We start from the raw sequence: 135,263 nt of genomic DNA on the forward strand, positions 1-135,263 counted from the left end.
GGCTGCACAGGGGCTCCCCGCAGCCCCACTCTGTCCTGTCCTGTCCTGTCGGCGTCCCCCGGGCGCTGTGGGGCGGCCATGTCACCGCCAGCGCTCATATCAGGGTGGGTGACAATGGGCCCTGTGACACGCTGCCATGTGCCATCCAATGGGCAGTTCCCATGTCACGGTGGGTCACAAAGGGCCCTGGGACCGTAATCCCCTTGTATCTTCCCAAACTGGCAACTACGCTTTACAGGATAAGGTCAAAATATATACACATTTTAAAGTACCCTGACAACCCAAGAAACTCAAATCCAACACACCAGAATCGACAGCCAATGTACAAACTCCCATTTCAAACAGAAGACTGAACAGAAACTAACAGAAAGCAAGTGGGAAAGGGGACAGAGAACAGGAGGGAAAGGCTGCTCTCACTGCTGCAGTGCTACATTTAGATTGCAGTACTTTCCTAAATCCTGATAGCTTGGCTAAACTAAGCACTCAGCCAGGAAGGATCCCCGTTGGGCTTGATGGTGCTGAGACAATGGGCACGACTCTCGGCATTCCTGCAGCCTCTGAGGACAAATACCAACTAGAGGTCCTTGCAGTTCCTGAGAGAGTAATACTAAAGCAGAAAGGAGCCACTTTCTCGCTTTGGCTGTATCACAGCAGCACACTTTGCAACCGTACAAGGACAGCTGACAAAAGAGCAAGGCAGTGAAGAGATAGTCAAAGGCTAAGCTTTTGTGCATCCTTTTTAACAAAACCCTCACACCTTTTAATTTTGCTGCTTTACTGTTCAACAATACTTGGCAAGCTTTCCCGTGATTTATTCCTACCACGCTAAGATCCAGGTTCTGCTTTGAAATACATACAGAAATATGTGTCTTAGAAGACAAAACAAACCCCAGACTAAAACCCCACCCTTTAGACCAAGACCTGAGTTAGCTTTCAGAAGAAAGCTAATTGTGTCTCCAGCACGAGAAGCGTCTGAGGCTGCAGCGCTTTTACGGGGGGGTGTGTGGGGGGGGGCTTGTCAAGAGAGAGGCAAGGCTTCCACCCTCCCTGTGCCTACCCACAGCCCAAAGCAGGTACAGTCAGACCGAGCAAGAAGGGGATGGGTTTGCTTTGCCTTTCATTTACTTTAACTAGTTCCAACGAACACTAAGTCTTCCCTCCCACTCCAGGGTTTTTCCTTTTTTAAAAAAAAAAATTTGAGACATCCATGTTAGCTCATGGTAAGATGCTACTTAAAAATGTAACACAGACATGCCAGGGAACACAGGAGCCTAAAAGAATGTTAACTTGATTGATGAACATGTGATTGCTGTTTATAGGCATGCCAGTAAACAAAGAGAAAAATAGCCATGCGATCTTTATTCCCTAGCTTCAAAGTAACCAGGGGTTCAGCTAGGGTTGATTCCCCCGGTATCCTTCCTGCCAAGCTACTTCAAGCATTTTACCCAAATCGCTAGATCCAGGTCCTTCCAGTTTCTGAAGTTTCTTTCTAATATCTGGGGCCGATTGTCCCAGGAATATAGAGGCCAATTGTACTGCCTCTTCTGGTTTTTCTGGGTCCAAATTAGTATATTTTCTGGCAGTCACCTTCAGCCTCTCCATAATGGCTGAAGGGGATGCATTTAATTCTTGTCTCAGTTCATAAATTTGTGACCAATTTATTGCTTTTGTCACTGCATGTCTTACACCCAATAAAATCCGCCTCTGATATCTAGTCAGCATTCCCCTGGGTCCCAGGACCCAGCTGAAAGTATGGGGACAGAGAGGGAGGAGAACTGTAGGAGAGGAGAGATGCACTTGGCTGGGGAGAAGCTTCCCTGCCAAAGGACTGTAGGCAGCCCTGTCCTTGAGCGCGTGCCACGCCGGCCTTTCTTCTGCTTTAACTTCCGAACTGCAGATGTCTGGACAGCTGTTGGACTTGTCTTTCCTTTTGGGTTTAAGCTTCAGCGCCTACAACCACCGCAGCTGAAGCTAAAACCACCTTGAGTGTCTGGACTGCAAGTGCATACGATGGCCACATCCTGTAGTAGGCACTACCACTGGCCTGCTGGTGAAAGACTCGAAATCCTGGGCTTTCTGAGGACTCTTGTTGCGAGTAGTGACAGGGAAGCTGTTCTGTTTCAGTGGCTTTCTAGAGAAGGCAGTGAGACATTCTGCTAACAGCACTGGGTCTTGTGACTGTGGAAGCAGGCTAGAAGTCCTTGCCAAACTCTTTGCTGAAGCTTCTGGTAGCTGATTCTTCCTTTCCTTTACTTGCATCCAAATGAGGTAGAGCAGGGTAAGAATGTCTTGACCGCAATAGGTCTAAAGACATCGCAGGGCAACCAGAAGGAAGCTGTTGAATGAGGCCTTCGCTGTGGCACTACTCTGTCAGTAGTCAAATGCTAGAGAGGAAAAGGCAGCTCAAAAGAGCAGGGGACGGTGCTGGGCCGGTGGGTCATGGGTAGCCATAGTCCTTGGCTATGTCCATGTTGGCCTCCCTCTGCACAAAAACCTGCAGCTGGCCCAGTGACCCCTGCAGGGCCTCCCACTCCCACTCCTCCTGGGCCAGCTTCTTCACGCGCTCCCGCTGGGGCCGCTGCTCATGTGTGATGGGCACCGACTGCTCCTGCTCCTTTAGCGTGGCGGGCGCAGCCATGAGACCCCCTCAGGTCCCAAGTGATAACAGCGAGTCAGAGGAAGGGTGTGGCGGCATTTGCAGCTGCTGCTGGATCACCTCCTGTTGAGTTTGGCCCCCCATGGACGACAGGCACAGCCAGCTTGTCTGCTGGGTTTTGGTGGCAGCCCTGGTGCACACCTTGCTGCTTGATGTCGACGCCGGTGCCACATCCTTCTGCCATCAGCCGAGGCTTGAGGCAGCCAGTGCTGTGTTGGGTCTCGTGGAAACTGTCAGGGAACTGGGGACCCTGGCAGGCATGCTGGGGCTGGCTTGGGGCTCCCAGTCAGGTGGTTGGTGCATCAGCCCAACCGCCTTCACTCTGTGTCCCAGCGGGTGGAAACTCTGGATGGAGTTGAGCAAGCACGGCCTCAGGTCGGTGCGGGGCATCCTCAGCCCTGGGTGGGGATGCTGCTCCTGAGGACGCCTGTTCCAGCCTATGGTGGGGATGCTAGTGGCGGCGCAGGGTCAAGGTGGTGGGAGTGGACGTGGTGGTTGGCGGGATCGGGCCCGCGCCGTCATGGCAGGGAGAGGGGGCTCCCATGTCTCACTGGAGCGGTGAGCGCGTCTGCACCGCCTTGCCCTGCGCCCACTGCTCTGCGGCTTCCTGCCAGGCTGGGGCCTCCCGGGGGCTGCCCCAGGGCACTGCAGTGGCGTGCGGCCCGGTGCTGCCGGCAGCTACAGGGCCCAGGCGGGCCCTGCCACTGGTTGTGCTGGCATCAAGCAGTGCTGTGTGTTTCATGGAACATATCGCAGCCCCCCGGCAGCGGGGAGATGGATTTTTCAGCACAGGGTCTGTGGGACCGAAGCAAGTGAGGGTTGCCAGGTGGGGGCATGTGCCCTGTACTCCAAGAGGTAGGGGAGCTTGTTGAGGGAGGTTGTCAAGTCAGTGACACTGGGGATGGTGTCCCTGCCATCCCCCAGACCCACCCAGAGGTCAGGGTGCTCATCTATGGCCTCAGCAGTCACACCGGGGACACTGGTGGTCAGGGTGGTATCCTCACTGTCCCCTAGCCGTGCCACCACCACTTGGTCCTGGGGCGGCCACCAATTGCCACGTACATGGAGAAGTTGTGGAGATCATCGAGGAACGTGGTGTTGGCGAGGCTGTTGGGAAAAGCAAGGACATTAGTGACCATGTCCTCGCTGTCCCCCAGCCCTGCTGCCACCACTCAATTATTGGAGCAGCTGCCCTCTGCCACGTACTTGGAGCAGTCAGGGAAATGGTTGAGGAAGTCGGTAGAGTTGGTGACATTGTCAACAGAGGCCTTGCTGTCCCCCAGCCACGCCACCGCTGCTCTCTCCTTGGGGTAGCTGCCCTCTGCCACGTACTTGGAAAGGTTGGGGAGCTCATGGAGGAAGGTGGTGAGGCTGGGGCTGTCAGGCCCATCGGGGGCGGTGTCCTCGCTCTCCAAGGTGTCAAGCCAGGAGAGCACCTGGCTGGCGGTGGTGTCCCCTGCCAGCTCAGGACAGGCCTCAGCAAAGGCATCTGGGCCCTGCTCGGGCAGGTCCACAGGCTTCTGCGGCGCTGCTGGGGTGGTCTCCACTGCTGAAAAAGCAAACAGATCCAACCCAACCATGGGGCGATGCAAGCTTTCCTTGGCACAGGGCACCCACCTGCAGGCTCTGCCACCCACTAAAGCTCACCTTTGGCCTTCATCCTATTTCTGCCAGTCAGCGGAGCCAGGGCGGTCTGGTGGGGGCTGGCAGCAGGGACACTGGCCTCGATGGCCACCACATCCTTCTTAATGCCCTCTGACAGCTTCTGGGTGCTGCTGGGCAGGGTGTGGAGCACAGGGGGCTCCTGGACCCACGGCTGAGCCGCGGGCTGGCACCATGGCGGGGTGCCAGGGTGGGCAGGGACGTGCAGCAGGTTTATCTTTGGGCTTCTTTTTCTTCTGGACCATCTTGTAGTTTTTCATTCTCTGGTCACCTCTCTTTCAGCATTTCTCTTCTATTTCACTTTTGCTTCCTTCTGTGAGGGTTTATTTTCTTTTGCCATTTCTGAGTTTTTCATTTTCCTGGGAAGACTCCTCAGAATGTGAATGAGCTGACACAGGTGGAAGTGCGTGCCTTTCACGAGAATGTTTTCCAGACTGCTGCGGAGGCACTGAACAGTGATGTAAGTTTGCTCTGTGGCTGCTAAAGTGATGTACATCTTCCTCTCTAGAGAGGCTGTGTGGGGCCATCTGCTTTTGCAGTGATAGTCCTTGTGTGACCTGTTGTCATAAGCTTGACTCCATTTGTCAAAGTCTTTGTCACAATGAGAGGACTTTCTCCCTCTGCCATCTCTTGTTCCATGACAGCAATAATAATCACGGCAGTATCTGCATTTCCTCCCATCTCTGTGGTTCACCTTGTATCTTTCTCTGCTCCAAGTTCCCTCTCCTTTGGAATGATAATACTTATTCCTGTCTTGTTCTGCTCTTTCTCTGCTTCAGGATCTATGATGAGAATATTTTCTTGAGCTGCTGACATTGTTTGGACTGTTTCCTTCATTATGGGAAGATCTGCACTTGCTTTCGTTGCAGTACTCCTGCTTGTGATGATTTTGCTGATTTGTTTCCACACTGCTAGAGCACCTCCTCTTGTGGGAATGATCATCTGGTTTGCTTCTGGCTTCTTTCTCCTTCTCCCTCTCTTCAGTGTCCGAGTCTTCTCTCTTCTTTCCGTAGTGCTCTCTGTCAGTTTCATTAAGAGTCATATATTTTTTCTTCTCTTTTTCCCTATGTTTCTCTCCTTCACATTCTTTATTACTCAGTCCCTCGTTTTCTCCAGCAAATTGACTCTCCAAACTTTATCCAGCTTCGTAATACAAGAGTCATTAACAGGTGGTACCTCTACATAGATATTAGAAATGTGCTTTGGATCTTGGCATTTATCTCTAATATCTAGAGATGCGAGTTTTTGGAAATACATTCAATGTCAGACTTCAGAGATGAAGTTTGCCCTGATTTCTTTCTGTTCTCAGGAGCCCCTTCGATGTACAAAGGGTTTTCTTTTGAAATGAGTTCAGATTCTTTTGATGTTCTCGGTTTGTCTTTGTCTCTACTGTCTTCAGACTCACACTGCCCAAGGAATCAATCTGCAGTGTCTGAGGAGTTTTTCCTGACCTTGTGCTGACCATTGATTTTGGGATGCGCATTCTCAGCTTTTCTGATAGTACTTTCAGCAACTTCTTCTTTGGTAGAGATCATTTCAGAATCTGATTGAGTCAAAAGTTTCTCCACCTCAGAGCTGAAGTTGGAAGAAACCTTCCTGGATTCTCCGTAGGCAAACAGCGCTTCCATCGCCACAGTTTCCATACGAGCATCATCCTCAGAAGATTTCTGAGACCTGGGAGCACTGCCCAAAATAAAAACGTGGTTTTCACTTGAAAAAGTCCATCTAAAAGATGGATGGTTGGAGTAAAATCCCCTTCAGTAAAAAAATTGGTGGCTACTGGAAAACTCTGAAAGGCATTCCCTTTAGCAACCTATTATTACACCTTCCTCTGCTCACAGAGGCCGTGTTTTCTCCCTTGATTCGGCAGTATTGCATTAAAACCCCACACCCCACACATCTGTCTGCCTCCACTCGCTGCTCTGAATCACATCAATAGCCAAAACCCCCAGCTAGAAACAAGTAAACGCATGGATTTCCCTCTCTCTCCCAAACAGGAGAGCAGATGGTGGGAATTCACATTCACACATCCTAGGATGGATAAAAAGGGAAAGAGGGTGTGGGGGTGTGCTCCCCCTCACCTGATCTTTTGCCCCTGGCTCTGCTCGGTAAGTGGCTCAGAGCATGATGAGCTTTGAAATCGTAGCTAAGTGCCATAAAGAATTGGCTGTGTGCACAAAATCCTTTAGATACAAACTGTTGAACAAGTCTGGGACTAGGACTGGATCCAGCTGCCCCCAGACTCCTCTCTGAGAAGGAGTTCAGAAAGCAAGGGGGTCCTTTCTGACCCTCGTGACTCAACAGGAGGGTCTCCCTGACAGTTTGTCTGACCGTGTCCCTGTGCAGGAAATAATCAAGTGAACCTGGCCATCAAATCTTGTTGAACCACTGTTGCATTTGCTAACAAATCTTGTTAACTCATTGTAATATATTAATAAAATAGATACTTTTGCTTCTCTCTTGTGCCAGTCGATGTCACATGTAGCTGAGTCGCTTTGAAGGCAGAAGCTGGCCCCTGGCTTCTGCAGCTTTTTGTGATGTCCCAGGAGTCTGAGTAGGTGCTGGGGCTCAAGAAGGCCCTTGATTGTGCTGGTGTTTGTTATGTTGTTACTTCACATGGGTATACATATATGTATATTATTCTTGGATGAAATAGAATAACGCAGCAGTTATTAGTAGTTAAGAAAGGCTCATAGGACTAGAGACTAACAGCTGAGAATTTGAACAAGATAATAAACAATGCTTGGGCCAGAGAGGAGGCTCTTAGCAATGACTGCCCCATTGACAAGGACCTCCTAAAAGAATACAAATCAGTAGAACTTCAAGGACTGACAGTGGGAACATCCTGCTACAAAGAAGGGTGTGAAGATAAGGGAAGGCCATAAACTGTCAGCAGTCATAGCAGGGAACATGTTGGCCCAGAAGGCAACGAAGTGTGGAAACCAGGTGAAGGTAATTCCGGTAGAGAAGAACAACAGCTGTCCAGACACACGCCATGAGGAAGTTAAAGCAGAAGAAAGGCCAGCGTGGCACACGCTCAAGGAGAGGGCTGCCTATAGCCCTTTGGCAGGGAAGCTTCTCCCCAGCCAAGTGCATTTCTCCTCCTCTCCTACAGTTCGCCTTTCTGTCCCCATACCTTCAGCTGGAAGATCTGACTGCAATTCAGAATAATTCAGTGATTATAGCACTTTCAACGCCTGGAAAGTGAACTGTCCCAGGAGCCTGCCCTGCTCCTCAGGTTCTCCCTTCAGGCCCTGGTTTGGGGAAAACAAGAGTGCCTCGTACACCGTGGGAAGACTTAACTTCAGTCGGTGAAGCACGGGTTTATTTCAGCTACGTAGTCCAAGGAAGATGAGCACAAGGAGCAGACAAGAAGCTGCACCTTGGTGGCATGCCGTACTTGCCTACTCAATGAGTCTAAGCTGCCACTTGGAAAAGGAGCAGGTGTTCCCAGGGGGAGGGGAGTAACCTGAGGATAGCAAATGTCCACAGCGATTGGAAGCCAAGAAGGTCTAGGAGGGTGCACTGCACCAGCTCCTCTTCCCTGTGGCTCCTGGAGTTCCATCTTGCCCCATACACTTCCTTTCAAACGGTACATTGGAGGAATACAACTCCAAGGAGCTTGCTGATTCTGTGAGCCAGGAGGAGGCCACAGGCTGCCGGACTCTGACCCATACTCACCCCCAGCTTAGGAATGCTGTGCAATGCCCTGCCCCTCACTCCAGAGAAACCACTCACGTAGGCACCAAAGTCCTTTGGAGCTCTGGAGACACTGTCTCCAGGGAACGTTGTCCATGAAACATGGTCCATGCTGACTGCTCTGTGAAGGATTGGCACAGGCAGCTTGATGAAGACTTGTCCCTGGCTTCCCGGCAAGGGCCAGCAGTTTCCCAGGTGGTTTTCAGGCTGGAAGGAGAAGAAACTACATTCATATGGAGAAGGGTGGCCTGGCTCTCATTGCTGCTATCAGCATCAGAGGATTAAGAACTGATCTGGCCAACCAGCTCTGCTCTGAACCGCAGCCAGTACCTTTAGTCGGACCCTGCAATTACGGAACAGAGAAGCAGCCATGGGAATTCATGCGTCACAAGCGCCCTTGAGCGAGAAGCACTTGGATGGCAGGAACCTGGGTGCGCTACTTGTAGAAGCTCTCTGGCCTCTCCCAGTGCGGAGCAACTCGTCAAGAACAAGAAAGGGATGGTGTGGCTGAAAGGCACCTGCCCAGAGCAGGTGGCAACTAAGGGCCCACCTGGACGAGCCTTTCCTGTAAGGAGAAGCCATTGCTCCCCCTCATCCAGTCCCACCTCCTCCCACTGGCACCAGCCAACTCTTCAACTTGTGCAGGCAGCTCAGGGGCAGTGCAGGACAGCTTGCAAACACAGTGTGGGGCCCTCCAGCAGGGCAGGCTCTCAGCGCCCACTTGTGCTCCCTAAGGGCCCCCGCGACCTCACGCCCTAGACCTCTGCAGGCACCTCTTCCATTCTCCTTCCGTGCCACGCTGACAGTTTTCACACTGACTGGGAAGACACAGACTGCAGGACCAAGTGACCCTGTTAGAAGCTTGTGCAGAGGACCTGGGGCACTCCGGGGGAGGAAATACTCAGCAGGGAGACACAGGAGGCGAGCAGGTCCATGCAAGAGGCAGGAAATGAAAGCTTCAAGGAGCAAAGGGAAGGGTAAAGGCAACGCTCAGCAGTGTGCTTGGTTCCTCCTCCCAAAACCCTTTGTTTCTCAGTTTCTTAGTGCTCCTACCTCAAGAATAAGCTCAGAAGACCTCACGTAACCCAGCAAGGGCAGGGAATAGAAAAAGACTTTTCCTTTCGTATTCTGTGCCGAGAGGAGGTGCGGAGGCAGAGACTGCACCCAGCTGCTCCAACCCCAGCCCTCTCCCACATCTATGTTTCTTGCTGAATTCAGTAAAGGAGTTGGGTGTTGGCTTTGCAGCACCTCTCTCTGCCTACGGGCATTTGCTCAGCGGGAGGGAGTGCGGGGGAATTAATGACCCCTACCCACACCACGGGTGGCTGAGCTGGGCTGGGGGTGGCTTATATACAGAAAAGTGTATTTTTTTTTAATAAAATAATACTATTTCAGTATTAGATTTATATACAAATATTTGTATTATGTAGATGTCTATGTATAATATAAATTACATATATATTCATACATAAATACATATGTACCTACATATCCCACCACAGAATCCACAGAGGGAAATGGAAGGGGGGTGTCAGGGAGGGACTGGGATGCGGGAGAGGGGTGACATGACCCCAGGGGCCCAGGACTCACCGCAGTTCCTGCTCTCTGCACTGCCAGGCACATGGCACAGCTCAGGCACTTCTGTCTCTGTCTGTCTGTCTGTCTGTCTGTCCCTCCCTCCCTCTGCTGCAGCCCCACTCACTCGACTGCCTTCCACCTCAGGGAACCCACGGGTGCCTCACAGCTCGCACCCCAGGAGGCCGCCCCGAGGCACAGCTCAGGGAGGCCTGAGCGGGGCCCAGGCCCAGCTGGCTGCTGCCAGGACAGGCCCGGGGGCGGCCTGGGGCTGCGGGACAGGCCTCGGGGCAGGGGCTGGGGCCGGGGCAACATGGCCGCCCGGCAGCCCCTGCCCCAGGGCTCCAGCTCCCAGCATGCCCCGGGGCGCGCCTTCCCGCCGCCCGACCCTGCGCGGGCACCGCCCCCCCAGCCCGAGCCAGCCGCCCCCCCGCAGGCCCCACGGCCGCCCCCCCGGGGCTGCAGGACAGGTGTATCACACCCCCTGTCACGCACCAGCCTCTGGGAAAATGGAGCGGTACAATGGACTGTTAAAAACTACGCTGAGAGCAATGGGGGGTGGGACATTCAGGCCCTGGGGTGCACATTTGGCCAAAGCCACGTGGTTAGTCAACAGGAGGGGATCTGCCAGGCGAGCTGGCCCTGCCCGGTCAGAAATCCTACATGCTGTGGGAGGGGATGGAGTCCCTGTAGCGCACGCAAAAAGTACGCTGGGCAACACAGTCTGGGTCCTCCCTGCCTCAGGCAAAGGCAAAGCCGTTCGTGGGATTGCTTTTGCTCGAGGACCTGGGTGCACTTGGTGTGTGATGCGGGAGGACGGAGAAGTCCGACGTGTGCCTCAAGGGGGTTTGATTTTGGGCGAAAACAGGCAATGAACTGAATGGGGCAATGCAAACTGCTATATAATACTGTGTGTCACCTCTGTGTTGTATCCACGATACCAGAGTACGAGCCTCCCAAGCCGTGGAAGATAAACTGCGACACAAGCAGAGTGCAGCAGTGACGGAAGGATGCCTGACTCGGCGTGCAGCAGCCCAGGTATGGGACCTGGGCATGGCGTGAGCGGTGTGGAATAAGGGGAGGCGGCTGTGCTGGTTTTGGCTGAGAAGGGGTTAATTCTCCTCACCGTGGGGGGCGGCTGCCTTTCCGGCTTCCCGCGCTCTGCCGCGGGGGGGTGGGGGTGGGGCTGGGAGGGGCGGGGCCGCGGTGGGGGCTGACCCCGACTGGCCAGTGGCATGTTCACTCCATACCACGTGACACCACGACCAGGATATTAAGGGGGTGGGGGGGGCGGGGTGGGGGGTGCAGTTGCGGCTCGGGAGCGGCGCGGCGGCGGGTCGGCGGTGGGTGAGCGGCGGCGGCGCGTGGGGTTTGTTCCGGCGGTTCGTTCCCCCTCTCCCCCTCCCCCCCCTCCCCCCCTTTCCCCCCACCCCGCGGGGCTTTGCGCCTCTCGTTGTTCTCCTTTCCATTGCATTTCTGTTGTTGTTTCTTTTAATTTCATTTATGAAACTGCTCTTATCCCAACCCACGAGCGTTACCCTTCTGATTCCCTCCCCCATCTACCGGTGGGGGGGGGGGCGAGCGACTGTGTGGGGCTGAGCTGCCGGCCAAACCACCACAGGCCCTAGAAGTGAAGGTTTGGAGTTTAAAACGGAGGCTTTTAGCTTTCAAAGTGGGGTATGGACCCTGAAAGTGAGGGTTGGAGCCTATAGACGAGGCTTTTAGCCTTAAACGAGGGGTTTGGATTCTAAAAGTCCCGGTTTTGAAAGAAAAACTGATGGTTAGAGCATGAAAGGACCGGAGTCGCTGCTAAAAGTGAGGGTTTGGGAGCTAAAGAGGAGGGACTGAGCGTTACAAGTGGGGTTTGGATGCTGGAAGTGCGGCTTTGGGTGTTAAAGCTGAGGCTTTGACTTTTAAAAGAGGAATTTGAACCCTGCAAGGGAGGGTTTGGCTGTTACAAATGAGGCTTTGAGCGTTAAAAGAGGGGTTTGGACCCTAAAAGTGAGGTTTGCAGTCCTAACTATAAGGCTTTGATGTTAAAAGAGGAGTTTGGGTGCTTTAAAGTGAGTCTTTGGGACCTGGAAATGAGGCTTTGAGCATTAAAAGTAAGGTTTGGACAAGGAAAGGGAGGGTTTGGAATTTTAAAATGAGGGTTAGTCCATGAAAAGGACGGGTTTGGGACCTCTGAATGAGGCTTTGTGCCTGGAAAGTGGGGTTTGGACGCTTGAAGTGAAGGTTTGGACCTAAAAACTGAGGCTTTGAGAGTTAAAAGAGGGATTTTGTAAAATGTGTTCATGTGATTCGTGTCAATATGGAACTGTTTGTGCCTGTGTAACGGAGGGCCGTTCGATTGACTTGCTAACTGTCTGGGTGGTTGGAATGTTGATTGGCGGTTTGCTGCTAACAGTGGAAGCATCCTGCTACAAAGGGGAGTGCCAAGATGGGGGGTGGGGGGCACAGGTCGGCCAGTGGTGATGGCAGGGGACTTCTTGGCTCAGAAGGCGCTGAAGCATGGAAACTGGGGGAAGGGTAATTCCGGCAGGGGGAGAGTGCGACCACCGACCCAATTCAGGACCACAAAGACTTGCCCCCCCCCCCCCCCCCCCCGTAAAGAGCATGCGGGCTAACTTACATGGCAAGCGTGGCTAATTGAACTACGGCTGACCGACGGCAAGTGGGATGCTTATCACTGACCAGTGAGTGTAAACTTAGGCGTGTTTTTTACTAATTGTTATTAATTAAGTAACTGAATATAAACCCTGTAGCATTGTATGACGGGATGCACGTCGGGAGGAAGGATCCCCCGTGCATCCAGTGCTGCTTGCTTGCCTCTATTCAATAAATTGTAAACTTTAATTGGAATTCCGTTTAAGGCTAAATTAATTATAACAATTTGAACCCTGAAAGGGAGGGTTTGGCTGCTACAAATGAGCCTTCGAGCTTTAAAAGAGGGGTTTGGACAATAAAATGGAGGCTTTTGAACTTAAAAAAGAGGGTTTGTCCCTAAAAAGGAGGGGTTTGGGTCCTAAAAGTGAGGGTCGGTTTGGGACCAAAAAAGGATGCTTTGAGCCCTAAACGATGGTTTAGACCCTAAATGTGAGGCTTTTCAAGATATAAATGAGGTTTTGACAGTAAAAAAGACAGGTCTGGACCCTAACAGTGAGGGTTTGGGACATCTAAATGAGTCTTTTAGATTTAAAAGAGGGGTTTGGACCCTCAAACTCATGGTTTACGACAAAAAATTTATGGTTTGAGCAATAATATAGTCGATTTGCTGCTAAAAGTGAGGGTTGGTTTGGCACCTAAAAATGAAGCACTGAGTGCTAAAAGAGGGGGTTTGATGCTGAAATGGAGGCTTTAGCTGTGTTAAGAGGGCTTTGGGTCCTAGAAGTGAGGGTTTGACCTTTAAAACAGGGGTTTGGACCCTAAAAGTGAGGTTTATGGTCCTAACTAAGGCTTTGCTGTTAAAAGGGAGGGTTTGGGACCTAAAAATGAGGCTTTGAGCCTTAAAAGATGGGTTTGAACCGCAAAACTCAGAGTTTGGAGCAAAAAATGATGGTTTGAGCAGTAAATGATTGGATTTGAATGCTAAAAGTGAGCGCTTAGGACCTAAAAAGGTAGCACTGAGCTTTAAAAGAGGGGTTTGGACCCTTGCAGTGAGGGTTTGGGTGATAAAAATGAGGCTTTGAGCATTAAACAAGGGGTTAGACCCTAAACCCCACAGTTTGGAACGAACAAATGAAGGCTTGAGCTTTACAAGACAGGATTCAATTCTAAAAGTGAGGATTTGGGACATAAAAGGAGGCACTGAGCATTAAGAGAGGGGTTTGGACGCTGGGAGTGTGGCTTTGGGTGTTAAAAATGAGGCTTTGAGCTTTAAAACCGAGGTTTGCAGTCCTGACTATAAGGCTTTGAGCATTAAAAGAGGGGTTTGGACAATAAAAGGGAGGGTTAGGCTGTTAAAAATGAGGGTTTGTCCCTAAAAAGGAGGGGTTTGGACCCTAAAAGTGAAGGTTTGGGATATAAAAACGAGGCTTTGCATGGAAAAGATAGGTTTGGAGCTTAAAAGTGAGGGTTTGGGACCCCTAAATGAGGCTTTGTGCCTTAAATGAGGGGTTTCGACCTTGAAAGTGAGGGTTTGGGACTGAAAAATGAGGCTTTGAGTGTTGAAAGACGGGCTTGGGACATAAAACCCTCCCTTCTAGCATCGAATCCTGTCTATTAATGCTCAAATCATGATTTTTTCCTTCCAAACGGTACGTTTGAGAGTCAAACCCCCTGGTTTAAGGCTCAAAGCCTCATTTTTATGTGCCAGACCCTCACATTCAGGTTTCAAACCCCCTTTTAACACTCAAAGCCTCATTTCTAGGTGCCAAAGTTTCACTTTTAGCACCCAAACCTGAGTTCGCTTTTAGGAGCCAAGACCTCATTTTTTATGTCCAAAGCCCTATTTCCACCAGCAAAGCCTCATTTTTAGATCCCAAACCCTCACGTTCAGGGTCCAAACCCCTCTTTTTATGCTCAAAGCCTCATTTTTACCACCCAAAGCCTCACTTTCAGTGTCTAAACCCATTTTAAACCTTGCAGCCTCTGCTTATGGGGCCCGCAGCCTCTGCTTATAGGGTCCTGCCAACCCTCATTTTTTGAGTTCCAAACCCCTCTTTTAAGGCTCAAAGCCTCTTCTTAAGGTCCCAGACCCTCACTCTCAGGGTGCAAACCTGTCCTTTTTACTCTCAAAGCCTCTTTTATATCTTGCAAAGCCTCACGTTTAGCTGCCAAACACGTCTTTTAAGGCTCAAAGCCTCAGTTGTCTTTTCTAAACCGCCACTTTCAGGGTCCAAACTGCTCTATTAAGCATTAAAACCTCACTTTTAGGTATGAAAACCTCATTTGTAATGTCCAAAGCCCTATTTTCAACTGCCAACCCTCATTTGTAGATCCCAAACCCTCACTTTGAGGGTCGAAACGCCTCTTTTAAGGCCCAAAGCCTTATTTTAGGTCCCAAAGCCTCATTTTTGGTGTTCCAAATCCCTGTTTTAAGGCTAAAAGCCTCATTTTTAGGTGCCAAACCCTCACTTTCAGGGTCCAAACCCCTCTAGTAAGGAATAAAGCCTCATTTTTAGGTGCCAAACCCTCACTTTTCAGGTCCAAACCTGTCTTTTTTAGGGTCAAACCCTCATTCTTAGGTCCCAAGCCCTTACTTTTAGGGTCCAAACCCCAGTTTTAAAGCTCACAGCCTCATTTTTACCACCCAAAGCCACACTCCAAGCATCCAAACCCCTCTTTTAATGCTCAGTGCCTCCTTTAAAGTCCCAAAGCCTCACTTGTAGCATCCAAAAGCTCACTTTGAAGTGCCAAAGCCTCATTTTTAGTGTCCAAAGCGCTGTTTTCACCTGCAAAGCCTCATTTTTAGGTCCCAAAGCCTCACTTTCGGGGTCCAAACCCCTCTTAATACTCAGTGGCCTCCTTTTTAGGTCCCAAAGCCTCCCATTTAGCATCAAATCCGCTCTATCAATGCTCAAACCGTCATTTTTTCGTTCTAAACCGTGCGTTTCAGTCCAAACCCCTTGATTAATCCTCAAAGCCTTATTTTTAACAGCCAAGAGGGGCCCAAAGCCCTTTTTTAATGCTCAGTGCCTCCTTTAAAGCCCCAAGCCCTCACATTTAGGTACTAAAACCTCATTTTTATTATCCAAGCCTCATTTTTATATCCCAAACCTTTACTGTTGGCATCGAATGCGGTCTCTTAATGCTCAGACCGTCATTTTCTCTTTCCACACCGAGTTTTAGAGCCCAAAGCCATCTTTTAACGCACAAAGCCTCATTTAGTGGTCCCAAACCCTCACTGTTAGGGTCCAAACCTGACGTGAGGCTCTTCGCTCTTGCTGCAAAAGCTATTTCAAATCACAGCTTTGAATAAGAAACACTCTACTAGGTTTGTTCCAAGTACATTCATCATCCACTTGTTTCTTTCAATATCTGATCATTTCTATTCAAGCCAAGTAAGAACAGGGTCTCTCCCAATGTCAGGCAACACTGGACCTGTCCAGCAAGCGTCAGTCATACTAGAGAGAGAGTAAAAAGCTGAGTATTGTAAAACTCCTGCTTCGGCCCTACTGGTGAGAGAACTTTTGAAGGGAAATATTTCTGACCTTCAGGTCAGTCCAAAGCCACAGTCAGTGAGCTATTGCATTTCCTCTGGCTGTGGTTCCACGAATGGCTCACACTCAGGTGGAATAAATCTGCTTGAGATGCTTGCAAGCACAGATGCTTACAAACCAAATCATTTCTCTTAGTCTGGCACTGCTTAGCTCATGCAAGGACTTAAATTTACTTGGTTTAGGTGTAAGGACGTCAGCGGCAAGTCCTCTGGAACCGGGGCTGGAAGTTGTATTTTAGCTTTACGTATCTGGAAATCACAACTCCTCCTCCTTTTTCTTGTTCACTAAGTAGCATCTACGTGAAGGGCATGAACAAACGTAGGCGAGTGCACAGAAATGTTCACTGTCCTTTAACTCTGCCGCATTTCTGATTTTTAACATTATTGTATTTGTGTGTATATACCATATATTAGGTATATTGGTTAATTTCCTATTTGATAAAAATAGTCCATTTGCTTTCCCCTGCCGTTTAATTTTAATGGTGTTTACTGACTGTGACAGAAATGCGCTTTGTTCACTCAACACACTTTCCCCTGTGCTTTAATATCCTACTTTTTACTAAAGCATCATATTTTCACATTTTCTTGCCGTGTCAATATTCCAAACATCCATTTTGCACAAAGTATTTCACCAAGTAATTACATTCGGCTGCTCCTTGGCTACTGGCTCTAAAAAAAAATTAAATTTTTGAGGTTAATGAGTTTTCTTCATTACAGCTCAAAATACTTGTCGTGGTTCAGCCTCAGCTGGCAACTGAACACCACGCAGCCACTCGCTCACTCCCCCACCCCTGTGGGATGGGGAAGAGAATCGGACGAGCAAAAGAACTTGTGGGTTGAGCTAAGCACAGTTTAATGATTACAATAAAATGATAATGATAAATGATTATGATAATAATGACAATAATGTTAATATAATAAAAGGGAAAAGGAAGGGAACGGGAAAACAGGAAAAAAAAACACGGAAACACGAACGATACAGCCGCTCACCACCCGCCGACCGACGCTGCCCGTCCCCGAGCCGCGATTGCTCCCTCCCTCCCCCGGCCAGCCCCTCCCAGTTAACCTACTGGGCATGACGTTACATGATATGGAATATCCCTTTGGTCAGTTTGAATCGCTCTCTTAGCTGTGCCCCCTCCCCTCCCAGCTTCTTGTGCACCCAGCAGAGCATGGGAGGCTGGACATGTCCTTGACTAGTATAAGCGCTACCCAGCAACAGCCCAAACATCTGTGTGTTATCTCAACAGGGTTTTTTTTTTCATGCTAATTTCAAAGCACAGCACTATACCAGCTAGAGTGAAGAAAATTAACTCTATCCCAGCTAAAACCATGACAATACTTCATTGTCACACTGTACTAAATTGCTAGCCTTCCATGTCTCTGTTGGGGGGAAATACACACACCCCCCCCCTCAGCAGTGGGTTGTTGATTGATTTTTGTTCACATCTGCACAAACACATTTCTTATCCCGTGAAGTAGTTCTCTTTATTCCAGAGGACAACGCCCGTGCCATTATTCCTCAAAAGGAAACAAAACCATCTGCTTCTCATAACTTGCACTTGTATTTCCAGATTTCCTGATTATTTAAAAACCTAAATACTTTGGTATGTGCCACAAGACTTGGATCAACATGCTGTCTTCAGGATATGCCATGCATGTGCGGTGAGTCTTTTATACAAGCACCAGACCAAATTCACCCCCTGCTGATCAAGTATTTGACAAAATGTGTTTTCGTTAGCGATAAAGAACAGCTGACCTGGTACATCCATCAGTTAACTCACAAAGTGTAAGATCAGTTCAATGAGCGTGACATTTGGAGGTAGCTTAAAAAGAAGGCTGGCAGTCACCTAACGGCTCAGAAATCTTTCAATAATTTTATTGACTTGTTCTTTTGCTGCTAAATACTGTAGCTTCATTCTGAAAAGCTACTCTCAACGTTGCCTAGAGGCTGATGCTTTCCTACAGCACTCTCAGGCCAGCTTAACCCCTGAGCTTAAGGAGCAAAGGGATAGGAAACCAAGTCACGCCATCAAGTATCGCTAATAGTCGTGCTGTAACCAAAGTGATGAACTTAATCAACCAGGGATGTTGTTATATTCTGGGGACATGGAGCGTACGAGTCAGCGTATCTGTCGATCTGTGTTTTAGTCCCTCGGCAATCATTAATGTGACCGAAACAACAGACAATGTGCTGCTGTCAGAAAAGGATGACAAAATGTGGTTTTGTGTAGCGGGCTGAGAAAACCGGCCAGGACCGCCAAGGTTAAGGGCCAAGTAGGTAAGAGGTGATTCCAGCAGGGGGAGATCTGGCCCCGGGGAGTTTTAAGGTTGCTGGGATGTGTGAAGGTCTGCATGTGGGATCAAGTCAGCTCAGCCCTTTACGGTTTTGAACTGCTTTTCATTTGGAGGAAAACTAAAAGCTTCTAACACTGGGAAGCCCTTTACAGCAGGAAATCAAAGGGCTATTGAGACACTCCTGCCTGAAGGACTTCAAGGTTTGCAGCTTTCCCTTGGGCGGGAGGTTTTGAGGTTTCCCCATTATTAACCTCTGGTGCGGCACACTGCCGTGGGGCTGGGGAGCACAGATCCGATTAAGCGCAGACTTGCTGATGCCACGTTGTCACCGCGGTGGCCACCGTAAGAGAGCCCCGGATGTAGTGCTGTGCAGCAGAAGCTACATCCCTGGACTGTGTCTCAGCCGCTTTCTTACTATACAAATATCTGTGTACGTAGAGTAGTGAAGCCTGCGCCGCACAGCTGCATTTCTTTGAGGACTGCTGTGCCATAAGCCACATCTTAGCCCCAAAGTTTTCCTTCCCCCTCAAGCGCGGAGCGTGCACTGCCCTTCATGCAGGGATGCTCTCACTGCCAATGTGTGTGTTCTCCTTTTCCCCTTTATAACCATTCCCTTCCCGGAGCTTTCTATTTGCTGACGCCCTTAATATCCAGAGCTGTCAGGGATGAAAACCAAAGCCCTGCCGGCAGCTCAGGGAGGGTGAGCGGCTGCCCTTTTCCAAGCAAGCGGCTGAAATACAGCACGGTCAGCGGCGCTCTCAGTGTCCAGGCCTGTCACTGTCACGCTCCCACAGCACCTCCACCTGCCCAGACCCCGCCGGGGGCTCAGCCACCGAGAGCAGCTGTCCTGGGAAGAGACTGGGGGGGCCTCGCAGGCCCTGGGGGTGTTGGCATGGCCCAGGCCCCTCTCTGCCTTCATCCCCTCTCCACATAGAAGTGACATTTGATATCCAACTCTGTGCTCAGGAAGCTGAACTGTAAATCCGACAGCACCCCCTGCACAAACGCTGGGCTAAAACCAGGTCTGAAGGCACCTATGATGCCGAAATGCCATCAGATTCTTTGTTATGTGCTGACTTCTTTTCCTTACCCTCCTGCAGAGCTTATCAGTTTACTGCTTGCCCCTCTTTTGGCTGTTTAGGTGGTGATCTCGTTAAAAAAAGAAGAAAAGGTGCTCTTTCTCTGCAGCCGAGCTGAGTGTCCAGGTGCCCCTTTCCAACCTGCTCACAGCTCAGGCTGCCAAGTGCCGTGGGTATGATTTAGATCCCTGGATGTGTGAAGAAGGGCGCTTAGTCCTGTGGTGAACGTGGTACTTGTGGTGCGCTTACCCCTAAAGCATCTGCCCCTTGGCTTGAAGGACCAGGAGGTTTCTGTAATATCAAAAGCAGAAAACCCTGTGAGATTGAGCTGAGTAAAGCCTTTAGTAAACTTAGTAGTTAAAATGTGACTCCTTCCGCAAGGCGATACCTCCCATGAAATACGTTTTCAGGCCCCCAGGATTCTTTATGGCTACCCTGCAAGGCTGTTGATGGAAACATTTTTGTATTTTTAATGCTTACATTTGCACCAGAATAAAAATTTGCATGAGCATGAGAAGAAATCTCCATTTCTTCTTCTTCGGCGTCTTCCCACTCTTTGTCCTGTTTCATTAGACAATGTGACCCGAGCAGTGTCAGGCAATGCCATCCGTTCTCTGGTCACCAAGTAATGCTTCCCTGAGATCACTTTAGCTTCCACATCTGGCTGAGTGAAAGAATGACGCCCGTCAGCCTCAGCCTCCCTCCGTGCGAGAGTGAGCCTCTACGTGCACGAGGGAGTCCAGAGTTGACTGAGAGTGCCTTGGGTGCTGCCCTTTCTAAAAGCCAAGGGGTTTCTTGCAGCTCTCCTTGCAAAGTGAGTGTGTGGTTTCACACGTGCATGAGCTAGCAGGACGGCTTACGGCCACAGAATGGAGATGGGCAAATCCCCTCTCCTTCTCCCCGGTGCAGTGTCCTGCCTCCTTCCTTGTGCCAGCTTTTATGCTTGCTGGCTCTCTCTGCAACCCCGTTTCACTCCCTAAGCTGGTGGAAATCTCTCTGCTCTTGTGGGTGCGTTCCCTGTCTGCTTGGGGAGTTAATGTGGCTCCTAAGGAGCTCTAAAACGTGTGCAGGTCAGGGCAAGGGAAGGCACAGGGATACAGGAGCAGAAGGAAGGAGCAGAAGGAGAGATGGGGCGGCAGCAAGGCCTCTCTTTTGGTGGCACTGAAGTCAGCCTGGTTTGTGACATCACATCTTCAGCTGGGCTGACCGTATCTTTAGCTTTTTCTTCAGTACGCCTGTAACATTGTTGGGCTTTAATCTGACTTTCATGTACTGCATGTCAGTCAAAAGTGACATCCCAGAACTGTGACGTGGCTGTATGTGATTCTGCTCAAACATGTAATTTCTCAAGTTAAATTTTTTAATATTCTGGAGATTTTTAGTCCAAAAATCAGTCTGTGACTCGTGCCGCGTTGCTTTCTTTGGAAATAGTTCATGAAGTTTGGAAGTCCTTAGTACCCAGGGTGGAGAAGAATGGTAATTTTGGCAGCTTGTGCCCAGCCCACGTTGGTATAGGATCCCTCTGGGAGGCTGGACTCTGGTTTACTCTTGAACATGGAGTAAGCCTGTGCTGTTTTACACTAGTCTGACTTCTGACAGAAATAGGGATGTGGTTGTAGTCAGTGTTTCAAAAGAGAGCAGAAATGCAGGTAATGTTGGACGTGTCTCTGAAAGGAGAGGCTTCATGCCTTTAACTGATCTCTGTCTAACTATTTTCCCGCTGCTTTGATTTCCCAGTCACCCTTGGTTTAACTTAGCAGGATGATGCAAGTACCACACCCTCATAACCAGGTCAGTATATATAGTGTTCAAATTCATTATAGATTTTATCTCCCTGGTTCCATACTGCCAAGCACATGCCTAGAATAAAACGTTTACAATGCCCGTGGGCTCACTCGGGGGAACCTGGGCACACCTGATGCACCAGCAGTTTCACATGCTTTTATACGCAGTTAATGATGTCAGCATGATGTACTGCTGTAGTGCAGTACTTGATGTGCTGCAACGGGAACTGGTTGTGGAGCCCCTCCAGAAGTGTGGGGAGTGTCTGACAGGCCTAGACATGGCTGTGAAATACGGCAGAGGGTGGTAAGGACAGGCAATAGGAAGGAAAGGACTGGAATAGGGATTATGAGGCTTTAAGTGTAGAAAAAATGCAGTGTTTCAAAGTGCTGTGTTATGTTTCCATCATAAGTGTATGGAAAACTACTATGTGATTCATGAGCTATGAAAGTCTGTATTGCTTGCAAGGTGAAAGTATCAAGAGCACATTTTGTGGAAGAGTTTGAGAATGAAGGTCGTTACGAACATCGTGTTCCTTCATGCTCAAAATCAACATGCCAAAAGTGAACAAGGCATAAACGATGTGTGAAATCTACTAGAAGACAATGGACCGTAAGGAATAAAGTATGAGATCAAGGGAAGGGACAAATGGAAAGTTCTCCCTATCACTGAGAAGCTTTTGAAAAGATGATTTGTCTCAGATCGCATCGTACTAACCTGCGTGAGTAGACTTGACCTCGGCGTCTTGGGCTTTTTCCCCTGTTATTTCTCCTGTCAATACCTCCGCGTCACTTTGTGTTGGTGACCTCGTAGGCATCAGAAAAGCCAAGGATTCTCCTTTTGCTCTGCTGTGAGATGCAAACCTGTCCCGCGTGCCATTTTGTTAAGAGGAAGAGCTACAGGAGGCGGATGGGAGATTATTCAGGGCAAACTGATGAAACTTCTGTCAATCTCAAAAATGTTTATGGCTGTCAGGAGACTCTTTCTGCATTTTTCTCTTTATTTGCAGTGAAGAATGCGGGACCTCGTGGCTCAGGTAACGAGCAGCCTGCTGCAGTTTCCCGAGGTGACTGTTCAGGCTCTTGGGGAAGATGAGACCACCCGAGGGTCTGTGCTGCGCAGGCAGTTTTGCAGAGGGGAGCATTTCCCTTGAAATTTGGCCTTGCTGTAAAGTTGCTGTTGCCTGGAGGTGGCCTGAAGCACAGGGTCACAGTATCAGCTGTGTCAGGTCGGTGCTGCTCAGATGCATCAGGTTTTGAGAGAACAGAAAGGATGAACTATGACAAAACTATGAAAACATGCTAATATTAAAATATTTGTGTAGTTAAACTTGGAATTTGCAACAGCCTGCGCCAATCTTGAGCTATTAAAATAACAGGCGCAAGTCAGTGAGCCCTCCTCAATTTCTGATTGAATGAAGGGCAGTTGTCAAAAAAGTGCTGGCGTGGTTTTGGGCCGTATTTATTTGTACCATCATAACATCCCATGCAGAAATAGTTCTCCCACAGTGATAAAGAGGCAACCCCACCCTGCTTTTTCTTTTCTAGCCTGAATACAAACAGAAGGAAGAGGAAAGCCCTGTTAGGCGCTGCAGCCGGGTTTGCAGAGTATTTAGTAGGATGCAGAGGAGTGTCCCGTGAGAGGTGCTGAGAGTGGCTGAGCAGATGAGGTAGCTGACTTTGTAGGTGATCGGAAGGCAGCGCCGGGTGCCTGCCTGGGTGTCCGGGCTTCTGTGAAGACCGTGTAGAATCTCTCTACATGACTGTAAGTGCAGTAATTGAGTTAATGCTTCCTTTGGGTTGGAAGTAGTTCAGTGAAACTAAATGTGCTAAGTTCTCTCTGAGATCAGCATGTGTAAAAGTTGAAACTGACTCCCGCAGTGCCCATTTTAAGGTAATTTCTTGCTGAAGTCCAAATCCCTGCCCAAAGCAGGCTTGTGTCAAGCAAAGTTAGTAAACTAGAAAAGCATTGCCTTAGATTTGCTCTATTTGAAGTATGCTTTAGGAGTTGTATTCCGGTATGTGTTTAGATGATTTCTAGCAAAACCAAGCTGAATATGGTATAAAGTCTATAGATCAAGATATTGTAATCTTTATCCCAAACAACCAGAATTCTTCAGTGCAGGAATGACAAGCACAAATGCAAAATCATAAGGTGGTTCATTTGAAGATGTATTGCTTGAGGGTTCAGTGGGTGATTTTCAATGACTGACCAGAATTCGGTAAGTCTGTCTCCCTCTGTGAGGCACCTCTGTTGAAGCAAAGGGTCAGTGACTGTGATTTTCCCGTTGTTTTCAATCGTCTCTTGGGAGTTGGCTTTAGCCAGCTTTCCCTGCTCTTCCAGGGAGAGGTGGCCTGGCCTGGCTGGCGTGTGGCCCTCAGCTGGAGGTCGTGAGCGCTGTGACGGGAGAGGGGCTCTCTGCACACCGTTTCAGTGGAGCCCGTGAGCAGCCTCCCACCATCCGCGTGGTGAGGGAGGTCTCCTGGCAGACGGGAACGGGGCTGCTGGTTGGCTTGAGAGAAGCAGAGGGAAGTGTCCTGTGCCTGTATGACCCGGGGACATCGAGCGTGGTTACAGCAGTTGTTCTGCCAGGAAGGGTAGGTGCTTTTTAATGGGGGGAACGCTGTCAGGTGCTGCATAACGCTGTTTCAGGAGCAGCTTTGGAGCGTCTCTTTGTTAGGCAGTCTATTCTCTGTATGGCTTCACCATACTGTTACTGCAGAGTATCCAGTCGAGAGCACCTTGATGTGAAATCGTGGGGTTAACGGTACCATTACCCTCTGAGTTTGCTGAGAGTAAAACAAGATTTCTAGTTTCACGGTAGAGCACGTAGTTACCTAATTCTCCACTTTGACAAAAAGGCCTTGAAAAGTACCTTTTGTTGGCCAGAGTGAAAAAGAACCCCTCCCCAACCCCCCTTTCAAGTGCCTGTAACATACATGTCCTGAATGGTTCGTTTCTGTCATAAATACTGTCTTGAAAGTATCTGAGACTTCCACGGCTGTGCTGTAAATGACTTAGGTACATTCCCACGAGTGTGGGACCAGCAAGCAGGTGACTTCAGAGCAAAACACATTTTTCTGTTGGCTTAGGATGGGAAAAAACGGCCTTCACCGAGTTCTCTGGCAGGTGGTTACAGACCGACTTTCAGCCTGAAGCCCTTGAACCTCTGCTTATTGCATACGGTGCTCGTGCAGGTGGGATACTCCGGTGTGATGTTGCTAACTGTCCCTGTCTTCTCTAACCCATAAACTCAAATGATGTCCTCTCCCCTCGGCTCATTATCTGCATGTAGACAAGAGTCACCTTAAGTTAACGGAACATCGAGATTCACTCTATTTTGATCACCTTAGAATCTGCGACAAAGAAATACGTCCTTATTACTCAGCTTCCCAGAACGTGATTTGGTTTGACTTGCTAGAATCCAGGCGGGGTGTTGTTTGTCTGTAGTGCTACAGTGTGATTCCTGGCCGTAAGCATTTGTGTGGTGGTGATTTCGACCGAGCTGAGCTGGGTTGGTGCTCCGCTGTGTTAGTTTGCCCATCATCCTGATGAATCTCAGAGTTTGAGATGGAAAGGCAAGCTGTGTGCTGGCACGAGAGTATAATCCTTGAGTAATTATGTTTGTGAACAGTGACCTAGCTTTCTAAGTCTCATTTCTGGAATCTAAGTAAGCTGGGAATGGGAAAAGGAAAGGTAGAGAAGGAGCTTGTGACATCTTGATTCTGTGTCTACAGAAGTGATTTGAAATCAAATGTAGTTGTAACTCTCCATTTTCTCAGGGAGGTTTCTTATACCACAACAATTGGTTCACTTTTGAACGTGAACAATAGGAAGAAGTCATGGGGGGGGGGGGGGGAAGTTGCCTGTTGTGTCATAAAGGTTATGAATGTTGGAATAAGGCATAGGCTTCTCTGAATTTTGGCTCTTCTGCCCTGATGAATGCGCTCGAGTTCAAGCATGCTTCCTCTGTTGCTTTCATTTTGCTCCCTATCTTTTTGCTACTCTGAGACCAGTTAGACCAGCATGGGCAGGGCACAGGTATCGCTCCTTGGGCTGTTCCCTTCCCAGCTGTGAGTGGGAGGAAGGGTCAGCAAAACCAAGTAGATAAATCTGGCACGTGGCCACCGCCCCTATGTTTTGAATTTCTTCTGTAACCCTCCTTCCACATTTATACATTGCGTATTAGGGGTTTTTAATCTGCCTGAATGTTTCTCCGATTTTCACACTGATTCTTTTTAAAAGAAAGATGCCGATCTGGTCTGAACATCACTCTCTGCAGTTTTTGTCACTGCTGTGTCAAGGCTTTAATGAGCACCTTAATTTCAGGACAATTTTCCGTGTGGGTGTATCTTCTGTGTTCACTCCCAGAATGAGTTGGCAGCAGCCTAGGAGAGCATGCAAAGGCAGTGCCGAGCGCCGTGGGAAAATAGGCAGTTTCAGGAGCTTCTACCTGGAAAATTGAGGTGTTAAAACTGGGAACCTGTATGCAAAAGTGGAAAAGATTGATTTGGAGCGAGTTGTACAACAACAAAATGAGATCTTAAGAGAAAAAGAGGTTGAAGAGGAACTGGAACATTGGCTAATTCGGCAGTGCAATATTTGCAGTATTTCTGCAGCAGATTGCCAGGCAGCGCAGTCACAGCAAGTGCTCGATATGGGAGAGGAGAGAACCTTTGGGATTAGGTGTTTGGTCAGTTTTCCTCACCTCTGGGGGGGGAAAAACCAACGTATAAAGAAAAGGATACCTTGTGATGCTCACTTCTCTGTTCTGTTGTCGTGTAACACTTTGCTGTTGGTGTAAAGCTTCCTGTTGTCATTGTGCTGCATTTTGCAAGGAGGCCAAAGGGCAGCCCGTGTTCTTTTGTTGTGGAGCCTTAGTGCAGGAGCCTTCACGTGCTGGTGTCTCTGCTGGAGCAGTCAGGGCTGTCCCGGGAGGGGCTGCAGGTGCTGAAAGGTCTGTCTTCATGAGGGCCTTGTACTAAAGCTGCTGGCAGGCGGCTCCGCGTGTTCCAGAGCAGCGTGCGCTTCTCCTCAGCCGGAGTTGGCTTTTGTCGACCAAGCTGCTGGGCTTTTTGCCGTTGTTTAGGCCGGCTTTTTAAGTCTGTGTTCACATGCATGGAAGTGCTGGTGTGCCTGTGAAACTTTTCTGGTTGCCCTGGTTGCTCTCTTCACTCGAAGTGAGGACTGGTGTAACTTTTACTGAGCTGGTATCTCCCTTCCACACTTTCTAAAAATACTCCCTTCCCATGGCAACGGTGTGTCCCCCCTGCAACTTGACCGCGGCCTCGTCTGACGTAGAGCCGTGATTTGCCCCAGTACCTGTTTGGCAAAGAAGGCGTAGGCTGTCTCCCAGGGCTGACGGGCTGGGAGCAGTGGGAGAGCGAGGGTGAGTTTGGCCTTTCCTACTTAAGTCCCTTAAATATGATACAGTTTCTTGCATTTAACTGATTTTCTATGTTTTCTTGGAGTTGATGGTTTCTAAATAGGAAATGGAAATTGGTAAGGTGTAATGGTAGAATGCACCATGGCAGTTGAAGTGAACTTAGTTAAATAACTGCAGGAAATCTAGGAAACGGAAGGCAGTAACGGAGTTTTGTATGGGACTTTTTAGGTTTTGTCTGTTTGTTTGCTTTGTCTTGATAGAATTGGAATCAATGCTGTGTTTTTAAGTCTTACCAACCTGTACTTACTTTCTTGTTCCTGATGGGCTAATTCTGGCTTCACTTTTGACTGATTTCTATTTAGCTTGTCAAACAGCTTAAATATTGAATTGTATTTTTCCTGTAGGTAACTGCTATAGAGCCCATAACTAGTCCCGGAGGAGCCAGCGTGAGCCCTCAGCACCTACACCGGGCTCTGCAAGGGCTCTTTGGAGCGGCAGCAGTGGCAACAGATGATGGTCATCTCCTTCTGGTGGACCTGTTTGGATGATCTCTCTTGCAGCCAGAGCGAAAATGAACCGTCGGGTAAGCGGCAGTTTTTAAACCTGAAATGAAAAGTAAGAAAACCTGTGTCTTTTAAATCAACAACACGCATCCCACTTTGAAGATACTGCTGTGCAGACATTTCTGACTGCTGATTACAGCTGGCGGTTTGACATCGTCTAATCCTGAATGGGTTAAAAATGGGAGCGGCTTCATACTCCTTCTAATGTCACAGACGCCCCCTCCCACCAGGGTCCCTCTGTCACTGTGACTCTCGCCAGCGAGGGGTAGGAATTTGACCCTCCGAGTCGGTGCAGCTGCCTGACAGGAAGGTGTGTCGGACGTGCCCTGTTTCTTGGGAATGTCCTTCTGCTTCTGTTCATTGACTTGGGGCAAAGTTTAGGCTTGTTCTTTAAAGTAAAAATGCCTCATCAAAGTCCCTACATTTGGACAAACAAAACCTGTAATTGGTGTATTTGGATTGCATTTGCCGCTTTGGCTCTTACAACAGCGTCCTCAGGAGCTGGTGTCACTTGGAGTAGCTTCATCATGAGGCCCAAACTCCTGATGTGCAGAGCCCAGGAAGAATTTTCCTATGGAGTTTACGCTTTTACCTGCTTTTGAAGTACGAGTGAGGATACCTGTCCAGTCCAGACACAAAATGGAAAGAGCAAACCAAGTGTTGCATCAATGGGTATCTTGCCTGGGACGGTAGAATTAGATTATACATGTTGTCACGTCAGTGGTTGAAATGCAACCTGAATGGCACAACGCATTCATGTCGTGTGTGGTTTTGTGCGTGCAGGTCTAACAGTTGCCACCAGGATTGCTGCTGGAGTTCCACAAGGAAGAGAAACTGTGGCCAGAGAAGGGAGACATCTCTGCTTTCAACTGCAAAGCCCTTCAGGAACAGCAATATCGACCCTGCGCTACATCAGCAGAAGCAACCAGCTCGCCGTGGGTTCTTCCAACGGCTGCCTGTCACTGTGGGATATGAAAACTCTGCAGCGGGAGTAAGTCGCCCTTTGCACTGGGTCACGCCTGGAGGTGCAGGGCTCTCAAGGCTTTGCTTGAGGACGAAGTCTGTTAATTTGAAGAGCACTTTTTCAGGGACGGAAATGTGGAGTGTAACCCCGGAATGTTTAGGAATCCCCTTCTGAAGCAACCATTAAGTCATACGTGGATTAAGTGGACCGCCTTGTCCCCAGTGGGCTCGGATTGTTTTCCTTATTGTGCCTGTGGATTGAGGAATTGTGGAAAGCTCCTTCTTTGGGTTCTGTCAAGCAGTTAGGATGTGATGGAGCTCTTTTCTGTGAGGCAGCTTGTTCTGTCAGTAGTATTCAGTGAAAGGAGGAAATGTATGTGTTTCAGTGAAAGAGGTTTTAGGCATTATTTCTCAGAACCAGCTCCTGCAATGAGGGCAGACGTGGAAGGGCTGAAGTATGTTAATGATGGGATTGTGGTGACAATGTTCTTTGAAGTGACTCAGCAGGAACTACTGGAGGCATAAATAGAGAGTGGAGGGATAGTGAGGTGGCAAGAATAGATTGTGAAGGTGCACAGAAGGTTCAGAAGTCTGGAGGAGAAGTGCTTTACATAGCCCAAGTAAAGAAACAGGATGCTAGTTGTGTTTGGCGCTGTTTTCAGCTTGTGCAGAAGAGACGCTGCATTTTAAGTGGAATATTGAAGCAGGCGACAACAGTGGGAACAATCCTTTGCCTGGCAGCTGAAGGAATCTTTCATGTTCGTCCTCCTCCGCAGGTAGAGGAGGAGATAAATGCAGGTTATGATTGCACGTGATGGACAGTCATTTCCTCACCTCGTGGCTGTTGCATCAAAAGCAGTCGCTTCCTTGGCTCCCTTGTTTGAGACGGGAGTGTGACCTTCTGTGCTTTGAGGAGAAGCACGTCAGGGGCTCTTTGCTCCGAGGATGCTTCTGTCCTTCTACAAACAGGCAGGGCCACTGGGCTCACCTGGTGTCTTTTTGTGTGGTTATAATTTTATTATTATTATTTTTAACCCTGCAGGCACCACTCGCAGCTTGAAGGAGGAAGGATTCCTGTCTGCGCCGTTACTTTCCAAGAGCCTGAGAATGGTCCTCGCAATTGTTGCTCCTTGTGGGCTCTTCAGTCGACGCAAGAAAGGTGAATAAAAACTTACTATAGGCCACTGAATTTTTTTTTTTGGTGGCATTTCTTCACATAGTCTTGACACAGGGGTACTGGTTTTGTTTAATTAGCTGTGCAGGAGATTCTCTCAGGCATGGAAGGAGCTTACGGTGCGATTTGTACAGGATGTAAGGGGGATGAAGAGGGACCTACAATTGCTCCCTGCTGAAAGGAGGCAAAGCCACAGTTGCTGTATTCTGTGCTTGCATTCTTAAAAGATTTCCTTTGTTCCTTGATGACTGCTTCACGATTTGCTTGATATTCACACCATGGTATTAAAACACCCTAAGAAGCAGCCGAGGCTGCAGCTCCAGAGCACTAATGGTGCCGATAGAGCAGCTGCTGCCCCTAAAGCAGGAGGCGACAGCGTGGCTGATTCCCGGGTGCCAGCTTGAGCCTTGGTGAGCCAGCTCAGCTCGCCCAGCAGAGGAAGTGTTCAGCAGCCAAGTCGGTGGTTTCCTGCTGGGCTGATGACTGAAAGGAGGGTGCGGAAGGTGCCGTGTGTGCAGGGGAGGGAGTGGAGCTTTGGTGGGAGGGGAAGGGGAGAGAGATCTCGCCCTCTCAGCATCAGCAAGCTATTTCCTCGGCTCAGCTGCCCATAGAGTGGCAATCTTTTTCACTTTGACTGTAAAGCAGTTTTGACTGAGAACTCTTCACTGTGAAGCTATTCCCAACCACTTTTACTCCACATAACATCTTAAAGCTTGCAAATGGTTCAGTTTGCCTTTGCCTCAGAAGCTGTTAGTGTCCAAATTTCCTCCTTTGTGTTTTAGCGGCTAAATGTGGCCATTTCTCATGTTTTGGGAAGTGCTGTTTTTCTTTTCCGTGACACAGTGCTATGAAGGAAACCTCAGCCTAGATCTAAGGAAAGGATAACGAGGACTATAAAGCAGCTTTGTCACCAAATGCCATCATTTATACCTTTTTCAGTGAAGGCGATGCTCTGAGTTTACACCTGTTGTGGTTAGAAGTCGGTGACAGGAGACACTTGCCATCAGGACAAGTCATGTATGAGGTAAGACGCGCACGTCCGTGAAAGGATGGAAACAGTCCTTTTCTCTAAGGGAGTATCGGTGAAGTCGGCAGGGGTCATATTTACCATGAGAATTCAGAGATGACTTTAAGAAAAAAAAGAATCTTTTGCTGAGTCTTCTTGGGCATGGCCTTTGTCCATACTTTTTGAAAACCAGTCGTACAATTTCATACCGCAGTGCCGTGTGTTCCAACTAGAGTCGTCTGCAAAGAGCCCATATAAATTCACTTCCTGAAGAGGGAGCAGCTTCTACAAATAAATGATTCTTCATTTAAACACCAACTGAATGGCATGTAGGAAGAGAAGGCAGGGCTTTGAGTAGCTCTGTTGAACCAAACTGCAGACTTGAATATGCTTCTGTCTGTCTCCCTTCCTTAAACACGGTCATACGGCTTTACTCTGTTCTGATCTTCAGGTTTAGATTCTTGTTTTTGTTTTGAGCTCTGTCAGCAGGACTTCAAATGAAGCTTACCTGCAGGGTCTCTTTGGTGCTGATCCTGAATCTCAGTAGCTCTAAAGAGAACTCTTTCTACTTTCTGGCTGCGTTCCCAATGAACTCTGCTCTTGACGCCAGCCAAATACGTAAATACAGGAAAGAGTGGTCTGATTTGGTCAGAAAAGTGTATGTAAATGTTTAGAAGTGGCTCCAAAGATGTTGTGTTTAAAGTATAGATGAACTAGCCTTACCTCTCCATTATCTAACAGAGAGAAGACACGTTTCTAGACCGTATAATTCTATGCAGTAGTATGCCTGACACCCTTGCAAAATCCTTTTGAGGGGAAAGTAACCTTAATTCAGAGCATTTGTTTCCTGTTGAGGTGCAGTAGGACAGGATCTGTGCTCTACAGCCTTGATATTGATTAGTAGTACTTCCTAGAATGGTTAAGAGAAAGCTTGCCTGTTCTCAGAGTAGGTGAGTTAAATGTAACGTATGGGGTCATATGAGAATGTCTTGTCTCATGCCAGCTCATGCCAGGTCCTTTTAGAGCTCTGAAACTTTAGGAAACTTGGGCAGAACGAGGTATGATCGATTTTCTTTTTTTTTTGTGGTGGTGTTTTGGGGGACTTTTATCTGCTTAGTGGTTTGGTTGGTTTTGTTTAGTTGGTTTTTAATTGTAGAGCTGCTATTTGTCCACAATGCACACATCCAACTGCTGTGTTTGGAAAGACAGGATTTCAGTTAATGCTTGCTTCGAAAATGGTGGTCTCAGAGGTTCAACACAATCCTGCTGGAGTTTCTGTAGATCTCAAAGTAGTTTGCTGACTCTGTAGGAATCTGTGATGCTAAACGCGTTGCCCACGTGCATGCCATGTCCGCCGTGTGGTTTTGCTGTTGGCTGCACTTGGTGAAGGAATGGAGGGGTGTTTCACCCGTTAGACTCTGACGAGGCGAGAGGAGGAGCTGGCAGGAGCTGACATGGTTTGAGAGAAGACTGTGACTCAGTAAGAAGTTCTCATGGCTACTCCCGAGGGATGCGCTTTCACTCTAGTGGTGTGTGCCTATAGATAACACCTCTCAAGAGAGCTTTAGCTGCTGCAATGCCATGACTTCTCTAACTTCATCGGTTCTGTAATCAAGCCATGGAGCACAGAGCTTTGCATGCCTATGTATTGCAATATTTCAGATTGCAAATTTCAGAATTCAGGACAAGAAGCTTGGTTTGGAGTTTTGTCTGCCGCCATAAGCTGTACTCAGTGTGTTTCCTTGTCTGACACCGGCTTTCAGAAAAAGGTGGGAATCTCCCGTGTATATCCTCATGTGTAGAAATGGCTTTGAATGTGATGATTTTACCTAGAAGGGAAAGATAGTTTTGAATGTGCTAGAAAAAGCATAGAAAGAAACAAGCAAACAAAAACCCCAGAGAAGGAAAATTTGATGAGGGATCAGTTTTGGGCCCCTCAGGACAAGAAGGGCATGGAGTTGCCGGAGCGTGTCCAAAGAAGGGCACCAAAGCTGGGGAAGGGCCTGGAGAGCAGGTCTTATGAGGAGAGGTTGAGGCAACTGGGGTGGTTTGGCCTGGAGAAGGGGAGGCTGAGGGGAGACCTTATCGCTCCCTGCAACTACCTGAAAGGAGGTTGTAGTGAGGTGGGGGTTGGCCTCTTCTCCCAGGTCACTAGCGATAGAACGAGAGGAAAGGGCTTCAACCTGCATCAGGGGAGGTTTCGATGGGATGTTGGGAAAAATGTCTTCCCTGCAAGAGTGGTCAGGCCTTGGAAGAGGCTGCCCAGGGAGGTGGGGGACTCACCATCCCTGGAGGTATTTCAAAGACATGTAGACGTGGCACTTGAGGGCATGATTTAGGAGACGTGCTATTGTTGGGTTGACAGTGGCACTTGATGATCCTAGAGGGCTTTCCCAACCTTAATGATCCTATGACTCTATGTTTCTGTGATCATTTCACCTGGAAGAAGTACCAGAACAGCAGCTGCAATGAGCTACTCCTTAACAGCGCACGTCTGTGCCTGCCTGTGCTTTGCCCTTCTGAAGGATGGCCACGGCATTAAAACACAGTGTTTGAAGTGCCTGAAATTGAAACCTATTAGACCGCCAATGTTTCACTTTTCTGTCATTTTAGAAAATGACAACTTAATGTTTGGGGTGTCATAACTCCTTCATGTCTTCGTAGTCTGGGAAGCTGCTTGATCTTGGCTTCGCCCTTTCCATGCAAACGTTGCAGAGTTGTGTTTGTTCTGTCCCCTTCATGCACCCCTGATGGCAAACTTCTCTGCACCCCGTGTGCCGTGGGTATAAGCAGGGCACGTTGCTGAGAACAGTTAATCGGAACGCAGTAAATGGAGACTATCAAGCAGAGGCATGCAAGTAAAGATCAGAGTTAGCCTTTGGTAAGTTGGCCTGTCAGAGGGAAGATTTCATGTGCTCCTCCCAGCAACAAGCAGCCCAGCCTGTGATGCCTGAGTGAGTGTAGAGTCAGGAACAAGCATTTACTGTTGATGGTGTCGATGTTGAAAGCAGGTAGGATTCTCCTTTTCTTTTGTCTGCTACGTTTAGGAGGAGCAGTTAGAGGCGGTCTTGTCAGCTGCTGCCCAGACAGGTTCTGTAGGGCTTCTGAGCGGCTGCATTAAGCTTTGGACATCTAAAGGTAACACTTCTTATGTTGTTTTTATGTTGTATATTTTCTTAGTTTGGAATTCTTGATTCATTTCTTTGTTGTTCTCTTTTTTAAAGAGCTGCCAAGTTCTGCTGCTAATGTAGAGTTTGCCCTTGACTGGACATGGAGCAAAGTGATCTATACAAAAGGCGCATTTGACCAAATCTGTGAGTACTAGTGCAGTCACTCTGCAAACATGGAATCATTCTTTCCAGCTGAGCTCATTCAGTGATCTGCTGGTAGATGGTATTGCCCGCAGATCTGGAAGTGCGCTTTGCGACTCTGAACTTGCTCTGCAGGCTGACGCTTTCCTACTTGCTCTTGAAAAGGTGTTGTGCTGTTTGACGGCTCCTGCAGCTCCACTGACCCGCAGAGGTTACAGGCTCTTCAGCGCCGCCAGTTGCTTTTGAGCAACCTTAGCACAGTCTTAAACTGCTTTCTAACAGCAGCCCACGAGCTGGCTGGAGAAGGTTTGTCACAGTATTTCTAACTCTGTGGTATGTTTTATTAAGATTTGGGATGATGCTGGGGCTGTAATTGTGGAAAGAGGAGCTGCTGTTGGTTTTGCTGACGGGCAGAAAGTCAGATGTAGCGGGGAGAAGGGGCTTAAATGGGAGGGGTTGGGGCTGCCACTTAACGCGCGTTGAGTTCAGGGCAAGAGTTTGTTGTGGGGCTGGTGCGAGTGGGTGGGGAGGCTGCGGTCAGCAAGGAGCTGTGCAAGCACCCGGCTTGAAATTACAGCAGCGGGATGTGGCACTGTGACAAATACTCCCTTTGATTGTCAGCTAGCAGTGCGTAATTGCATGCAAATATTGGATTGGAAATGACTAAAAAAGGAAAGGAAGCATAAATGAGTGACATGTGAAGTGAGTTGCATGAATTTCTGTAGCTGTTTCTATTACAAATTGTTCCTGGCATATTGAGGAGAAAAGAGAATATCCCTTTGCTAGAGTAAAAATCTCTGCTCTGTGAAAAACAGATGTCTTATCCATGAGTGGATTGAACAGTTCAGGCTTTACTTTTTTTTATGTAACTGTTAGTGAATCTGCTTCTTTGTAGGGGTTGCTTGTGATTGTGGGTTTTTTCTTCAGAGAAGGACATGTTACGGAGTGAAAAAAATGCAAAGGCAAAGATTTCTACCCTGTTATTTTTCTACTGTCTATTTAGTGCAATGAGGGGAGTTTTATTAAAAAACAAAACAAAGCAAAAGAAATTGCATACCAACAGCCCTCTTAAGCTTGTTTTTACCTGTTTTGCAGACTTGACAAAGAAGCTGGCAGAAACCAGCCTCACAGCTTTGTATGCACGAGTGGTCCTCTGGTTCTGTTGGTCCCGTCTCCTGCCCGAGGGCTCAGGTAAGCATAAACTGTCCTGCATTTGTAGCAGTAAGTGGCTCCTATGAACACCTGCTTAGCCGTGGTTCTGTCAGTGCTTCATCAATACCAAGCCGTGCCGGTTCAGTGACAGCAGATGCTGAAGTTCTGCTGCTGAAATGGAGGTTTTCCTGTTTTTTCAACCAAATAGCATAGAATAATGGCAGCAGTTTCTGTCTGGGATGTTTGTCAGGAATAGCAATAAGCCTCTGAGTGAAGGAGTTGCTCATGTCCACAGCTTGAAATACTTGGGATTTTAAACAAGTAACTCTTACAGCACCAACACGGGAATGCTTGATTTTACAGTAAAAGCACAGCCTGCATGTTTCAAACTTTTTATTGATTGCTTAGAGGGAAAACTTCACCTTGGAAATAGTTCACCATTTGGGTGGGTTATAAATTCTATTGTCAGCCTGAATTGTCTAACCCATGTTCATCAGACATGTATAAAAACCCATTCCCTTTGAGAATTGGGGGTTTTTTAATAGCAAACTTTGGCTGACACTACGTGTTCTAGGTGTTACATCAACTGTAAGCTTGAACTGGCACTTGAGACAAGAAGGACTTGAGCCTTGTGCCTTAGGTCTCTTTAGCAAAGGCAGAAAGAGGATTGGCTTCATTCAAAGCTGGAGGCTTGCCTGTGCTTTTGATGCTCAGCTTGTATGTTCTTCTGTCTGTTTAGTCCAAAACTGTAGGTTGAAAATGTGATATGACTTCTTTAACTCCCTTCTTATTTATTGCCTATAGGTGATGAGATGCGTTTCTCTAGACCTTTCTACAATTCTCCTCTGATTCAGAGCTACTACGTGGCTCATCGACAGAAACTTGAGTGTTTATCAAGGTAAGACCTACAGGAAGGCTCTGGAACAGTTCCACTGCAAATTCAGAAGTGGCAGCAAGAGGCTTTTCCATCAGCAGTTGTATTTGCTACTGGAATGGAATGCCAATGGAACAATGCCATTGGAGGCGTTAGATTTGGGCTAGAGAATAGTCCTGGCATTCTGGTACTGTCACGTTTCCTCTGTTAGTCAGTAGGAGAGTGGCTGGTTTGGGCACTTAAAAAGCTTTGTTTACACTTCCTTTGTATTACAAGTAATGTGACAAAAAAGAAAACCCAAAATCTAAAAAGTCATTGCAACTTTTCCCTTAATAAGGGAGCTTTTAGGATGTCTATTTGGAACTCCTTTAACAATTCACTATGATCTAATGAACACCCTTTATCAGACTCAGAAATGTCTTTCCAGTCTATTTCAAGTCACGATCATGCCTGTGTCTGTTTGTTCCGTTCTTGGGCTCGTGGGAGCTTTTGCTGGTTTTGTTTTGGCTGGAGGAAATCCGTGACACCGCGAGGCTGGAATTAGTGTTTTCCTCTGTGAAATCCTCGCTACGTTTTGTTCCAGAGGCAAATGGGATTCTGACTGCCTGACGGTCGATGGGATGGTTTCCCAGTTGGGAGACCAAGTTGAGGAGATGTGGCGGAGAGAGGAAGGAGGAGCTGGGAAATACCCACCTCCTAGTTTACGGGTGAGTTTCAGAGCTGCTCTCTTCCCACTTCCACACTCTCCCGTGTTGGTGCAAGGCCTGAGTGCTCTTGGAGCTGGGTCACACTCCTGCTGTGTTTTAGTCCTGTGACTGCAGGAAGGGACAGGCAAGGAGCACTTCTGATACAGCTGACCTCCACATCACCATTTCTGTCATGGAAGGGCATGTCCTGAGCACAGTATCTGGAGGCATATGTCTTCCTCCAGAGCTGCTCTCAAGGACATGCCCAAGGAACAGCCTCTAAAGAGGCTTGTTGGTTTGCTTGGTGATCATGGTCCTGGTATGGGCTTCAAGGGTCTGAGGGCTGGGTCAGGTGTTGTTTGTTGGTGCCAGCACCCATGCAGGTGGCAAACGATCTCTGATGGACCTTCCTGGGGCTCTAGGGCATGTGACAGGGCTGATGGCAAGTGAATGTTTTCCTGGAGGGACTTGGGAGCTGCCAGGAGAGCAGAGGGGATGTGCAGGGAGGGACAGTGTGTGCCAGGGAGTTAGCAGTGAATGGACCCCACCAAGCACCAGCCTGTCCAGCACGGTGTCACCCAAGGATAATACTCTAAATCTGGGTGTGAACTGGCAAACTGGAGCTCAGCAACCCCAGGGGATGCAGCAGGCACAGGGAAAGGAGTCTGGTGAATGATTTATTTGTCTTACCTTCAGTGAACTTAGATTCATAGAACGCTTTGGGATGGAAGGGACCTTTAGAGGTCTTCTAGTGCAACCCCCTCAGTGAGTAGGGACATCTTCAACTAGATCAGGTTGCTCAGAACCCTGTCCAACCTCAACTTGAATGTTTCTAGGGATGGGACCTCCACAACCTCTCTTGGAAATGTGTTCCAGCACTTTAACAGCCCCACTATAAAGAATTTTTTCCTTATATCCAGTCTAAATCTAGCCTCCTTTAGTTTAAAACCATTAACCCCTTGGCCTGTCACAGTGGGCCTTACTAAAGAAATTGCCCTCATCCTTCCTATCATCCCCCTTTAAGTACTGAAAGGCCACAGTAAGGTCTCCCCAAAGCTGTCTCTTCTCCAGGCTGAACAACCCCAACTCTCTCAGCCTCTCCTCGTAGGAGAGGGGCTCCAGCCCTCGGATCACTTCTGTGGCCCTCCTCTGGACCCGCTCCAACAGTTCCATGTCCTTCCTGTGCTGAGGGCTGCAGAGCTGGACACAGCACTCCAGGTGGGGTCTGACCAGAGCAGAGGGGCAGAATCACCTCCCTCGCCCTGCTGGCCGTGCTGCTTTTGGTGCAGCCCAGGATAGAGCTGGCCTTCTGGGCTGCAAGCGCACATTGTTGGCTCATGTCCAGCTTTTTGTTCACCAGCGCTCCCAAGTCCTTCTCCACAGGGCTGCTCTCAATCCCTTCATCCCCCGGCCTATATTGATATTGGGAGTTACCCCATCCCAGGTGCAGAACCCTTGCACTTGGCCTTCTTGAACCTCACGAGGCTCTGACAGGCCCACCTCTCCAGCTTGTCTAGGCCTCTTTGGATGACATCCTGCCCTTCTGGTGTGTCAGCTGCACCACTCAGCTTGGTGTCACCTGCAAACTTGCTGAGGGTGCACTCGATCCCACTGTCTATGTCATTGATGAAGGTATTAAATAGAACCAGTCCCAGTATGGACCCCCTGAGGGACCCCACTTGTCCTAGTTCCCCACCTGGATGTTGAGCCCATTGATCACTGCCCTCTGGATGTGACCATCCAGCCAGTTCCTTATCCACCAAACAGTCTACCCATCAAATCTGTATCTCTCCATTTTAGAGAGAAGGATTCTGTGGGGAATCGTGTCTAAGGTCTTGCAGAAGTCCAGATCGATGACATCCATAGCTCTTCCATTGTCCACTGATGCAGTCACTCCATCATAGAAGGCTGTTAGGTTGGTCAGGCAGGACTTGCCCTTGGTGAAGCCATGCTGGCTGCCTCGGATCGCCTCCCTGTCCTTAGCATAGCTTCTAGCAGGATCTGTTCCACAATCTTCCCCGGCACAGAGGTGAGGCTGACAGGATGGTAGTTCCCCGGCCCCCCTTTCTACCCTTTCTAAAGATGGGCACAATGTTTCCCTTCTTCCAGTCACCAAGGACCTCACCTGGCTGCCAAGACTTTTCAAATATCATGAAGAGTGGCTTGGCAACTACATCAGCCAGTTCCCTCAGGACTCAGATGCACCTCATCACGTCTGATACACTCGTGTATGTTCAGGCTCCTCAGGTGGTCACGAATCCAATATTCCCTTACAGTGGGAGGGGCTTTACACCCTGGTCTCCATCCTGTGGTCCATCAGCTCACGAGGGTGAGGAGAGAGGTTACCAGTGAAGGCTGCGGCAAAAAAATTGTAGAGCACCTCAGCCTTCCCCTCATCTGTTGTTACTAGACCATCATTCTTGTTCATCGGAGGGGTATGGTTTCTTTAACCTTCCTTTTGTGGTTGACATGCCTGTAGAAGCCCTTCTTGTTATTCTTTGCATCCCTTGCCAAATTCAGCTCCAGCTGTGCCTTGGCCCTCCTCGCCCCATCCCTACACAACCAGGCAGCGTCCCTATCCTCTTCCCAGGATACCTGTCCCTGCTTCCACTGCCTGTGCAGTTCCCTCTTGCTCTTTCGTTTAACCAGCATGTCTCGACTCAGCCTTGTATATAGTGCTGTTAATACAAAAATTATGAAAAGAGTCATGAAAATTCCTAAAAGTCCTAGCAATGCTGGAGAGGAGGACTTTTTCAGCTATTACATTGAGTTCTTTTCTGCAGAGGTTTCAAGAATTTCCTTAAATCTACATTCGCAGTTGGATTTGCTTCTCCACACAGAGGCTGCAACTGCCCTGGGGTAGCTGAAGAACCCGTGTGTGCCAAGGGATATGCTAGTCCTTCTGGAGCACGAGCTGCTCTGCAGGCAGAGTACCTCGGGGTGGTGGGGAGCATCACCTGCCTCCAGCACTGGTGGGGCGGCTGAGCCGGGACCTCTCCAGCACAGCAGCACGTTGTGCATGGCTGCTGGCTGTGAGGCCGTGTCTGCCTGGCCAGCAGTGGAGAGGCAGATACTTGGAGGTCTTCAGAGCCATTACAATACAGCCCCCAACAAGATGAAATATTTGGGGAGGTTAGGGGAATCTGGGACAAGGGAGATGGGAGATTTGGTGGAGGGAAGAGGGTCTTGGCCAAACAAGATGAAAGACTTTGAAGAGGAAAGATCTGTTCAGGTAATTTTGATGCCACTGTGACACTGTCTGTGAAAACATTCCTGTTAAGCCTTTCCCCTGGGCCAGCAGGAGGTGCAAGGCTGTGAGGGTGGCTGTGATTTCACATCTGTCTCTGGAGTTGATAGGCCAGCAGCAGAAATGTGGCTGGGAAAGGGACTGTGAGGTCACCTCTTCCTGAAGTAGCTGGTACGCCAGCCCTGGAATCATGGTTAGGATACATGCTTTTAGGCTCCCACCTGCCAGTGTCTCTGATAGGCCAGCAAAGGCATGTGGTTGGCAAGTTGATTGTGGGAGTCCCTTTCCCTGAGTACCTGGTTGGCCCATCCAGGAAGAGGGCTTGGATACGGTTGTCACGTCCTTTGTGCCCGAGTACCTGATGGGACAGCAGCAGGCACGCGGTTTGGTTGAGTTTATCCCAGAAGCTGAAAGGCCAGCAGCAGCCATGTGGCTTTCACCATGAGAAAAAGATCATGATGAGGTTACTTCCCTCTGGACAGCTGGTGCAGCAAGTCTTGGAGATCCCATCTGTAGAAGGGTCATCCCGTTTTGCTCCTGTGAGCACTTTCAGTGTTTTCTTCAAGGGAAAAAAACTGTCAAGGCAGCATTTCTACTGCCCGCAAAGAGGCTGTTCACATGTGAATCCGTTGTTGCAGTTTTGGATATAGGTAAGGACATGCAGGTGACCTAATGACTGGTACCAGGTGGGAGCTTCCTGCAGGCTTCTCATTAAAATCAAATTCATTCTGCAAGCCAGGAGTGTGCTCAGCACAACACAGCCTGAAGGCTAAGCTGTACGTGGAGCGCAGCACAGCACAGGCCTGGGCCTGCTCACGTTTACTGTTACGCGGCTCACTAACTTCTTGATGTACAACGGTCTTCTGGTGGGCATCCCGGAACTGCCTGAGGAAGGCTGGGAAGGGGACTTCCATTGCGTATAACCCCTGTAGTAGAGCAACTCGGGGCACACACTAGGTGGGACGATCCCCCGTGTGCCTGGCATAGCAATAACGAAGGCCTGCTTTCTGAAACTACAGATGGAGTTTTAGAGGGTTCCTATATTTGCTGACTTACGGTATCAACCCGCCAGGGTGGGAATGATCCCCTGGAGATGTGTTTCACACAAAGACAGGGCAGGACTGGTGGAAGAGATGGAGGGCAGCTTCGGCCGCAGTGTGAGTGAGGTGGCAGAGTAGAAAACCCTGTGGGAAGGGAGCAAGACAAATTGTAGCAGGGCTGAGCAGGGAGGAAGGATGGCCTCCCCCACCTGCTGGCAGTGCTCTTCCTAGTGCAGCCCAGGATGTTGTTGTCTGCCTTTGCTGTAAAGCTGCAAAGCCAGGAGAAGGGAAGGCTTTGGCGAGACCTAGTAAGAGCCTTCCCATATCTTCTTGGATATCAGCAAGTAAATGGAGCCAGGTTCCTCACTGTTGTGCAGGAGGGGAGGATGAGGGCCAATAGGCATCAGTGAGACAGGTGAGGAGAAAATTTCTCCCCATCAAGACAGTCAAGCACTGAAGCACATTTCCCGGAGAGCTTGTGTCATCTCCATCCCTGGAGCTTTTCAAGCCCCAAATGAATACAGCCATAAGTAACCTGGTCTGAGCCCATAGCTGACCCTCCTCTGAGCAGCAGGTGGGCTGAGACAGCTCACGAGATCCCTTCCAGCATAAACGATTCAGTGTTTCCTTCCACCACAGATGATGCCTTCATGATGGGTGGCAAAGCGCTCAGGATCCCAGTGACCACTGAAGTCAGCCAGAAGGAATTTTGGTCAGATGATCTGTGGCCTTCTTGTCTCACTCCAGGCGTTGTTGCTCAGCTGCAGGGCTGCATGGCAGGTACCCCAAAAACAGCCCTGATCACTTCATTTGCTTTTCTTTCTTTTTCCCCTCTTTTCCCACTCACAATTCCTTCCCCTTGACCATCCTTGTAGCAGCCCATGCAAAAAGCCCACCTCTGTTTACCCTTTCTTCCCTGCGCCTAGTTTGGCTTCCTTTGCACCCTGAGCTTGTACCTTCCTTTGTTTCTGAGCTTGTCACCGTGGCAATTCCTACCTTGCTGAGCAATTCCATTAAACCAGCACCTCCTATTATTATCAGTAGTGTTTTGTAATGCCTGATAATTATTTTGTCAGAGGCACCATGTGTCAGGGTGAACCATCCGTACACGCACATCAAGAGCTGGCCCAATGGAGCTGCACTCTTAGAGGACGTTGAGAAATTCTGGGGTTTGCTCAGCATAAACCGCCCAGCGTTTTACAAGGAGAAGGAGCAAGTCCTTATTGGGGGCAGGATAACCCCAAACACGGGGGCCGACTGGGACCCGAACCTCTAAGCTGTGACCCTGGGGAGGGGGCCTGGGCTTTACGAGCCAGTGGTGCCTGCTCACCATGAATAAGGCCAACCCCATACAAGTCTGCATTAGGGGGACCATGGCCGCCAACACAAGGGAGCCATTCATACCCCTCGAATCAGCAGTGGTGTGGCCACATCCAGACTAGTGTGTCTGCGTGTGAGGCTCCCGGTTCTGGAAGAAAGAGGAGGAACTGGAGAGGCTCCAGAGGCTATCTGCCAGGTGGGGCTTGGGGCCTGCGTGGAGAAGCTTGAGGGATCTGGCCTTCTGCAAGGGGAAAACGTGCCGGCACGGGATAGTGCAGGACAGGCTGCAGCAGAGATGGCCGAGGGCTCTGCCAAGACTGAAAGGCCCAAAGGAACCAAGGTCTTTGTCCCCTTGGCTATGGCCACTGAGGCCTTCCAGGAGAAACTTTATTTTGAGGCTCTGGACTTTGTTTCTTCCTCGTCCCTGCTTGAGGATGCCAGGACATATTGCACAGGTTTTCCATGCTTGGCATTGCTCAGCCTCGTGTCCCACTGTCCCCAGAAATAGCCCTGAACCACATGTGAGGGGCAGGATCCACCTTCCCAGGGCTGGGGGTCAGGGCTTGGCCTCTCTGCTTTCTGATAAAATCAGGGTTTTTCTCTGCATTACAGCCACCTGCACAGGGCCCTTCCCTTTCTGCAGCCACAGCCTCCAATTAGCTGCTCTAACGAGGCCCTAGGGAGGCTTTGCCAGTAATGGCCCTCATGGGCCTCATTGATGCTTCAGGTACTTTGGGTTTTGTTCTGACTTTGACTTCTTGAGAAGTTCGTTCAATCTTCTCAGCATCTGAGGTTCATGGACTCACTGCAAATGCACCACGGAGCTCATGAAAATACAAAAAGCTCTAACAAGTTCTGTCTCTTCCTGTAATTTCCTTCAAGTCTTTAAGACTTGCACATCTAATTGGAGTTTTTTCATAGTGTGGTTATGGAGGAAATGTTCATACTGTACCTAATAAAAATGTTGGGTTTTTTAAAATTTATTTTAAAGGGTATATTTCATTGATTTTCAGTTCAAAGAAGAGGGGATAGAAGCGTGCTCCAACTGAGACTGATCCAGATTGTCTCCTCAGGAGGTCCGGGCAGGTAGGGAAGCAGTCCCCTGAGGTCTGACACTGTAGGGACAGCTTTGCTCCTCACCTCCCCAGCCCTGCCATTTCTGTCCCTGGCCACCTGGGACTTAGATCACTTTTTCATACTTTTTCACTGGTCTCTGCAGCTGGATGTTACAGCTCCATTGCACCAACTCCCCCCACTCTCCTTCGAGAACTGGCTGCACACAGGCACAGAAGGGTTTTTACTATTTGTAAGGAAAGAAAATTAAAGCGTGACCAGTTTTCATGATCAGGAAAACGCACTCTGCAACCATATGCTAAGTACGAGCTGCCTCTGATGAGGCCGCCTCTCTCAAGGGATAATCTTATCAGAAATGTTTTAGCTAGGGAGATACAAAAGGTAGATATGAACATAATTAAGAGATGGCTGAAGAGCCAATTAGACTACTGAAAACTTCTAACTCCCTGAAGCTCAAAGCTGCTGCATAGGTGAGAGGTATCTGAATGAACAAAGAGTACAGGGAGGAAATAACTGGAGGGTAATGGAAAGGGCCTTTGTGCAGAGAGATCCTGCTGAAAAGATGACTTTAGGAAAGGTCGTTCTATCCTGGACAGGCTAACCCACTACAGCACCACGACATCAGGACTGCTGCGTCGAGCCTGGGGCTCACTGGCACAAGGAAGGTGCTGACAGACTGGAGCAAGTCCTGCCAAGGCCAGGAGGATGGTTGGTGCCTGGAGCACCTTCTGGACAAGGAGAGGCTGAGAGAGCCGGGTTTTTGAGAAATCCCTCAGAGACAAACACCGCAGCAAGGACCCAGGCCAGCTGGTGGGATCTCAGTCAATGGAGATTTCCAAAATTGGTTGAGACAAGCACCTGACTGAGCTGGAGCTGTCTGAGAACAGGCTTGGCTGAGAGTCCAGCTGTGGCAAGAGCTGTGGGACTTGTCGCATAATGACTGTCAGTCGGAAACTATTTTCCATTTTATTAATAATGGCGGTTGGAGTTGGGTGTCATGAAGGCCCAGAGGAGGATGGGGGTGACCATGCAGCAAAGGTCCCTCCTCAGAGCTGGGGTGTGCGGCCAGCGATGGAAATGGCCAGTGTGTGGGACTGGTCTGGGACAACCTCCTGGGGCAGCTTCCCTGGGGCGTCCTGGCAACATGGCCCAGGCGAGGCCCCTTTCTTCTGCACCTCTGATGCATTGCTTTCTTCACCACGACGCCTGGCTCTGCACTGTGAGTGCTGCCTGTCCCTGCCCTGCACGCTCGCACACCCTAGCTCTGCACTGAGCTCTTTCCCGGGCTCTTTCCAGCCCGGCCATGCCCCTCCCCAGCTCTCCCCACCTCCCCTGCCCCCTCCCAGCCCAGCACAGCCCAGCAGAGCAGCCCAGGCTGGGCTGGCACCGCAGGGTGCTGCAGAGCTCTGGGCACTCACACCACAGCCCCAGCCCCTCTGCAGGGCACAGCAGCTGCTGGGGCAGAGCGGGGGGTTCAGGTTCCCCGTCAGCCCCAGGGCTGCTGCTGGCCACAAGGCCATGAGGAAACAGAGCCTCGTCACTCTCTGGCTCTCCTGAATTCATACTGTAGGTGATCCCCATGTCTGACTCAGTTTGCCCCCTTCTCTGCTCCCACCAGCCCCACTGCCCAGGGAAGCACCACACTCCTGGCCCTGGGGGTGCTCAGGCACCTCCTGCATCTCTCCTGCATCCCTCTCCTGTGCCTGCTGGGTTCCCCCTCACTCCATGGCACTGCAGAGTCCTCCGTTGTGGATACGTTGATTCAGTGCTTTACTTTTCGGGGACTTCCCTTGGAGGCTGTTTCACCTTTTGAGACTCCATTCGTTTGAACCCCAGGACACATGGTGAGTCCCCACCCTCTCCTCACCCCTCCAAATTAATTTCCAGAGTCTGGTATCTGCCATCACTCCTGTCATCCATGAAGCAACCTGAGGAAGTAATGGGGCGCTCATGGACCAGCTCCGCTGCCACTGGACACCAAGAAGAGAGCCTTTAAAACCAGAACCTTTAATCCAGTGGAACCCAACATTACCAAGACCTTAACTCCAAAACCACTCAGAACAAAAGGAGAGCAGAAACTTTAAAAGACCAGTTCCTTGGGCATTTTCTTGGAAGCAGGTTTGAAGGAAGAGGCCAGCCTTCAGGCACTGCACCCGGGAGATCCCCTTTTATTGAAGAGCTGCAAGCAGAGAGGCCACACCTGACAGGGTGTTGTGCAAGGGTCAGACACAACAGGATCAAACCTCAACAGTAGGAGTATAAACCCAGAAAATTAGAAAGTTGGATTATCACAACAGCAAAAAGCAGACTCGTGCTCTAAGATAAACTCTGAAACTGTGCAGAGGAGGGGAGGCAGGTTATATTCAGTGAAGCAGCATCCATTGGATTAGTCTCCATAAAGCATCCTTGATTTCCTTGTTCCTCATGCTGTAGATGAGGGGGTTCACTGCTGGCGGCACCACCGAGTACAGCACCGCCACCACCAGGTCCAGGGGTGGGGAGGAGATGGAGGGGGGCTTCAAGTAGGAAAAAAATGAAGTGCTGATAAACAGGGAGAGCACGGCCAGGTGCGGGAGGCACATGGAAAAGGCTTTGTGCCGTCCCTGCTCAGAGGGGAGCCTCAGCACAGCCCTGAAGATCTGCACGTAGGAGAAAAGGATGAAAACAAAACACCCAAATGCTGCACAGGCACTAACCAGAGTAACCCCGACTTCCCTGAGGTAGGTGTCTGAGCAGGAGAGCTTGAGGATCTGGGGGATTTCACAGAAGAACTGCTCCAGGGCATTGCCTTGGCAGGGTGGTAATGAAAATGCATTAGCTGTGTGAAGCCCAGCGTTTAGAAACCCACCGGCCCAGGCAGCTGCTGCCATGTGGGCACAAGCCCTGCTGCCCAGCAGGGTCCCGTAGTGCAGGGGTTTGCAGATGGCCACGGAGCGGTCGTAGGCCATGACCGTGAGGAGATAAAACTCTGCTGACATCAAAAAGGCAAACAGAAAGGCCTGTGCAGCACATCCCGCGTAGGAGATGCCCCTGGTGTCCCCGAGGGAATTGGCCATGGATTTGGGGAGAGTGGTGGAGATGGAGCCCAGGTCGAGGAGGGAGAGGTTGAGGAGGAAGAAGTACATGGGGGTGTGGAGGCGGTGGTCGCAGGCGATGGCGGTGACGATGAGCCCGTTGCCCAGGAGGGCAGCCAGGTAGATGCCCAGGGAGAGCCAGAAGTGCAGGAGCTGCAGCTCCCGCGTGCCTGTGACCGCCAGGAGGAGGAACTGTGTGATGGAGCTGCTGTTGGACATCTGCTGCCTCTGGGCGTGGAGCACTGAACAAGGAGATAAAGGACAATAAAAAGTTAGGGCAGGCTTCTTTAAGAAAAAACTATACCATTTCTTACAGAACCGCCCTTCTGCATGAGTAAGTCCTGTCCTACTGCAACCAGGTAATAGGAACATGGGTTGATCTCAGATTAAATCCATCATGATATCAAAGAACTTTTTAGAATTTTCCCTCCCAACTCACCTGAGTGTAGAGCAGAGCTGCAGGGATTTTGGTTTGTGTGTTCTGTTCTAGCTGCCCACCACAGGTGAGGAGCACTTTGAATGCAGAAATCCCTGGCATTTCTGCTACACGTGGAATCTTGTGGGTGATGAGAGGCAAAAGGACTTTCCCTTAGTGCCAAGTGAAGACAGCCAGTCTTTGCATCAGCCCTGATCTCAGCTGCCCTGTGCTGACCCCCCATAATCCAGGAGGATGGAGATTATGACCTGCTGCTCCACCTGGACAATCACATGTTTAATGGGCTGGATGGGATCCACCTGAGGGAGCTGGCCGAGGAGCTTGCCAAGCCACTCGCCATCATTTATCAACAGTCCTGGGTAACAGGAAAGGTCCCAGGCAACTGGAGGACTGCTGATGTGACACCCATCCACATGAAGGGACAGAAGGAGGATCCAGGGAAGTACAGGCCTGTCAGCTTGACCTTGGTACTGGGGAAGAATATGGAGCAGTTCATCTTGAGTGAGTGCACCACGCATGTGCAGGACAACCAGGTGATCAGGCCCAGCCAGCATGGCTTCATGAGAGGCAGGTCCTGCCTCACCAACCTGATCTCCTTCTATGACCAGGTGACCCACCTAGTAGATGAGGTATTTCAGCTGGAGGACTATTGCACTCTGCTGTTCCCTTCAAAAGAAACAGGATGCTGCTGGGAGCAGAGGAATCCAGTTTCGGAGTGCAGATCTCCAAACCCCATCATACGTGAGGAGGATCTCAGCTCTGCCCTCCCAGCCAGGGACACAGGGGGCTCATTACACCTGCCCACATACAGCCACCCAGCAGCATTTCCATGGCCTCAGCAGTGAGGAGTCATCTCCATGGGGCTCCAGCACAACACAGAGATGCCATGGAGAGCTTTGCCCTGCTGGGGAGCAGCCTGCAGCCCAGCAGCACCTCCCAAGGAAAGACTCCCGTCGCCTACATTTGTTACGTCCTGAAGAGAGGCTGAGATCACTGCCAGCCTCACAAAATAAAAATCTTTGGTGGTCAGGCTACTGGAAAGGCAACACCTGGCCATGGCCCCAGGGTATTAAGGCCACAGGCTCTGCCGTGGGTGTGGGGGAGACAAGGGGTTGCTCCAGGGACAGCATCTGCACTGCAGGGGATGGCAGGGAGATGCCTGGGTCCCCTCCTACAGTATTGCCCTGCAGACACCTCCTGGCAGCAGGGCACTGCCCAGGCACAGCTCTGTGCGTGCGGGGGCTAAGGAGCAGCTCAGACAAGTCCTAACGTGAACAGGGGTCCCAGTGCCTACGCCAGAGCAGAGAAACAACTTCCCATCTCCCACTGCCCACCCAGACAACCAGGAAGAGAAGACACAAAGCACAGACTTCTTCCCTTTCAGGAAACCCCCGACCTTGACTTCCATCTTTCAAATGACCCTCTGCAAATGTCCTCAGGCTGATGGAGAAGCCTGAGCAGCCCTGACCCACGCAGCACCCTCCGGACAGCAGAAGGACCCTGCCCTGCCAGGATCACTCCTTCCACCCACAGCTTGTCCCCACAGCGCTGTGGGAGCTCCCCGGGCAGGCTGAGTGCTGAGCCTGGCAGGCGGCAGAGTCCCTGCCCCAGCACACAGACCCCTGGGGCGCAGGGACCCTGCTCGCAAGGACAGCCCTGGGCACCCCTGCCTGCACACGTGCCTGCAAAGCCCTGCAGCATCCCCGGGCGAAGGCAGCCGCCGTGCCCTGTCCTTCTGACAGTGCCGCAGGGAAGTGCTGCTCCTCATCACGTCCTCCTCCCCTGTGCAAGGGCAACTGTGAGGGCCCTCCTCAAGGATCACCTATGCTGTGGGATGGAGCAGCTTTTGGATATCCCTCCCAGAATACAAGCAACGTTGTCCTCCACCCCGAGACTTACCATGCAGAGGGCTGTGAAGATCCTTCCCTGCAGTCAGCTCCCAGCATCCCCCCAGCCCAGGCCGCCTTTCCCCTCTCCCTGCCCGGCTCCTCTGCCCTCGGTGCCTGCAGGCAGTGCCCTCAGCCCTGCTGCGCTTGGCAGAGGAGCTGCTCCTGGGCAGAGCTGTCTCTCGGCAGCGCTGCCTCATTGCCAGGAGCTGCCTTTGTGCCAGGAGCCCAGCCCAGCTCGGCAGCAGAGGCCCAGCCCAAGGCAGCCCTTTCTCTGCCCCTCGGGGCTCCCTCCAGGTGTCCCTGGGGCTCCAGGGGAACCTGCTGTGAAACAGGCTGAATGAATCCCTGGTGTTCCCTCCCTCAGCTGGGGGGGAGACACTTCGTCCCAGCAGTCATTACTCCTATTATAAAAATTATCGGGCAAATAATGACTTTTTTTTGTCCCATCTTTGGACAGGACACTGAGGAAGGTGACAGGGAAGGATCTAATTTCTCTGATTATCATGTATATCATTAGATTAGTAGATGGGTAAAGAACCAGAGAGATGGCGGGGCTGAGAGAGACGTGGTGAATGAGTGGTACTCTGCCTGGAGGCATCTGGCTCGTAGGGGCCTGCAGGGGGCTATACTGCAACCTGCATTATATGATGTGTTTTTAAGGACAAGAGAAGGTGAGAGAGTGGTTTTTCAGGAACATTTATAGACAGCAGCACCTTGAGGAGTGCAGAGACTGCACTGGAGGGCAGGGTGGCCATCGCAAAGGACAAAGTCAAGCTGGAGTCATGGGCCAGTAGAACCTCAGGAGAGTCGGTAAGTTGTGCCCTTAGGTGCACTAAGCCATGCAACGACATAGGCCAGAGGGGGTCTGGGTGGGCAGCAGCTCTGCAGGAAAGGCTTTGGTGGTCCTTGGGTGACATTAGGCAAAAGATGAGCAATCAAGAAAGAAGGCCAACAACGTCCTGGTCTGTAGGATCCAGAGCACAGCCATTCTGCTGAGCACTTTGTACACCGCATCCAGAGTATCGTCCTCAGTTTTGACATCCCACAGTGCCAGAGAGCCCTTGTCAAACTGGAGGCAGTTCAGTGGAGGGCCACCAACACCAGTAGGGTGGGAGAACTTGTACTGTGAGAAGAGGCTTAGAGAGCTGGGGTTGTTCAGACAGGAGCAGAGATGTAGCAGCATTGCACAGTTCCCAGGAAGAAGGAGTCAGGCTCATGTCCATGATACAAGGACAAGAGGCAATGGGCTGAAACAAGAGAGGGTCAGGCTAGATGTGGGAAGAAGCTTTTCCAGCATAAGGAATGCTTTCCCATGGAGCACGTGCTGGCTCTATCCCAGAATGTGACAAGATGTGTTTCGATAAAGCCCTGAGTAGTATGTCTGACCCTGCTTCGAGCAGGAGGTTGATGAAGGCACCTCCCAAGGTCCCTTCCAGCCTGAATGTTGCTGGCCTTCCTTCCCCTTCATGTTTTCAACTTAAGGAGAGTTCTCAGGGTCTCCCTGACCCCACAACTCACTCCCATCTGGTTCAGGGCTGCTTCACAAGTGCCCCCAAAATCCCTGACCACGTCCTTTGCTTCCCTTTTCTATTTGCCCAAAGCCAAGGTCTTCTCTTTTACTGTCCCTGTACCCTCCAAAAGTAACAGCCTACCCCGTTAATCCTTTCAGAGGAGGTTGCTCAGGTAATGTCAACACCCATGGACAGAGTCTACAAGTGAGACAGGCATTGAAGCCGTCGTTGAGGAAAAGAGACGAGGCATGTGGCCAGCTCCTTGAAGCCAGGAATTGGTATTCCATGCCTCATGAGATGCCTGGCTACACCTAAACTTGAAGGTGAGTTGTCTTTAGGTGTCCAGGAGACAGGGAGAAGAGAACACGCTTCTGTTTCCCAAATCCCGTGGCAGTGCCCGAACCATCCTTCCCTTGGACTCTGGCATCTCATTCCCTGAGATGCAAACCTGGTGGGTCGTCTGTGAATAAGGCATCAACAATTCTGTCAATGAAGGCATCCTTCAGGTGTTCCTGTCATTTCACAAAGAGTGGCAGCATTTATTAAATAATAATAGAAGCATACTGCCGTTTTTTTTTTTGTGGTAGCCCCTCGGGGCAATGCCTATTCAATCAGTATTTGTCATACAAGACATGAAAGCTCATCCTCAGGTACCCGTCCAAAGTAGTTCAGATGAAGGGTGCTCTTGCAAACATCACCTTCTGTATCCCCAGGTGACACAGACACTGCTGGTTTCCCCCTCCAGGGACTGGCAGAGGCTGGGTGCCCTTCTCAGGACAGACTCCTTCCCAGGAAGGAACAGCCATGGGGGTGGCTCATCAGGTTCTTGCTGGCTCTCCCCACAGCATCTGCTTGGATGTATATGGGGCTTTTCTGTGTCTACGGAAAACAACAACCATTTCAGAAGAGGTGGTCATAAAAGCCCTGTCATGGTCCAGAAGACTCACCATGAGCTCTGGAGGAAACCAGACATCTCTAGTCTTGGCACACTTGGGTTGGTCACAAGCATGATGGGAGCTAGGGAAAAACAGAAGGGGAAGGTCGGATCCTGTGGTCTGGGAAATGGGAACAAGAATAAAAGACATTGCTTACTCCTGATCTTCTTTGTTGCTTATAGCGAGGAAGACACCTAAGTCGAGAGAGTAGATAACAGCCACCCTCTGCCCCAGCTCAAGAGAGGGAGGAGGCGGACTATGGTTCATGGAGCAGAGACAGCCCAAAGGTGATCTAGAACATGTGCGGAGTAAAAGATCTTTGAAAAACACAGTGACAGACCCAGGACGTGCAACATCCAGGGTGTAGCTTCTCCCAAGCTCCCAGATGTGGTTAGTGGCTTCTACTTCATTATCAAGTCATTATGCTGTACTTCCTTTCTCTGCCCCTCTCACCACCCAGATTGACTCAGACAGATGGAGAAGGGAGGGCAGAGCCACCAGACAGCATGCTCCTCTCCTGGACAGGCCAGCACAGAGCGCTGAGCACCCCCTGGATCACGGTGCCATGATCGTCTACTGCCTCATGATACTCCTCAGTGAGTCTCTCATTCCCCACTTTCCCGTCTCTTTTCCCTTGCCTTCCCTTGCCTTCCCTTGCCTTCCCTTGCCTTCCCTTGCCTTCCCTTGCCTTCCCTTGCCTTCCCTTGCCTTGCCTTGCCTTGCCTTGCCTTGCCTTGCCTTCCCTTCCCTTCCCTTCCCTTCCCTTCCCTTCCCTTCCCTTCCCTTCCCTTCCCTTCCCTTCCCTTCCCTTCCCTTCCCTTCCCTATTCCTTCCCTTCCCTTCCCTATTCCTTCCCTTCCCTTCCCTTCCCCTCCCCATGCATATATTTATTTCTCCTTTTTCCTAGTCTCTCATTTCCTCCCCTCTCCCTTCTCCGTTCTTTTCCTTTCTTCCAGCTATAGCCCTTCTTCTGCCTTATACCCCTCTCACAGCCTCGCTTTTGCTGCCATCATCCCTTCTTTCTCCTTCTCTCCTTTCTGGTTTTCAATCCAATCTTCCTCCTGTCTTTCATCCTCCTCTCTATAACCCTGTTCTTCTTTCTTTTTTCTCCTCTCCTCGCCTCTCCTCACCTTGCCTCGCCTCTCTCCTCTTTCCACTTCCCTTTCCTTCTGTTAGACCCTCAATAATCGAACGCTGGAACGGGCTCCCTAGAGAAGTCGTTGATGCCCCGAGTCAGTGTTTAAGAGGCATTTGGACAATGCCCTTAATAACATGCTTTAACTTTTGGTCAGCCCTGAAGTGGTCAGGCAGGTGGACTAGATGATCGTTGTAGCTCCCTTCCAACTGAAAAATATTCCATTCCATTCCATTCCATTCCATTCTATTCTATTCTATTCTATTCTATTCTATTCTATTCTATTCTATTCTATTCTATTCTATTCTATTCTAGAATACATTTCTCCAGTGGTTGATGCAGTTAGATCTGTCCTGTCACACGGATATCCATATTCTCAGGACAAGAACAACATTTGGCTGAAAACTCATTGCTGTGGCGGTGCCCGAGAGGATCACGACACGTGATCTTCTTTGTGGCAAATGAGTCAGGCTGTTAAATATCAGTTCCGCCATTTTCTTTCTTTTTTTTTTTTTTCTGGTGTAGACGTTATGAAATCAGATCTGATCAGCTGTTCCGCTTCCTGTTTTGGTCTGGTTCCCGGCCTGAGAACCAGATTAGGACTGGTTCATCCCAGGCAAGGAGCGAAACAAAGTTATAATATGTCTGAGAAAGATCTATCTCGGGTCAAAGCTCTGTCCCAGGAGTTTAAAGGCTCAGGCCTGCCTCCATCCCACCACTGCTCAGCACTGATTTTCAGCATCATCGCAGGAGCTGAAAAGAAGGGAGACGCACCTGCAGGCGTCCGTGTGCATCTCACCCTGTTGTAAAGGACACGATGTTCAAATGCTCTGCACGGGGGAGACAATATTCAGTAGAAAACAGCTGATTAGATCTGCTGCAATGACAACACCCAAGGCACCAGACCACATCCTTCATCTCAAAAGCCCAGGCCTGTGCTCACATTGCTGGGCCCAGGGTCCTGCTCCCCACTGCTGCCTCTTCCAGACAGTCCTATGGGTCTGTGAGGAGCTGGTGTTGGCTGAGACCTTATCCTGGATTGACACACCGGCAACACCGGTTTGGTGCTTAACTTTGGCTGGAGTTGATGATCTAGAGGCCTTTTCCAACCATATATTTCTATATTATATAATACAATAATACATAGAATCTATAATTCCATGATCCTTGACTGACACACCCAAACGCAGGCCAAGGGGAATCTCTAGGGCACCACCAACAGAAGTCAAGACCAAAATGACGGCGCTTGGATTACTCTCAAGTCGCCCACGTCTAAGCTGTGTTTTCCAGGAAGTGGAAAGGAAGAGGCCAATGGTTTGGGGATGTGCTGCACTCTCTCCATGGAGAGACAGAAAGGTGCTTGGAAACAAGAACTGGCGTTGGGATGAGTTGGGGCGCTGCTGCACTGATGGCCTGTGCGGGATTGGTGCGGTGGGTTACTGCTGCCGGGCCAGGGAGAGAACCCAGGGCTCCGGCTCCGGTCCTGGGTCTGTCGGTCTGGAGAGTTTCCTTCACCGCAGCCCGTACGGCGCCGTTTTGGGTTTGTGACTAAACGAGTGTCGATAAGGTACCAGCGCTTTGTCTGTCGCTGGCAGCATGTGCAGGGTGGCAAGGCCTTCTCCGCTTGCCGCTCGGCCCGGCCCGGCTCGGCTGGGGGTGTGCGGGAAGCTGGGAGGGGCCACAAGCAAGAGAGGTGACCCCAGCTGTCCCAAGAGATATTCCATGCCCTCTAACGTCATGCTAGTGAATGAACCCGGGGCAACGGGGGTTTGGGACAGGCAGCCATCGCTCCGGCTCTGGCTGGGTCTCCCTGTACTTGTGGGAGGTGGGGAGTGATTGGCTTTGCTTCACTTCTTTAGTTTTTCTTCTCTCTTTCCTTCCCATCTGTACTTTTATCCCACCTCACGTGTTTTCTTGCTCTTGCTCTCCCTGTTCTCTCCTCCGGTCGTGCTGGGGGCCGGGGGCAGCGCGTGGCTGTGTGGGGCTGGTCTGCCAGCCAGGGACAGCCCTCCACGTCTCCCCAGGCCCTCCCCGTCTCCGATCCAAGCCTCAGCCCCCACCTCGTAGCTGGCCAGAAACGCCAAAGATGCCTTTCTGCAGCCTGGCATTTGATGCAACCAGACCTTGTGCTCCTCCTGTCCTGCACCGGGCCTCAGGGCCTCTTTCTGCCTTGGTGGGACCCGAGAGACCTCCCGTCCTTCCTGCCTCCCCCCGTAAGCACTGCAGCAGCCCCGTTTCTTTAAGTTTCAAGGCACCATTTTGCAGTGCCGATATCAACCAATCGCTTGGCAATCAGCAAATGGCTTCAAACAGGAGAAATAATCTCACCCAACACATGTTGCATGTCATAAAAGATAAGCTCAGGGGCATGTTGAGCCTTGTATCTCTTTTTCCCGTGGGTGGCCGCACCGGCACGCGAAGTCGTTTCCACAGGTTTCCCCACGGTCCGTCTAGGATTGCCACGCGACGGTGGCACAAAAAGGAGCCGTGAGCTGGATGAATGCGTGGTGGTGTGGAGGGGCTGCCCCCTTGTCTGGTGGCCAAAAGGGGCAGGACCTCCCAGGGCAGCGGCTGCAACAGTGACTTCTTTTCTCTCCGCTTTGCAGCCTCCTCCCTCCTGCCATCGCAAGGCCCCTCTCTCACAGCTCTCCTCCAGCTGCTGCTGTTGGCCGAGTCCTCTGCGGGTAAGTGCAGCTTCACCCCTCACCAGATGCTCTGCAGCCGAACCGAGCCTTTGCCAACGAGGCGACGCTGAGCTGTGTTTTGTAAAGCCGGGGCGGGGGCAAAGTGGTGCCTCACTTCCCTTTCCCTCTCTGAAAGTTGCCTCCCGTCCTCCAAACCCTTCCTTTCTTCCCCAGAGCCTCTGCCAGCCCCTACGCTCTCCACAGACCCCACCTATCATTTCTACTATGAAGGGGAACGTGTCGTTCTCATATGCTTGGCTCCGACAAAGAAGAAAATCGGCGGATTTCGCTTCTTCAATCAAACCGGGGAGGAAATTGACCTGCCAGCACCTTCCTCCATCCCGACTGCCAAGCTCCATCTCACAGCTACAAACGCATCTGCTGGGGACTACACGTGCATGTACTTCCTGGAGGACTCGGGACAAGAAATTCCTTCCAGTAGGAGCCTCCCTCTTTCACTGAGGGTTCAGGGTAGGTTGGTCTTGTCTATACGGCCTGGGTACCACCAGCCTAGACACCGCACGCCTCCCCTTAGGGCCACGGGACACGATCGTGCTCTATCACTTGGTTGCCAACGTACAGATGAAGTTGCTCTGGCGTCTCACGAGCTCCTTTTGTGCTCCTGGATTTCCCTGGGAAAGCCGGAATAAGCTGGCCTAGCAGCCGCGTCACCTCCAGGAGCTCTTAGGCTAGCGAGCCTCCCCAAGCCTTGCATTGTGGTTTGGGGTGTATGGCATGCCTTCCCACTTTGGGCATGTAAAAGTGCTTATCTTCTGCACTTGGGTGGATGCAAAGACGCTGCTGAAGCTGCTTTGAGTTCTTATCTCTGAGAACCACGTGTCTTTTTTCCTCTGCCTGTGGTTCAAGCAGGGCATAGAAAAGGGAGCTACGAGTGACCCCCAGAAGCTGCTCTGTAGCTCGAGGCTCTCCCTTTGCCCCCAGAACAGTCCGAAGAATGAACAACGTCTTTCCCAGTCCCTTTGTCGAGGCTGAGTTGCGACACTGGGACAATTCATGGGGTCCTAATGTCAATAGGCCGCAGATCAGTTTGGGGATTTTGTTGTTTGTTTATTTCTCCAGCAGCTCCCATGGCCCCAGCTTTGTCCCTGGATCCTCAGCAGCAGGTCTATGGATCTGAGAACTCCATCAAGCTACTCTGCTCCATCCCCTCGTCCCCAGATGACGTGAGAGAAGTCCAGTACTATGCGGACTTTGGGCTTGCAGTCTCCATCCCGGTGTCGAATGTGACCAGCTACAGCTACGACCTCAGGCTCGCAGGAAAGGATCTCTCTGGGTCTTACAGTTGTGCCTACTTTGTGATTCAGTCTAGACGCACCGTTCGCTCAGAAAGGAGCCGCTGGATCAAGGTCAATATGAAAAGTAAGTTTTCAAACCCTTCCTCACTAGAGCATCTGGTGTCTACTGACCCACCGGTAGCTAATGAATTGCCCGTATGCTTGCCTGTGAATTCACCATGAGTCTTACCTCCATCCCCTCCTGTCCTGTGACCATCCGCCTCTCTGCCTCAGCCTCTCTACCCATCTCTAAATGAGCTCTTTGCCATACCTGCCCATTTGGTTATGAACAAAAATAAGGATTGATACTGGAGGGAAAGATCTCAGTGGAAAGAAGGTCTCTTTCCTTTCAAGATGAGTCCATGGCTTTCTACGACGATCCATGATTCTTCTGTGGGGCTACGCACCATAGAATCCCAAGAGCTAACCTCTAACCACCTCCCAGGGACCGCTACAGCTCATTTTGAGTAGGTGGTAGGTGGCCAACGCAGCTCACCATCTTATTCGTAGGCCCACCCATCTGCCTGCCACTCCTTTGTCGCGGTCCGGCCATCCCTCGACTCCCATGCCCGTTCCCATGATTACCGTGGAGGGGGTTTGCAGCGGTGGAGGGAAGTTCACCTCCTTCCCTCTAAGGTGTGCTTAGCCATTGCTGGGCTTGCTCACCGTGGGAGTCGCCGTCTCTGCTGGGGGGGAAGGTTGCGTCATGGTAAAGTCACTGGTGATTCCTTCCCAGGCCATAAATTGAGCTGGATTCGAGAGGTCGTTGTTGGGGGATCATTCTTCACCATCAATGGCCTCATCTTTTTCTTCTTCCACTCCCTGATGAAGAGGAGCGGTAAGTATTGTACTTCCTTTAGGCCACTCTCAGAAGCCTGGGAGTGTGTTTTCTTTACCAAATAATGACCCGGTTGGACGGTTTTTCCACTTCCATTTCTAAAAGAAGAAAGGAAGCAAAGAAACCTTTTGTTCAAAGCTGTTTTGGGAGGATGTTCTGGACAGAGAGAATCTGAACAGGCTTGCCCCTCGCCCCTCCTCCCTCCTCTGATCCACACATTTGTCTCCCTTAGAGGGCCAAGACTGAGGAAAAGCCCCTTCCGATGCTGCTGCTGCTGCTTCCCTCAGCTGCGGATCTGGAAGAGGATTCTGGATGGACTGACGAGATGAAGGAGAAGAAGAATCCCCTTAAGGTTTTGCTCCGTTTAGCTAAGGCCTTCCTTTCCCTTGGGCCCTGCCCGATTCCTCGCTGCCCGCCTCAGCGTCCCCAGGAGGCAAAGCGGGGCATGTTCAGCCGGCCTTGCTTTGGCTGCTCCTTCCCCCTGTGCAGATCCCCGTGCCTCCCAACCTGCCTCCAGTCCTTCCGAATAAAGCTGGACGTTGTGCCTTGGCCTCGAGGGTCTCCTGGAAAGATGCGCGTTCCCACGCGCCGTCCCACCGTGCGTGCTTGTGTGAGCGCGTGCGTGTGCGCTGCTGCGCCGTGTGAGGCGTAATCCCACAGCCTTCCAGTTATAGCTGGTCCTTATTTGCCTTTGAAAGCGGCTGGGGAAACAATGGAGGCAGGCACAGGAAGGGTGAGGATCCCAGAATCCCAGGTTGGAAGGGACCTCAGGGATCATCTAGTCCAACCTTTCTAGGAAGAGCAGAGTCTAAACATGATGGCCCAGCACCCTGCCCAGCCGACCCTTGAGGGTGTCCAACGTGGCCGAGTCAACCCCGTCCCTGGGGAGATTACTCCAATGGTGGACTGCCGTATTGTTCTTCCAGCAGATGTCTGGGGAGCTGAAGTCACCCATCTGGACCAGGTTCTGTTGGCCAGAAGCTTGCTTTAGTGCCCCAAATATCGCTTCGTCGGCTTTGTCGCCGTGGTTAGGAGGTCGATAGCAGATGCCCACTGTGAGGTCCTGCTTGGAGGCGACCCCTCTGACTTTAACCCCGAGGCATTCGATAGAGCAGTCGCAGTCACCATAGTTGACTTCGACACATTCAAGGTGTTCCTTGATGTAGAGTGCAACCCCTCCACCTCTTCTACCCTGCCTGTCCTTACGAAAGGGCTTGTAACCATGCAATGCGATGCCCCAGTCGTTTGAGGTGTCCCACCGTGTTTCAGTTACTCCTATGATGTCATACCCGTCTGAGTGGGCACGGAGCTCCAGCTCCTCCTGTTTGTTGCCCAGGCTGCGTGCATTCGTGTACATACCCTTGAGGTGATTCCTGTTCTGTTTCACCTCTTGGGAGACAGCTAAGGAACCTTTATCACCGCACTGCTTGGCCTGACTTACTCCCCCGTTGGATGTGCTGGTGTGAACATTTCCACCACGGATCCCACCCCCCAAGCCCTTCAGTTTAAAGCCCGCCTCACCAAGTTAGCCAGCCTGCTGCTGAAGATTCCCTTACCCCTTCTAGACGGATGGATTCCATCCCTCCCTAGCGTGTTGTACTCATTGAAGTACACCCCATTGTCATAAAAGCCAAACCCCTCACGGTGGCACCAGCCACGGAGCCAGGAGTTGATATACATTATGCGCCTGTTTCTGGCTGCTCCCTTCCCTCGAACTGGCAAAATGGGAGAGAAGATCACTCGGGCGCCAATGTTTTTCACTTGCTCCCCCCAGGGCTCCAAAGCCTTCCTTGATTTTACCCAGGTGGCGGCTCTCAGTGTCGTTCGTGCCTACATGAAATAGTAATAGCGGATAGCAGTCTCTTTTCCTGATGACTGTGGCACCCTCTCGGCCATGTCTCGGACCTTGGCTCCTGGGAGGCATCGTACCTCTCGTGACTCCCTGTCAGGCCGGCAGATGGGTGCCTCAGTACCCTGCAACCGAGAGCCACCCACCACGAGCGCTCGTCGTTTCTTGTTACGATGGCCACGGTGTGTTGCTGGTGCGGTTTCCCCTTGCGGGGGACTTTGCAGACTTTGCTCGTGGGTGTCCTCGGTCGCTAAGGCTGCCTATCTGTTTCTGATTGTGGTGGTGGAGGGTGCGGGCTGATGGGGAGTCCTGCTCCTGTGAGTCACCGGGGTCCACGGTGCCTCATTCTCGTGGGTGTCTGCCACGGGAACGTGATTCTGAAGCCACCTGCCTATCTCTGCCTCAGCCCTCTAACACTGCGCAGCCTCTTCACCGGTTCCAGCAGTTCGGCCGCCTGACGGGACAGGTCGTCAACCTGTGCACACCTCGCGCGGGTACTTACCTGATCGTCAGGAGAGGGGTTTGGGCGTTTGCCGCAACCCGCCGCCTGTACGGGTGTGTCCTTCCCTACCAGACCCGTCTGGGCGGACGCGCCTGACATCTCGGGGGCTTTCGCTGCACGAACAGTGGTTTCAGCTCTGAGGCGCGTGCCCACCATCCCACCCGAGGCCGAAGCACTCGCCTGAGCTGTGGGCCTACAAGCGGGCTGCAGCGTCCCTCCTGCTCGCTCTGCCTGTGCATACTGCCACGCCCTTCCGGCACGCCACGCCCTTCCGGCGCGCCACGCCCTTCTGACGCGCCACGCCCTGTTTGCTCACGCTCCCTAGGGGCCGTTTCCATCTCCCCACGCCGTGTCAGCTGCGCGTCAGCCTCGCCTGCGAGAGCGGCCGGCTCCTGGCGGGTCCCTCTGCTCACCCCCGGGCTTCTCGGGTGCGAGGAACCGCTTTGCCTGCCCCGATCTAGCGCTGCGCCACGGGGCTCGCCCCGCCGCCGCTGAGCTCCTCGCCGGCTGAGGAGGAAGGTGGGAAGAGAGTCCCCAGAGCAGAAGAGGTCCTTTGGTGAGAGAGCAGCCCAACAGCCCGCGCTGTCGTTCTGCCTCCTCGCCCGGGGTCGTCCCGGCCCTTGATGTGAGGGCAGTGGCGTCCAGGGGGTGCAGGGGGTGCTGCGAGACCCACCGCACGGGGGGTCAGGGAATATGTGGGGGGAAGCTTGGACGGCTGGGGTCTCTGGGAGAGCGGTGAGGGAGCACTGAGAAAATGGGGCAATGCGGGGCAAAGTGTGGGTTTGCCAGGCACTGCAGGAGTGAAGGGCGCAGTATGGGTATAGCGAGGGCCGTGGGAGGAGCACATGGGGCTTTGTAGGGACATGGCGGTGGGGCTGGCCAAGGGGGCACTGTGGGGTTAAGGGGTACGTGAAGAGGGGATCTGGCATTCTTGAGGGCTGTGCGTATGATATACGGGAGTTGTGGGGCTAGAACACAAGGGGACGTTTAGGTTGGAAATAAGGATGACATTTTTTACGATGAGGGTGGGCATATGGCATCTGTGGGACTGAGATCAGGGTAGGCTTTGGGGTTACTGGGGGCTGTAGGGATGGGGTGTAGGGCTATGAGGCTGGGGTATGGGGTTTGTAGGGGTAGGTGGATGGATCACAGAATCGTAGAATCACTGAGGTTGGAAAAGACCTCGAGCATCATCAAGGCCGACCGTCAGACTGACACCCCCAGGCCTCCAAAACCTCGTCCCCAAGTGCCACGTCTATGTGTTTGTTGAACCCCCCCCCAGGGATGGCGACTCCCCCACCTCTCTGGGCAGCCTCTTCCAATGCCTGACTGCTCTTGCAGGGAAGACATTTTTCCTTATATCCAATCTAAACCTCCCTGACGCAGCTCGAGGCCGTTCCCTCTCGTCCTATCGCTTAAATTGGGAGCAGAGACCGACCCCCCCCTCACTCCAGCCCCTCTCAGGCAGCTGCAGAGAGCGAGAAGGGCTCCCCTCAGCCCCCCCTTCTCCAGGCTAAACCCCCCCAGCTCCCTCAGCCGCCCCCCAGCACACTTGTGCTCCAGACCCTGCCCCAGCTCTGCTGCCCTTCTCTGGACACGCTCCAGCCCCTCAAGGCCCTTCTTGTCCCGAGGGGCCCAAACCTGAGCCCAGCATTCGAGGTGGGGCCTCCCCAGGGCCGAGCACAGGGGCCCCATCCCTGCCCGGCTCCTGCTGGCCACACCAGTGCTGACACAAGCCCGGGGGCTGGTGGCCTCCTTGGCCACCCGGGCACTGCTGGCTCATGCCCAGCCGGCTGTCAGCCAGCACCCCCAGGGCCTTCTCCGCCGGGCACTTCCCAGCCCCTCTGCCCCGGGCCTGGGGCGCTGCCTGGGGTTGGTGTGACCCAAGGGCAGGACCCGGCACTTGGCCTTGTTGAACCTCACACAACTGGCCTTGGCCCATGGATCCAGCCTGCTCAGGTCCCTCTGCAGAGCCTTCCTGCCCTCCAGCAGATCAACACTCCTGGCCAGCTTGGTGTCATCTGCAAACTACTGAGGGTGCCCTCGATCCCCTCGTCCACGTCATTGATAAAGGCATTAAACAAGACTGGCCTCAACTGAGCCCCGGGGAACCCACCCGTGACCGGCCACCAGCTGGATTTAGCTCCGCTCACCACAGCTCTCTGGTCTTGGCCAGCCAGCTAGTTTTTAACCAATGAAGAGTTGACCCGTCCAAGCCATGAGCCACCACCTCCAGGAGGATGGTGTGGCAGACACTGCCAAAGGCTTTGCTGAAGTCCAGGCAGACAACATCCACATCCTTTCCCTCATCCACTGGGCAGGTGACCCTGTCATAGGAGATCAGGTTGGTCCGGCAGGACCTGCCTCCCATGAAGCCACGCTGGCTGGGCCCGATCCCTGGCTGTCCTGCACTTGCCTGGTGAGCTCACTCAAGATGAACCACTTCATGACCTTCCCTGGTACCAAGGTCAGGCTGACAGGCCTGTAATTCCCCGGATCCTCCTTCCAGTCCTTCTTGTAGATACATGTCATGTCGGCAAGCCTCCCATCGTCTGGGACCTCCCCTGTTAACCAGGACTGCTGGTAAATGATGCAGAGCGGCCCAGCGACCTCCTCCACCAGCTCCTTCAGCACTCTCGGGTGGATCCTTGTCTGGCCCCATAGACTTGTGAGTGTCCAGGTGGAGCAGCAGGTCATAATCTGCTTCCTCCTGCGTCATGGGGGGGTTGTTCCGCTCTCTGTCCCTGCCTTCCAGCTCAGGGGGTGAATACCCTGGGGATAACTGGCCTGATGGTTAAAGGCTGAGGCAAAGCGACATTAAGTCCCTCAGCCTTTTCCTCCTCCTCAGTGGCGACGTTCTGCTCCGCGTCCCATAGAGGATGGAGATTCTCCTTGCCTCTATTTTTGCTATTAATGTACCTGTAAAAACATTTATGTGGTGGAGGTCTGATCCTGCGCTCTGACGAGATGGAGCATTTGGAGATAAAGCAGAAGAGCCCCAGTGTTGGCGCACCTGTGAAACAGGCATGCAAGGGGAGGTGAGGGCTGCCAAGAGGCTTCAGTCCCAGCCGTATATTGGTTGGAGCCTTAGCAGGTGAGTGTCCATTGTGTTGCTGGGCTCTGGCGAGGCTGACAGTTATGTGGTAGAGCAAACACAGAGCCCTGGTGTAGGTGTGGCTGTTCCCGTCACACCTGGTTCTTATTCGCATCTGAAATTCAGCCTCCTTTGGCGGACCGCTGAACCTTGGGCTTTAATCTCTAGACTGTGTGGTCCGATGGAAGGACAAGGGTTCAGGGAGGAGGACGCATGCCCAGATCAGCCTCTTGCCCCTCTGGCTTGCCTGTGTTGGTTGTCCAGGCCCAATAAATACATCTAGTGTCTGTACGGTTGATGTAGAATCACAGAATCATTAAGGTTGGAAAAGACCTCTTGGATCGTCAAGTCCAACCATCAATCTTCTGGCTTGCATTTGTAGAGGGCTGATGCCTTCGGAAGAGAAACATGGGTGGGAGGACCATGATGATGGGTCCCCTTCACACAACAAACCACACTTCCTCGAGCGTTTACTCCCGAGGAAGAGCAGCCAGCCTGCCCCAGCACAGGAGCACATCGCTTCCCCCCAGGATGGGCGGGGTGTCAGTCAGGCCTGCCCAATGGGGCTGAATTCTGTCCTGGTGGGCAGGAAGCTCAACATGAGCGAACAGTGGCTGCTGAGGCCAAGAAGGCCAACAGGGTGCTGGGTTGCATCGAAAAGGGCATCACCAGCAGAGATGAAGAAGTCATCATCCTGCTCTACTCAGCACTGGTCAGGCCACACCTGGAGCGCTGTGTGCAGTTCTGGTCCCCGCTCTACAAAAAGGATGTGGCCAGGCTGGAAGGGGCCCAGAGAAGGGCCACCAGGATGATCAGAGGACTGGGAAGCTGCCATACGAGGATGGGCTGGGAGAGCTGGGTTTGTTCAGCCTTGAGAAAAGGAGGCTCAGAGGGGATCTCATCCCCGTGTACCAGCACTTAAGGGGTAGCTACAAAGGAGACGGAGACTCCCTTTTTACATGGAGTCGCATGGAGAGGACAAGGGGGATGGCCACAGGTTGCTCTTGGGGAGATTCCGACTGGACACCAGAGGGAAATTTTTCACAGTGAGGACAGTCACCGTTGGAATAATCTCCCCAGGGAGGTGGCTGACTCGGCCACGTTGGACACCTTCAAGAGCCATCTGGACAGGGTGCTGGGCCATCTTGTCTAGACTGGGCTCTTCCCAGGAAGGTTGGGCTAGATGATCCCTGAGGTCCCTTCTAACCTGGGATTCTGTGAATTCCTCTTTGTACAAGGAGACACAACCCACTGTGTGTGGGAAGATGGTGTTTTTCTAGGGTTAGAAGCTGGGGCTGGGGCAGGTAGAGACCAAACTCTGTGTTTTCCCAGTGACCACTGCAGAGGAGCACCGGCAATCAACAGAACCCTTCATCCTTTGCCTTTTCCACCACCCTCCCCATTCGCTGTTTTCAAAACCGTTGACAGAAAACCTTGCTTGGAAAGACGCTTCTGCTTTTATGATGAAGCTGTTCAGGGCGTGGGAATGTTTCGCTTGCCTCCTTTCTTTCACATCCCACGGAGGGACCCAGTAGGTCGCTCCTGGTGTGCCCAGGAGACAAAAAGAGTCATAAAGACACTCTTTTTTAGCATTTTCCCAGGTTTGAAATCCAGGAGCGGGCCAGACCTGGAGGACGAGAGCTGCAGGTTTTGCTCAATCACCCCGAGCTTCCAGTTCATCCGTCCACCCACCCAAACCGCCGTCCCTCCATCGATCCACCCATCAAAACATGGCAGGTACCCGCTCCCGCCTATCAGCTACTCACTCACGCGTGCCATCACAAGCAGCTGCAAAAGCGAAGGGCCTGATCTCGACCAATCGGCTAAACAGAAAAACGTGACATCACAATCATGGGCGCAAGCCAGGGGCCTGATCCTGCCCTATCAGCTATTGAGATGCTTGTGAGATCAGAAGTACCTGCACAAGGCAGGGGGAAACGGAAGGGAAGGGGAAGGGGAAGGGGAAGGGGAAGGGGAAAGGGAAGGGGAAGGGGAAGGGGAAGGGGAAGGGGAAAGGGGAAGGGGAAGGGGAAAGGGAAAGGGAAGGGGAAGGCGAAGGGGAAAGGGAAAGGGAAGGGGAAGGGGAAGGGGAAGGGGAAGGGGAAGGGAAGGGGAAGGGAAGGGGAAGGGGAAGGGGAAGGGAAGGGGAAGGGGAAGGGGAAGGGGAAGGGAAGGGGAAGGGGAAGGGGAAGGGAAGGGGAAGGGGAAGGGGAAGGGGAAAGGGAAAGGGAAAGGGAAAGGACTATTTTTCAGTCAGAATGGAGCTACAATGACCATCTAGAGCCGCTGCGTGACCACTTCAGGGCTGACCAAGGGTTAAAGCAGGCTTGGGGCATCCAGCACCTCTCCCGGAAGCCTGTTCCAGCGTTTGACTTCCTTCTCGGTAAAGAAATACTTCCTAACGTCCAGTCTAAACTTCCCCTGGGGCAGCTCCGAACCACCCCAGGCGTCCTGTCCCTGGATGCCAGGGAGAAGAGGGCAGCTCCTCCCTCTCCACACCCCCTCCTCGGGAAGCTGCAGAGAGCGCCGCGGTCGAGACAAGCCCAGAGCCCCTCACGGGACACGAATTCCAGCCCCGTCCCCAGCTCTGTCGCCTTCCTCTGGGCGCATTCGAGAACCTTCACGCCCTTAAGTGTCGGGGCCCAGAACCGCACCCGGCTGCCGCGGCCGGAGGCTGCCGCCCACCGGCACCCCCACACCCCTCGCTGCAGGGCTGCTCCCCAGCCGCTCCTCTCCCCGTTTACGCCCGCGCCCAAAACCGCCAGACTCCGCTACACGAGGACAGCTTTAAGCAGCCAAAGGGGCAGGGGTGGAAGGGGAAGACGACTCGCGACGGTGAGACGGCTGCGGAGCGTGGCCGGCGTTACCCGCGGGCGCGCGCGCTCCACCGCAGCGTGTACTCTCTGCCTAACTCAAGTTCCAGCCCGGTGATCTCCAGGACCTGTGAAAAACAGGAAAACCCGCAAGGAGTAACTCTGCTCTGAAGGTGCCTTGGGCTGCCGCAGCTCGTAGGAGGCGGCAGGTTCTTATTTCACATTGCTTCTCTTTGCCTTCTTGATTAATATTTTTAGTAATTTATATTATATTGCATTGCATTATATTGCATTATATTGCATTATATTGCATTGCATTATATTGCATTATATTGCATTGCATTATATTGCATTATATTGCATTATATTGCATTGCATTATATTGCATTATATTGCATTATATTGCATTATATTGCATTGCATTATATTGCATTATATTGCATTATATTGCATTGCATTATATTGCATTATATTGCATTATATTGCATTGCATTATATTGCATTATATTGCATTATATTGCATTGCATTATATTGCATTATATTGCATTGCATTATATTGCATTGCATTATATTGCATTATATTGCATTATATTGCATTATATTGCATTATATTGCATTATATTGCATTACATTATATTGCATTGCATTATATTGCATTATATTCCATTATATTGCATTATATTGCATTATATTGCATTGCATTATATTGCATTATATGGCATTATATTATATTGCATTGCATTATATTGCATTATATTGCATTATATTGCATTGCATTATATTGCATTGCATTATATTGCATTATATTATACGGCATTATATTATATTGCATTTTATTGCATTATATTGCATTATATGGCATTATATTATATGGCATTATATGGCATTATATTATATTGCATTATATGGCATTATATTATATTGCATTGCATTATATTGCATTATATTGCATTATATTGCATTATATTGCATTGCATTATATTGCATTGCATTATATTGCATTATATTATACGGCATTATATTATATTGCATTTTATTGCATTATATTGCATTATATGGCATTATATTGCATTGCATTATATGGCATTATATTATATTGCATTATATGGCATTATATTATATTGCATTATATTATATTGAATTGCATTATATTGCATTATATTGCATTATATTATATTGCATTATGTTATATTATATTGCATTATATATTGCATTATAGCATATATATTGCATCGCATTACATTATGTTATGCTATGTTACCATGGTTTTTACATAGTATATTTCTCTATTACCTATCCCTTTATATAATAACTCTATAGGAGATTCTGTGATTCTGTGATTTCAGTATATCGGTACGTTATCTTCTGGCTTCCCACTGAAAGGCGGAATTAAACGAGACTCCTCAGAACCCTGAGCTCTGTCGAAAGGGTGTCAAACTGAATTAAGTGTCAACCGAATCGAGGGAGGGAGGGGGTCTCACGGAGCCGCGCGGCCGTGGCCTGTGACGAGAACTCGTTCATTCCGTGGGAAAAAGAAAATTGCTGCAAAATCTCCCCGCGTTCTTACCTCTTCGATGTCGGTGGCTTTACTGCAGTAAAGAAATCTATTTTAGAAATTATTTCTGCGCCTGGAGGTGAATCCCGAGCGTGTACGAGCACGAAACTTACTGCAAAGGTAGGATTTCACCATAACCCCCTCAACTTACCTGGTTTTGGCTGTCGTAGGCCACCGCGTGCGGAGACTGGATTGCTTCGCCGCCCTGCGACACCGCCACCTCCCGCACGTTTGAGGTCACCCCCAAAATCTTCATCCGAGTGAACTTCAGGTTATTTGGGTCCGCGTAGCCACGGTGCAAAACTTTTATCTCTAAAACGCTCTGAAGGAAGAGGAAAAAGGAAATCGGTGCTTTGCCCCTGGGGAGCTGCTTGTCAGAACACGCTGTTTCAGCCCGCTTGAAGCTCACAATTTTTGCTTTTCTTTGATTTAAAAGAAAAAAAGACCAACTCTATGTTGCTATTTATTTTCCAGTTGTTGGAGGCTCTGATTTTTTCCCAGTTCCTCCGCCTTCGCAGACCTCTTGCAGGCTGCTCCACTACCAACGCAGAGCTGAATGTTGAACAAATTTGCCCTGATGTGAATTTTGCAGCGTAAGAAAGAATTAAAATGACATATATGCATAATTCCGATCTTTTTTTCTTATTTTCCTGTAATTCTCTGAAGTTTCCCAAGCTACTGAATTCAGCGGAAAAATTTCTCTGTGGCCGCTGGTGATCGCTCAAATCCTGCCTGTGTTTGGCTAATTTTGCTAATTTATTGGGTTTTTTTTAATTGCCTTTTACAATTGCAAAAATGCTTAGGATGGATCGTGAACCGCTGCATTGCAGAATCCGGGGCGGGGGGTGGGGGGCATTTCTTGGACAAACTGACTTGATTTTAGAGAAATAAGGGCTTCATGGTTTCTTTAGTTTGTACCCAATTCTACTAGGTCTCCAGGCAGGGAATATTTGAGATGCCCAGAGATGGTGCTTGCTGGGTCAGGTCCCGACTCCTCCTCCATGCAAATCCGCTGTGATAAAATTCTACAAATATAATGTAATTATATAGTTATTTTATTGCATTCTTCATGATTGCTCTACTTAGAACTGCTTTAATTGAGCTTTTCCTTACCAGCTTTCTGTAAAAGCAGGGAAATGTGCATTTACTATGTAATCCTACAACTGGAAGGAGCAAAAAAAACCCCCTTTTCTCCCTTAGCAATTCATGTCCAACCACTTGACGAGGTCAAAATGAATGAGAAATAAGAGCACTGACAATAAAATAAGACCATACGTTGGCCACCTGGAGAACTAACGAAACAGCACGCTTTCTTATTACAATATAAAAAGCGTTTCTTTTAAATAGATAGCCCGTCGAAGTGCCAATTAATTTAACTCCAGCCATTCGACCGCTTAAAGCAGAAATTTACAGCTGACATGCTGGAAATGCCGGTAATTACAGTGCGCTCTGCTGATCACCGACTTTCTTACACAGTAACTGCTCCACGGTTATACCCTATGTTGAAGAATAAAGGCAAAAATTAAGAAGGAAACAAATAATAAGAATAAAATAATAATTTAAAATAAAGAATTAAGAATAAAATTAAAAGCCATCACAAACTGCGTCAGTGATTCCACACCGGCCTCTGTTCAAAGGACCTTTGAGCAAGTAATAATTGTGAGCAGAAACTGAACAAACTTGAACAATTTTCTGTTTTTCCATCATGCTCAGTGTATAAACGGGGGGGGGAGTTGGCTGGGGGGGGCAGCGATCGCTGCTCGGGGGCAGGCTGGGCGTCGGTCTGCGGCTGGCGAGGGATTGCATTGTGCAGCACTCGTTTCCTTTATGTTTATGTTCATTTGGGTTTATTACATTTTGTTTTGTTTTGTTTTGTTTTGTTTTGTTTTGTTTTGTTTTGTTTTGTTTTGTTTTGTTTTGTTTTATTTTGGTTTGGTTTGGTTTGGTTTGGTTTTGGTTTGGTTTTGGTTTATTTTGTTTAATTTTATTTTATTTTGTTTTATTTTATTTTGTTTTGTTTTGTTTTGTTTTGTTTTGTTTTATTTTGTTTTGTTTTATTTTGTTTTGTTTTGTTTTGTTTTATTTTGTTTTGTTTTGTTTTATTTTATTTTGTTTTGTTTTGTTTTATTTTGGTTTGGTTTGGTTTGGTTTGGTTTGGTTTTGGTTTATTTTGTTTTATTTTATTTTATTTTGTTTTATTTTATTTTGTTTTGTTTTGTTTTGTTTTGTTTTATTTTGTTTTGTTTTGGTTTGTTTTGTTTTGCTTTGTTTTGTTTTATTTTATTTTATTTTGTTTTGTTTTGGTTTGGTTTGGTTTGGTTTTGGTTTATTTTGTTTTATTTTATTTTGTTTTATTTTATTTTATTTTGTTTTGTTTTGTTTTGTTTTGTTTTATTTTGTTTTGTTTTGGTTTGGTTTGGTTTTGGTTTATTTTGTTTTATTTTATTTTGTTTTATTTTATTTATTTTATTTTGTTTTATTTTATTTTATTTTTATTTTGTTTTGTTTTGTTTTATTTTATTTTGTTTTATTTTATTTATTTTATTTTGTTTTATTTTATTTTATTTTGTTTTATTTTGTTTTGTTTTGTTTTGTTTATTTTATTTCGTTTTATTTTATTTATTTTATTTTGTTTTATTTTATTTTATTTTGTTTTGTTTATTTTATTTTGTTTTATTTTATTTTATTCCTCTCCTTTTCTGTCTTTATGACACAAACTTTACCTTTTTTCCCTGATTCTCTCCCCCCTCCCACCGAGGGCGGGGAGTGAGGGAATGGCTGTTTAGCTGCCTGCCGGGTTAAACCGCACCAATAATGTCCACAATGGTACAGCAGCACACGTAGACAATTTACAAATAAATATGCGTACGGCGGGGGGGGGTGATCAAAAATTTTCCCTGCTAGGGATGAGTGGTCAAAAAAAATCGGGAGACCACAGCTCCCCTGGACGCTCGTGCACCTATAGGCCACCGGGAAGGGCTTCCCTGCATCTACCTGCGGCTGTGCTCCAGATTGGACAGGTTTATTTTGTGTATAGTCACGTCTTTCTAGCCTGTCCGAGTCAATTTGTGTCTGCGTGTGTGGGGGGTGCTTCACTGCGGGGCTACGCAAGGAAGGGCTGGGGCCCCCGTGCTCGGCCCTGTGCTCGGCCCCACCTCGAGTGCCGGGCTCAGGATTGGGCCCCTCGGGACAAGCAGGGCCTGGAGGGGCTGGAGCGTGTCCAGAGAAGGGCAGCGGGGCTGGGGCAGGGTCTGGAGCACAAGTGTGCTGGGGGGCGGCTGAGGGGGCTGGGGGGGGTTTAGCCTGGAGAAGAGGGGGCTGAGGGGAGCCCTTCTCGCTCTCTGCAGCTGCCTGAGAGGGGCTGGAGTGAGGGGGGGTCGGTCTCTGCTCCCAATTTAAGCGATAGGACGAGAGGGAACGGCCTCGAGCTGCGTCAGGGGAGGTTTAGGCTGGAGATTAGGGCCAATGCCTTCCCTGCCGGAGCGGTCAGGCCCTGGCACAGGCTGCCCAGAGAGGTGGGGGCGTCGCCGTCCCTGGGGGGGCTCAAATAAACATGTAGACGCGGCCCTCGGGGACACGGTTTCGGAGGCCTGGGGGTGTTGGGCTGGGGGTTGGCCTTGACGATCCTCGAGGCCTTTTCCAACCTACATGATTCTATGATTCTATGAACATAGGCACGAGCTGATTACCTAAAAGCTATTCGTTTACACAGATGCTAATAAATGATCCACAAAAGTGATGTGGAACACACACCTGACAAAATATTGGCCTTACTGGAGTTCTGCATTGATAACCGCTTCCATTTTCTACAAATCCTTTTTGAAATAAACCAGCATTTTCAGAATTATAAGAAATTATCACGTTGTGGATCCACAACAAATAGAGCAATAAGCTAAAATAGAAATCCTCTGAATCCAGCTTAAATTCATTCTTAATATATTTTCACTGTATTAATTGCATTACACTGGAGCCCGGACACAACGCACTGCTAAATTCATTCATCTATAGAAGGAGAATTTGCGAACGGATACGGCTGGGACTTTTACTGTTAAGATAAAACCTCCTCATTTACTGAAAACCGATGTGCAGATAACAAATCTGAACCACCATCGGTCTTGGCGGTCTCAGGCTAGGCCAGCTATATATAAACATATATATATATATATATATATATATATATATATAAAAACATACATATGTGGAATAACCCCAGTGAAGAAAATTAAGTTGCCCCAATTTATTGCAAAATTAGTTTATCCACCTAGGAGATATATTGCTTTTTACTTTTTTTAAATCAACCATTCAAGACCCGCAGCGGTTTTTGCGATACCGGGTAAGAGCTCGTCCTTCACAGAGGGTTAGTGGCGTGTTGGGATGCTGAAACATTTTTTTAAAAATGTTTAAAAATATTAAAAATTTAACAACGTTAAACTGTCAAAAATTTTTGAAAATATTTTAGTTAAATATACGATAATCACCCCGGGAACTCAAAGCCTGTAAGTTAATATGACGTACCTGATTGGCAGTAAACGAGGTCAGCAGATAGAGACCATCTTCGTAGGCGTCTGTTCAAAAGAAAGAATAAATAAATGTATGCTATTCACTTTTTTTTTTTTCCCTTAAATAGAAGAACTGTGCTGCATGTACCGTATAAGTTTATACGTGTTTTGAAGACGTTCTGCAACATTTCGGTAGGTTAAAAAAAAAAAAAAACCCACAATTTTTGTCCGTTACTTGTCATAGTCTCAGGGGATAGCTTAGAGTTATTCCGAGGATAAAGCACTGTAGATGTAAAGGGTAGGAGACTTCTAGATGTGTCTTATCTGAAGGTAATTAGAATTTATTAGTAGCAAGGAAATCAGTCAAAGCTTCCCTCTTCATCTATGGTTATGTGCCCCATAGGTCTGAGAGCAAATCCTTATTCTATACATTGCCCTCGGTCCAGGGCTCGACTGAATTATGCAGAATATATACTTTATAAATAACGACATTGGGTTATTGTTTTGCCATCATTTTATTCATGTTACATTTTATCATTTTTATGGTTTTACATTTTACTGTAATTTTAGTTTAATTCATTAAGTTTAATCCTTTTACTGTCATTTTTATTCCGGTTTGTGCTCACGCTTCCTATGCGCACTCATACAATAATCCCAAAATAAAACCTAACTGTTGGTGTCGGCAATCCACCGAGCTAAAGAAAGGCAGCGTAGACTCTGAATTAGTTAATGTAGCACGTAAATAAGACCCTTGGTACTCACCTATGCTCACCCCGTCATCCCAATAAAGCTGACCTTCTGCAAGTTGGTCGTCATCCAAAGCAACGGTAAGTGCCAACGGGTTTTTTCGGCTACGAAAAAAATGAATATTTTCTCTTGGGCGATCACATTTTAGGTTTTGCAAGTGCAATAATTTATATTAGACATTGTACGTGACAATTTATCCCTGCTCTTGCCAATCCAGAGCATTACATTTAAAGGAGGCCAGGGGGAGGAAACCAAAAAGAGGGGGAAACGGCCATAAAGTTAAGGTGCTGCCATACATATCGATTTTCTCAGGACTGCTCAAGTTTATACAAAATGGCAGATAATTCCAAGCAAGCTGTACATTAAACCTGAATCATTTTTTTCCCCGGGTTGAAAATAAGGAGTCCAGAAAAATGCTCTCGCTATGTCATTAATACGCAATTTCTTTGCCGAGTCACTAAATATCAATTTGTACTTCATTAATTAAACTTTAAATATGTCATTAACTAATTAAATATCTCCATTTTTCTTTCTTAAAAAGACATTAAGTTTTAACTGCTTGGTGCTTCTTATCGTACCTGTAAAATGTAGTATTAGCAGGGCTTTGCTGAGCGAGGATGTAACCGCCTCGGATGTGGAGGTTGATGTGTTCCAAAGGAGATGATAAATTTCTGAATTGTCCCCTAAAGCCGATATACTCACCCTATAGATGATTAAAAATAAGCATAAAGGATAATCTCTACATTTAATTACCCATTCTAAACTTTTTTTAGAATGAAAGTTTATAAATACTAAGAGAGTCGTCACTGCAAACCCTTTTTTAATGCAGAACTACGTATTTTCTAGGTAAAATCTGAAATTCTGCATATATAAAGCAATTACACAGCACCCGATGAATGGAGCGGCGTTTAAAGCCTGAGGATGTAAAAATTGTTTAAAACTTTTGTCTTCTTCTGCTCCATCATTCTTAGAAAAGAAATTATATGTATCATCGAAGGGTTAAAAAAAAAGGAAACATGGAAGCGCTTCAGATTACAGATATTATTCAGATTAGGGGTATTATTCCTCCTTTTTACTGGTCACGTTGAAGATTACATTAAAACAAACTGATTAATTAACAAAAAAAAATCAGCCAAGATACAATTTTTTTAACATCACGAAAAACTCCTGCTGGACACAACTTGATAAAACAGAGGTGGTGGATTCACACCCCACCGCAGCACATCATATTCCTTTTTAAACACAGCAGGAAAAATAAATATAATATAGTATTTAAAATTACTTACCGTGTGGTAATCATACCAGCGGGCGTTCGGTAGGTAAGCACTCACCGTTACGGCGCCCTGCAATTAAACAGTCTTAATTTAAGTCTATTAAAGCCAAAAAGCAAATTTTAGCTCACGTCACTTCTAGTATTTTCATCAATCTCTAATATTTTCTATTTTTTACCCCCCACTTTTCTGATATTTCTATTTCTGATATTTTTATTTGTGATATTTCACCTGTTCCAGCACAGGGCTGATGAGCAGGGCCGGTCCCCACAGAAACTGTTTATATATTTCCCATGTCGTTTTGTCTTCCACAAACCTGCAAAGTAACAAAAGAGTGGTCAAACCCTCAGTGTCGACCATTTCCAAAAAGTTTCCTTTTTTCTCAGTAAAACTACCGTTTCCTCAACCGTAAGCGTGCTACCAGCAATACTACTACCTATTTATTAATAATAGATAATAACGGTTAAAAATTAATCCCATTTTATTTACAAGTGTATCAAATAAAGTGTGTCAAGAATGAATGAAGACCCTAAAGTGAAAATCTTTAGGGGAAATACCACCTTTCACTTAGTTTTAATTTCTGCTGTTTCTTCACGTTAGCTGGCCTATGCCTACATATATACAAAAATTCTTATTATTTACTGTATTTAGGTGACAAAACTTTAAAAATCACTCTTGCTTAGTATTATCAACAGCAAAACTAAGCAGGGGCACAAATACTTTCTGAATTTAGCTTTTTGCCAGGTACTTTGTCAGAATCAAGTCTTAGATTAGCCACAATTAGGCTGGGACTACACGCTGACAATTCAGTATTTTTGAGTGGAAGACAAGCATTTTTTCAATGTGAGACTTCATCTTGAACGTTAAGGCATTAACTAGTCTTTGGCACATATTGCCCCTTCTGACCAGGTACAAATAAAGTCTCATGCCTCTAAAAACACGTTTTTTTTTTTAAAAAAAAAAAAGGAAAAAAACTGCTATAAAAGCCTTTTTTAAAAAAAAATAAGCCCTGCTAAATCAGTTTAGCCAAATTAAGTTACCTTGCCCTGCAAACTTCTCAAGACTTGTATCAAAACCCCTATTTTCTCCTTCCTTTTCTGTTTCTCTGCTTAAAATTTTTGCCCGGCTATTTTTGCAACACACGTGCTCTCTGATTCTACGTATATCCAGCGCCAGGCAAAATGTATTCGCTGCATGCTGCAAGGGGTGATGAGATAGAGCTTTAAGTTTTATATATTAATTATATTTACATATAAGAAAATACACATATTTTCTATTGTATTTTTTTTCTATATTTTTTCTATCATATACATAAGAAAATACACTATAAACATATTGTGTGAAATTGAGACCTTGAGCTGTCAGGGCGAGCCGATGCTGAACATGGGCATTCCCAACCCCTTGCCAGCTTTAAAAGAAAAAAATCGCCGTAATTGACGGAAAACCTTTTGACAAGGATCATGGAAATCCTGTGGACTTCACCGGGAATTCCTTATTCATGGAGAAGGAAGGACCGCACTTACTCGTGGAGCAGAGGGCGGACGACGGTGCTGCCGTGGGCGTTGGCTTCGTACATTAATGTGTACAAATAGGGTAAGAGGGTGTATCTTATATTTAGCACTTTCCTGGAAATTTCTTCAAATGTTGAATTCCAGGCAACAGGATCCTGCCTCTAAACAGAAAAAAAAAGAGCTTGTCATTACTCAAACAGGATTATTTTGTCAGGAAGAGGTGGGGGGAAGGAAGCCCTCATGTTTACCCTCTCATTTTCATCTTATACTTTCATATAATTTAGCGGCGATAATTGGCAAACGTCCCTCAAAATTGACACAGCAAAGCATAGCTGAAGAGATCCAGGTGGAGCCTTGCAAATTCCTTGTCCTCCTCTAATTTCGAGTTCCCTTATTTATGTCTCTGTTCTTTAACGAAGGCCAAATAGCTCTGCTCGACCTAAAGCTCTAACGAGGATAAAAAGGCTGTTTCCTTTATTACCGTTTTCCCAGTTATCTTGTTTTTTCTCTCATACAGGCCTGCATTTAGCCAGTTATTTTCATTTATTCTTAAAAGAGATACGATATTTTATGAAAGTGGGCAAAATATAGGAATTCTGACACTCAGGAATCTCATTCCACTGTTACCTTTTCTAATTTGCTGGGATGACACCACTACGGTCAGTTTTGCCCCTTTAAGTGTGTTCAGCCATAAAAATAATTATTTTAGTCTTGTAAGCATGGTATCTTGAAATAAAAATGTCCTGCATGAAAAAAAATAACTATTTTAGACTTGGTGGTATGTTTAAGTAGACCCGGAACATATGAAAAATAACCAATTTTTTCTTCTAATTGTGGTGTGTTTACCTAAAAATGGCATTTACGGGGAATAAAAAAATGTAGGAGATGGTGAAAATATGGGAAATGAAAAAAAATCAGTTGAAGCAGACGCCGAAGGCGCCCACCTTGGCTCCTTTGCCGTTGTGATTCCTCGAATACGGGTAAAAGGCACCCAGCTCCATCCACCGCGCACACAGCTCGTACTCGGAGTCGCCGAAGAAGCCGCAGATATCGGCTCCGGTCTGAAGATTTAAAAAAAAAATACTCAATGGCAATGGGAAAGACATTTTTGTTAATAAAGATAACTGAAATATAAGGCAATAAATTGTGAGCTTACGTAAGATATTCCGAAGAGACTAAACTCCATCATACCTGCGAGGAAGAAGAAAATAATTCAGTAACAACTGCACTTTTTTATTTGTCGTAGTTGGGGTTGCGCAGATCATACGCCTCGGGGTGAGGAAAAGGAATGGATTTCCAGAACCACCCCAGAAAAGCTGGGTCTTAAGAAGCAAAGCAGCAGTTTTTGGCCAACAGGGAGAGAATGACGGGAAGGTGACAGGGGTTGAATTTGAGGACAACGTGGTGCTCAAACCCGTGCAATAAACCCAATTCCTATAGAAAATGTGAGGACTTTCTTAAGAGGTGATAAGGAAAAAAAAAAAAAGGCCAAGAAGAAACTGGCCATAAATTCTGATTCCTCAACTGAGTAGCCCATTTTGGCTCAAAACCCATGATTTTTAGGAAGGAAGCGAAGAAGAAACATGGAATAAATTGGTCATAGGTTGCGTCGACGTACCGATGATGGATTTTTCGAGCTGGTTCCAGGCTGCGGTGTTGTCCCCCAACCAATGTCCCGACCACTTTCCGCTGCTGGGGTAGGTTGAACGGGTGACGACAATTCCTCGCTCCTTTGTGATATTCCGCAAGGCACTGGGTTGCACGTGGGAGAAGAAACCAATGGGATGAGAACTGAGATAACCACAAAAGGCCTCAACACACGGCTCCGAAAATAAAATTGGTGGTTTCTGTAGGAAAGCGCTGCCGCGCTCGCCTTGTGAGCATGAGCAGCCGTAAACCCAAATGAGACGTGGTTTTTACTGGAGTTCACTACGACCCACACATCTGCAGAAACGGAGAATTAAGTGTCAGCCAACCCGTCGTTAGGAAATTAACTGGCAAAGCGAGGAGGCACCGAATTAAGGATTTTTTTTAAAGGCTAATGACGTTATGGGATACCACAATTGCAGCCCAACGCACACATTTTTTAAGGGTTGCATGATCTGTTTCACGACACGTCAGTCTGTTATTACAACACCAGAAAATTCGCAGCAACATTTCAAAATGATCCTAAGAAAATTCAGACCAAGGCAATAACGGGGGTAAAAACAGAAGTACGGGGAATATTAGCGCTGTCGGCACTGCATTCGCTGCCGAAAGGGTAGCGGAACAAAAAAAACCCAAGTCTTTGCTCTGTAATCGTTGCAAAGGAAGTAAGATTATTTGAAATAGCCAGCATCGTCTACAAATTATCGTGCTAAAGTTGATGTTTTCATCTCAGGGTGGGAACGGGCCCCACAGCGAAGAAGAACCAGTTGATTGGACGTCTCTTGGCATGAGCGAACCTCTGGGTTTGATTTTATTTGGGTTTCCGTAAGCAAGAGTCGCACGGTTTAGGCCAGGGGTTAATAATTATTCAAGGACGGTGTTGAAGGGAATTGAATTTTCTTTAGTTTCTGCCCCATTCCTCAAAAAACAAATAACGTATTTCCTTACAGAATCTTGGACCACCACGGTGAGATACCCGTAAAGGTAACCAAGTGAAAAAAAAAGCTTAAAGGCAAAGTCAAAACGAAAAGACAAGAAAAGTCAAAAAACAATGAAAAAAAAAATTTAACTGAGTGAGGCAGAATTTTCTCTGATGACGGCTCTGGCACGTTTTGCTAAAGCACACGCGTTGGTCGTGCTGCGTGCGTTAGGGGGCTGGTTTCTTACGCGAATCCCTCTGCCACCTGTAACGGTTCACAGAAGGAAGCTACGCTGAAATGCTAGTTAAAGCCTTCCCTGGTGAAGTGGCTTTGCCCCCCCGCTGCCCCCCCGTAACAGCCTAAAGAGCCGGTGCAAATAAGGTAGCGGCTATTTTTCCACAAGATTTGCAGCTTTTGCGATGCGGGAATTCCTGCGAAAACATCCGAGTCACTTAAATTTCCGTAGTAACGAAACTAGACTAATGTAATTATTTCTTCCGAGATACACAGTAAGTCTTCTGGTCTCTATTATCTCTTCGCAATATATTATCATATATAATATATTATATAATACAATCTATTATAGAATAGACTATGATATAACATGACAATATAATACATGAAAATATAACATATGACAATATAATATTAGAACATAATAAATAAAATTATCATTATAATGTTATGAAACACTATATAATATATAGTATACCTATATATAGATATATTATGTTACATCATATCGTATCGTATCATATATTCTATTATGTTATATTATATTATATTATATTACATTACATTACATCATTTTATATTATATCAGTTTATATCACATTATATCATACCATACCATATCATATCATATTATTATATTATATCATATTATATTATATTATATTACATTACATTACATCATTTTATATTATATCAGTTTATATCACATTATATCATACCATATCATATCATATCATATCATATTATTATATTATATCATATTATATTATATTATATTACATTACATTATATCATTTTATATTATATCAGTTTATATCACATTATATCATACCATATCATACCATATCATATCATATTATTATATTATATCATATTATATTATATTATATTACATTACATTATATCATTTTATATTATATCAGTTTATATCACATTATATCATACCATATCATACCATATCATATCATATAATATCATATTATTATATTATATCATATTATATTATATTATATTACATTACATTATATCATTTTATATTATATCAGTTTATATCACATTATATCATACCATATCATATCATATCGTATTGTATCATATCATATCATATCATTATATTGTATTATATTATATTATATATTATATTATATTATATATTATTTTATATTATATGATATGCTATTATATTATATTATATTATATATTATATTATATATTATATTACATTACATTATACTGTATTGTATTCTATTCTATTATATTATATTGTATTGTGTTGTGTTGTATTGTATTGTATTATACTGTATCGTATCGTACCATATCATATCGTATCATATAATATCATATGATATCATATTATATCATATTATATCATAGAGATACATATGATATAATATTATGTAGAGCTACATATAATATTATATAGTATTATAGTGCCTCTTAAAACAGAAGGAAATATTTCCTAACAGGCTCAATATTCAGAACCAATGAAAATATTCCCCCTCGTGCTCAATCACTGTCCGCTTACAGCTACCGAATTCCTTTAGACTTGGCTCATGACAAAAGCAGCGTTCTTGTCACGCCCCTCCTGTCCTGCCAGGAACATCGCGAGTGCCTCGACGTCAAGCGACGCAACGGCACGTTGCTAAATGCAGCATCGCCTCGGCCAAAAATTCAAGTCGATTTGCTTTTTCCCTCTGTGTTTAGGCTCATATGAACGGTACTGGGGGTTCAAGGCGGCGGCGCCCTACAAAGGAGCACTGCTCTCCCTGGCTCGTTGCACCGGAAGTGGTCCAACGGCCGTTCTCATTACGTCAGAAATTGGCTACAATACGACTCACTATGAACTATATTATAAAATTTGTCTTGGAACGGAGAAAAACAACTTCTGAGAAGGAAAACGTAGGCACACGATTTATGTTTCAGACGTCCTTTTTTCCCTTTTCAACACCATTTAATTTATTTTAATGATATTCACTCGATGGTCGTATTGTAGCCTATACTTTAAAATCCAGATTCGTTTTCCCTCCCTTGATGGAAGGCCAAGAGAAGGTCGACACTATAAATAAAACGTATTATCATAGAAATCCATGGAAACCAGAATTTCTGTCTACTTGAATTACCCCGAGCACTTGAGACTGTCTTTGACGAATCGCTTTTCATCGATTCATCAAAGTGTTCAGAATTTTTCTCAGTGCTGCCTTGTAAGGGGCAGAAGAGTGTTTTGGGGTGGGGTTTTGGGGGGGGAAATTATTCACTTTAACTGAAGAACTTCAGATGAAAAGAAAAAATATGAGAAAAAAATGATTTCTGGTAAATAAACCGGTGACATTTTTTGTCGCAAAAAAAGTAAAAGGGCTGCTTACTCGAGCGTCGGTTTGGCCTGTGACCATCCATAAAGGTTGTGGACGTCGTAGTGACTGACGGGGGAACCGTCTGGGAGGTGCTGCTGACCTTCCATGCAGAGCGTTTTGAAAGCCAGCCCCTCCGGCCTAGATCCCAGCTCTGTCGGGGGGGATGAAGGCACTTGTATTTTAACATTTTACAACCCATAAGAACTTTAACAAGTCACTTTTTTTTCTATTTACATCGTCGTCATGGGTGTTCACTTCCTTTTACGTATTTACGGGGTCATTTATTTTATTTTAAAGAAAACAAAATTTTAGGTTTTCTGAGGTTTGATTTCAGATTTTTAAAAAAATACTTCAGGAAATGCCAAATTCAGAAATTGAGGATAATATTCTATAAATTAGATATTCTATAAATTTAGGATTCTATCATTCTATAAATTTAGGATCATATTCTATAAATTAGATACACTATAAATTTAGGATTCTATCATTCTAATAATGGAGGATCATATTCTATAAATTACATACGCTATAAATTTAGGATTCTATCATTCTAATAATGGAGGATCATATTCTATAAATTACATACGCTATAAATTTAGGATTCTATCATTCTAATAATGGAGGATCATATTCTATAAATTAGGATAAATTCTATTTAGAAAATCGGTTTCAGAATTTTAGTAAATCCTTAAATTCCTGATACTTCTGTGTAAGTACCTGGGTACTCCTGCAAGCAAAATAGTAACTCAGAGCTGCTCATACTGAAGAGGATCAAAGAGTAAACAGGATCTCTCCTAACTCAGAAAATACTGCTAATTGTGAATATTACCCTATCAGCCGTCTACCCAGAGAACTTGGGGGGAAAGTCTGTTTCTGAACACTCTAAGAAATTGCGTTTAAACACATCAGAGCGCAACAGAAGTACTGTAACGAAGCATTGGCGAGTTGTTGCCGATTAGTACTACTCTTCACCAGTGCTCCGGGAAAGCCCTGCTAGGGAGAGCAAGCGTTTCAAGACCATTCATCAAATTAGGCCTTATAATTTTGTATATAAGTAACCATTAATCAGAGGAGGATATTTTTGAAGGTTTTAGTCACTAATTGCATTTTCGTCTTGGAAAACGATGCAAAACCCTGAAAGCCACAGCCTTGACCATGTCCAAAGGAAATTACCTAGATAGAAAAGAGATACCAAAATCTAGAAAAAAAGAAAAACAACCTTAATTTTTCAGAAGTGCCACAGGGTCCCTGCTCTCACCAACAAAGAGCGGCGTTAAGGGCGTTGATCATCTCCAAAAATTGGTCGACTTTCCGCTATGGGTTCAGTTAGAGATTTGGCTACCTAATTCTCGGCGCTTGCACCACATCTAGCATGGGAGAAGTTCCATACAAACCAGATCGACCCAAAACAGTTACGTTTTACAGCAGTGATCAGACTTACGGGGTAAATAGGGGGGAAAGTTCAGCTGTTGATTTCTACAGCCTTGAACGGCACCGTTAACGAAGCTTGCGGGTTCGTTCATGTCCTGGAAACAAAAAGCAAACACAGATTTTCAGGACCGCCCGTTGCATTTCCTTTTTAATCAGCATAAAACAGGGGTTCAAGAGACAAATTTCCCTGATGAGCAATTCCCTTCATAGACAGATTCTGCACATCTCCTGTCCCATAGAGTAAAACATCAAATTCATAGACATTAATTGAAGGCAGAGGCTTCAGTTTTAGACAACTTGTTATTTATCAGTAATATTTCCTGAAAATGGCAGGTTTTCCTTTGTGTAAAATTGAAATCAATACAGAAAATATAGCTACAGATATCTAAGTTACTAAAATCTCTGAATTTTGTAATGATGGCTCTTGTTCTCAGTGCCTGTGGTCCTCTGGTTGCAGCAGTACACTGGAGCTGGGGTACGGGGAAAAATAACAAATATTTTACTGCATTTCTAGATATTTGGGGGTTTTCTTTAGGAAAGTATTAATATTTAATAGATTCTACAGCTACCGTGAGTCCACTTCATTTAAGAAGCAAAATAAACCTGTCATTTATCTCATTTTGCCTTGCAGAACTAGTAACGGTAAAATATAATAGTCTCTTATTGCTAAAAAGATTTTACGAAGTGACGGAAGAAAAACAACACTACAAAAGAGCCATTAAGCGGGTCAAAAGTAAATAATGAAGATTTGAGAAAGTAAAATTGTTCAACGGGCAAAAACGTAGAACAAATAATGATGCGGTTATCAAGAAGGATTTTTAAACATTAGTCGACCGTTCATGATATTTAGCATTAAAGGTTTGTATCCTTCCTCCCTTGGAGGCCTCAGAACATTGCTGGGTTTTGAGGTGATGAGAACCAACCTTAGGACAAAAAGAGGCCAAAAAATCTCAGAAACAGAATAATTTTTTACGCTTACAATCCATAGGCCGTCAAACTTCAGGCTTTTCGATGCGTTGTGTGGGTTGGTGTAGACTTCAGTGATTTCTCTCGTCCACCACTCGGCTGTGGAATTGCGGAAGAAATCTGGAAAAGCTACATATGCTCGGTAGAGCTGTAAAAATAGCAGAGAAATAAAAATTAAAGCACAGGCACAGGACTGAAATCAACCCACTACAAAAATGTTAGAACTTGTTCTTTAAAAAATCATGGGTTTTGCTACAGTTTTTAGGTATTCTGGCAGAAAGGCTGGGCAGTTTCTGTAACTCGCTCTGATCTTATTTAGGATTTTTGGTGTTCCGGAGGAAAAAAGGTCACTTTCTGCACCCAACGTCTTAGGTTAAGTTTTATCAACCAGTTCACAGCTATAAACCTTAACAAATTTGTTGCTCCCTCTCTACATGTGTCAGTCACCAAAAGATAGCAACGTTTACCTCCACTTGGGTTTCCCAGTCCAGCGTGTTATTGACTTCTACGTTGGGAAGATCTGGCCAGACCTAATAGGAGGAAGGAGATGTTAAAAAAGCCAAATTAAACTGGATCAACACAAAAAAGACTGTCAACAGCAACAAAGCTTTGCTGCTACGTAGTCCAAAGGTGACACAACCTGAAGACATTTCCATTTGTAGCACTCAACGGGTCAACTAAATTTGGGAGGGTACTTGATATTTGAAGTCCTCTCCCCAGCGTCTAACCTGGCACGATGCTTATTTGGATAAAATAATCAGCTTTTTAAGAACAGCACCTTTGCGTATATAATGTCATCGGTATTGGGCCATTTTATGAAGACATCCTTCTCCAAACCTCTTTCGAAGGCGGGGTAATCGGTTTCGTTACCAGATATGGCTGGATCCTAAAATTAAAGGTAATAAAATTTTGGTTTTATGCTCAAAAGACAAATACAGAAATGCTGTTAAACCAGAATTCTGCTCTCACCAGGATTAGGATAAACCTCATTCCTTCTTCGTGTATTTTATTAATTAAAGCCGGTAATCCACTGAAGCGTGGGTTAAGGGTGAAGTCCAGTTGCCGTTCCATGTAATCAATGTCTGCATATTGGACGTCCTGCAGTTCACACAAAACAAAAATTAAAATAAAGGAGGGTTTTTTGGTCATTTCCTGAATGACATCATCCACCAGCAAGTTCATCGTCTATTTGTAAAATTAGCAAGATTCTGACTTTTTTAAAAATGTAAAATTGGAATCAGCTGCTGCCTAAAGCTCAGGTTATCAGATGAACACACTTCACCACCTATCCAGTCTGAAATTCAGCTTTTACCACCATATTTATTGTGAAGAAAATAGAAATTCATGCATCTAAACAAAAAAAACCACCCCTGGATTTGTGCATAAGTATGAATATATGTCAATATACGCATTGCCTGCATACATGTTACTGCACACCATCCAGAAACAAGGGAATGGGTTGCCCCATACTGAAAGAATTTGATGTTAATTACCTGTAAAATAAAAGCCATGCTTAATTTAGGTATAATTTGGTTAAGTCTTAGACAAGTATCCCAAAATCATGTCAAAAAGTAGGTTTCTCAGCACAGGACAACGTATAGCGCAAATCAAGTTGCTTTATTTTGTTTCCCTGTAAAGTGCATGGAAAAGTTGAACTATGGCATTAATCAGAGCATTTCTTTCACTGTTTCAAATTATACAAAACCCCAAAACCAGAATTTCAAGCACCATCGCAAGATTTAATGGCTCTCAACATACATAGGGTATCCCGGCTGTTTTCATGTCCTCCACCAACTTGGCGATTTCGGTGTCATTTTCATATCCGTAGCGGCATAACTGGAATCCCAGTGCCCAGTAGGGTGGCATGACTGGTCGGCCAACCAGCTAAAAATGAACAAGAAAAAATACATATTGCAAATAGGTCAAAACAAAACAAAACAAGCAAAAAAAAAACCCACCAAAAATTAACAAAACAACAACAAACAAAAAAAATAAAAGCCAAGCAAACCAAACCAAACCAAAACCCCATAACGCTTTCAGTTTGCAACAGGAGAATCATACCGCGGTATATTCCTGAACAACGAGCTCTGGTGTTGGCCCCAAAACCATGTAAAAGTCCAGAATTCCCCCGGTTGTGCGGTAGGTCAGAGCAGGCGTGGGCTGGAAGGTCACATCTGGAAAAAGAAGGCAGTGCAAGAAGGCAACAAAGGCCTAAGTAAGGCAAAAACGGAACTTTGAAGCAAAACACGTTGAGAACAGAAAGTGAATTTTTGCTCTTTTTCACCCATTGCGTTGCTGTTAAGCAAAAGAACTCCGTGGGCGTTGCCATCTTCTTCAAGACCCATGTAGAACGGCTGGAAACCGTAGGAATTCAACTTGTACTGGAAATGAAAGAATTTTCTATTAGAAAGACAGTTAATTAGTATCCAGTTATTTGCATCCACCAATAAATTATCCATTATGAATAACAAGGTTAATAAATCATAGAATTATAGAATCATTAAGGTCGGAAAAGACCTCTAGGATCATCAAGTCCAACCGTCAACCCCACGCTACCGCGTCTCCTAAACCATAGACAGCGGTCGAGCAGGCCACACAGAACGTTGCGCGTTGAACGCGCAACAGGAAATGTTGACCAGGAGCCATCATTTTCAGCTTCAAATGTTGAGGTCGATCTGTTTCCGGTTGCTCCGGGTGGGGAGGGAAGAAAATGTATTTCTAGCTTTAAAAACTGCTAATACAAAATCGCTTCCCTGGGAGGAAACTTTCTCTTCCAATATTTCCAGGTAGCCTTTACCAGGAAGACAAGCTGGTGACTTTTTTCTCTTTCATTTACTTAAAATGTTTCAAGTTTTCAAATTATAGCTATAATAAGGCACCACTATTCCATGATTAATCCCTTGCAAAATGCCAGTATTTGTGTCACATCAAATATTTTATTTAACTCTGTAAGTCCTAATTCGATCCCAGAGTTGTAGGACTTGGCCCAGGTCTGACCCAGGAGGGCGGATCATAGAATCATGGAATGGTTTGGGTGGGAAGGGACCTTTAGAGGTCTCTAGTCCAACCCCCTCGCCATGAGCAGGGACATCTCCAACTAGACCGGGTCGCTCAGAGCCCCGTCCAACCTGACCTGGAAGGTTTCCAGGGATGGGGCCTCCACAGCCTCTCCGGGCAACCTGGGCCAGTGTTTCACCACCCTCACTACAAAGTATTTTTCCTTATATCTGGTCTAAATCTACCTTATTTTAGTTTAAAGCCATCACCCCTTGGCCTTTAAGTACTTAAAGGGGGTACTTAAGGGGGGACTGTAGGAAAGATGGGGGCAATCTCTTCAACAAGGTCTCTTGTGGCAGGACAAGGGCAATGGTTTTAAACTAAAGGTTTTAAACTCCATCCCTTCTCCCCCCAGCCTCTACTGATACCAGGGGTTGCCCCAACCCAGGTTCAGGATTGGCTATCTCCATACCCAATCAACAGCAGTTGATACAAAGCAAAAAAAAAAGCAGAAATCCCAGAAAAGAAAGCAAAACGGGAATATTTTTTCCCCCCGTCCACTTACTCCAGGAGGCTGGTCCCTGGCAAACATTCCCCAGGTGTGCCAGTTCATGTCACGTCGAAACATGGTGTGTTCGCTTTCGCCAAACCCGTACAGGTACGGGGAGGCCAAACGGGTCGAAATCTGAATGAACATGTCGCTGAAGGTGAAAGTGGGTAGCTGAGAATCCCAGCTGAAAAGAAGGGAAAAGAGAACAAGATGACAGCAGTTTCAGTGCCAGGAAGAGCTGGTGGCTGCTCCTTCAAGGCCAACGCTTTTTCTCTAAAAATCTCATTATTCATAAAGGTTGGACTAAAACCATTACGGTTATTAAGAAAACTTAACATTAGGACTTTTTTTAGAGTTTAATGTAATTTTTTTTTAGAGTGTGTCATGGTCGGTCGGCGGGGGGTGAGTGGTTGCATCACTTGGTTTCTTTCCCTGTGTTTCATTTCTCTCTTTTGTTATTTTCCTTGTCATTATGGTATTATTATTATTGTTGTTCTTGTTATTGTTGTTATTATCATCATCATAATTATAATCATTATTATTATTGTTATCATTATTACTATTAGTATTACCATTTTATTTTAATTATTAAACTGCTGATCAACCCACGAGTTTTCTTGCTTTTGCCCTTCCGAGTCTCCCCCATCCCACTGGGGTGGGGCAGCGAGTGAGGGGCTGCGTGGGGCTCAGTTACTGGCTGAGGCTAAACCACAACAGAGGGCAACGCGGGTTTTTTTTAGAGTTTAATGGGGTTTCTTTGTGCAGATTACGTTAAAACATCAGGCGTAAACCAACTTTTTTCTGTTAAAAACTGAGTCACAAGCTGAGTGTTCTTCCAATGACGGCCGCACCTCGAGGCCCCACCTCGAGTGCCGGGCTCAGGTTTGGGCCCCTCGGGACAAGCAGGGCCTGGAGGGGCTGGAGCGTGTCCAGAGAAGGGCAGCGGGGCTGGGGCAGGGTCTGGAGCACAAGTGTGCTGGGGGGCGGCTGAGGGGGCTGGGGGGGGTTTAGCCTGGAGAAGAGGGGGCTGAGGGGAGCCCTTCTCGCTCTCTGCAGCTGCCTGAGAGGGGCTGGAGTGAGGGGGGGTCGGTCTCTGCTCCCAATTTAAGCGATAGGACGAGAGGGAACGGCCTCAGGCTGCGTCAGGGGAGGTTTAGGCTGGAGATTAGGGCCAATGCCTTCCCTGCCGGAGCGGTCAGGCCCTGGCACAGGCTGCCCAGAGAGGTGGGGGCGTCGCCGTCCCTGGGGGGGCTCAAATAAACATGTAGACGCGGCCCCTGGGGACACGGTTTCGGAGGCCTGGGGGTGTTGGGCTGGGGGTTGGCCTTGACGATCCTCGAGGCCTTTTCCAACCTTAATCATTCCATGATTCTCTGATCTTTGCTTTGTACTTGAAGACAATGCAGAGGACTTTAGCCAGTATCAAAGTATGTGTTGGCAGGGAACCACCTTAGCCAATCTGGGGGAAAAACAGGGTCTTGTTCATGTCACCTTCTTCATCCTTCCTTTGGGTTAATACTCTCATATTTATGCAAAGGCCAAGCAACTGCTGCTGGAGCAGGGTTTAATATTTGACAGACGTGGCCATTTTATGGGACAGACACAAAAATTTGTCTCGTGGCATTTAGAATGGATTGGACAATAAAATGTTCTGGCAGAGGAAAAGGAAAAGGTAAAAGGAGAAGAAAAGGAAGAAAAAGGGAGGGAAAGAAATAATGACATGAAAAATGAAAAGAAAAATAATGAAATTAAATTTGTAAATGGAAGAAAAATAAAATTTACAAAATGAAATGAAAATTTTAAATTAAAAAAATGAAGAAAAGAGAAAGTTAAATGCAAACATTAAATAAAAAATTAAATTAGCAAAATCAAATTAGAAAATGAAATGGAATAAGCATGGCTTACATCACCGTCCCTGTGCTTCTGCGTCGAACCTGGATGCCAAATGGTTTGTTCTGAACTGTTACGTCATAAAGTCGATTCTCAACTGTGCTCTCTGGCGACTTGGGGAGACCTAACGGTACCGGCACCTCGTAGCGTTCATTTGCATAATCATAAATCTACGCATGGAAAATTAATTCACTTCAACATACATGGAATATGCAGAAATTACCAAGCTACATTTTCAAGAAATCAGGATAAAAATAGTGAAAGCACTTTCTTGCGTTGCTATTGGCTGATAGAAAATAATCTACGGAGTGGAAGGCTCCGAGTCAGACACAGAGAATTGTTCAACTCGTTCTTACTAGCACCGGTAAGAAATCAGAATGACTTAAAATGGTTGAGTAAATAAGCATTTTCTTTCAATAGGTGTTCTTCCTCAAATTCCTTCATCATATGTGGGTCAGGAAATAATGAACTTCAAGGTTTTATTTTGGACTAGGAATGACTCATTTAATGATTTAAATGTATTGATTCAAGTGTATTTTTATGTGTGGTAAATAAAGTTCAGGGTTTTGGCTGAATTTTTAGCCAGCCTTAGGAGATTTTTTTCTTCAGGTTTTCTGTATCATAGACGTTGGCACGAGTTGATTCAAGACTAAGAGCAATAAGAGGCATTTGGTTAAAAGGAGAAACACATTTGCCTGAGAAAGCATTACCCATATAACACAAAAGTGAGCAGAGACATTACGCCCGGAAATAACACTATTTTGACCAGTGGAAAAAGAGAAACTCGGATAAATTCTGCCTTACCTTAAACTGCAGCATATGGTTGTTGTGATATTTCACCTCCAGGCGAAGGGTACTGATGGGTAACGTTGATTTCTCGTAGGCTTTGAGACCGCTCTTGTTGAAGGTGAGATTGGCCGTCACGCCGGATGACGTGTATTTGACATCAGCAGCGGAGTAAGCGTTGTCAGGGCCGTTGTAGTGACAGTACGGAACACCTCTGTTGGAGGTGTCTTCCTGCAGATGCAAACGTGAGGCTGATGGGGGGATTATTTGATTGCTGCTTCTTTCCTGATTCGGCAGCAACAATTCCAAAACTCTTGTTTTTACCGGGTAACGAGTTAATGCAGAATTTTGCTCAAAAACTTCACGCCGTTATTGAACAAAAGGAAGCGGTGCTGAACCCATCAATCTTTATACTATTTTAGATATAATTAATTAGTTCAAGGTTGTTCAGTCTTGTTTATATCATTACAAGGACGATGATTTAGTATTCCCTCTGTCTGTGACCTTCGCCTCAATCCCACAAAAAAAAGACCTTGAACTCTCTATGGTCTCTGGCCGCTTTGGACACCTCCAGGAAGATGTGCCCAAAATTTATTAGCGATGCCGGATGAGCGCTCCCCATCAGCTTTTACATTTCTTTGCTCATACAAATGACCTTCAAAACACCCGCTGGGAGCTGTGGTTTATCTATCGAGTATCCCCTGATAGGAAGGACAAAGTAACTTTCGTTTTCTTCTGGAGTTGAATATAAGCACTCAAATTATTCTGAAGTTAGATGTGCTGATGTTGGTTAATGCATTATCCTCCAACCTCTGAATAATTATGCTTTTTCCTGCTTATTTGTAACAAGAAAACTACACCCGCTCACCTCATCTTTATTCCTAATGAATATTTTTCCATCTTTCACCACCAAAATCCAAAGCCTCTTTTGACTTAAGAAAGGGTTTTAAACATATCCAGTTCATAACCTGACCCGAATGTGCTGACGAGGCATTTCCAAATGCCTTAAATTTAAAAAAGTATTCCTAACAACGTGACAAATTCAGGGAAATTTATCAACCATTTCAGTCTGTGGTTGCTTCGGGAGTGACCTCCCGAGACGACACGTCCGAGTTTTAAAATGAAGATATTTGGGAATGATGGACTAAGGTCGTTTGAAGGAGGACTCAGAAAGACCGTTCGCATCAGGGCACAATGCTGGCATATATTTACAGCCATGCAATATCCAGAAATAAAAATTATCCAGTAAAAACCATCAATATTAGGAATTATTACTTGGGTCTATCTGGTAGATAAACCAGTTAAGTTTGGGGAAGGCTGAAAATTTCCCTGAGGTTTAAGGATTTCATTTTATTCTCAATCCTAGGGGAATCAGGCTTATTTAAATGTATGGAGGGAGTTAATTATTTATTATTTACTTCAATTTATTTATTTTTCAATTAGTATAAGTGTAAGATAAAGCAAAAAGGCCCAAACCCCCCAAAAACCGAAGCCTTGCCAGTCCCAGCTGCAGTGGCAGAGAGTTGCATGAAGATCTCGATCTCAAGTCTATTTTTTTAATAACGCTAACCTTATTTTTACCACCTTTCAAAAAATACCAGATTTTCCCTCACTTCAGAAGACCAGAAGTTGTTGAAAATGACACTAATGTCAATAAAATAGCGATTTATTTTAAGTTCTCTCTCAGAGAGAAGGACAAATGAGACTGTTTCATTTGTTGTAAAAAAGAAATAAAAACCCAAAGTTACAGTTCTTAACAAGCTTCTTCCCACTTTGGTTTTCACAAATTTTTGCTTACGGTCCAGACACAGCCGAGCTGTTCACATTTTTCCTTGGAAGCGTTCAGAGCCGGGTGACAATCATATTTCTCGTTGACGCTGGTTCCTAGTGTCCATCTTAAGGAGTACGACTTTCCCAGGTTGAGCCGGAGTCCTTGTATGAGAACAACCTATAAATATTAAACAACAAATCGCTGTCAAAGTCTACTTCCCATGAAGGCTTTTTTTCAGATTCTTAAAAACAAGAAATTGCCCTACGCAGCAACTTGCGCCAATCGCTCCTGAGACACCTTTATTTTTATTAATTCGCGCATCTGAAATTCCGGCGCGGACGAGCGGAAGAAGATCTGACCCCGCCAGTCCCGTGGAAGGACACCAGGGGTGAAGGAAAGTGCGCGGCTCTTTCGCCTTTTTAAGTTAAAACGTAAGTGGTTAAAAAAAGGTAAATATTATTTACCCTCCTACAATACCGACTAAAACCCTAAAGCTGTTCCTGCCCTCATAAACTGAACGTACTTGTGCAAATAAATGCAAAAATAGCATTTGTGTCATGTGCCGTGTCTAAGGGCAAAGAGGAGATCCATCCTCTTTAGCATAATTAAGGTTATTATTAACATTATTAACATATTTTATGTGTTTTGTATGTTTTATATATTTATATGTTTTATATATTTTATATATGTTTTATATATGTTTTATATATTTTATATATTTTGTATATGTTTTATATATTTTATATGTTAATAATTAACGTTGTTATTATTATTAAGGTAAACAACATAATCGTACTTTTTAATAAAACACACCCCATATACTGTGGCATTTACCATAGTCCTCTTCAATATCTAAAACACAGGCAGTACAGAGGTCCTTCATTCCCATTTTCCTACCATTATTTACCTTATCTACAGGATTATACGTGATATTATGAGGGGAATTTTGCACATCATTGTTCTGCAACACCGTAACCGACACCGGTTCCTGGAGCAACCCCAATATTCTGATTTCTTCAAACATCAGGTTGTTTGGGTCGGAATAGTTGTTGTTTGTGACAGTCATTTGTAGGACGTTCTGAGGAATAACGAAATAATTGCATTGAATTGCCAAAATTTCTCCTGATTTATATTGACAAGCGACGAAATTTTTTGCTACCTATAACATTGTTACGTAAGTTACCTATAGATACCATATTATATAGATTTCTGTATTCTATGCATAATATACGTGTGCATATAATAAACTCACTTTTTATGACACAGCAAAGCCGGGCTCTGTTCAATTATACATAATAATATTAAATGAGCCCAACCTGACAGTTCTGGCATTTCCTCACTGTAGACATTCAGCTACATTTTTTTCCCAATATACCAGGGTTTCTTGCCAATTTTTCAAATTTTTGGGGGTGTCAAACAATCCATTCATCTCCTTTTTTGTCCCAGCTGCCACTGGTGCTTTACAGTTTTTCTGCTCTATCAACTGTCATAAACTCTATCACGAAGATTTGTTGTCGTTGTTGCTCTATAAAGCGGCAGGAATTTGGGAATCTTCAGATATTAAAAATAATTAGGGGAAGAAGAGACAAATACCAGATTTTCATCTTTGAAATGGCACCTCTTGGACTTTGTCCAACACTTAACATTTTAGTAAATATTTTATGAAAATAGGGAGGGGGGAAAGGAATATCCATAGAAAGTATTATTGATTGAAATTGGAAATTAAAATTAGACCTTTTAACAAAGATATACTTACATTGGAAACTTTAAAGTCATAGAAAATGTAGGATTTGCTCTTAACGGTACCTAAAATGTGGAGAAAGGAATTACAGTTGCAGTGAGGAATGAGGCGGCCTTAGAAAGGAAAGCTAGAGGACCAAAACTAATTACTAATAATTATCATTATCATTACAGTTACCTTCAAAAGCTGCCCCACCGAGCAGCTGCGGGGCGGACTGCAGCAATCTATCCACCCCTAATTATTTGTTGAAGAGGGAAAAATAAGTGTTGGTTTTTAGCATTCGGCCAACTCCAATCTTTCGTTAAACTGCACCAGGGTGTCATTATTTCTACATTTTCCTGAAATCCTGATTTTTTTGGTTTGGTATTTTTCAAGTTCAGACGTTTCCTATCAAATCTTGATATTAAGTGTTGCTGGGGGTGGCCAGAAAGCCACCTAACCTGCCCGTTTTTGCCCCATTCTTTATGCGTATTTCTGGTTTTGTATTACTCTTGTCCTTAGAAAAGTATTTCTTGCTACTTTTTCTAGCCTTTCCTAGATCTCTGTCGTAATCCACTATTTTTTTCCAATTCTTTTTCTCTTGGAGGAAGGACTGTAAACTCCAATTAAATTAATACATATTAATGCCAAATATGTGCCATTTTAATATATACTTTCGGTATATTTATGGACTGTGCCATAAAATAAAGCCCTTTGCTCTTAATATTACGGTTGGTTGCAAATAAAGCAATACAATTTGTCAAATAAAAGTAATAATAATCACCATCATGTAAAAATATGGTGATAATAATAAAAATAATCCACCTTTAATACAAGCTTGAGTGTTTTACGAAATGTCTTCCAAAAATCATTTCAGAGTAAGTGTTTAAACTGCTTTCTGTCTTTTCTAGAAAATATATCTTGAAGGACAAAGGATTCGAAAGCTCCTGAAGGATTTAAGTACCCAAAGTTATTTGAATCTAATAAAAACTGAAGCCTCAGAAATACCTTCGAAAATTCAAGGTTCTTCATTTTCTAAAAATACCTTCAGCTCAAGATTAAAATTAAAAAATCATAGTATTTTTGTTGGCAAGAGTCTTCCGTTGCTCTGGAATCACCTCTGCTTTTCTTAGACACACCTGTATTCCGAAGGCATCCATTTTCACAATATGAAAACTTAAATTTAGCCTAAAATTCAAGGTTTTTACTTGGGTTGAATTAAGTCATGACCTTAGTATTACGCTAAACATTTTTCTTTAGAAGGATGTAAACGGTTTGACAGGAAAGCGCTTGGGAGTTGAGTAGCGTCGATCCCGTTCATCGCAAGCGGCCTGATTACTGTGTCTGAAAAATAGGTTTTTAGGCAGCTATTAAGAAAAAAGTGAGGTTGGGCACATAACACGTGTTCAACTTCCTCAAACTCCTGGATATTCAGTGGGAACCACATGCCTTAACAAATGTTGGGTTCAATCCACACCTGTGGAGTTCAAGTTTCTGCTGATTTTCCAGGAATTTAACTAATTCCAAACCATTCAGGGGCTGTATTTGTCATCTCCAACTGAATCTTCTTGTGAGACATGGGTTATGTGTGTTCTGGTACCCACCGGAACTCGCCTGGGTGCGTAACAGAAAATACGTCAACTGTGAGAGTGTGGTTTAACGGTGGGCAAAACCGTTAGATCTGTGAGACTGTGGTGAAACCTGAACAAGTAAAGAGAAAGCTGAAAATATTAAGAAGGTTGCTTTTTTCCTTTTCAAGGTGAAAAAAGTAGTAATAGCTTGTTACATATTCAAAATTTCAGTATTTTTTTAAACTGAAAATATTTAATATCTATTCTATAGCGTGCGTTGTATATTACATTCTATATTCTTTATTATATATTATATATTGTGTCGTATATTATATTCTAGATTCTAGATTCTAGATTATAGAATCTAGATTATAGATTATAGATTATTGGTTATTGATTATAGAATCTAGATTTATTCTATATTTTATGTTCTATATTATATATTGTGGTTTGTATCTTGAGTTTTTTATATTATATTCTATATTCTATATTCTATATTCTATATTGTGTTGTATATTATATTCTAGATTCTAGAGTCTAGAGTCTAGCTTCTAGATTCTAGGTTACAGAATCTAGATTTATTCTATATTGTATGTTCTATATTATATATTATATATTATGGTTTGTATCTTGAGTTTTGGATATTATATTCTATATTCTATATTCTGTATTATGTGTTATGTGTCATATGCTGTATGTTATGTTCTATGTTATATATTATTTATTTTATAATTTTATTTTTCCATTAAAACAGTTCAACAGTATTTGTATTTTGTATTAATAATTCATTCTTTAATTTCTGTTTCTTTTTATTCTAAAATTTTTGTTTATTAATATTTTGGTTGTCATCGTTGCTTCACTCCGACAATTGCTAAAGGCTCACCTGTCGATTCTCCGTCATCCCAGAATAACTCCCCGACTGCTTCGTTATTGTCATCCAGTGCAATTATAAGTCCCATAGGATTCTTCCGGCTGTGGAAGAAACAACAAGCACAATTTTAGATGTATAATAAACATGCGGGCAGTCTTTAATGTCCATATTAAGAGTATAACATTCAACAGGGTTCCAAAACTTTGAGGATTGTCTTGCACTAGTCCCTGGCGTTCCAAGCTTCTCGTGTTCAGTGATTTTCATCCAACAGAATAAGAGCCACGGTGAGATTAAAATGAAATGCTACACAAAAAAACCCCACCCTCTGGTTAATCATTAAACATGTTTTGCCGTTGGCCGTTGGCAGCGACTGACGGTTCTTCCCAAATTTCGAAACGCAAATGGTAAATATTGCTAAATAATAATGTTATTATGAATATCACTATAAATGCTGCTACAAATACTACTAATAGTGTGATCTCGTAATGTAATAATGAAATTATAATAATAATACTACTAATAAAAATAATTATTATTATAATAATCGTGGTTATGATCATAATAACGAAGCTACTTTTTCCCCCGCGACCAGGTGGCCTTGAGTCCATCCTTGACATCCCATTTCACACCAATTTAGTCAAGAAAACATTCAGCCTGGAGGTTCACCTTGCCACCGTCGTGGTGGCCGGCTGTTGAAAAGGGAAGACGTGGCCTCCTCTCAAGTGAAGCCCCATTTTGTCTGCGGGAAGGTACATCTCAGTCCACTGTTTCCTCAACCAGATTTTTGCGCCCTAATTAAGAGGGATGAAAAAAGAGGAGTACGTTGCATTACTCGCTGCTGCCTTAAATCCTGAGTTTTGTCTTAATTCATTTTATTTCTTCCTTTTTACTTAATTATTCCTTCTAGTCAAAGGTTTCAGCTCCGCGAATGTCCGTATTGCTGCTGGTGGTCGCGGAACTCAAACCACCACAGAGCAGGAAGCTGGAGAAAGCTACATATAAATGAATTATATTTTAAGTAATCATTAAATTACTCTCATTACCTAATTTCATCTTATTATTTCAGTTTATTATATCAGATTATTTATTTAATAATCCACCCAGTCCTGCCGGGATGTCTGAAGTGAACCACGTCCCTTTTCCACCAACTAAAACCGCCGCCACAGCAGTGGGAAATTTATTTCCAGAAATGGGATTAGCAAAAGCTAAAGGCAAACCCCTTTGTGCGTTATTAGTAATATTATATTTTGCTTGTATACACGTGCCCTTTGCTTAAGCTTTCGTTCAGCCTGACCATCCTAAACCCTGAGCTCAACCCACAGCTATGTGACCTTCTCACCCAGGCATTTAGAAACCCCCCCCAGATTATCCCACTTACCGATTCGTAATCGTACCAGACGGCGTCAGGGATGTACGCCTGGACGATGTCCACCCCCTGGAAGGGGAACACAGAAATTACTTTCACATTCGAGCCTACTTTAATCCAACGTGGTGGATTGACCTTGGGTGGCGGCCAGGTGCCCACCCAGCCGCTCTATCACTCTCCCTCCTCAACCAGACAAGAGGAGAGAAAATACAGTGAAAATAAGGCAAAATTTCCAAAAAGCATAATAAAGTTGACAACAAAAAAAATCTATCAATATTTCTCCTTGGGTTTTTTTTTTTGTTTGTTTTCTTTCACAATTTTCTACGATGATGCCCAAAAAGGAAGATAATAATGCGGATAGAATTTCAGCAAAGCCAGAAGATGGAAACTCACTGTAATCCAGAATTACAAGGCTGCAAACGCACCGTCTCAGGGCTTATTTACAAGCATCATTAAATCTTCTTGATTTAATTTTTTCCATGCTGACTTGTTTCAGATATTTGCTACATTTAACAAATGTTTTGTTCTGCTAAATAGCGTATGTGGCACGAGAATTCATGAGCATTATGTGCAGGATTTCCCAACAGGAAAAGCAACAATCTGTTTTTTTCATGATGAATCAAGTGAAATCGGGTGAGAAATAAGAAGCTGACTCCGAATTAAATGCAGGGGTGATGCAAGGAGGAGGCAAAGCAGAATTTTGCAGCAGAAGAATCAGATCCCAAAGGACGGGGAAACAGAATATAGGAATATTAAAATAATGGCATGAAAGGGCAAGATTTTCTACTTAGGGATTAAAGTACGTTTTGGGCTCTTCCATGGAGAGCAATGAATGAAAATACCAAACCAATTAGGTTTATGAGGAGTCCAAAGACAAGCGTGTAATTAATATGCTAAAGATGTAAATTTAAAGAGAAAATGGAGTTTAAGGAGAAAATTAATTTTAGAAAAAATTGAATTTAAGGAGAAAACTAGATTAGAGAAAATGATATTTAGTAATTATGAAAGGAGGATATAATCGAAGTTTATATTAAGGCACGTGTTTCTATTGGAGACACATTAAAGCTAACAAGCAGGGGGCTCTTTGGGAATACTCTTTCCAGTTCTCACTAAGACAGGTCAGGCTAAAATCAGACAAGACAAAATTTATTAGGTTCATCAGGGAAATGGAAGACCCTGCTTTTTCTTTTTTTTCTTTTTTTCTGTTTTTTTTCCCCCCCTCAGCTTAAGAAATTGAGAGAGATCATTATTTCAGGGGAAATACACACGCCCTAAATATGGGAACTCTGACTTTTAAGCTGAATAACCGTTTCATCCCAAGACTGAATAAAACAGAAAACTCAAGACTAGTTTCAAATCGAGGGGATAAAAGAATGGGGGAATAGAGGGTCGAGAAATTTAACTTTTTGAGGCTTTTACTGCAATTCCCTGTAGAAAAGGTGACTTGAGGTGCCCCCGTGAGTTCATTACAAGGCATGACGAAAGTGAGACCTACTGGATCAAGCACAGGGGTAATGAGGAGCCCAGGACCCCACAAGAACTGCTTATCCACACTCCACGTTGCTTCATCAGAATAAAACCTAAACAAATAGGAAAGCAGCGGCATTAACTGCACTTACTGATTAATAACATATTAATTAATATTATCAAGAGCAATCCTAATGTTTCAAGGTCTCGGGTGACTAGAATCACTATTGAAAATCATCATATGGTGATGCCCCAAGGCTATTTTTGGTGGAGGCAACGCCTGGTTAAGAAGGTGAATTCATAGCTTGTTAAATTTCATACATATTAATTATGCATACGCCTAAGCGTGTCTGGGGGCGTCCGGTCTTGATAGAGTCCTGTTCACGAGTTGCAAGAAAACAAGGAAAATAAAGGTGAGAAAATAAAAATTTTAAAATATATATCCCGATGGAGACTAATTTATTTCATCAGCTGCCAATGACACTGCGTAACCGGCAATAAAGCGACTGTGCGGGGGGAAATTACAGATGACTCTCCCCATTGCTCCAAAATGGTGTTTTTCTGTATATATGACGACGGGCAGCATCCTTCACAAACCACGGATGGGCTCAGCAAACCCCTGACCTGCCCGAATTATTTTCTTCTGGTATCGCGAAGGTCAACTTACTCGTGGAGAACTGGCCGTGCCACCGTGTCGCCTTGGGTGTGAGCTTTGTAAAAGAGCGTGTAGAGGTAGGGCAGCAACGTATAGCGGATGTTCAAGTAGTGCTTCGAGGATTTCACCAAAACCGAATCGGCTCCAAAGGCGGCAGGATCTTGGGGCTGAAAATAAGTAATATCACGTTGTTATTATTAGTAGTAGTAGTAGCAGCATGATTACTATTAATAATATTATTATTATTATTATTATTATTGCTGTTGCACAGAGCATTTAAGATACATCTGAGAGGCGCAGCCAAAAATCAGGAAGGTAGGTCAGATAGTAGCACAGGCTTCCTCCTCGCCATAGACACCACCAGCGGGGACCAAATTCAGCGCTGGATGATGATTTCGGAAAATAACATGATGCCAAACGCATTCTCTGGTGCCTGCAATTAATCCCTGCAAGGGTAAACCTTTTGGAGTGAGGATTTCCCAAGGCATAAGGTTGTACCGGTTTTGAACCGGTCAACTGTTTAATGGTCAGTGACAGAAATTCAATTATCAGAGTTTAATTTAATTATTAGAATAGAAACACGATGGTGTCCCACAAAGCAAGTTTTCGTAGCAGGACGTACAACCTACCCTGCGTTTTTCAGTATTGTGGTTCCTGGAAAACGGGTAAAACGCTCCCACTTGCATCCATCGTCTGCAAAGTTCTTCTGTGACATCTTCGAAGAAACCACAAATATCCGCTCCAATCTTAGAATAAAACAGAATGCATGTTTGTACGGTGCATCGCACCTCAAATCTCTACAAAAAACCCTCCAAGGACTCGGTCGTAGAGATTTGTTTTTTCCAATTCATTCCTAGTTGCTAATCAGTCATTCAACACATTTCTACTCTTCCAAACCCTTCACCTGTACCTAAATTTGCCCATTGTGTTTTCCTCTGGTTGAACCACAGAATTTCTGATGTTTCTAAGATGTTTTTTGGCGGCAGAAGTAGCCAGGTAAATACAGATTTTTCAGTAATAGAGTTCTGGGATTAATTTTACAGCCCACCATCAAAACACACAGAGTTAAGATAATTCAAATATGGGCAGTACAGAAAATTAAACTGACCGCAAGCTAACACTGCCCATAGGTCTCCTTATCCCAGAGATTTATCTTCCTGTGTCGTGCTAATATGCATACATGAGCATAGTAGCCCAAAAGTCACAGAAATTCAAATCCTGTAAAGGAAAGCGGGCATTTCACTAAGAAACGGGTGTTCCTGTTGCACTTAAAGAGCCTCACATCGATCACTAATGAATGACAAATAATAGGGGCATCAGGGGGCTGGAGGCATAAAATATAATATATTTGAAAATGATATATCCACATATACAATAGCCAATAGAGAGAAACGGCCTAAAGGTAAGATCAGTTAATCCTGGGGAAAAAAATGTTAAAACCGGGCACTAAAAGGATTAATTTATAGGGGGAATAAATTTGATTTAGGAGATTAATTTATTATATTAAATGGTTAATTTGTTGCATTATATTTTAATTTATAATAATTTCTATAATTTATTTGTATATTCATTTATAAATAATTATATCTTTTTATATAATTATTTCTATATGCATAGAAATGTATTATTATGTGTTTGTTATTCATATGGGCTTATATAAAGAAGGCTTGATCAAAAAATCAGAGAATCATGGAATGATTAAGGTTGGAAAAGACCTTGAAGATCATCAAGGCCAACCCCCAGCCCAACACCCCCAGGCCTCCGAAACCACGTCCCCAAGGGCCGCGTCTACATGTTTATTTGAGCCCCCCCAGGGACGGCGACTCCCCCACCTCTCTGGGCAGCCTGTGCCAGGGCCTGACCGCTCCGGCAGAGAAGACATTGGCCCTAATCTCCAGCCTAAACCTCCCCTGACGCAGCTCGAGGCCGTTCCCTCTCGTCCTATCGCTTAAATTGGGAGCAGAGACCGACCCCCCTCACTCCCTCCCCTCTCAGGCAGCTGCAGAGAGCGAGAAGGGCTCCCCTCAGCCCCCTCTTCTCCAGGCTAAACCCCCCCAGCCCCCTCAGCCGCCCCCCAGCACACTTGTGCTCCAGACCCTGCCCCAGCCCCGCTGCCCTTCTCTGGACACGCTCCAGCCCCTCCAGGCCCTTCTTGTCCCGAGGGGCCCAAACCTGAGCCCGGCACTCGAGGTGGGGCCTCCCCAGGGCCGAGCACAGGGGCCCCATCCCTGCCCGGCTCCTGCTGGCCACACCAGGGCTGACACAAGCCCGGGGGCTGGTGGCCTCCTTGGCCACCTGGGCACTGCTGGCTCATGCCCAGCCGGCTGTCAGCCAGCACCCCCGGGGCCTTCTCCGCCGGGCACTTCCCAGCCCCTCTGCCCCGGGCCTGGGGCGCTGCCTGGGGTTGGTGTGACCCAAGGGCAGGACCCGGCACTTGGCCTTGTTAAACCTCATACACTTGGCCTTGGCCCATGGATCCAGCCTGCCCAGGTCCCTCTGCAGAGCCTTCCTGCCCTCCAGCAGACTGACACCCCCACCCAGCCTGGTGTCACCTGCTGAGGGTGCCCTCGATCCCCTCATCCAGATCATTGATGAAGATACTAAACAAGACTGGGATTATGTCTCGGGTGTCACAGATACATTTTTGTTTTGAAAAGGTACCATAAACTACTCTTTTCATACATAAGGGATTCCAAAGAGGCCAAACTCCAGAATTCCAGGTATCGCCCACTTTATGTGGTCCCACGTTGCTGCGTTATCTCCCAGCCAGTGTCCCGCGTACTTTCCTGATCCCGCAAAAGTAGACCTCGAAAGAAGGAAGCTTCGTTTTCCAGGAAACAAAGTTTCAATGGCTCTGAAATTAAAAAAAGGTTGGAATTAAGCAAAAAAAAATAAAATTTAAAAAGAAGTTGTGGAGATGGGAAGATTTGTATAAAGTAAGCTTTGATTTATTTTCATTTATTCATTCACAATGATAAATAAGCTAAGGACACAGAATCCCTTCAGTTTAACCAGATCTGTATTAACTAAATGAATTTTTATATATATATCTCCACCTTAAAGAATCTTCACGTTTTTGCCTGCCAACCTTCGTCATATTTGAACTCCAAATAATAAAGCTCAGGTCTCCTTTCAGCTTCCTCTACCCATCGCTGAAATCCAACACTAGGACTTCGAATTTTGATTCAGAATTCAATTCCCATTTTAAAAAATACGATTTCGAACGCCCAGGTTCAGCCCATCAGAAGACTGATACTGATCCCCAGATCAGGTTCTCTGGGGAATGAAATTGCTCTGAATAGAGGCCATATGCTCTACTCTGCCCTTTTTTACGAAGATATTAGGGAGGATTCCTCACCGTTGTGTCGAGAGGGTCATGGAGTATCCAAAAAGGTTGTGGACGTCATATTGTCGCCCCCACTTCTGCACTGCATCCATACAGAGCGTCTTGGAATACATGACTCTATCAACAATATCTGGGGGGGAAAAGGTCAGAAGTGCATTTAAATTGATTTAATTAAATAGTTTTTGAAAATTTAGATTTAATCGATTTACTTAAGGGAAAAAACTGTATTTCTATGCTTTTCCTTCATGCATTTTCATTAAATTTTGGCCCTTTTCTCAGTTTGGTGTTTGCATTGACCTGAGGACTCCCAGGCTGAAGCGGTAAGTGCTCACCTGTGTCATACAACACTACTACGGGCTTCCAGGTTTATTCGTCTCTGCTTTAACAAAGAATATTTCTGTCTTCAAAATTCCCGTATCTCACAGCAATCAGCGTAGAAATCGCAAAATATTGCCCCAACTGCTGCTAAAATGAGCACAAATGCAGCTTTGCTAGCAGGGTGGGATTCAGTAGCCTGATGCTACTTCAAATTTTTCAATTCAATAAGCTTAGAACCAGCTTCAAGATGGATTTCACGCTCAAGGAAGGGCTCACCCAAAAACCACACCCCAAATTTCTGAATCGTTTGATCTGGCCATGTACCAGCAACAATCAAATTTCTGACTTGATAAAGACTGACTTGATAAGACAGTAATACACAAATCTTTTTATTTCTTTTTTTGCTCCGCAGCTAAAGATGATGGACTTACGGGGTGTGAAAGGGGGATAGTTTAAGTCGTTCGGCTCACAGCCATTGGTTGAGCCTTGAACAAAGTTGGCTACTTCATTCATATCCTGAAAAAAAAAAAAAAAAATCACAAATTCAATTTTAAATGGCAGCTGTAATGTTTATTTTAACAGCAGTAATTCCTGGGCTTTCAGCCAAATACACGGTTACAAACCCACGTGCAGTGGCTATGACTTGAAGGCACCAGAAGTATATAAGTGATAACAGTCATAAGCTGATGAACTCCTCATCCAGCAATTGGGACACTGATTTACAGAGTAATCAAAGAAAAAAAAAATAGATATATCTCTTTCTGAATGACAAAAATGTGATTTTAAGTGGCGATGGCGGTACTTCACCCAAACTGGAGAAATTAAGCGCTATGACTCTTCCCAAATTCTGCCATATAAATGAAGGTTATTTGTTCTGGTCCAAAATAAATAATTGCTGAGTTAAAAACCAAACTCCTACAGAGGGTGTTTGCCTTTTCCCTCGGGGGAAAATCATTTCTCCCAAAAGAGACCATTTATTAAAATCAAAAGTTAGTGTAGTGTTTACGATCCTGGTCACAGTCAGGTCCTGGATAGATTAAACCACATTAAATGCAGCTCTGCTGAAAGCAGCAAATATCCAACGCGTGGGATAAACGCCATTTCCAACAAAATCCCCCCGACACCAGAAATTACTTCACCTAAATGCGTTGAACACTACAGAAAAGATACAAATCCCACGTGGATTTCAGGTTATTCTCAGTAAATCTTCCTCCGGATCGATGCAGACTAAAACCTGACTTGCCATTCACCGCTTTTTGGAAAATGTGAAGATTTCAGCAATTACTTACAATCCAGATCCCGTCGTAGGGCACTTGGTTATAAAATATTTTGCATTCCTCCACCCACCAGCTGGTGCAGTCGGGGTTGGTGAAGTCTGGGAAGACGGTTCTTCCTGGCCACACCTGCAATAAAAAAATTAAAAAAGAGGGGAAATAATTAAACTGTTGATGACCTTGCAAAAAGATTAAAAACCTCAGAATTCCGTCAGATTTATGTGAGTTGCTCTCTTGGAGGAACATCTGGGTATAAAACCTCAGGATTTTGCAGGGCAGTGTTGGTAAAGTGATTGGGAGAAGGTTTTTGAGGTATAAATGGCAAGAGTAATATTAATTAATAATAAATCGATTATCATTATTGAATAATATGAATTATCATGCTTCATTAATATTATCATTAATTAATATCGATTATATTTTTCTTAAATTTACGTGCAGAAAAAAGGCAGAAAGCAGCTTTGTTAACTTCTGAGTTCTAAATTCCAAAGTCACTTTTGAAGTCAAAATTACTTTTAAGTTACACAAATTTTACAATAAGCAACTACGTTTGTAACCTTGTCGTAAGAAAACTTTCAAAGCAGTAAAGTGGGGATTGCTCTCTGATAACTATTGAAAATAAGCAAATGTTGGCTGCCCATGTCCCCCAAACCTTCAAAACTGCTCATTTTTCCTTTTGGAAAATCAAAATGTAAAAAAAAAATTTATCAAAACCCCTGAAATTTTGCAAAATATTGCGAATAGCAGAAAAATGGAAGATTACGCTGGCCCAAACGAAGGGGGATTTGGGCTCAGACTTTGTAAGCGTTTTATCACCTCTCCAACTAACGGTGTTACTCCGTCCGACCCATTAACCCAAACTTTCTTGCTTTGTCCTCTCTCGTAGGCTTGGTAGGGAGAACCGTCAGCGAGAGCCTCCGTGCTAATGGCAGGGTCCTAAAAAAGTGGAAAACCACACAAAATAAATGGTTCTCTCCACCGATTATGTAGAGCCCAGCAACTACACGGAAAGGTTTCTCACGTAACAACATATATTATGATTATTATTTATAAGAAAAAGAAAAAGAAAAAGAAAAAGAAAAAGAAAAAGAAAAAGAAAAAGAAAAAGAAAAAGAAAAAGAAAAAGAAAAAGAAAAAGAAAAAGAAAAAGAAAAAGAAAAAGAAAAAGAAAAAGAAAAAGAAAAAGAGAAAAAGAAAAAGAAAAAGAGAAAAAGAAAAAGAAAAAGAGAAAAAGAAAAAGAAAAAGAAAAAGAGAAAAAGAAAAAGAAAAAGAAAAAGAAAAAGAAAAAGAAAAAGAAAAAGAAAAAGAAAAAAAGAAAGATGAAAGAATCATATTAAGGTTGGAAAAGACCTCGAGGATCATCAAGGCCAACCCCCAACCCAACACCCCCAGGCCTCCGAAACCGTGTCCCCAAGGGCCACGTCTACATGTTTTTTGAACACCTCCAGGGATAGAAAGAGAAAGAGAAAGAGAAAGAGAAAGAGAAAGAGAAAGAGAAAGAGAAAGAGAAAGAGAAAGAGAAATAATAGAAATAGAAAGAGAAAGAGAAAGAGAAATAATAGAAATAGAAATAGAAATAGGAACAGAAATAATAGAAATAGAAATAGAAATAGGAACAGAAATAATAGAAATAGAAATAGAAATAGGAACAGAAATAATAGAAATAGAAATAGAAATAGGAACAGAAATAATAGAAATAGAAATAGGAACAGAAATAATAGAAATAGAAATAGGAACAGAAATAGAAATAGAAATAGAAATAGAAATAGAAATATCACGTAAGACTTAAGACAATATTTATTTATATGTTTATGTATATATAAAGATATAATATTTATGTAATTTATACATAAAATATAGAATTGTTTTTCTATATAAAGGATCTATAATATATATGTTATATATTTTATAAATGTTATATAGATATAACTGTTCTCTACATTGATTATCAGTTCTCTACACCAACAGCCCAACAACTACATGGAAAAATGTCTTGTGTAATAACAAACATATTAAAAAAAAAACTAGATAGCTAAACGCTTACCAGTATGATAATGTATTTTTGCCCATAGCCATGCATATACGTTTGAAAGTTGGGGAGGTCTTTGAAGTTCACTTTGTTGTAGGTAAAATCTTTCCTCGCTTCCATGTAGTCGATATCCGTGTACTGAACGTCCTGGGAGAAGATGGGGCGTTAGACGTGATGCTCAAGGGTCCTCAATGTGCTGCATTTTGACTTAAAAATGTGCAGCGGGATGTGGGCACCTGAAATATTTTTCTTACCACTATCCATAGCTAAATTGGGGAAAAAAATTAGCTCCTGACACTCTTTAATTTCCCAGGGTTTCTGAAAGTGTGAAGTGAATTTTCATACTGGGGTTGATCTCACTGGTTCACAGATTGAGCCAAAGAAACGTGCGTAACGTGGAAATAAATATGCTGAGTCAGAAGCTTTAAACTGAACAAAATGCTTCCACAACAGAAGGGAGCAAATGACATTTAAAATCATTCACTATTTTATATAGAAAACAGTGCAGCCAGTGAAAATTATTAGAGATAAAGAGGAAAAAAAATAATAACTTTTTTTACTCACATAAGGGAGTCCAATTGCTCTGTTTCGCTCCACAACAGCCTTCACCTCGTCGAGAGAGCCGTAATCGTAGCGGCTGAGGTGAAATCCCAGAGTCCAATAGGCGGGTAACGCCGGCAACCCTATAAACTGGAAATTAAACCCAAAAACAATGGGCGTCATTGGCCTCCTCTCTTTGGGGCCGATTCTCTCTCAAGTCAGAGATTCAACTTGAGTGCGATAAAGTGCGTTTTATGCAATCACCCACAGCTGCTTTATTTTTTATACTCTTTTTTCCAAAAAAACCCCTCTAGATGTGAATGATGCAAACAATGATGTGAAGGATGATACATTGCTACCGATTAATTAACTACGCTATTTAATATTATATTAATATTATGTAATAATATATTGCATTGAATTCTATTGTATTGTATTATTGTAGAATCAGAGAATCATGGAATGATTAAGGTTGGAAAAGACCTCGAGGATCGTCAAGGCCAACCCCCAGCCCAACACCCCCAGGCCTCCGAAACCGTGTCCCCAGGGGCCGCGTCTACATGTTTATTTGAGCCCCCCCAGGGACGGCGACTCCCCCACCTCTCTGGGCAGCCTGTGCCAGGGCCTGACCGCTCCGGCAGGGAAGACATTGGCCCTAATCTCCAGCCTAAACCTCCCCTGACGCAGCTCGAGGCCGTTCCCTCTCGCCCTGTCACTGGTGACTTGGGAGCAGAGACCGACCCCCCCCTCACTCCAGCCCCTCTCAGGCAGCTGCAGAGAGCGAGAAGGGCTCCCCTCAGCCCCCTCTTCTCCAGGCTAAACCCCCCCCAGCCCCCTCAGCCGCCCCCCAGCACACTTGTGCTCCAGACCCTGCCCCAGCCCCGCTGCCCTTCTCTGGACACGCTCCAGCCCCTCCAGGCCCTGCTTGTCCCGAGGGGCCCAATCCTGAGCCCGGCACTCGAGGTGGGGCCGAGCACAGGGCTGAGCACAGGGGCCCCATCCCTGCCCGGCTCCTGCTGGCCACACCAGGGCTGACACAAGCCCGGGGGCTGGTGGCCTCCTTGGCCACCCGGGCACTGCTGGCTCATGCCCAGCCGGCTCTCAGCCAGCACCCCCAGGGCCTTCTCCGCCGGGCACTTCCCAGCCCCTCTGCCCCGGGCCTGGGGCGCTGCCTGGGGTTGGGGTGACCCAAGGGCAGGACCTGGCACTGGCCCTTGTTAAACCTCACATAACTGGCCTCGGCCCATCGATCCAGCCTGCCCAGGTCCCTCTGCAGAGCCTTCCTGCCCTCCAACAGCTCAACATACTGAGGGTGCCCTCGATCCCCTCATCCAGATCATTGATAAAGATATTAAACAAGACTGGCCCCAACTGAGCCCTGGGGAACCCCGCTCATGACCAGCTGCCAACTAGATTTAGCTCCGTTCAACGCAAATGCCTGGGCTCAGCCACCCGGCTGATACGTTTATTCTATTCTATTCTATTCTATTCTATTCTATTCTATTCTATTCTATTCTATTCTATTCTATTCTATGGTATTATATTGTATTGTATTGTATTTATTGTATTATATTTATTGTATTATATTTATTGTATTATATTTATTGTATTATATTTATTGTATTAAAGTATTATAATGTTATTATATTACCACCTCATTCTTTTCCAACCTTAATTTTTCTATGATTCTCTGATTCTTTCCTTGGAGTGCCTCCAAGGTTGCAGGATCCACCACCTTTAGGGTGGGGTTCACCAACATACCTGCACGTACTCCTGCACCACTTGCTCGGGGGTGTCACCCAAGAAGACGTAAAAATCAAGAATCCCCCCAGTTGTTCTGTAAGTGACAGCTGGCGCCGGCTGCAGGGCGAACTCTGCGAGCAAAAAGTGCACAAAATCCATTTGGGATATTTACCTAAACCTCAAATGACTGTGACGCCAATATGAAAGGTATAAAACTTCGTTAGGAGAAAATATCAAACGAAAATATTCAAGGAAACCCAAAACCATTAGTGGAGTTGCAACACAGGTGGTATGTTTCCAGCTCTTTTTTTTTTTTTTTTTAACTGAAAATGCCCATATTTACATTCTTATGTGGTCCAGAAAGACAAATCCAAAGGCACAACAACTTCTCATTAAATTTTCAGTCTCAAGACACTTGATTATTTGTTAAGCACCCAAATATGTCCATGCTTATCTAGGAGAAATTAGGGGCATATATTAACAAGTGCTGCTCAGTATAAATTTAGGCTCAGATTTTAATATCTTGTACTGAAATGTTCCTGAACGTGAGCAAAAATTAGACATTATGTGTATGACACTGGCTTTGCAATACAACCTTAACGCTCCTTGTATAGGAAACACGAGTAAATGCTTGAAAAAAAAGGCTGCAGACACAGATTTTAAGGCAACATTCTTCAAAATCTAATATGCGGCTGCATTTTTTTAAAAAAATTTACATCAGCTGAGCAGGATCACAGTGCAATAGACCTCCAGATCATTTAAAATAAAGACATAAATAAATCTTGGTTTTTTTAGAGAGAGACAGAGAGATTGCAATACTTAGAGCTATGGAGAAGGCATTCTTACCCATGGCATTGCTATTCATCAAAAAAACACCAAGAGAGGCTCCACTGTTGTCTTCCAAACACAAGAAGAAAGTCTGAACGCCGTACAAATTATCCATGTTCTTAAAGAAAAACAGAAAAGCTGATTTTAAAAACCCAGTGTCTACAATAAGTTTTGTTAGTAGTGAGGCAAATTCTGGTTTCAGTTCAAAAATCAAACCGGACGTGTCAGCCCATAGACAATGTCTCAAAATTTTGAAAGATTTTCTTGCTTTTTTCCTTCTAAAACATTAATTAGCTGCAAACATCAAGCTGCTCCCTGAATCCCATTCCCGTCACTCTTACTTCAGCAAAAGACTTCAGGACTTACTCCAAATTCAGCACAAGGATTGTTGCCACATTAAATAGTCTCAGTTTAACACTCGCGTAAGCTCATTATTATCTCAAATAATGAGAAACGATGTTGAATAGAGGTTGAGAAGCTGCAGTTATAAATAAGCTGGTTTAAGGACCCAAATAAAATCAAATTCTTATTACTCCTTCTTCTATTATCTATGTTACTTTTCTTGCTCCCTAGCATTGATTATACACCAGAAATTTAATGTTTTCTGATGTTTTTTTTTTATTTTTACCTTGTCAAGCTCTTACACACTCTACCAAATATTTCTTTTTTCTCATCAAGTCCAAAATCTATGAAAAATCACAGCAATAATGTTTGGCTATTTCCCCCAAAGTACCCCCAAAAAATGCTGGGGGGGGGAATCCAAGTCAGAAAAAGCAAAACATAAGCGAAGAATTAGTATAAATACCAATGACTGGTTTTAAATAACACATTTTGCAAGCTGATACTGTGGTGGAGCAATACGGTGCCAAAACCTTGTGGATTCAGGATAAAACATCTCATTTCTCAAAACCAGATGCCCTAGAAATCACCTTGGGAAAAAAAAAAAGCAGAAAATGTAGAAACAAAATCATTGCTGCCAGACTTATTTTGCTTTATAAAGCAACAGCTGCTCAGGGCACCTTCGCATTATTTCCTGTGATACGACGCTGTGAAAGGAAAAATATTTTATCTACCAGATTTTGCACGGACAGGAAAAAAAAAACAACAAAAAACACAGTCCATCAGATATTAATGTTCGTCAGTTGACTTGCAGCAAAACCCAACCGATTCAATCCAAATATTTATGAAAACCTGTTCCAACAGGAATTTTATTATCCCATGTTTTTGGAACATTTGGCAAGTCTTTAAGGAAAAAAAAAAAAAAAGTGGATATCACTAATGTGCCAACGATGGCTGGATTCTAGAATTTACCTGAAAAGAAGGAAAATGTAATAAAATAAGCACCTACTCCAGAAGGGGCCGTATCCCTGCTAAATATGGGCCAGGTTTTCCAGTTGACATCATGTTGGTATCGCTTATGCACGTGCTCGCCCACCCCGTAGATGTTGCTGCTGGGGAGTTTGATGGAGAGCTGTAAAAACTGCTCGGCGTACAGCAGCGGGCCGATGGTGGTATCGAACCTGGCGAAAGGACGAAATGTTGCATAAATATTTCTGTGCTGAAGGTTGCATCCCTTAGTATCGCTAAACCCCTGTGGCAGTGCAGCCACCCCGAGATCCCAAAATAAGCCCTATTGTGTTAGCTCAGTCATAACGGCTTGGGCGTCAGGCAATCTCTGTCCACCCTGGGCCATCGGCTCCCTGACTTATGTACCAGAATTGGGGCCAGAATGTAAAATATTGACCAAAGCCCATCATCTTGAGCCTATAACCAGCGATCCAAGAGGGAGACCTTTGAGCTTTCCGGGACCACAGCAGGCCATGTGACCCTGTATCTCCCCCTGGGCTGGGACATCTCTAAGGGTAGATTTCATGAGGATTGAAGGATCATCCATCAGCAATTTCATGAGGATTGAAGGAGTGTCCGTTGACGATTTCACAATGATTGAAGGATCGTTCGTTGACGGTTTCATGAGGACTCAAAGGCCTGATTTCATGAGGAACCAAAGGCCTGATTCCATGAGGACTCAAAGGCCTGGTTCCATGAGGACTCAAAGGCCTGGTTCCATGAGGAACCAAAGGCCTGATTTCGCAAGGGTTCAAAGGCCTGATTCCGTGAGGACTCAAAGGCCTGGTTTTGCGAGGCCTCAAAGGCCTGATTTCATGAGGAACCAAAGGCCTGATTCCATGAGGACTCAAAGGCCTGGTTCCATGAGGAACCAAAGGCCTGATTTCGCAAGGGTTCAAAGGCCTGATTCCGCGAGGACTCAAAGGCCTGATTCCGTGAGGACTCAAAGGCCTGGTTTTGCGAGGCCTCAAAGGCCTGATTTCATGAGGAACCAAAGGCCTGATTCCATGAGGACTCAAAGGCCTGATTTCGCAAGGGTTCAAAGGCCTGATTCCGCGAGGACTCAAAGGCCTGATTCCGTGAGGACTCAAAGGCCTGGTTTTGCGAGGACTCAAAGGCCTGATTTCATGAGGAACCAAAGGCCTGATTCCATGAGGACTCAAAGGCCTGGTTCCATGAGGAACCAAAGGCCTGATTTCACAAGGGTTCAAAGGCCTGATTCCGTGAGGACTCAAAGGCCTGGTTTTGCGAGGCCTCAAAGGCCTGATTTCATGAGGAACCAAAGGCCTGATTCCATGAGGACTCAAAGGCCTGGTTCCATGAGGTTTGCCAGCCATGTGCTGATGAATGCCAGCACATTAAAGTGAATAATTCATGAAACTCACGAAAAGGGAAATTTTACTCAAAGGTTAACCTCAGGGGGTGTGTGCGTGTGCAATTTGACTACATATAGAAATATATTATCCTTATTCACATGAATGGTTGACCAAGTCTGAGACTAAGATTGGGCCTAGCTGCACCTAGACTTCTCTCTGAAAGAAGTGTAGAAAGCAAGGGGGTCTATTCTAAACCTCATGACTCAACGGGAGGGTCCTCCTTTTCCCCTGCATCCACAGTCCTTCTGAACCAATCAAACTTGAGTATAACTGAATTTTCCTTTGTGCACCTCTTCCATGTAAGTAACAGATCGAGCCTTGCCATTCTCGAGTCTTTAACTAAGTCACTGTATTGACTGTAAAAAATTCCCTCAAATTGCTGTTTTAAATTGGCTGATGCTTTTAAAACTTATACAACCTAATACTGTGATCTATCTCAAATATTAATAAACCTTACCTTGCTAACCAAAGCCATGTAAAGAATCATATTCCCAACAATTTTATGTAGTATGGATGCACATGGCTGTATTTGCCACACACACATACCCCCCCAAAAAAAACCTACGCCATTATTTAAGAAAGCATCTGCATCATGTGCCACTACTAATTTTGTCATACACATCTCATAGTTTGGCCAGAACCAGTCACGCTGCATATTGCAGCGAAAATACCGGGTTTTTTAAATAATAATTTATTAATTCTGGGTGGGGTTTTTTTTCATTAAAACCATAAAACACAATATTAGTTTTTTTCCAAATTAAATAAAAACCTAAGGAAAATTTAAGCGATAGCCAAGAGCGATGTTTCAAACATCCCAACATTTTTTCTTCAAAATTAAATCAAAACCAAAGAAAAATTTAAGCAATCTTCCAGAGCATTGTTTCAAACAGGTCCCAAGAATTTTCTTTCCAAATTAAATGAAAGTCTAAGGAAAATTTAAGCAATCTATAGTGCTGTTTCAAACAGTTTCCATCAATTTAAATTATTCTCCCCTCCACATGCCAACAAAATCAGTCCTGAGCACCCGCTCCATCTTTCAAGCGCTCATTAATGGCAAATCAGTCTTTAAGGAGGCTTTTAAGAAAGCAAACAGTGCTAATAACGGGAAAATAAGTAAATCCTAATTAATTAAACTTGAAGAGTTGATAGCAATCCAACTCCTGCTAGCAATCAGCTAAGTAATCACTTTTTAATTGATTTAAGAAATATTTTCTCCTGAGGCTTCTGCCTTTCAGCGGGGCTCAGTGCAGGGCTGTTAGCCCAGCTTTGGGTTAGGGGGGTGGTTTTAGAAAACAAAGACATTTAAATCCTTCAGTATAGAAGCTCTTGGTATATTTCGCTTACAGTTTTCTAAGACCAGCTTAGCACTGGTCGGTACCAAAGAGTCTCTTGTCCATCTTATTTTGGGGGCTGAGACCTTCAGGAGGAGCTTCATGACTAAGACAGGAAAGATGCAGTAAAAGGTGATGCTGGGAAGGACTTCTCATCGTAATTGGTGAAGGGATGGCACAATTCATCGATTCTCCCCAGGATTAAGGGAAGAAGAGAGCAGAGCCAATGTGGCAAAACCTTAACCCCATGAGATAGACCTCCCCATCTCCCAGATTTTATGTGGAAAGAGTCTTTCCACTCTGTTTATCCATCAAAAGAAGGGAAGAATCAGTTTGCATGCCCAAGAGGGCACCTAAGGCACCCCAAACCTTCAGAGGAAACGGACGGTATCATGATTTTTTATGGATAAAAAGGCCAAAATTTACTCACACAACTTTTCCATTGCTTGCTCTGGTCACCATGATGCCAAAGGGATTTTGCTGAACATCAACTTTATATTTTAAATTGGAGGCTGCCGGACCGCTGAAAGGTCCCACGTGCTCATGGGGGACTTCAAATCTTTGCGTTTTAGGATCAGTGATCTACGCATTTTTAAAGAACAACGTAAGTAATTTAGAAATTAATGACTCATTTTAACATTTTCCAGCACGACCATCCAAATTTTACTTGGCAAAAAAAAACCCCAAAAAACACCCATTGCCAAAACAGCATCACGACGACACAATAAATGGCAAAAATAAGACTGTTCAAACTGACCCAGCCTCTTTATTTGGGCAGACAACGATGGCATTTCCCATTATTGCTTGATCTGAGGGTATTTCTCCCATGGAAATACGCAGGAGGGAGAATTCTGCACGACCATGTCTGTAGGCACCACCCAGCCCTTCTTCAGCATCTCATTTGCAGTCTTTCTATGTGTCCTACCTTGGCTGGGTGGAGCCAAACCCAGCCTGACTCCCAGGTTTTTGGCAGAAAAATAGGTGGTGCCCTCCAGTCCCAAGAATATTTAAAAAAAAAAAAAAAAGAAATTAAAAAATAAAAGAAGAAAAGATGGTAAGGAAAAGAGAAAATGGAAAACAGAAAAAAGATAAACGAGAAGAAAAGAAAAAAGGAAAAATAAGAAAAGAAGAAGAGAAAAGAGAAAAAAGACAATTCAACAAAACAGAAAACAGAAAAGGGAAAATAAAAAAGAGAACAAATAAAATAAAAAAGAAAGAAAAAAGAAAAATGAGAAGAAAAAAATGAAAAAAGATAAAACAAAGCAGAAAAGGGAAAACAGAAAATAAAGGAGAAAAGGGGAAAAAAGAAGGAAGAAAAAGGAAGGAAAAAAGAAAAAAGGAAGAAAAAGTAGGGAAAAAAAAAGGAAAGAAAAAGGTAAAAGGAAGAAAAAGGAAAAAGAAAAAGGAGGAAAAAAGGAAGAAAAAAGAAAAAACAATAACAAAAAAGCCCAGAAGTCCTGTCAAGCCCCAAATCCATGGATTTTGGCATATTTCCTGCACACCGAGCGCCGAGTCTTCCACGAAACACAAGGCGCTTTGGAAGCGCTAAAGGTTTCTGCCAAAACACCCCTGAGCTTGGCGTAAATGCCCGTGTTTTGCGCAGAACTCCTTTCCCGGGGGGGGGGGGGAGTGGGGGACACAGGCTGCTGCTCCGCCGCGGAGCTAAAAAAAGCCCTTTCCTGGTCAAAATCTCCGGTGGTACCCGCGCGCGGAGGTCCCGGATGAGCGTGGCGGGAACCGCGCCGCCGGCCCCCGCCCCCCCGGCCCGACGCGCGGCGCGGCGCGGCGCTCACCCCGGAAGCGGAAGCGGGCTGCGGCCTGGTGCTCCGCCGCCAGGAGGAGGGTCCGGATGTCGCTGCCGAAAAGCGAAGGGGCGGGGAGGCGGGTCAGCGCGGCCTGGAACCCTGCGGGGGCGAACCGGGGTGAGGTGAAATTGCTCGGCACGGAGTGAAGCTTAAATCAAAACGAAATAAAAATCACAAAAACAAAAAGTGAAATAAAATAAAATAGGATTGAGACTGAAATTAAAAAATATAGAAATAAAACTATTAAAATTACAAAAATATAAAAATTAAATTAAATTAAAATTACAAAAATAAAATAAAATAAAGTTGAATAAAATTGAATAAAAATTAAAATTACAAAAATATTAGAAATAACATCACATAACATCACATCACATAAAATAACATAAAATAGAATAAAAAATAAAATTACAAAAATATAAAAAGAAAAGAAAAGAGAAAACAAGAAAGAAAAGAGAAAAGAAAGAAAAGAAAAGAAAAGAAAAGAAAAAAGAAAAGAAAAGAAAAGAAAAGAAAAGAAAAGAAAAGAAAAGAAAAGAAAAGAAAAGAAAAGAAAAGAAGAAAAGAAAAGGGAATTTTAAAATTAAAAAAAATATAAAAATTAATAAAATAAAATAAAATAAAATAAAATAAAATAAAATAAAATAAAATAAAATGGAAGGGAAGGGAAGGCAATAAAAAACAAAAATTACAAAAAATACAAAATAAAATAAAATAAAGACAATTATAACATAAGAAAAAATAGAAATCATAAAATCATAAAATAAAAATAAAACTTAAAAAGAAATTGAATGGAATGGAATAAAATAAAAATAAATAAAAGAAAGTCAAACTAAAACAAAATAAAGAAAATAGAGTAGAATAGAATATGATGGAATGGAATGGAATAGCATAACATAACATAACATAACATAACATAACATAACATAACATAGCATAGCATAGCATAGCATAGCATAGCATAGCAGAGCGCTGTGGAAACGGCGAGCCGCGCGCGCCGAGGTCTGGGCGCGGCGGTGCCGACTTACCCTCCCGAGTCGCTCGCGGCGCTCCCTCCACCTGGTAGCCGTGGCTGGTCGAGAAGAAGCACCACGGCACGCCGGTGCCGCTCTGGGGGCTCCAGCAGCAGCTGCGCAGGCTGCAGAGGCTCTGCGCCGGAAGAGGAGATTTTTAACGCAAATCAGCCCCCAGTAAGTCGAACAGGACTAAATCGGAACGAGGCCGAGCCCCCGCCCGAAACCCTGCCTCGGCTCTGAGCGGCCTCGCAGGGCCGATGGGCGACCGGGAACGCGGGCGAGGTGTTCGGGGGATTCAAGGTGGAAAATCGCTCATTATTGCGGGGAAAAAAAAAAAATTTAAAACTCTGGATTCTGGAAATTTGTTCTTTCTTAAAGCCAGGGAGGACACAAATCTGTTCAAGAAATTATCGGATCGTTCGAGCTGCGGCTTTTAGGAGACGTGAGGGTGTTGGGCTGGCGGTTGGACTGGACGATCCTGGAGGTCTTTTCCAGCCTTCACGATTTGATGATTCTACGGCTTCACAGGGTGGCCAATTTTCACAAAATGGGTTAAAAAAAAAAAACAAAAAAAACAAACAAAAAAACCCACTCGCGTCTCTATAAAAGCAATAATTTGGGCGGAGAAACAAAGCCATGGGTACCTCTGTGGTTTACGGCCCTCTCCGCATCGGAAGCGTCACCAGCCCGACATTGGCCATGTCAACCTCAATAACCTCGATGGGCCCAGACTCAAACGGAGACCAAAAAAAAGCACCTTTTTTTTTTTTTTTTTATAAAAAACAGAAAACAAACCCAAACCGCTCGACTCGTCATTTACAACCTGTATCTTGGCAAGGTGACACCAACCTCTCTGGCCCAATGAACCAGGTCACCTTCACTTTGGGTTTAGAAATTAAGTTATTCACCCACTTTTTAAGTGAGTTTTACCTCTGACGGTAAGATTTGGGTCGTATATCACTTAAAATGGGGCGGGGGGTGTTGCTGTTGTTGATGAAATAAGTCATTCCTGAGGTCGCGGTGTCACGGCGACACGTGGGGAGCGTCACGGGGAGCAACGGCTGCGTGCGCGGGCCTCGGCCCAAGGCCCAGACCTCCAGGACGTCCCATAAGGCCACCCGAGATAAACCGCCGATTCAAATCAGTTAACGACGCTTTAAACTGTCCTAAGGGCTCTTACGGCTTTTACTTAGACGCAATGAAAACAGTTTTAAAGCATTAAGGTCAGGGGCGGCCCTGAAGCGGGGCGGCCCACGCTGCCCTTCTCCAGGCGGGCCGTCCTCCCTCGAGGCCGCGGGCGGCTCACGCGGAATGCTTAAAATGAGAATATTTCACTGAGACTTTAAATAGTCTTCATGACCGTTAATGGCGCTCTATTTTCAGGGAGCACCAAGCAGCGAGTCTGTGTGTGTGTATGTATATAAAATAATGTACGTTACGTTATTTTATGTTATTTTATGTTATTTTATGTTTTTTATGTTATTTTGTTATTTTTGTTATTTTATTTTATGTTATGTAATGTATTATGTTATATTATATCATATTATATCATATTATTATATTATATCATATTATATCATGTCATGTCATATTATATTATATTATATCATATCATATAATATCATATCATATTATATCATATTATATCATATCATATTATGTTATATTATGTTATATTATATTATGTTATGTTATGTTATGTTATATTATATTATATTATATTATATCATGTCATATCATATCATATCATATCATATCATATTATATTATGATATGTTATTACATTATTATATTATACAGTATACATAATATATTTTATATATATAAACTTTTAGAAGATGGATATTTTACACTCTCTTTCATGCCCAGCACCCAGAAAGGAGCAGAGTCCACCCAAAAAAGTATTTATTTTTATATATATTATATTTTTTTATATATTATATATTTTAAATCATTGTACTATATTATGTTATGTTATAGGTAGTTTAGTCTATTTATATATATATTTTTATATACATACATATATCTAAAAATACATACACACACGTGCGTATTAAGAAGCCCTTTCCAGGCGGTGCGTTGCAGCGGCTCCCTCGTTCGTGCCCGGCACCCAGAGGGGAGCAGAGCCCACCCAGAGGTCACCCCGCCTTGCTCCGCTGTAGCAGCTTCGCGCCTGCCCCGCCCCCCACCCCGGGAGGCCAGACCTCGGCTTAGGGAGCGATAAGCCGGGCTCAGGCAGAGGGCGGCGATAACCCCTGACCGCCGCCCCGGGGCGGGGGAGGGAACCTGCCGAAATCGAGCGGTTTGTCCCCGAATCGCCGCGAGCACGTGGCCCAGCCACGAGGGGTCATTCTTCAGGGTGTTTTTGTGCCTCATCAAACTTTGCCCTCGCTTGCAGCGAGCGGTTAATAAATACCAACTCGCCTCCACCCTACGCGTCGTTACTAAGGCTTTTCAGTAACTCTAATTATACGCGCTCGTTTGTTGGGTCTTTATATCTATTTTTTTGCATGAATGAGGAAAGCAAGGCTTTCTATCACGAGCTTACGTGAAATTTAAATTAATTGCCATTTTTCCCCGCGAGCTTTTAGCCCAAAATCCACCTCACGGTAAAAAAAAAAAGGCAGGAGCAAACGGCCTTTATTATTCCTAATCCTATTATCATCATCAAAATGAATCCAATAATTCCCCAAAATCAACTCTTCGTGAAGAAAACTGGATTTTCAGCTCGTTCGCTTTGCGGCCCCGCTCCGTTCCGCCCCGAACCTCGTTTAAAAAAACAAACCACTAATTAAACCTTAGGGGCGGCGCAAAACGTGGGGCTTAAATAAAAACGTAAATAAATAAATAGGATCTGCAAGCGCGACTGCGGCGAGATTTCCCGCGACGCAGGGCGGCGTTGCTTCTCCGCTTTAATTCTCAAATTCGGCGAAATTTAAGGCTAATATGAAATTGTAACGCTCTTGCTAATATCAAATTTAGAGCTAATATTTAGCATCGGTCACTCGGCACGGCACGGCTGGCTCCGAGGCGTTAATTAAAGATGAAAAGGATCCGCGAGGCTGCTCCGACACGGTGGCCATGGGGAAGAGGACTCTGCCATCGTTTGGCCTTTCCTTACGGTTCGGGCGGCCAAATCGTATTAAATGTTATTTTACGGCGTTACGCTAGCGGGTTTTTGCTGGAAACCTGAAATAATTGACCTGGATTTCTAACTTCCGCGCGCCATCGTCGAGACGGCACCAACGTAAGAGCGGCGAAGGCTCGATTTGGGAAATTACAGCCCAAAAGGTTACGCATCGCGATGAGCTGAATTTTGGTTTAATGCGCCGTTAGGAACGTCAATATCTGACATCACGCCAAAAAAACAAAAAAGGGCAGTTTCAGCAAGAGGAAGTATTTCCAAACTGGCCCAATTTTGTCCCGGTTTAAATCAACAGGGTGGGCTTCGTCACTGCGCCAAGCGCTCCCACAAGAAGAAAAATCCAACTTGGTGATGGGCTGGAATTGGTTAAATTGGCCACTTTCGGTGGCCGCACGGCACCAAAAAATATCCAGGCGTCGTTTGCTGGTTGAAAAATGGTTTTAAATACCTGCTCTGGTACAAACAAGGGAGTTTCTTTTGATATTAAATTTGGGAGTAATTTATCACAGAGGTGTTAGGCTATTAATTCTAACCTAAATTTTTTTTTAAAAAATTATTCTTTTTCTCATGTTTTCAGACCTTGGTGGCGACTTGATCCGGGATGCAGTCAATCCGCTCGGCTGTTCCAATGCTCGGGCAGTTTGGGGAAAATTCTGTGAGACAGAGAAACGAAGGGGTTACTCGCAATAATTTGAAATTGAATTTAAATTTAAATTGTAATTGTAATTGTAATTATATTTTTATTGGTTTTAGTTCTAGTTATTTTTTATTTTTAATTTTAATTATCATTTTAGTTTTAGTTTTAATTTTAATTTTAATTTTTATTCTTATTTTTATTTTTATTTTTATTGTTATTTTTATTTTTATTTTTATCATTAAATGTCCTTTTTAATGATATTCCCAAGCCGTTTATCATTGCCTCAAAAATCTCCAGCCACAACCGTCGCTTCCAACAAGCCACAACTACTGATAACTCGCTCATTTTACGAAATTCTGTGCAACTGCTGGAGATAAAGAAAGAAAAACTTTGGTTTTCCAGGTTCTAAACGCAGCCGTGTCCCTAAGACAAGCGTTTTCTCATGGACTGAAGCAGTAAAAATATTACAGGTTTTTACGGTTATCGGTTTTTCTCTGTACAACAGAGCTTTGTCTCCCTCCGTCGCCTTTCTTAAGTGAAGCTTTAAATTTAAAAATATTGAAATCCTCCTCTTCTGGCAGTTGAAGTGAAAGGAAATTGTGGTTCAGGGTAAAATTTGCCTTTAATTGTGCATCACCCCATTTATTTCTGCAGTTCATCATCGCCCCGGTTATCGGCACGTGACTCCAGGTCACCTTTGGTTAATCATAAAGACGGAGTAACGTGAAAAGCCACAATAAAGCCTACAAAGGGCAGAAGACAAATGTTTAATCTCATGTTTTGGGGGAGGATTGGTGATTTTCTGCATTTTTGAAGACGCCAATCACAACTGGCATTAAAATAATCCCCATCAGATCCTGGGGGCAGTGTCTGCTTACAGCAGATTATAAAATAATTATTTTTACTTGTATCTATTCTATTTATGTATTATATCTGATATATTTATATATAAATAAATTATAAACCACGTATTATATGTCTTTTATGAAATGTATTATAAATTTTATATGTATATCTATTTTAATAAAATTTTAACATCTACATATAGTTTTGTTTTATCAAACAGACCCAAAAACTTCAAGACGGCAACTCTTTTTCTGATTCAGCAGCAGAAATCAGCACTTACGGGTGCTTTTGGCTTCAGTTTCCCTTGTGGCTAAAATCCCGATGAGGACACAGGCCACGGCCACCACCAAACAGAAGAGGACGATGAATATAATTTCCAATTTGCTGAATTTCTTCTTTTCCATCTATGCCCGGAAGAACACCGTTGGGTAAGGAAACCAGAAATAAGAATTTTGGAAATCGATATGTAGTGTGGCCAGCGGGGGCCGGGCAGGGATGGGGCCCCTGTGCTCGGCCCTGGGGAGGCCCCACCTCGAGTGCCGGGCTCAGGTTTGGGCCCCTCGGGACAAGAAGGGCCTGGAGGGGCTGGAGCGTGTCCAGAGAAGGGCAGCGGGGCTGGGGCAGGGTCTGGAGCACAAGTGTGCTGGGGGGCGGCTGAGGGGGCTGGGGGGGTTTAGCCTGGAGAAGAGGGGGCTGAGGGGAGCCCTTCTCGCTCTCTGCAGCTGCCTGAGAGGGGCTGGAGTGGGGGGGGGGTCGGTCTCTGCTCCCAATTTAAGCGATAGGACGAGAGGGAACGGCCTCGAGCTGCGTCAGGGGAGGTTTAGGCTGGAGATTAGGGCCAATGTCTTCCCTGCCGGAGCGGTCAGGCCCTGGCACAGGCTGCCCAGAGAGGTGGGGGAGTCGCCGTCCCTGGGGGGGCTCAAATAAACATGTAGACGCGGCCCTCGGGGACACGGTTTCGGAGGCCTGGGGGTGTTGGGCTGGGGGTTGGCCTTGACGATCCTCGAGGCCTTTTCCAACCTTAATAACTCCATGATTCTACAATCCATCCATCTGCCCCCACAAACCCCATACCCCAGCCTCATAGCCCTACAGCCCATCTCTACAGCCCCCAGGAACCCCAAAGCCTACCCCGACCTCATCCCCACAGATGCCATATGCCCACAGTACTCCAATTTCTTCCCCAAAAGGGTCGTCAAGCACCGGATCGGGCCGCCCAGGGCAGGGGGGGAGCCCCCATCCCCGGGGGTATTGAAGAGACGCGTGGGGGTGGCGCTGAGGGACATGGCGTGGCGGTGGGCTGGGCGCTGGCGCGTTGCCGGTTGGGCGCGACGACCTGAAGGGCCTGCTGCAGCCTCAACAATTCTATGATCCTATTTCAGCCATAAATCATATCCCCTCGTGCCTACATTGCTATAAGGGCCAAGTACCATAATTCTCATATTCAGAATAATTCGCCAAGTACAATAATTCAGAATAATTCAGAATAATTCAAGTAACATTGACGATGTCATTATTCATCACTGAGGGATTTCTTTTCCTTCCCACAAACTCCTTTCAAACATGCACAAACCAGAATTTTCCTGCACCTCTAATTATGGAATTATATTTTTTTTTCTATTTTACTGAAACTCCAGAACTAAAACTGAAGCGATCTGCACATTTCGGGTTTCAAACCAAAATGGGTTGGGTTTATTTTTTTCAAACAAACGAAAACTCCAGTTATATAAAGGAGGATATTAATCTGACCGTGTCCCCCAACAAAAAAACTATTAACATGGTAAGATCGTTATTTGTGAAAGAGGAGAAAAGCGTGCGCATAAAAAAAACAGCTGAAGGATGTCCCACGTCTTCGCCTCTCGCGCCCAAGCAGCCCCAAAAAACTAAATTGAAAAAAATACATTATTTTAACCGCTAAACAATACAGGGGGTCTGTTTCTCCGCAGCTCCCTTTCGCAGTGACCGAGTATTGACTGGGAGCCCTAAGAACTGGCATTCATTTGGGGGAAAACCTGAAATAATATTTATATTAATAATAATAACAATAAATAATTATATAATATATATATTACATATTATATACAATTATATCTGTATTTTATATATTAAATATTATATATTATACATTATATTATTTATTATATATTTATATTATATATTAATTTTATCATCATTATTATTATTATTGCTATTATTATTGCTATTATTACTGTTACTACTATGATTACTGCTAAAGGATTTATTGCCCTCAGCACCCATCCGAAACCACCACAACACGAATTTTTCCATCCTTCCATTCCCAAGCATTTAACTGCTAAAAATAAGGACGTTTGATTTATAAACGTCCGCTCGACCACCGGGCAAATCAACAGCAAAAATTTCTAGAAAACCGGGGATCCAGTAAATTGAACCACGTACCTTGCGGCGCTTTCGCCTTCCTTTCCCGGCCGCTGCGCTCGACTGCAAACCCGCATTTATACCCTGCCCTGTTATCGGCCGCGGGTGTCGTTCGCTAACAAAGTCCGTGCTGGTTTTTTTAAGGATTTACAGCTTCGTTTTGCTGACTCTGCAGAATCCCCCGTCTTAAGAAACAGGCGTTTCCGTGAACTCGTGTTTCTGCTATGGCAGATTTAGCACAGGTTTTTCCGCGAGCTGCGGCGCACGATTGAGTTGCAGGAAAGAAACCGCCAGGGGTTGCAAAACCACCCTCGCTTTTGTGCCCAGCGTTCGCCCGAGCCCGGAACTGAAATTCATTCTGCTGCGTAATAGCTGATGTCGCTAAGCCTCCGCGATATTAAACTGCCGCCGTCAGCAGGGCGTCGGTGGAGGAATCGCTACGGTGCCAGGGCTGCACCCCCCCCCCCCCCCCCCCCCCCCCGGAATAAAAACGGGCGAAGGGGAAGTGGTTTGACCCAGAAGTGGTTGAGAGAACAGAGCAAATGCCGCGGAAGCAGGTGGGAAAGGCACAGGTAAAGGGTAAAGGTAAAGGTAAAGGTTAAAGGTAAAGGTAAAGGTTAAAGGTAAAGGTAAAGGTAAAGGGTAAAGGTTAAAGGTAAAGGTAAAGGTTAAAGGTAAAGGTAAAGGTAAAGGTTAAAGGTTAAAGGTAAAGGTAAAGGTTAAAGGTAAAGGTAAAGGTAAAGGTTAAAGGTTAAAGGTTAAAGGTAAAGGTTAAAGGTAAAGGTAAAGGTTAAAGGTAAAGGTAAAGGTAAAGGTTAAAGGTAAAGGTAAAGGTAAAGGTTAAAGGTAAAGGTAAAGGTTAAAGGTAAAGGTAAAGGTTAAAGGTAAAGGTAAAGGTAAAGGTAAAGTAAAGGTAAAGGTAAAGGTAAAGGTTAAAGGTAAAGGTAAAGGTAAAGGTAAAGGTAAAGGTAAAGTAAAGGTAAAGGTAAAGGTAAAGGTAAAGGTAAAGTAAAGGTAAAGGTAAAGGTAAAGGTAAAGGTTAAAGGTAAAGGTAAAGGTAAAGGTAAAGGTAAAGGGTAAAGGTAAAGGGTAAAGGTAAAGGAACGCGCGCCTGATTCAGGCACAAGATCATCACGGGTGTTCCGGAAGATTAGAAAAGGCTAATTTAACGAAACAGTTAGCAGCAGACTGTCTAAAGGAAGAACCGAAAAGAGAAAGACAGCGGTTGTAGCCGTTAGGGGAAAAAGTCAGAATTACGGTAACACAAGCAAAGAAAAAAAGCTAGTATTGGCCAAATCTAAAATTAATTGCAGTTGCAGATTCCGAGGGCTGGGATGGCAACATCTGGGGAGAATCTGACAAAAGTAACTCCGAACTGGGAGAAAAACGGGAGGAAAGGGAAGCAGGACCCTTCATTAAGGCAGAAAGGTCCCCCCGGTACCTTTAAATGATGGATATAAAAACTCTCTAAGACTCAATTCCGGAGTTTTAGGAAGCAGGTGCTTTTTTATTACAGCGCCGGATGCACGGGGGGATAATTCCCCCTAGCACGCGCGCCCACCGGAGTTCGCTTTTGACATTTATACACGACAGTTACCACACCGCGCCTACCTAATGTGTGATCGTTGACCTGACTAAGCATCCTCTTCTTCCATTGGTCTGTATCTTCTCCGCTTAGCTTTAAAGCTACAGCGTGATTTTAATTCACTGCGCACGCTCAAGAGGAGTCGGGGGGGGGAGTCAGTCCTTTCGTCCCTCAGTTGAGTCGGCGGTCGCAATCTCCCGCTGCCGGAATTACCTTTCCTCCAGTTCCTGGGGCTCTCCCTGGTTTCATGGCTGTGGCATCCCTCGATCCTCCTCGCAGGAGAATGTTCCTTTCTGTTATCGGTCCCTGAAGCTTCTCAGCTCCCGAACCTTGAATTCCTCCCACAAGTAGGCTCACGGAGTCGTTTGCATTTCTCAGGATGTGGGTTTAGGTTAATAATGGCTCAAGCCGCAAGTTTAACCCTTTAGTTATTTACAACAACCCTGTGCCCCGAGGGGGCCCCTGGTCCGCCCCACATTGTCCCTTCAGTTCCCTGGTGCCCCAAAGAGGGCCGTGGCCACCAGGAATCAGAGAATCAGAGAATCATGGAATGATTAAGGTTGGAAAAGGCCTCGAGGATCATCAAGGCCAACCCCCAACCAAACACCCCCAGGCCTCCGAAACCACGGCCCCAAGGGCCACGTCTACATGTTTATTTGAGCCCCCCCCAGGGACGGCGACTCCCCCACCTCTCTGGGCAGCCTGTGCCAGGGCCTGACCGCTCCGGCAGGGAAGACATTGGCCCTAATCTCCAGCCTAAACCTCCCCTGACGCAGCTCGAGGCCGTTCCCTCTCATCCTATCACTTGTTCCTTGGGAGAAGAGACCCCAAAATGGGTGAGCAGATGGTGGCAGCCTCCTGGCCCTGCCAGTTCCAGGCATGTCCTGGTGCTGCCGGAGGTGGCTGTGGGTTCCCCGGCCAGGGTGAGCCTGGAACCATCTATATTTTAGCTTTTTTTCAAGGTGTTACCCCAAACCACTGCCAGTGCAACCCCACGGACAGGACCTGACCGCAGTGAATTGCAAGCCAAGTTTTCACGCAGACCGAAAGAAACGGAAACCACGTACATGTGGAGTCTCCCCGACCGGGGCGGGGGGATCAAACACCATTACACGATGACAAAGCGGGGGGATTTTGGGGCTCAGCGGTCTTTCTGAGTGATGGCTTGGTGGGAGACCAGCTGATAACGTCCCAGGCTGGGGCGTGGGCCCCAAGGAGGGAGGGGACCCCATCACTATGTATGACAGCGGATGGCAAGGGGTTCCAATGGCCGCTCCGGCAGACCCCAGCCACCTCAGACCCCTCATCACAGGGCTACCAGGTGCCTTAAAAATATATGTGCAACCTCTTAATGAAAGAATTCCAAGGGCCCTAGAACACAACCAGCAAAGTCCGCAGAACCCGCCTGCCGTGCACTTGACCGGGAGGAGAGGTGGCACGACGCGGCCACTTCACAGTGCGAAATGGGGTGGGTGGGGCTGGGCGGTGGCACCGGTGGGAATGGGAGGGTCCAGCAGGAACGGGAGGGTCTGGCAGGAACAACCTCTGGCAAAACTATAGGCCTGTAACACTTATCTCTGGTGATCTCTTCTCTCTGGTGACCAACGCCAGGCCCCGAGGGAACGGCAGGGAGATGTGCCAGGGGAGGGTTAGGCTGGGCATTAGGGAAAGGCCCTTCCCCCAGAGGGTGGTGGGGCCCTGGCACAGGCTCCCCAGGGAGGCATCACGGCACCAGCCTGGCGATATTCCAGAAGCACTTGGACAAGGCCCTCAGAGACATGGTGTGAATTTGGGGTGTCCTGTGCAGGGACGGGAGCTGGACTCGGTGGTCCTTGATGGTCTCTTCCAGCTCAGGGCATTCTGTGATTCTATGGGTTTGGTCCTCCTCGGAGCAGCAGGTCCGCAATCGGGGACCCTCCCCTTCTGTCGGGATGCCGCCTAAGGTAACTCCTCACCGCTGAGAGCCCTCAGCTTCTTAGGTGAGCGATTGCGCATTTTGGCTCCTCATTTTAAAAACCTTAAGGACCCTTAAATCGGCTGAGAGGTGACAGGTCCCGCCTGGCATCCTGACCCTGTGGTTAATGTTCACTGGAGCGTTAAACTGACCTTATTTGAAATAAATTTCATTGCAGTATAATATCTGATTTGTCCATATTGATAAACCTCCGCAGCAACCGGTGATAACCAATGACAGGGACCGAAGGTCTCCAGCGATTAAGGGGTGGTCAGAGGGAAATTTCCAGGTCGAACGTTGGAGAAGGACAACCTGAACCTTGCACCTGACGAAAAGGAGAAACTGAGAGGACTGGAAGGATTTGGGATACTTGAGGGGTGCCTGTGGGACTATGAAAAGCTTAGGAATTGGGAATTTAATGAACTTTAATCCACTAATTTAATGGACTTTAATCCAATCTGTCCTGAGAACTGCTGTGAAGAGCCTGGCTCCATCTTCTTCATCCCTTCCCGCCAGGTGTTTATGCACATTGATGAGTTCCCCCTGGAGCCTTCTCTTCTCCAGGCTGAACCATCCCAGCTCTCTCAGCCTTTCCTCGCAGAAGAGGTGCTCCCATCCCTTCATCATCTTCACGGCCCTTCATTGGGCTCTCTCCAGTACGCCCGTGTCTCTCGTACTGGGGAGCCCATATCGGGACACAACACTCCAGGTGCAGCCTCACCAGCACCGAGCAGAGGAGAAGCATCACCTCACTTGACCTTCTGGCAAGGCTTTGCCTTCTTTGCCACAAGGATGCGTCACTGCCTCACCTTCAACTTGGTGGCCACCACAACCCCAAGGTCCTTCTCAGTGAAGCTGCTTTCCAGCTGGGTGTCCCCCAGCCCTTACCGATGCCTGGGGTTGTTCCTCCCCAAGGGCAGGACTTTCCACTTCCCCTCACAGTCCTTCAGGAGGTTCCCATCGGCCCATTTCTCCAGCCTGTTGAGGTCCCTCTGGATGGCAGCACGACCCTCCAGCGTATCAGCCGTTCCCTCTGGTTTGGCACCTTCTGCAAACTTGCCGAGGGTACACACAGCCCCAACAATCAGATCATTAACAAAGACGTTAAACAGGATTGGCTCCAGTATTGACCCCTGAGATACACCACTAGCGACTGGTCTCCAGCTGGACATTGATCCCAACCCGCTGGGGCCGGCCATTCAGCCCTTGACCTCATGTAAGCACCACCCCCTTCTCTCCCCTCGTCCACCCAACTAGTCACCTCGTTGCAGAAGGCTGTTGGGTTGGTTAAGCATGATTTGCCCCTCATCAAGCCATGCTGACCACCCACCACCACCTTCTTGTCGTTCATGTCTTTGGAAACGCTTCCCGGGGGGGATTTTCTCCATCACCTTCCCGGGGCGGAGCTCAGGCTGACCATCCTGTAGTTCCCTGGATCCTCCTTCCTGCCCTGCTCAAGGACAGGAGCGACATTTGCTCTCTCCCAGCCTGCAGGAACCTCTCCCAGTTGAAATGACCTTTCAGAGACAGACACCGGTGTCCTTCACCCGGGTCCCTCCCCTCCTGGGGCACAGAGCCAACCGGGCTCCCTCGTGTCACAGAAGGTAGAGAGAAAGAGGAGAAGTGTGGGGTGGGAGACGACTCAAAGGGCTCCCTCCCACTTAAGGTCCTCCATGTAGGTCCCCTCCCCACATGGACCCCAGACACCGCCACCCCACAGGGACCCCTCCCCATAGGGACCCTGGACACCTTTCCCTATAGGGTCCTACAAGTTGTCTACATCACCCCACCCCTGGGGCCCTGCACACTCTATAGGGACCCCCATCTACCCAACCCCAGACCCCCCAGGCCCTTAGGGAACCCCCAAATGCTTTAGGGAACATCCCATGACCAACCCCCTATAGGTTCCCCCACCATAGGGCCATGCCTGGGGCGGGGCTTCCCCAGCATCTCACAGCCCTCATGCCCCCCACCCCAACCCCGCCAGAAGAAGCCAGACAACACCACGATGCAATACATTCTGTATTTGTATTATATTTTTTTCCCCCAGAAATACAGGAAAAAAGGGGGAAGGGGACACAAATTGGGTACAGAAAAGGGGGAAAAAAAAGTTATAACAAAAAAAAAAAAAGCTATTTTCCCCCCACCCCTTTTCCCATCCCCTTTTTACCCCCCCAGTTTGGGATCTGGGGCAGGCTGGCTCCACCTGTACTGAGAAGAAAGTGTTAACAGACCCCCAAAACACCCCCCTTCACCCCAAAATCTTCCCCAGGAGCCTCAGGTTCCCCATACGATGCCCCCCAGAGCCACTCCCAGTCCTCCCAGTTTCCAGCCAGGAGGATGGAGGAAGGACCAACCTCATCCCGGCCCCCTAGAACCCCGGGCTGTTTTGGGGCAGAAACCCTCAATTAGAGGGCAATCAACCAACTCTGGGAAAACTAGATTAACGCCAGGTCTGGGGTAAAACAGAGGTAGCTCCAGAGCTGGGGAGGTCCCTCATCCTCCCAGTATACCAACTGAAAACCTCACCTCCCTCCCAGTATACCAGTAAACCTCCCCATCCTCCTAGTATACCAGTTAAAGACTGCCATCCTCCCTCCCAGTATACTACGGGAAAGTCCCTTTCTTCCCAGTATACCAGTTAAAACCACCTGTCCCCCGCAGTATACCAGTTAAAAACCATATTCCTGGTACACTAGTGAAAAAGAAAACCCTGTCCTCCCAGTATACCAGTAAAACCCCTGCATCCTCCCCCAGTAATGGAGCTTTGTCCTCCCAGTATACAAGAGAAAACATGCCTTCCTTCTAGTATACCAGTTAAAACTCTCACATCCTCCCAGTATACCAGTAATAAAGCTCAGCCCTCCCAGTATACCAGTGAAAAAACCCTGTTCTCCCAGCACACCAGTGAAAAGGGGCCTTCCAGTACACCAGGTTAAAAAAAACCCCGTTCTCCCAGTATACCAGTGAAAAGGAGTCTGCCTCCCAGTATATTAGTGTACTAGTATGTATATATCCCGGTATCCTACTCCTAGACTGCTGTCTTCCCAGTATACCAGTTAAAAAGAATAAAAATTCCCAGTATACAAGTCACCAACCACTGTCCTCACAGCATGCCAGTTAAAAACCCACCTTCCTCCCAGTATACCAGTGAAAACCACCATCCTCCCAGTACACTTCTTAAAAACCAACCTTCCTCCCAGCACACCAGTTTACTCCTGTCCTCCCAGCACTAAAAAAGGGTCTTCCTCCCAGTATAGCAGCTAAAAAGCCTGCCTTTCTCCCAGCCCCCCCATCCTCCCAGGCCCCCAGTCCCCCCCCCAAACTCCCAGTGAGCAAGAGGGGGACGCGCATGCACCCCCTGCCCACCCCCCACCCACCCCCAGGTGCCCCGCGTCTGCGTGTCCGCAGCTCAGGGCCAGGGTCTCCAGACATGGCGGGGCAGCCCCGGCAGCCCCCCAGCTGCCCCCGGCACCTCCTCCTTGGCACAGCAGCGCCTCCGTGAGTCCTCATGGCCGCTGGGGCCGCGACCGGGGCCGTGCTGAGGCCCCAGGCCGGGCCCCCAACTAGGCCCAAAAGTAGGCTCGAAAGTAGGCCCGAAAGTAGGCCTGAAAGTAGGCCCGAAAGTAGGCCCTAAACCAGGCCTGTAACTGCGGTAACCGGCACACCCGGGGCCTTCGACAAGGCAACCAGGGCCATTGTCGGGGCAACCAGGGCTGTCACCACGGCAACTGGGGCCGTCGCCAGGGCAACCGGGGCTGTCACCGGGGCGGTAACCAAGGCCGCAGTCAGGCCTGTGAGTAGGCCTCAGACTAGGCCCCGGAGTAGGCCTAAAGTTGTGGTAACCAGGCCCATAACCACGATAACCGGGGCAGCCGGGCCCAACCCGCGGCGCGGGCAGTCCATGGCAGCCGGGGGGCCTGGGGGTGTCGGCGGGACTGGTGGCAAGCGGCGGGGGACAGACAGCCGTGGGGCCCGCGCCGGGGCAGGGGGGATCCGCCGGGATGGCCTGCAGGAAGCGGGCGGCACGTGCCAGGCACTCCCGGTAGCCGCTGCGGTAACGCTGCAGGAACAGCTCCTCCATCCCCAAGGGTTCTGTGCCAAAAAGAAACACGGTCACCAGCTGTGCCACCCTGCACAGCCCCATAGCAGCCACCTGAGAGCCCCCAGAACAGTATCCCCCCCCGGGGGGGGGCCTGTGGGGCAGGGCTGGGGGTCCCGGGGGTGGGAGTTGGGGGGGGGGGAAACTGAGGCACAGACCTGGGAGGGGCTGCGCCCGCAGGAATTGCACCGTTTTCTGCAGGATCTCGGACTTCTCCACCTTGGGGTTTCGGAGGCGCTGGGGGAGGGTGGGGGGGGAGGGGAGAGAGAGAGAGAGAGACATGGGGCGGGGGAGGGGAGGGGGGACACACATGTCACATGAATCGCGACAGTGGATGGGGGTGGCCACAGTGTGACAGAACCACTGTAGGGCCCCGGCAGCACCCCCAGAGAGCCGTGAGCAAGGCCCGGTGAGGGGGGACCCCGATATTGCTCTGTTAGTGCCCTGATAGTGTCACGATAGTGACACGATAGAGCCACGAGAGAGCCCCAAGTGTTCCCGTAGAGCCCCGATAGTGTCGTCATAGTGCCTCAAGAGTATCGTGACAGTGTCCCGACAGCATCCCCAGATATCATCCCCAAGAGTGTCCCAATAGTGTCCCAATAGTGCCCTGACAGAGCCCCGATGGTGTTCCTGTAGAGCCCCGATAGTGTCACGATAGTGCCCCAAAAGTGTCGTGATAGTGTCCCAACAGCATCCCCAAGAGTGTCCTGATAATGTCCCGGCAGTGTCCCGACAGACCCCCGGTGCGGGGGCGGCACCGGGACGAAGCTGCCGTAGCTGCAGCGACAGGCGGGATAACGAGGTGGGCAATCGCGATAGAGCCTGAGCGTCACGACAGGGTCAGGGTAGAGCCCCCCTAATCACAATTCAGCCGTAAATGAGACCAAATAATTGCGATCGGGTCGCAACGGGGTCATGGGCGAGTCCCGATAGATGTGAGAGTCCCAATAGAGCCCTGAGAGTCACGATAGAGCCCAGCTAGAGCTGTGAACGTCACAACAGAGCCAGGACTATCACGATAGTTGCAACAATCATGATAGTGCCACAGGAGAGCTGTGACAGAGCCTGAAGGTCGTTATAGAGCCACAATAGTCAAGATAAAGCCATGATACAGCCATGGCAGTCGCGATAATATCGTGATAGAGCCATGACAGAGCTGTGATAGTCACAGCAGAGCCCTTATAGTGCCCAAACAGTCGTGGTAGAGTCATGATAGTCACAACAGAGTCGTGATGGGCCACGATAGTCACGAGAGCACTGCGACAGAGCCACGATAGAGGTGTGACAGTCGTCACAGAGCCACAACAGAGCTGTGACAGTCGCAACAGAGCTGTGAGAGGACTGACAGTTGCGACAGAGCCGCGATAGAGCTGTGACAGTCGTGACAGAGCCATGAGAGGACTGAGAGTCGCGACAGAGCCGTGAGAGGGCTGTGACAGTCGCGACAGAGGCGCGATAGTCGCGACAGAGCCTCACCTCGTCGCAGGTGGCCGCGAGCAGCAGCAGCCGGAGCCGGTCGAGGCTGCGGTTCATGCGGTCGCGACGACGCTTCTCCATGAGCGGCTTCAGGAGCTGCCCGGGGGGGGGGGGGGGGGGGGGGGGGGGAGGGGGGCAGAGCGCAAGTGAGCCCCAAGCCGGGCCTAACTGGGCCAGGGCCAAACCAGGCCGGGTCACAACGGGGCCAAACCGGGGTGGGGGGGGTTGGACTGGGACTAAACCATAAGGCCAGGGCTAAACCAGGTCGTGTTGGGTTGGAGCCAAACTGGGAGGGGGAGGGTTGGACTGGGACCAAACTGGGTTGGGTTAAGGCCCGGACTGGGCTAAACTGGGCCAAGGCTGAACCAAACTGGGCCAAGTTGTGATGGGGCCAAAGTGGGATGGGATTAGTTGAGCTGGGGTCAAACCAGGCCAGGATGGGTTGGGGCCAAACTGGGACGGGATGGGTTGAGTTAAACTGAGCCAAACTGGGCCAGGAATGAACCAAACCGGGTTGGGGTTAAATTGGACTGGGTTGGGCTGGGACCAAACTGGGTGAGTGCGAGGTCAAACTGGGCCAAACCAGCTCAGCGACAACCAGGCCAAACTGGTCAGGTTGGGGCCAAACCAGACCAAACTGGGGCTGGGATCAAATGGGTTGGGATGGGGCTTAACTAGCCCAAATCAGGCCAGGGTGGGGCCGAACTAAGCCAGGCCTAATTGGGTCCAACCAAGCTGGGTGGGGTTGAACTAAACTGGCCCAGACCGAACTGGGCCGTACTGGGCTAGGCCTGGGTCAGCAGGACTAGGTCAAACTCCAACAGGCTAGAACCAGGTCTAGCTGAACTGGGCCAAAACCAACAGAGCCCAGTGTGGGCAAGTGGAGCCAAACTGGGATGAACTGGGCTGGTCTGAGAAAACCAGGGCCAAACCAGGTTGAGTCGGGACAAACTTGAGCTGGGTTTAACCAGGTTCAGATGAACTGGGCCAAGCTGATCCAGACTGGGCTGAGCAGGGCTGGGCTGGGACAAGTCTGGACTGGGCTGGGCTGAGACTGAGCCAAACCGGGGTGAACTGGCCTGAACTAGGCTAGATCAGGTTGAAACAGACCAAACTGGGTCAAACTGGGTCAAACCAGGCCAATATGAGCTGAACCGGTTAAACTGGACCAAACTAGGTTGAACCAGGCCTATATGAGCCAAATCACGCCAATAGGAGCTGAACCAGGTCAAACTCGACCAAACTGGGCTGAGTTGGGCTGAACTAGGACAAGTCCTAACTAGTTAAGCCAAACCCAAACTGGGGCGAACAAGGTCAAACCAGGACAAGCCCAAACAGAGCTGGTTTGAGTCAGGTCCTAACTGGACTTGAACTGGGCCAAGCCTGAATGGGGCAGAACTAAGCCAAGTCCTAACTGGGCTGAACTGGGTTAAACTGGGCCAAGCCCAACGCAGGCTAAACCCAGCCTAGCCCAACCATGGCTGAACTGAGGCAAAGCCCTAACTGGGTAGAACTGGGCCAAACTGGGCCAAGTCTTTACCGGGAACTGGCCTGAACTGGGCCAAGCCCAAACTGGGCCAAATGTGGTCGAACTAGGCTAAACCCAGACTGGGCTGAACTGGGCCAAATAGGGCTGAACTAGGCCCAAGAACTATCTGGCTGAACTGGGCCAAACCCTAACTGGACAAAACTGGGCTAAATGGGGCCAAACCAGTTAAACTCCAAAACTGGGCTAAACTGGACCAAGCCCAATGTGGGCTGATCCAGGCCAAACCCTAATTGGGCTGAACTGGGCGAAACTGGGCTGAACTTGGCCAATCCCAAGCCAGACCAAAAAGGGGCTAAACTGGGCCAAACGGTGCCAAACCAGTCCAAACCGGGCTCAACTGGGAAAAGGGCGAACTGGGCTGCACCGAGCCCAGTGGGTCTGAACCAGTTAAAGTCCCAACCAGGCTGAACCAGGCCAAACTGGGCTGAACTGGATCAAAGGGGCTCCAAACCAGTTAAGGTCCCAACCAGGCTGAACCAGAACAAATTGGGCTGAACTGGGCAAACCCAAACCGAGCTTAATTGGTCCAAGCCCAAAACAGGACAAATCAGGCCAAACTGGGCTGAACTGGGCCAAACTGGGCTGAAGCAGGCCAAGCCCAAACCAGCCTGAAATGGGAGAAACCTAAACTGGGCTGAACTGGACCAAAGGGGTCCAAGCTGGGACAAGCCCAGGCTGGGCTGAACTGGTCCAAACCCTAATGGGGCTGAACCGGGTCAAAGGGGTCCAAACCAGTTAAAATCCCAACCAGGCTGAACCGGGCCACACTGGGCTGAACTGGCTCAAGCCCAAACTGGGCTGAACCAGGCCAAGCCCAAACCAGGATGAACTGGGCCAAACTGGGCTGAACTGGCTCAAGCCCAAATTGGGCCAAACTGGGTCAAAGTGGCCCAAACCAGTAAAGTCCAAACCAGGCTGAACTGGGCCAAACCGGACCAAGGCCAGACCAGGCTGAACCAGGAGAAATTGGGTTGAGCTCAGCCAAACCCAAACTGGACTGAAATGGGAGAAACCTAAACCAGGCTGAACTGGACCAAATGGGTCAAGCTGGGACAAGGCCAGACTGAGCTGAACTGGGCCAAAGGTGTTCCGAACCAGTTAAAGTCCCACCAGGCTGAACCAGGCCAAACTGGGCTGAACTGGTTCAAACCCAAATTGGGCCAAACCGGGCCAAGCCCAAACTGGGCTGTACTGGGCCAAACTGTGCTGAACTGATTCAAGCCCAAACCAGGCTGAACCAGAACAAATAGGGCTGAACTGGGCCAAACCCAAACCGAGCTTAATTGGTCCAAGCCCAAACCAGGCCAAACATGGCTGAACTGGGCCAAACTGGGCTGAAGCAGGCCAAGCCCAAACCAGCCTGAAATGGGAGAAACCTAAACTGGGCTGAACTGGACCGAAGGGGTCCAAGCTGGGACAAGCCCAGGCTGGGCTGAACTGGTCCAAACCCTAATGGGGCTGAACGGGTCAAAGGGGTCCAAACCAGTTAAAATCCCAACCAGGCTGAACCGGGCCACACTGGGCTGAACTGGCTCAAGCCCAAACCAGGCTGAACCAGGCAAACTGGGCCAAGCCCAAACCAGGCTGAAATGGGAGGAACCTAAACCGGGCTGAACCGGGCCAAATGGGTCTGAACCAGTTAAAGTCCCAACTGGGCTAAGCTGGCACCAATGGGTCCGAGCCGGGCCTGGGCCAGGCTGGGCTGAGCCGGGCCTAGCCCAGCCAGGCCTAGCCGGGCCGCCGTTACCTTCCTGTCGCTGTGGGGGTCGGCGGCGCTGCTCATGGTGGCGGGGCCGGGCCGGGGCCCGGGCGGAGGGTCCGGCCGGGGGGTCCGGAGGGACCTTTATGGGACGGGGCGGCCCCCGCCCCGGGGCGGGGGAGGGGAGGGGGGAGGGGCAGGGGGATGTGGAGGAGGGGGAGAGGGAGAGGCGGGGGGGGGGGTCGGGTGGTGGGGGGGCAGTGGGGGGGAGTAGGGGGATTGGGGGCGCTGGGGGGCACTGGGAGCACTGGGGGAGCCACTGGGGGGAACTGGGGGGTTGCTGGTGGGGAGTGATGGGGAGTGGGGGAACTGGGGGCACTGGGAGCACTGGGAGGGAGGGAGCACTGAGGGGGCATTGGGGGAGGGGGGTGACTGGGGGGTTGCTGGGGGGGAGTGACGGGGGAGTGGGGAACTGGGGGGCACTGGGGGCACTGGGAGGGGCACTGGGGGGGGGCACTGGGGAGGGGGGGAACTGGGAGGGTGCTGGGGGGGGAGTGACGGGGGAGTGGGGGAACTGGGGGGCACTGGGGGCACTGGGAGGGGGCACTGGGGGGGGGCACTGGGGAGGGGGGAACTGGGAGGGTGCTGGGGGGGGGGAGTGACGGGGGAGTGGGGGAACTGGGGGGCACTGGGGGCACTGGGAGGGGGCACTGGGGGGGGCACTGGGGAGGGGGGGAACTGGGAGGGTGCTGGGGGGGGGAGTGACGGGGGAGTGGGGGAACTGGGGGGCACTGGGGGCACTGGGAGGGGGCACTGGGGGGGGCACTGGGGAGGGGGGAACTGGGAGGGTGCTGGGGGGGGAGTGACGGGGGAGTGGGGGAACTGGGGGGCACTGGGGGCACTGGGAGGGGGCACTGGGGGCACTGGGGGGGGCACTGGGGAGGGGGGGAACCGGGAGGGTGCTGGGGGGGAGTGACGGGGGAGTGGGGGGGAACTGGGGGCACTGGGGGCACTGGGAGGGGGCACTGGGGGCACTGGGGGGTGGCACTGTGGGAGGGGGGGAACCGGGAGGGTGCTGGGGGGAGTGACGGGGGAGTGGGGGAACTGGGGGCACTGGGGGCACTGGGAGGGGGCACTGGGGGCACTGGGGGGGGCACTGGGGAGGGGGGGAACTGGGAGGGTGCTGGGGGGGAGTGACGGGGGAGTGGGGGGAACTGGGGCGGCACTGGGCGGCACTGGGAGCACTGGGAGGGGAGGGGGGACACTGGGGGAGGGAGGAACTGTGGGGGTGCGATGTGGGACTGGGGAACTGGGAGCACTGGGGGGGCAAGAGCGGGGAGCGGGGGATGGGGGGCATTGGGAGCACCGGGAGCACTG

General features: G+C 47.0%; 4 protein-coding genes, 1 long non-coding RNA gene and 1 pseudogene across 10 annotated transcripts; 2 read left to right on the plus strand and 4 right to left on the minus strand.

Moving 5' to 3' along the window:
* Positions 1–4,641: 4,641 nt before the first annotated feature.
* On the minus strand, positions 4,642–7,315 carry LOC142050920 (uncharacterized; annotated as a pseudogene).
* Positions 7,316–23,263: 15,948 nt separating this feature from the next.
* On the plus strand, positions 23,264–28,972 carry LOC142050926 (uncharacterized). Its single transcript, XR_012658209.1, has 4 exons — positions 23,264–23,508; positions 26,702–26,880; positions 27,644–27,851; positions 28,866–28,972. It is a non-coding gene; the product is annotated as an uncharacterized LOC142050926 (long non-coding RNA).
* Positions 28,973–45,070: 16,098 nt separating this feature from the next.
* Positions 45,071–46,043, minus strand: LOC142050924 (olfactory receptor 14A16-like). The gene has a single exon (XM_075080133.1). It carries the CDS (start codon positions 45,998–46,000, stop codon positions 45,071–45,073), a length of 930 nt encoding a protein of 309 aa, XP_074936234.1. The 5' UTR covers positions 46,001–46,043.
* A 4,975-nt stretch (positions 46,044–51,018) lies between these two features.
* On the plus strand, positions 51,019–57,055 carry LOC142050925 (alpha-1B-glycoprotein-like). Of its 6 annotated transcripts, XM_075080139.1 has the most exons (6): positions 51,026–51,148; positions 54,294–54,371; positions 54,546–54,842; positions 55,452–55,751; positions 56,403–56,504; positions 56,737–57,055. In XM_075080139.1, the coding sequence occupies exons 1-6, from the start codon at positions 51,118–51,120 to the stop codon at positions 56,748–56,750; spliced, it is 822 nt and encodes a 273-aa protein (XP_074936240.1). In that variant the 5' UTR covers positions 51,026–51,117; the 3' UTR covers positions 56,751–57,055. The 6 variants fall into 6 exon arrangements, with proteins under 6 accessions (XP_074936239.1, XP_074936240.1, XP_074936235.1 ...); XM_075080138.1 differs by lacking the exon at positions 56,403–56,504 and having other exon boundaries at positions 51,019–51,148; XM_075080134.1 differs by lacking the exon at positions 51,026–51,148 and having other exon boundaries at positions 54,108–54,371.
* Positions 57,056–63,537: 6,482 nt separating this feature from the next.
* LOC142050921 (maltase-glucoamylase-like) lies at positions 63,538–121,619 on the minus strand. Its single transcript, XM_075080130.1, has 48 exons — positions 121,540–121,619; positions 119,402–119,525; positions 118,218–118,291; positions 114,506–114,626; positions 113,443–113,576; positions 112,103–112,254; positions 108,967–109,138; positions 107,637–107,736; positions 106,809–106,921; positions 105,072–105,197; positions 104,523–104,654; positions 103,294–103,413; positions 102,493–102,606; positions 101,635–101,719; positions 100,898–101,015; positions 100,222–100,393; positions 98,169–98,285; positions 97,552–97,706; positions 96,913–96,997; positions 95,430–95,486; positions 94,718–94,842; positions 94,064–94,152; positions 91,646–91,695; positions 90,797–90,967; positions 89,917–90,066; positions 88,137–88,349; positions 87,348–87,502; positions 85,458–85,626; positions 84,180–84,276; positions 83,957–84,069; positions 83,654–83,779; positions 82,865–82,993; positions 82,674–82,781; positions 82,363–82,425; positions 81,909–82,043; positions 80,940–81,024; positions 79,511–79,649; positions 75,965–76,098; positions 75,503–75,537; positions 75,291–75,407; positions 74,359–74,507; positions 73,067–73,151; positions 72,851–72,907; positions 72,143–72,267; positions 71,580–71,668; positions 70,834–70,883; positions 66,470–66,640; positions 63,538–64,890 (listed from the first exon to the last, which is right to left on the minus strand). The coding sequence occupies exons 2-48, from the start codon at positions 119,523–119,525 to the stop codon at positions 64,813–64,815; spliced, it is 5,478 nt and encodes a 1,825-aa protein (XP_074936231.1). The 5' UTR covers positions 121,540–121,619; the 3' UTR covers positions 63,538–64,812.
* Positions 121,620–128,442: 6,823 nt separating this feature from the next.
* LOC142050928 (uncharacterized) lies at positions 128,443–134,036 on the minus strand. Its single transcript, XM_075080141.1, has 4 exons — positions 133,935–134,036; positions 130,639–130,734; positions 129,318–129,396; positions 128,443–129,152 (listed from the first exon to the last, which is right to left on the minus strand). The coding sequence occupies exons 1-4, from the start codon at positions 133,968–133,970 to the stop codon at positions 128,470–128,472; spliced, it is 894 nt and encodes a 297-aa protein (XP_074936242.1). The 5' UTR covers positions 133,971–134,036; the 3' UTR covers positions 128,443–128,469.
* Between the last annotated feature and the right edge of the window lie 1,227 nt (positions 134,037–135,263).

Source organism: Phalacrocorax aristotelis, unplaced genomic scaffold (genome assembly GCF_949628215.1).
Source record: "Phalacrocorax aristotelis unplaced genomic scaffold, bGulAri2.1 scaffold_57, whole genome shotgun sequence".
In the NCBI taxonomy this organism is placed as follows: Eukaryota; Metazoa; Chordata; class Aves; order Suliformes; family Phalacrocoracidae; genus Phalacrocorax; species Phalacrocorax aristotelis.

Coding starts and splice junctions, on each gene's coding strand:
- LOC142050924 (XM_075080133.1), bottom strand. CDS start 46,000: ATGTCCAACAGCAGCTCCATCACACAGTTCCTCCTCCTGGCGGTCACA.
- LOC142050925 (XM_075080134.1), top strand. CDS start 54,188: ATGCGTGGTGGTGTGGAGGGGCTGCCCCCTTGTCTGGTGGCCAAAAGG. Junction 54,372..54,545: donor GTTGGCCGAGTCCTCTGCGG/GTAAGTGCAGCT, acceptor TTTCTTCCCCAG/AGCCTCTGCCAGCCCCTACG. Junction 55,752..56,402: donor GATCAAGGTCAATATGAAAA/GTAAGTTTTCAA, acceptor ATTCCTTCCCAG/GCCATAAATTGAGCTGGATT.
- LOC142050921 (XM_075080130.1), bottom strand. CDS start 119,525: ATGGAAAAGAAGAAATTCAGCAAATTGGAAATTATATTCATCGTCCTC. Junction 97,707..98,168: donor ACAATACTGAAAAACGCAGG/GTAGGTTGTACG, acceptor ACTTATTTTCAG/CCCCAAGATCCTGCCGCCTT. Junction 87,503..88,136: donor ACCATATGCTGCAGTTTAAG/GTAAGGCAGAAT, acceptor TTCCATGCGTAG/ATTTATGATTATGCAAATGA.
- LOC142050928 (XM_075080141.1), bottom strand. CDS start 133,970: ATGAGCAGCGCCGCCGACCCCCACAGCGACAGGAAG. Junction 129,397..130,638: donor TCGCGGCCACCTGCGACGAG/GTGAGGCTCTGT, acceptor ACCCTCCCCCAG/CGCCTCCGAAACCCCAAGGT. Junction 129,153..129,317: donor GCGGGCGCAGCCCCTCCCAG/GTCTGTGCCTCA, acceptor TTTTTGGCACAG/AACCCTTGGGGATGGAGGAG.